The 127,142-nt window shown below is 22.6% G+C and overlaps 14 protein-coding genes across 18 annotated transcripts; 8 read left to right on the forward strand and 6 right to left on the reverse strand.

Moving 5' to 3' along the window:
* Positions 1–1,941: 1,941 nt before the first annotated feature.
* LOC128952138 (glyoxylate/hydroxypyruvate reductase A-like) lies at positions 1,942–3,068 on the reverse strand. Its single transcript, XM_054297480.1, has one exon. The coding sequence runs from the start codon at positions 2,969–2,971 to the stop codon at positions 1,964–1,966; it is 1,008 nt and encodes a 335-aa protein (XP_054153455.1). The 5' UTR covers positions 2,972–3,068; the 3' UTR covers positions 1,942–1,963.
* A 2,121-nt stretch (positions 3,069–5,189) lies between these two features.
* Positions 5,190–13,258, reverse strand: LOC128953059 (liprin-beta-1-like). Of its 4 annotated transcripts, none has more exons than XM_054298560.1 (10): positions 12,912–13,258; positions 12,556–12,839; positions 9,818–9,892; positions 7,741–8,142; positions 7,125–7,668; positions 6,647–6,782; positions 6,467–6,586; positions 5,935–6,376; positions 5,501–5,866; positions 5,190–5,428 (listed from the first exon to the last, which is right to left on the reverse strand). In XM_054298560.1, the coding sequence occupies exons 1-10, from the start codon at positions 13,126–13,128 to the stop codon at positions 5,207–5,209; spliced, it is 2,808 nt and encodes a 935-aa protein (XP_054154535.1). In that variant the 5' UTR covers positions 13,129–13,258; the 3' UTR covers positions 5,190–5,206. The 4 variants fall into 4 exon arrangements, with proteins under 4 accessions (XP_054154535.1, XP_054154536.1, XP_054154534.1 ...); XM_054298561.1 differs by having other exon boundaries at positions 7,179–7,668; positions 7,732–8,142; XM_054298559.1 differs by having other exon boundaries at positions 7,732–8,142.
* Positions 13,259–14,085: 827 nt separating this feature from the next.
* On the reverse strand, positions 14,086–14,963 carry LOC128952263 (uncharacterized). The gene is made up of 2 exons (XM_054297622.1): positions 14,653–14,963; positions 14,086–14,575 (listed from the first exon to the last, which is right to left on the reverse strand). Exons 1-2 carry the CDS (start codon positions 14,910–14,912, stop codon positions 14,143–14,145), a joined length of 693 nt encoding a protein of 230 aa, XP_054153597.1. The 5' UTR covers positions 14,913–14,963; the 3' UTR covers positions 14,086–14,142.
* A 2,059-nt stretch (positions 14,964–17,022) lies between these two features.
* On the forward strand, positions 17,023–17,646 carry LOC128952409 (cystatin-like). Its single transcript, XM_054297804.1, has 2 exons — positions 17,023–17,361; positions 17,464–17,646. Exons 1-2 carry the CDS (start codon positions 17,059–17,061, stop codon positions 17,572–17,574), a joined length of 414 nt encoding a protein of 137 aa, XP_054153779.1. The 5' UTR covers positions 17,023–17,058; the 3' UTR covers positions 17,575–17,646.
* Positions 17,647–23,176: 5,530 nt separating this feature from the next.
* Positions 23,177–25,680, forward strand: LOC128951200 (homeobox protein lin-39-like). Its single transcript, XM_054296449.1, has 3 exons — positions 23,177–24,047; positions 25,244–25,508; positions 25,581–25,680. Exons 1-3 carry the CDS (start codon positions 23,378–23,380, stop codon positions 25,678–25,680), a joined length of 1,035 nt encoding a protein of 344 aa, XP_054152424.1. The 5' UTR covers positions 23,177–23,377.
* A 3,910-nt stretch (positions 25,681–29,590) lies between these two features.
* On the reverse strand, positions 29,591–30,284 carry LOC128952414 (uncharacterized). The gene is made up of 2 exons (XM_054297811.1): positions 30,076–30,284; positions 29,591–30,004 (listed from the first exon to the last, which is right to left on the reverse strand). The coding sequence occupies exons 1-2, from the start codon at positions 30,167–30,169 to the stop codon at positions 29,709–29,711; spliced, it is 390 nt and encodes a 129-aa protein (XP_054153786.1). The 5' UTR covers positions 30,170–30,284; the 3' UTR covers positions 29,591–29,708.
* Positions 30,285–34,587: 4,303 nt separating this feature from the next.
* LOC128952194 (uncharacterized) lies at positions 34,588–35,598 on the forward strand. The gene is made up of 3 exons (XM_054297541.1): positions 34,588–34,861; positions 34,937–35,277; positions 35,360–35,598. The coding sequence occupies exons 1-3, from the start codon at positions 34,734–34,736 to the stop codon at positions 35,542–35,544; spliced, it is 654 nt and encodes a 217-aa protein (XP_054153516.1). The 5' UTR covers positions 34,588–34,733; the 3' UTR covers positions 35,545–35,598.
* A 1,813-nt stretch (positions 35,599–37,411) lies between these two features.
* LOC128951201 (progestin and adipoQ receptor-like protein 1) lies at positions 37,412–38,373 on the forward strand. Its single transcript, XM_054296450.1, has one exon. It carries the CDS (start codon positions 37,450–37,452, stop codon positions 38,371–38,373), a length of 924 nt encoding a protein of 307 aa, XP_054152425.1. The 5' UTR covers positions 37,412–37,449.
* A 2,006-nt stretch (positions 38,374–40,379) lies between these two features.
* On the forward strand, positions 40,380–43,466 carry LOC128952075 (NDP-glycosyltransferase YjiC-like). Its single transcript, XM_054297408.1, has 4 exons — positions 40,380–40,577; positions 40,846–40,920; positions 42,010–42,512; positions 42,573–43,466. The coding sequence occupies exons 3-4, from the start codon at positions 42,023–42,025 to the stop codon at positions 43,406–43,408; spliced, it is 1,326 nt and encodes a 441-aa protein (XP_054153383.1). The 5' UTR covers positions 40,380–40,577; positions 40,846–40,920; positions 42,010–42,022; the 3' UTR covers positions 43,409–43,466.
* A 2,954-nt stretch (positions 43,467–46,420) lies between these two features.
* Positions 46,421–53,129, forward strand: LOC128951202 (hybrid signal transduction histidine kinase E-like). Its single transcript, XM_054296451.1, has 4 exons — positions 46,421–47,408; positions 47,462–48,309; positions 52,952–53,007; positions 53,080–53,129. Exons 1-4 carry the CDS (start codon positions 46,902–46,904, stop codon positions 53,127–53,129), a joined length of 1,461 nt encoding a protein of 486 aa, XP_054152426.1. The 5' UTR covers positions 46,421–46,901.
* Positions 53,130–59,278: 6,149 nt separating this feature from the next.
* On the reverse strand, positions 59,279–96,434 carry LOC128951203 (glutamate receptor ionotropic, kainate 2-like). The gene is made up of 14 exons (XM_054296452.1): positions 96,129–96,434; positions 92,452–92,607; positions 80,953–81,207; positions 79,148–79,323; positions 78,319–78,372; positions 70,684–70,851; positions 69,058–69,210; positions 68,833–68,937; positions 66,899–67,202; positions 64,061–64,439; positions 62,056–62,368; positions 61,840–61,945; positions 60,050–60,315; positions 59,279–59,452 (listed from the first exon to the last, which is right to left on the reverse strand). Exons 1-14 carry the CDS (start codon positions 96,205–96,207, stop codon positions 59,279–59,281), a joined length of 2,688 nt encoding a protein of 895 aa, XP_054152427.1. The 5' UTR covers positions 96,208–96,434.
* Positions 96,435–107,650: 11,216 nt separating this feature from the next.
* LOC128952466 (S-adenosylmethionine synthase-like) lies at positions 107,651–109,352 on the forward strand. Its single transcript, XM_054297867.1, has 4 exons — positions 107,651–107,939; positions 108,017–108,217; positions 108,286–108,944; positions 108,998–109,352. Exons 1-4 carry the CDS (start codon positions 107,795–107,797, stop codon positions 109,235–109,237), a joined length of 1,245 nt encoding a protein of 414 aa, XP_054153842.1. The 5' UTR covers positions 107,651–107,794; the 3' UTR covers positions 109,238–109,352.
* A 370-nt stretch (positions 109,353–109,722) lies between these two features.
* Positions 109,723–116,974, reverse strand: LOC128951819 (cubilin-like). Of its 2 annotated transcripts, XM_054297097.1 has the most exons (10): positions 116,938–116,974; positions 114,880–114,910; positions 113,624–113,776; positions 112,759–112,876; positions 112,341–112,671; positions 111,998–112,275; positions 111,691–111,939; positions 110,951–111,433; positions 110,006–110,890; positions 109,723–109,946 (listed from the first exon to the last, which is right to left on the reverse strand). In XM_054297097.1, exons 3-10 carry the CDS (start codon positions 113,720–113,722, stop codon positions 109,843–109,845), a joined length of 2,547 nt encoding a protein of 848 aa, XP_054153072.1. In that variant the 5' UTR covers positions 113,723–113,776; positions 114,880–114,910; positions 116,938–116,974; the 3' UTR covers positions 109,723–109,842. The 2 variants fall into 2 exon arrangements, with proteins under 2 accessions (XP_054153072.1, XP_054153071.1); XM_054297096.1 differs by lacking the exon at positions 116,938–116,974 and having other exon boundaries at positions 114,880–115,058.
* Positions 116,975–117,305: 331 nt separating this feature from the next.
* LOC128952276 (uncharacterized) lies at positions 117,306–118,305 on the forward strand. Its single transcript, XM_054297637.1, has one exon. It carries the CDS (start codon positions 117,536–117,538, stop codon positions 118,289–118,291), a length of 756 nt encoding a protein of 251 aa, XP_054153612.1. The 5' UTR covers positions 117,306–117,535; the 3' UTR covers positions 118,292–118,305.
* Positions 118,306–127,142: the final 8,837 nt, after the last annotated feature.

The following is a 127,142-nucleotide window of genomic DNA, read 5'->3' on the forward strand; positions in this document are numbered from 1 at the left end:
TAATTTTAATTTACTTTACCGGTGTTATATTTTTCTTAAAATAATTGTAATCATTAAACATTATTATGAAAAAATATCTTTTGTAACAATGTTTGATATAAGTAAATATAACAAATATTTGTCAATATTGTTTTACAAACTATAAAATAATATTTAAAATTATTATAACATTGATTTTTAATGTTTTCTATTTTATTTTATTAATTTTTTTAAATATAAAAAATTTAATTTTCAACAAAAGTTATTTTACAGTGTTTTTGTAAATCATTTTTTCACTTTTTAAAACAATCTAAAGTATTTAAAACTACTTTTTAATTCCAAAAAATTGATATTTTATTTACTGTCAAAATTTTATATGTTTTACGTATTGATTTATATTTTAATTTATACATGTTTAGTACATTTTATATATTTTGAATATTACAGTAATATTTTATAGTTTATCGTTGAAATGTAAAGAAATATTACACATTGTGTGAAAGATAGTGAATAAATCTGATTTATAATATGTATTGAATTGAATGGCAAAATATTATATAAAAATATATAACTTTTTTATAAAAAAAGGGATTGAAAAGAAAAAAACGCTAAAACCTATGGTTTTTAAGTTTCAAGAGTTATTGTGAAAGTAATAGTAAAATGTATAGTAAATATTGAAAATAAACATATTTTTCAATTTTCACTGCCCTTAAGGTTTAGTCAATAAAAATACAGTGCATTGAAACAAATCTAAGATAACATACAAAATATCAAATATATATATAATTTATATAAATGTTTAGTATTAAATGTATATAATAGTATAAAGAAAAACTGTTTAGCGGTAGAAATCATTTTTATATCATAAAATATGAAATTGAACCCAAAAATATGTTTAATATTATTGATAACAAAATACGATATATTTTTTCAAAAAAACCTATTGCTTATAATATAAGACAGTTATAAGAATAAACATAATTATGCCGTCAATTGACAAATAAAAATGTTTTTTTGTCGACTATTTGTGCAGTAAATTGGATTTTGAATACTAGAAATCAATTGTTATTCTTACTGTATTTTATACTCTATTATATTAATACTATTGTTTATCTGTTATTATATTTAAAGCCAAATGAATTATCATTAAAAAACAATTAATAACAAAAAAGTAAGATATTTAGTAAATAAAATCAACATTTTATCGATACTTTCATTTAACGCATTCCTTCTTTTCTCTGATTTTAAAAAATAAAATTAATTAAAAATAAACATATATACAAACATACATACATATATACATTCATACAAAATTTATTGTTATTTAATAAAAAATTTTATATCATTATATTATTGATAACAATGTTTAATGAACATCACACAAATAATTATAAACCAATGTTTAATTATGTATATGTATTGTACATACAGTATATCAATGTTAAATGTATTAGTTTGTAATATTTTCACATTAACATTTAACATCATTTTTAATTAAATTAATAAATTTTGGTAATTTGTATTAAAATCATTTGAATATAGCGTATAAATATAATATGCGATAAATATTATTATATAACAAATATAAATTTATACACTTTATATGAAAGCAATATTTTCAATAAATTGTATTTTTAAATGAAAAAAATATTTCTATATATAATAAATAGATTATATAAAGGATTGTCTGGTTTGTGAATGGATTGCAAATTTGCTCACTTATTATGTATAATAAAAAATACAAATTAATCGTGTTGTTATTATATATTTATTATTACTATTATTATTATATAGATTATTATATTATATCATTATTATTAAAGATGCACTCAAATCAGTTATAAATAATTAAAAATAAAAATGTATTCAAATTAAATATTGTCTATTATTTATATAAAATAGTTATTTATTTTAAATGTAAATTTAGAAATTTAAATTAAAAATTGTTATCAAAGTATTGTATTTAATATAATAATAATATTAATTAATAGCCTCTATTCCAGTCAATAGTATAAAGCATGGGTTGTTTGGACAGAAATTTTTGATAGTTATCGACAAAAACTTTGACACAATCTTTAGGTCGAGTGATAGCAGAGTTGTGTGGAGTAATCGTCACTTTTGGATGAGACCAGAGAGGACTCGAGTCGGGTAACGGTTCGCATTCAAACACATCCAGTACTGCACCGCTAATCCATTGATTATTTAAAGCTTTAATTATTTCACTTTCGGCTATCACTGAACCTCTTCCTATGTTTATAAAAACGGGTTTCTTTGCGGCACAAAGTTTGAGTATATCATTGTTTAAGAGACCAGTTGTTTGCGGTGTCGATGGCAATACACTAATCAGATAATCACAATCGGGTAATACGTCGTCCAATTTTGTCGAGTATTTATCAATCGATAGTCCAGTTCTTTGTGACCGTCCATAAGCCAGTACTCGAGCTCCTAATGTCTGAAATTTGTTGGCCATATAAGTTCCGATAGCACCGGTTCCGCCGAGTATACAAATTGTCATTTCGTTAATACACTTGAAATCCCAAACAATATTTTTTTCCCATTTCTTATTAAGTTTGCTATTTATATAATCTTTGAAAAAATTGCGTTCATTTATAATGATGTGTCCAATAGTATACTCAAACATAGACTGACCAAATGATTCCCCGGAAAATCTAGTAATTAGATGTTGTGGAGGTTTTTGACCACTTTTCGACAACCAGTTCACATACCAGTCAATGCCAGCCCAAGTATTTTGCATCCATTCAACATTTGGCAACTTATGCAATGTCTGGGCCAATAGGTTTGGATCTCCAAACACTATGTTTGCCTCCTGAAGATCACTGATCTCTTGGTCACCAATATTTAAGTTCAAATCAAACTTACCGCTCCATTCGGTTAATCCTATATTAATTATTTGACAATTAGGCAGTGCTTTGACAGTTGTTTCAAATAATTGAGGAATTTGTGATAAAACATGAATTGTTTTATAAACCATTATTTGAATCACACTTTTAATTAATTTTTAAAAAATATATTTTATATTTGTATAAAATAATTACACACTACAGGAATTAGACACATAGACAGTACAGTACAATGATTGTTAAATATTATATGTTCAAACAAAACGACCTTGAGCCTTAAATTGTATAATACAGTTAGGGTTTGTAATGATTCACTCACTCGTCTTATTATCCAAAAGTTCCCTATTTTCCTTCTTCTTGGAAATTCCCAGAGAGTAGGAAACATAGGGAACTTTTGGAATAAAAAACAAAGGTCTAAATTTGCCCGAACCATAACTACAGTATATGTATAACATTTAGGGTTCGGGCAAATTACACCCTCGTATTATTTCCCAAAAATTCATTATTTTCCCTCTCATTTGAAAATACAAGGAATCTATTTCCTTGATCTTCCACTTATTGAACTCTAAACAACAAATTATAAGATTTGAATAACAAATGTTGTATTAAACTGTATTTTGAGTATTATTGTTAAATAGTATCACTAAATTAATTGAATACAAATTTATTTTTAAATATTTCAGTAAAATTTTATGCAAAAAATAAAGTTTTGGTATTATTTATTTTAAAAATATAAAATATATTTTCATTTCTAACGAACTATGGAGGGAAAATAAAATATTTTTCCTATTTTCCTGGAAAATTGGAGATTTTATTAGGGAACTTCTCTCCCTTAGAAGTTGCCCTAACTTTAATAACATTATATCATACCTTACAAGTACAATATACAGGTAAGAAGGCGGTCAATCGATCTTGAGCGGCGTATTTTTTTGAATAACTTTTGGACGGTAAGAGATAATTTAATTTTGTAAAATACATTTAAGAATATCATATCGACCACACTTAATATATACGAAATCACAAAACTAGGATGACCAGATATACAAAATATCAAGACCAACGCAAGACACTATGCTACAGCTCAAACTACTACTTATAAATTTTTTATGACAATGTAAATTTGTAGTCAAGAAATAATAGTTTAATATAAAAAAAGAATCATCAAAATCAGATTGGTAGTTTTGTTTATATGGCTCCTCAAGTTTGGCATAAATCATATATAAAATAGTCTAAAATAAAAATGACGTTATTTATGACTATTATATATTTATAAGATTAAATTTTCAATTATATTATTACTAAATTTAAAAACAAAATTTTAATATGTCGACTAGTTTTCGAAATAATCGACTTTCAATATAAATCACACTATTGTAATTTGATATTATAATTTATATTGAAAGTCGATTATTTGCTATTAACTAGTCGACATATTAAAATTTTGTTTTTAAATTTAGTAATAATATGAAAATCTTCATTTAATAAGTATATAATATTCATAAATAACGTCTATTTTATTTTAGACAATTTTATACAATGTGATTTATGACAAACATAACAAGGTATAAAAATAAAACAACAAATCCGATTTTGATGATTCTTTTTTTATATTAAACTATTATTTCTTGACTACAAATTTTCATTGTCATAAAAAATTTGTCAGTTGTAGTTTGAGCTGTAGCATAGTGTCTTTCATTGGTCCCGATATTTTGTATATCTGGTCATCCTAGTTTTGTGATTTCGTGTATATTAAGTGTGGTCGATATGATATTCTTAAATGTATTTTACAAAATTAAATTATCTCTTACCGTCCAAAAGTTATTCAAAAAATACGCCGCTCAAGATCGGTTGACCGCCTTCTTATATAAATTATAAATATAAATTTATATACCTTATAAACTACAATATCATCAAATTGTTTATTTATTTACTAATTTAAAAGTACTATTAATAGTACAGTAATTTGCCAAATATTTTAATATTGTTTACTTGATTGTAAACACACTTTTGATTGACGCAAATAATTTAAACTTATCTTAGTTTTAAATTATCAAAACTTATAAAATCTATAAAACAAAATATAATAAATTTCATGATTTTATTAATAAATTGTTGAAAAAAGCTGACATTGGAATTATTCTAAAATATTTTGGACTTTTAAAAAATTGTATATTTGTATAACAAGAAAAATCTAAACATATTTGGTGTATAAATTAAATTATAAATATATACGTACTGTATATATAAATTATATAATTTGCAAAATATTTAAGGAAAAATAACATTATGAATAAAGTTTTCATTAAAAATCTTTTTTAAAAGTGATTTTTAATAATAAATTTAGTCATTGAAAATATTGCGAGATTTCAAACATCAGTCACTTTATCAAATGAATTGCCATTAATAGCACCCGTACTCTGTTGTCCAGAATTAGTACTCGATATCGAGTCCTGTCGACGCACTGATGATCTTTGGCTCAATGTCTGTGAAGCCAGACTTGTATTGTCTGATATGGGACACACATAGTCGTCATATTCGACATCTGCTTTGCGTTTCTTTTTCAAAGTGAACTGTCCTTTTTTATATACCTAACCATATATATAATATTAACAAATTACTAAAAAAATTATAATCAATTAGTAATAAAAACTAAATCATACCTTTACTTTGGCGCCAACAATGAGTGGCACATAGTTTGGTTGGTTTTCGTGATCACGTTTGGCGCGACACAAGTCATTGCCAACTAATTGTTTAAACTTAATAGATATGTGTCGTCGTAACAGAGTTTTGGAGTTAGGAATAGACAAGAGTGTAGCAAAAAGGTCGGCATTGAATGCCAACTCGTATACAATAAGCCCGCCGTGAACTCCGGATCCCCGTAGGTTTGGGGCAAACTCTGACAGATCTATTGAACGCAACCATTCCATCACTCGATGCGATGTCCATAAAGTTATTTCTTCGGGTATCCATTCATTAATGTTGGTCTCGTCGGAACCGGCCCTACGTTTAAGACATTGACTGTTGAACTAAATATAGAAAAAAATATTTGTTAAAAAATAAATTTCAATAATAATATATTTTGTGAAAAACTTACCTTTTGTTCTCTCAGCACTTTTATACCGTATCTGATACTCGAGTGATGCAATTGACTCGTTATCTTTAGCGCTAACAAGTCTTCAACTGTCAAATAGTGAAGCACTCGACCATCAATTCGTGCGTCAATAAAGACATCTTTATATTGGGGAAGTCCTATGTCATCGAGCCATCGCGCAACCCATAGATAGTCCAACTGATCCGCACATTTACTCAGTTCATCTAATTCTTGATTCATTGAAGAGACAGCTAAACGCAACTTCTTTCGATGCAAAGCATTACGTATTCCCAGTTCTTTTTCGACCTCCTGAGCTGTGGCACGCATTAGGTGTTCACCATTTTTACACCAACGCTTACAGTCATTGACATACATTCCCAAACCAATTATTGAAAACCAATCGGCCACTAAATTTGTGTCCCAACGAGAAAACGGCAAATTTACGCTAAAAATTCAAATAATTTAATGATAATATTTTAACATAATATACTGTATAATATTTACTGTATTAAGTACAGTACATAAGATATAATACTTAATGCTTTTCTTAACGCTGGGAGAATAGCCAAGTCTTGGACCAGAAGTTGATCGAAATCCTCCTCTTGTGAAGGGATTATCTGACAATCCAGAAGAAGAAGAAGGGCTTCTCTTAGGTCTTAAGAGAATAAATATTAATCATTTGTAAATCACAACAATAGTTCGTAAAATACATTACCGACTGAATATCCTTTTAAGACCTTTAGGTTTTGATTCTTTATTAGGCAATTGAATGCCAAACTGTAATGAATGAACAGAATTTGGTAACTCAGATGTCGATGAACGAGCAGATGATATGATTTGATCTTCTTTTGCTATATATTTCAAATAAATTAAAAATTATTATAAATAAACTAATTGTTAAGAAAATTCAAATAACATCAAATTAATACATTCAATCAATACATTCAATTAATACATCAAATTATTTCATAAGATATAAAGACATTTTAATATTCATACCAATGCTTGCAAACAACAGCCAATAAACAGTAAGATTAAAGAACATAAAAAATTTAGTTAATAGACAAATAAAGTTAACATATTTTAAGTCATTTGCTGTCTATTATGGTTTTGTATATAAAACCGTTAGTTGACTACAAAATCAATACACGATTGGTTAGAAAAAACATTGAAAGAAAATGAAATCCCTTCACCTAACTCAGGAGTACTTGAAGCCCTGCTTCCCTTAAGTCTAAAAATTGGTTTACCAAATGATACGACACCCGAATGTCTACTACTTGAATCCGACATATCGGTCGGCCGTAGATTATCATTAGAGCGATCCAATGATCGGTTATGAAGACTCGACATCGAGTTAGGTGTTGTTGGTGATCTGGCACTATCGTATGAATTGGTCATTTCATGTTGTTGTAACTGTTGCTGAATTTGGTGTAACACCTGAGCCCCGTGCAAGTGAGGTAATGTTGAATAGTTAGGAGTAGTTAATGTTTTTGATTTCATATCCTCGGCTGATGTCGAGCGAGTCATTGATGTTAAGGGTGACGGAGATGCACTGCGTTGTGTTGGCGGCGAATTGACGCGATATATGGCGGTCACTGAAGGAGATTGTCGTCCGCTAATAGTACTGTCGCGACGAGAAGTCGGTTCTGAATGTGATGATGTGTTTGAATATAGTCGAGGACTGATAGGTAGCGGAGGTTTGTCTGTCACACGAGACTCTTTGGGCGACTGAATTCGCTATGTATTTGTAAAAATAATTATTGTTTAAATCAAGAATAATTTGCAATTCAAAAAACATACGTTCCGTACAAAATCGTTTGTATATGACTTTCCTCTTAAAAGTGACAATTCGTGATCAGTTAGAAGATAGCCAGTAGTTCTGGCCATTTTCGCTAATGTCAGTCGAAGTGCAGATATTTCAGTCTCCCTTTCCAATAGTGTACTCCTTATAACAGATAATTCATTGTCTAGTTTGCGGGCTCTGTCTTCAACAGTAACCCTCAAATGTTCGCTTTGGCTTAACTCAAGTCTAAGTTTAGTCACTTCTGATAGAAGATCCAGTTTTGTTCCCTCGAGTGACGACTTGGTGAGCATCGACTGCTGATACATGTCTTCAGTGGCCATTAACTGACTTTTCGAGTTTTCCAATATTTCCTCCATTTCTGCTATTTTGTCGGATTGTGAATCAATTTGTTCGCTCATTATTCCCATCTAAACGCCAATTGAATTTGAATTGAATTAAATTATTTAAATAAAAACAAATAAAACGTGACTTAGTTTAAGGCCATATTCACAGCAAACATATAAATAAAAGCGTTTACTGATTGAATCATAAAGTTGTTTATCACTCAATTAATCCTAACCTTTCAGAAGGCTTTATAATTATAATGAGGTGTAATATAAAATATATATAACAATTACATACAGTGTTTAAGTGAATATTTCTGATAAGACCGGTTGGTATGCATTTATAATATAATTATAGTATATATGTTTCCTTTAGTTTATTACTCATTACAATTATAATTATTTAAATAAATGTTTTACTAATGATTTAATCAACAAAATTTCTATCATTTTTTGTGTTATTAGTATTAGAATTAAGTAAATTTTCATATATAATAATATATTTTAATAAATTTATTTTTCTAATGGCAAATAAATTAATAATATCATAAATTAATTATTATAATATATAGTAAATTAGTTATTATAAACAATAATTAATCATTTAATTAGTTTAATAATACTATTATTATATTAAATATTCATTTTAAAATGTAAATATATAAATAAAATATTGTAAATATTGTAATTAACTTAATTTAAAATTGTATTGATAACAGATTTTTATTTTTGATAAATGATATACAAAACTCATTTAAAAATAGCATTAAAAGGCATAAGATTTTGTTATTTTGAATACAATGTTGAGTTAAATTATGTGGAAATCCTCATTAAAAATGATTACATAAAACTTGAGTTAAAAATAGTAAACATTTGATTGAAGAGACGTTTTTGATATTATTTATTGTAAAACTATTATTTCAATTGGAGTCAAACAATAGTTTTTGAAATATATAGCATTTAATTTTGTTTATTTTTATAACAAATATGTTTGAATATAATTATTGTAAAGTAATTCAAACTTACAAAACAAAGTCATTTATGATTAAATAAAATAATTTTAAAATTTAATTTACATAATGATTAGCTTTATTACTAATGTCAAGAATGTAAGTGCAAATCAATTAAATAAATGAAAATATAATATAAAATTATTTTATAAATGTTATAAAAGATACTATACTTAAAAATTTTTGCTTTGGGTGTAATAAAGTATAATTGAGGAGTTATGACATTTCTCGAGGGTTTCTAATAAATTGTTTTTACATACTTTTCAATTATTTTTTATATAAAACATAATATCAAAACAAATAATCACATTTCAAGCCATAACAATAATTAATTAAAAATGTTTTGCTACTTAGAAATAAGTTCATTATTATAAATTAATTTTTATTAAAAAAGTTGCACTTTAGAAAAATAATTTTATACTTATAATTAAATTTATAAATGTGCCATTTATTTACTAAATTTATATAGTATAGTATTTACTAACTTATACATTATATAATCAATAAATTAAAGTAATATTGATACTATCAACAGTTTAATCATAAAAAATGTTTTTGACATAATTTTAAAAACTTCATCTCAGCAAATGTATTATTAATTTTAAATTAGCATTATTAATAGTAAGTAAGTTAAATATTTAATTAAAAACATTTATAACAAAGTTTTATAAATGTAGAGTTAAATATTGTCAATAAATAATATATATATATATATATATAAATAAATTTATGAAAAAATAAATAAATACCTGAAGAATGAGATGTTGTCTTTCAGTTTCATAATAATCAAGTTTCTCATGAATTTTGTCAGTCTCTTGAAAATTCTGCAAATATAATATATATATATACTGATAATGTTTGATAATTGCAAAAAAACAATTTAATTAATTATTTAAAAATCATTCAAAACTAAATTATAAAATATTGTCTATTTTGATATCGATTGAACTTAAATGAAAGACTCGAACAAATATAACAAAGAGACAGATATTTATTGAAGAAATGGGAACAGAAATTGTCGGAACAGGTATTAAAAGGATTGGAAAACCTTTCTATAATAGAGATTCTCGTGTAGTGTGTGATGATGTGGAACGACATGATCCCAATAGTTGGGAGCAAACGGATCGATATACATGTGAGCAGAGTTAAGGCCACAATGATTGCACCGATAGTTGCGTTTGGCTACGAGTGACGGCGTAAAACTAGTAGCCGTGTCTCTCATTTGCAATACACGAGAAGTGGACAGTTGTTCCTCATAGGGAAGTGATTCACAACAGTGACAACAAGCACAGGAATGCATTGATGGCTGACTCTGTGGTCTCATAGGTCTAGTCACTGGTCTTGACTGTCGTTCGGGTCTCTCATCGATGTCTGAATGAGACGAATGTTTAGATTTAATATTCTTGTGCTGTAAATCTGCTATCGATTCGGTCCAAACAGAGTCGGTCTCATTGATCAGTGGACTCGGTGTCGGTGTTGTCGACTCCGAGTCCGAGTTTTCAGCAGAATTATCATTTGTCGACTTTTTAATTGATAGAGTAGATGAAGATTGCGATGAATTGTTAGACCACATAGTCAACAGTATATACAAGTTATAACATTTATAATATTAATGTCAAAATTATCAAAAGTATAATTTTGATTTGATTTGATTGTCGTTAAGTCAAACAGTGAGTCATTTTGAAAACAAGTAATTTAAATGTCATAAAATGACATTCAATTGAATTGTCAATTATTTTGATGACTTCGGGAATTCACAAATGACTGAACAAATGAATGATTGAAATCCAAAAACATGTATCACATAAACACTGATTTAAATCAAAATCAATTTCAACACATTTTTAATGAAAATTTTCATAATTTTAAATATAATTTACTTTTAAGTTAAACAATTATTATAAATTACAAACTACTTTAATAGATATGACAAATCATCGATTTTTAAGACATCAAATTTATTATAAATTTATAACTTATAAACTGTATGTCTACTACTCCTTAAAATACATCGACTAATACAACAAAAGTAGTCAAAAATCTACTCCAGAGTTCAGTTAGTGTTAAGATTTATTATCAAAAAAAATATTCAACAAATGATGCCAAAAGTAGATGATATGAGATGTATGTGTTTGTGTTTGTTTGAGTGCTTTTATCATAGGTTAGGGTGGATATGAATAGCTTTTAGAAATAACAACACATATTATACCGTACTGTCTATAGTTTTATAAAGTCATAGACTATAAAAACATTACTTTAATATTATGTTTTGAGTAGCAAAACTTTGATAGCAAACCATTGCTTTTAATAAATAGCTTATACAATATATATAAATAATATAATGTTTACATATAATACTAAACATTTAATTTCACAAGAATTGCACTTTTATTTTGAAAAATTGTTGAAAAGTGAGAATTATAAATAAAAATTCTTGATTAATACTAAAAATAATGACAAACTAATAATAATTCATTCAACAAAAAAAATCATTTTACGCTTATTTCTTAACCGATAAATATTTTTGGTTCTAGACTTTTGTTTTAAAATTTATGATATCGTATAAACAAATATTGATAATATATGACTTCTAAACACATTCAATATAATAAATACATATAAATTAGTTACACTATGAAAACACTTTTTCGTTATCATTTAGTAACAAAGTGTTTATATTATATGACAAAAATTATTGCAAATTATTGCTCACAAATTTTACCAAAAAAAAAATCTGCTTTTAGACGAAAAATTTTAACTAATATTGTCTCGAAAAACCCTAAATTTAAGTGCTATTTGGCACAACCTTACATATAAATATACCGTATATACACACAGTATACTGTATTTTGTTTGCATATGCGATGTTTGTCATGACATGGAGGTATAGTTTGGTTATGGTTATGGCTCATAGCCAACGCATATTATTTATACATCAAAAACTTATATAAACACACTCAACAAAATTAGTTTCCTATACTATCGGTGCTCTAAACATAAACTGTTAAATAATTTGCCAAAAGTTCAAATAACTTAAGAGTGACTGAGTGTGTGTGTGTGTGTGTGTGAGTGAGTGAGTGAGTGAGTGAGTGAGTGAGTGAGTGTGAGTGTGTGTGTGTGAGARAGAGAGAGAGAGAGAGAGACGTGTCTGAACACTAAAAACAATAACATATATGAGATTATAAAAAATTTATCAATAGATAAATCTTTGCCATTTAGATCGCAATGACATTAAAATAAAGGTTTTCAATACTAAAAATCAATGACAGATCACTGACATTAATGCCTTAATTTACAGTATATTTGTCGCTAATTTTAAGATAAAACCAATATTTTCTTAAATATTGTAAACAACAGATTCATTCATAACTTTAAATCTAATTTTGAAAATCATTAAAATGTTTAGAGAAAACAAAACAATTTTTATAACAATTTGTTTTTCACATAAATGTGTTATGAATTATAAAACAAATTACAAAACAATTACCGGTTTTGATAAAATGTTAAAATCTTGAGATGTCTTATTGAGTGGCGACCAACTCTTGAGGTATTTGATGAGTACATCAGTCAATAGTCGACGAATGTCTTTATCGGCAACTGTTTTATTTGTCATCTGATTGTCGCTGATATGTAAGTCATTCAATTCAGACAATAAATTCTTCAGTTTTTGTTGTCTATTGTTGAATGAATAGCTATTATAAGAAAAGTGTTGTGTGTTTTCCGACATCGGAGTCACACAACTAATGTCTGGACTCATCATTGAATCACAACCTAATAAAATGGACAATAAGTTAGACAATGTAATCAATAAATAGATTTGTCATTAATTTTGGTGATAATTACTTGCAATGATGCCATCCATCTGTTGAAGAGCTAAATGCAAGACCTTTGATGCCTCTAATATCTCGTAGTCATCGCTATTATTATTATCACAATTACTAGCAATCATCAGCTCGTTGTCCATCATTTGTATCGACGATGTCTTCACTTTATTATCAAAAAATTGGTTACCATTTGTTTGATCCAAACTTGTATTGTTGTACTCATTATTATAACTCATTATTTGATTTTGATTTTCAATGATATGTTTTGTTAAATAATTTGCTTAAAAAAATAAACTTTACGTTCAATTAAATAAAATAATAAACTTTTAAATATTTAAAAGTCATTTGAAATAAACTTTTGTTTTGTTATTCACTTATTTTAATCAAACATTTTGTCATTTATTTTGTAAAAAACTTTATTGTTTTGTTTTCCCTTAAAAATAAAGTAATCGTTTTATACAATATTAATAGTATACAATAAAACAACACTTCAACCTATTTAATGTATAATAGTATAATATTTAACTTTAATTTATTATTATTTTATTTATAATTTATAAAATAGTTTAAAATCATTTTCAAGTAAATTAATATTTTGTAATATTTAATTTCTATTTAATTGATTTAATAATTTGTAATTATAAAATGTTAATTATATATCGTCGAGGATTGACTGTACATTATGAGCTAATTCAACAATAATGGCATGAATTATACTTTTAAGTAAAATAGGCATAAAATATATTATTTTGTATTATTTCGTACAATACTGTACTGTAGTTTCAATGTTACAGTAATATAAATAAAAGTTATTTTATGTTACTGTATGTCTTATTTTGGTATTAATTAAATTTCATATTTAATTAATTCAAATATTATTTTTTAAATAATCAAAAATCTATCCAAAAACTTTTTGGTGTTAAATATAGATACAAAAAAATTATATCATATGTTATACACATTTTTAGGATTTTCAACAAATGACAGCACTTATCAAAAAAATATGTTAATTATGAATAAAATAAAATTTTTAGATGACAAACAAGTTTTACAATAAATTTTTTAGTATTTTTTATATACAGTAAATATACCATAAATATGAAATAATTGAAACAAATGACACAAACATATACAGTATATATTTATTTTATAATTTTATTTGAAAATAATTGAAAAAATCTTAACTACTGAAAAATGCTTAAAATTAAATAACTTTACAAATGATAAATATTTATAAACAACTAAATAAACTAATTATTATAGTAATTATGTTGATGTTTGTTTGCATTTGTAATTTTGCGTTTATAATCAATGATATGCTTTCCTTCAATTTGATTCACTTCAGAGACTGGCAATGATTTGCCGAACAGTCCTGAACTCCACTTGAGGTACTCTCTGAGATAACGGCCATAAAATATGTCATCCCATTTAGCGCCGGCCACTCTCTCGTTGGACACTTTATAACTCTTGTTTATATTCAGTGCTCCGGTAACGGGATTCAGTTTACAACAACCAATGTCCTCTTCAGTGGGAATGCCGTCGGGAAACGACATGGGAATCAATTTGATTAAATGCTTTACTTTCCAAAGCAAACCATTAAAGTGTGGTGTATTGGGAACTACTATACGGATATCATTTTCCCTCTGATGCAAACCCAAGTGCGACAACACATACTTCTCGTGCCTTAATATAAGAAGAAATATCATAACAATTAAATCTATTGATAATTAAAACTACTGTCCAATTCATCGGTCTATTACCAGGGAATGCGGGCCATTGTTTTGTATCTCCAGACCAAATGAAATGGTGACACGTGTTGATCATTGATTTCTCGTTGTCTCAATTGGTTCATCTCATTGATCTGATCTTCAATGGACTCTTTGTTGATCCCAAATGGGTATCTGTAAGCGCGTGTGTGTCTCCTCTTGTAATCAAATGGTCCCTTATATATGGTTTCATATTGAAAGTTGAACTTCAAATTGAATCTCTTCTGGATGTGAAAGAGTGATATAAAACCCATTCTTCTGTTGGTATCAACCGAAAGGTTCAATCGTTTGTTTACTATTAGTATAAATATATTAATATATTATTGCATTTGTTTTATAATTATATATAAATAACGTATCATTCAATAGAAATATAAAACTCTAATATTAATATAAAGTTATGGCTTAAATCGTAAAATATAAATATAAAAAATATTGAATTTTCTGCAGTTATATCATACTTGAAATTAAATGTTAGTTTTATTATTAATTATTATTTAGTTAGGTTAGTCTGGGATGGGTGTGAGGTTAGGAAGTGGTTGGGTGGGTGGGAGTGGGTTTGGGGCAAATAATTTTCTACTGGCTGTCTATAATATAGATTTGTTCCAAATTATTAAAATTATTAATAATATTATATGTTTTAATCTATAAGTTAACATTACTGTACTGTTAATCCCTGTAATTAGGGGAAAATTAATTAAAATTATTTAATAAAGTTATTTTTATTAAAACTAATGTATTGTATTTTCATAAAATTGATATGTTTAATAATAATAATAATAATAATATAATTTAAGAGATTTACTTATTAAACTTGGTCAATTTTGATATTATAGAGTAATAGTGCTTTAATCAATAAAATGTTTTAAATGCTCAATAATACTAAAATAAATAAACAATAATTTTTAATTTATTATATATAATTAATTGATAAATAGACATGAAAATAAAATAGGTTTATTTATTATTTATTAATGACATATAATATTTGTAATTATATTTTATCGTTGTTATCAATAAATTAATTAATAATTTATAGATTTTATTTTTGAATATTTGTAGTGAATTTGTAAGAAAAATGTTATTATTGGAGTGTCAATCAAACTATTTAAATAATTTTGTATATTTTGTATTTAATGAGTTGTATATATATTTAAATATATATTGTAACTAATAAATTAAAAAAATAATATAATATACTATGTCGTATTATATATATATACTGGTATATATTTAATAAAAATATAGTATAAATAAAAATCAGTATATAATATTGAAAAACATTTGTTACTAAGTTTATGTAAACTTAATACTTTAGTTATTTTATTTATTTTATTTATTTCCAATATCATAAAAGAAAATGATTATCATTATATTGAAAACGTTTGTTATAATTAATTAAATAATGATAAAATAACTAGTGATGTAAGACTTATTTTAGTAACATTAAATATTTTTACACTATATTATAAATTTGTTTTAAATTTAATTTTTTTAAAAGTAAATTTTACAAGATTTTCTTTTCCTCCATTACATATAAATTGTTTAATTAGTGAAAATATGTAATTATGAATGATTTATCTTTATTATTAAATTTAAATATTAAATTTGAAATTATTTTTATGTAAAAGCTAACGGTTATAACAAAAAATGAAAATTAATAGTGATCTTTGAAAATTTGAGAACTTTGTTAAAAGTATTTATTTAAATTAGTTAACAGCTATTAGATATTATTTTTTAAATTAACATTTTATAAAATTATTATTATTAGACATTAAAGTTAGAAAATTTGTCTTTAATTTCAGTAAAATTATTATAACTAAAAATAATACAATTCTTAAGTGTTTAAACATTTATAATGATATAGCATTTCTATTATACAATGTATAATATACGTGTATTTATTTTTTATTTATCAGATATTAATAATACTGTATAATGAATAATATTGTTTATTATTTTTTACTAAATGGATTTTTTTATCTATTTTAATACAGAATAACAAAAATAATACAATCATAAGTTCTAATTTTTTATAACATAAAAAATATTATATTTGTGTTAATTAAATTATTATTTTAAAAATTTGGCACAATTTTAAATATTGTTAGTTTATGAAAATAATTTATATAAATTACTAATTAATGTACAGTTGTTTTATCATATTTACAGTATTAAATATAAATTATTTTTTGTTTAATACTTGTGTATGATAAAAATATAAATATTTACCAACGTCATAGTTAACATTTTATGAAAAGTAGTATTAATATTATGAAATAGACGTTGATATGAAAATATAATCTGATGTTTACTTTATAAAAGTATATAAATATCCATATAATTTGTAAAACGTTTAATTTAATATAAAGTATTATTAAAGAAAAATTAAATAAAAAAATGAAACATATTATGCTATTGTTTGGTGTAATAATATGTATTACATTAGAGTGTAATTCACAATCAATGCCCGGAGGTATCTCAGACATGGATGTTAACGATCCGAAACTCATACCAATAGTATCTTTCAGTGAAGAAATGCTCGATAGTTCAGTAAATTCAATATATGTTCACAGAATCGACCACTTATTGAAAGCTCAACAACAAGTCGTGTCCGGAGATATGTATTATTTGACATTTGAATTCAATGAAACCAATTGTCTAAAAGGAAAGCCATCAACAAATGGATGCGATAGTGTCCGGGTATTTATTTACACTTATTTTTACTAACAATTTAATTTTATAATTATGATAATCAAATAGTAATTGAAAAATTATTGATAATAATTACAATCAAATTAATAGAAAAGTGAGATATGTCTGGTCAAAGTATGGTCCCGTCCCTGGTTATCAACAAATCAATTACAATTAACTCATTTTAATTGCTCGTCAACTAATAATACAGACAATTTGTAAAATACTATATATTGTTTGTTAAACTAAGTTTATAAATTTAAAAATAATTTTAATAAACTTACAATTAATAAAACTTATAAATAATTGCGTATTGATATTGTATCATATTATTTACTAATATAATATTAAGCTTATATAAAATACAGCATATATTATGTTATATATACTGTTTATAAACATTTAAGGAACTTGACTTTACATTATTAGAATTATTAATTAAGCCAAATAACTATTTTTTATATAATTATATATTTTGTAAACATTTATATTTTTTAGAATATAAATTTTAAAATGTAACTTATTTTATAATTTTAAACTTTTGTTTTTAAATTACTATCAAAATTAAGGCACCTGGGTGAAACAATGACAATTTTTCTTATTCTAAAAAAATTTAACTAAATTATGTGCATTTTAGAGTAAATCTGTTAATAATAATAAAACATAGTTAGAGTTGTTTTCTTTGATTAATGAATTAGACATTTTGATATAAAGTGTTATTATCAGTCTAAACATATCTAAGCATATTTTAGTAATTATTGAAAATAAAAATTTACCTTAATGAAATTAAATAAACAATAAATATTTATAACACTAATAATAAATAATGTATTTAAAGGTGTTTTACATATTTTTATTCATGTTTTCGTTAACTTAATTAGAAAATAGAGTATTTGTATGTTTATAAAATGTATTAGTAATAACACACTTATTTTGATTAAATTTTTTATGTGTTTATCGTTGACAACAATTAATTTATAATTAACTCTTTTTAATTCAATGCGAAATTTATCTAATATTAATTACAAATACATTTATATAATATTTTTTACTAAATCGTTATTAATTTTGTTTACATGATAATGAGATAGTTATACTATTATAATATTTTAATCAACTTAACAAATAATGTTGGCAAAAAGAAAAATTTATAAAATAATAGAGAAATTTCTAGAAACTTTCTAAAAGAAATTTCTATCTATGGAATCCCAATGTTAATTTTGTTCTCTAGATATTTGTTATCTTGTAACAATACATTGTTTTACAAATAATAATTAAATATTATTTTTATAGTTGTATTTTAATTATTAATTAAAGTAAAAAATTAATTAATCAAATTATATTAAACTATGATATATATAATAAAATGATTAATAACATTTTTACAAAACTAATTATTATTAAATAATTATAATTATTTTATACAGTATATACCGTAGGTATCCCATTTTGTATAGTAATGTACTATACCATAATATATGTAGTAAATTTATAATATTATATGTATAGTACATATGTATTATGTCTCATTAATATAATATTACAATAGCTATAGATACGGGGATCCCATAGTATAACAATAAAGTTAATTTTCTGTAAAAATATATTTCTAAGAAATTTTCTGGAAACTTTCTCAAAATTTATTAGAAACTTTCTATTTGCCCATCTCTATTGATAACCCATGGTAATCAATTTGGTAATAATTGATAATTCTATTCTAAAAACATTTTAGTTTATAATTAATATTTCTTATTTTTAAACTATTTGTATTAAATTTTAAGATTTACATAAATTGTAGAAACACTGTAGATATTGTATTAGCATTTATATTATTTCAAAGTTAATTTGTCTGATATTAATAAAATATTTAGTTTTGGTGAACTATAATATTAATAAACAGATTTTTGATATAAATATATTAAATTTGATTGACTAATGTATTTCCTTTACATTTAGGAATATTGTTTAATATAGTATTAAATTAACAAAAAATATATTGAATAATACTGTACTTGTACTAGTAATTTATTATTTTAGAGGAAATCAATTTGCATAATAAATATAGTAAAACAATTGATTGACTTTTCAATAATAAAACATCAGCAAATAGCTTACAGTAATTTTAATTCATAAAACTTTATTATTAAAGTAAATTACTTAACTTTATTCAACTTTCAATAGTGAAAATAAGTGATCATTGAAAATGTCATAACTCTAACACATATTTATTGTACATTAGTTTAAAAAAATTGCCAAAACTAATGTGAAATATATTTAAAGATACTATTGCTGTTATGACCGGAACCTAATAGCCAGTACTATATAAGCCTAACATAATAGAGGTGAGGCTTTTGGAGAGCGACTGATCAAATGAATCGCTTGACTGATGAGCCGAAACCATGCATTCAATGCATTGCACACTCACTCAAACAATAGCTAAACAAATCTGTGGTGCGATCATCAATGGTAATCCATAAGCTTATAGATAATAATATAGTGAAAATTAGTGATCGCTATAATAGGGACTCAAAAAAAGTGATTCACAGAGAAGAGATAGAGAGTATTAGTATTACAATAATTTTAAAAACTGTTGTTAATATGTTTTTACTCCATGTGAGGGCTTTTTTGAAACATACCTTTCAATATCCAGGTGTGAAACTAACAGAATATATTCAATATATGAAAATTTGCAGCAATTTTGATGTTCAATGACTAAACAAATGACAATGAATTGGATGCTATTTGGGATACTATTTATTGATAAATCTATAATTAACTAAAAATTAAATTATAGTAAAGTTTAGTGACAATAATGGGTTTATTGTCTAACTCTACAATAATAAATATATTGAAACATAATTTTAATTTATTTTGAATTTAGATATATTTATTGTAAATTAATTTTTTTCATTAAATCTTCATTGCATATACTGTACAATATAAAAGTATAACGCAACTATATTTGTAATTTTTTAAAATAAGCTAAAGTAAACTATTATAAAATTTTATAATTTGGATAATTATATAAAAATTGTTGTTATTTATTTAATATATTAATTCCCATAACTAAATTATATTTTAACAAATCAATTTTCTATAGATATCATGAATTTTATTAAAATGCAATGAAAAATATAATATAAAATTAGTAAAATGTCAGATTATAACGTATTTTATATTTTACAAAAAGTTTTTTTTCTAAAAAATCTATACTATAGATTCTATTGTTAATAATAATTAATAATAATTATATATTTAATTATTTAAAAATTTTATGAATTTTATATTCAATTAGCTTGTTAACTATTATTTTAGTAATAATTAAACTTTATAGTAATTTATAAATTAAAATATTTTAATATATATTTTTTAGTAACATTTATATACTGTACACTAATATTTGCTAAAAAATATAATTTACATTTAATTCTTATAAATGTTATTATTATTTTTGTGATTAGATATCCTATAATATAATTGTTTATCAATTTCCAGGTGAGCCTATTCTCACAGCAATCAAAATGTTTAATAAAAAATTATAGTTTAACATCATATGGCATCTCATTTGATATAAAGCATACAATCTATTACATAAAACTTATATTTAAAAAACTACAAAAATATATATTACAGTGTAATTTGTTGATTATAAATTAATAAAAATAAATTTATATATTTTTAATAAATATAAAAATTAATAAATAAATTCATACATTTTTTATTATTGAAAAATAACAAATAATTTTAAAATAAAGTTTATTAAATCTCTAAAAATTTAACTTTATTTATTTAGTAGTGTTTATGATACGTAAATTTTGTAACTCATTTTTAATTAATAATTTTACATGTTTATAAAATTTAATATTTATAAATATTGATAATAAAACGGCTAGAGTTAATCAATTTACTAAAAAAGAGAAATAACATGTTATTTATATATTGTATAATTTTGTGCAATAATAAAGTTCAATATAATAATATTAATCAAATAAAGAAAATAATACTAAAGAACATGTCATTAATTGATATATCAATAAATAAATTTAATATTGTATTATCATATAATAAATTAATTTATATTGAAGATTATTAAGATAATTTGAGTTATTTTTATTTTTAAATTTACAACAACAAATAAAAAAATCTTTAAAAAATTGGATAAAAATTGTATACAAAAAGATGTTATTAAAACACAATGCAATCTAATATTGTATATAATATATGCTATGATATTAAACCAATGTATTTAATTCACATGCATTGGTAATAGAGTGCACGCATAGACATTGATGGGACCATACAATCGCATCAATTTTGATCCAATATATATACAGATTGTATGTATTATAATAACTTCAGGTGCTTTAAATCTCACAAATGTTTGAGAGTCTATTAACTCTAGAGGGGCGGCACCGGTCAATCAAATCCAATATACAATAGTGATGTCCATATTTCAAAGCATCCACTCTCTCCTCGATCACAACTCATCCTTAACTGACATTTTACTAATTTTTTATTTTTTTGTCTACAAATATAAATTGACAGAATTACTCTCATATAGGTTTACTAATCATTGATTTATTTTGTTTTTATTTTGTTTAAATAACAATAATAAAAATAAATGGTCATAAATTTATATTATATCATATATTGTTTTGGCCCTATAATGTTATTTTTATTATTTTTTGGTCAATTTATATAACAATAATTTTATATTGTCCATTAAAATAGTTTATTATTATATTTTTATATAATTAACTCGAAAAATATTAATGAATAATACTAGCAAATAGAATACATAAATAGTATATATATATATTATGCATAAAAAATAATTTTATTAATTTTTTATTAAATAATATATAATTTTAAAGTTGTGCATTTATTTTTTCAATAAACAATATACTGAAAATATTGCATGTTATAACTTGTATTATGCATTATATTAAATATGATACTGAATATAAAATATACATTTTGTTTGAAATATTTAAATGACAAAAATAATGACAGGTTATAGTTTACAATTTTTATGAATCAAATCATATCAAATAATATTCACAATATAATATATTTTGTTTTGAATATAATGATTGCTTTATAAATAAAAATTTTAAACATTAATATTATTATAATATTTACTATTTCAATAATTTTATTTTCATAACTATAACTATATTTTTTATATTAAAATAATTTATTATATTCTTAAAATACAAATAAAATATTAAATACAATGATTCAATTATATTATACATGTATTTGTCTTAATATACCAATCATTACATATAATATTTATTTATATTTATTACTATAATGTTAAATTAAAATATTAATTATTAAAAGTATAAAAGAATAAAGTATTCTAATCTTTAAAAAATAGCTGAACATTTTTATTAAAAAATAAAATATAAATATAATAAAATTTAAAAATAACACAAAAATTAATTAACGATTATAAAATTAATATAATTTGTAAACTATATAGCAATATAATACTGTATAATATACAATAGATTAATTCTATTAAATTATAAAATAGTTTATTTTAATCGAAATTATATTAAGTAATAACAAGATTAATGAACTGAAATATTTTATAATAAATTGATTATAAAAAATATTATTTTTATTATCAAATATAACCAAAGTTGCTGACCAAGTATTAAAAGATAAAATAATATCATAATTTTTTTTGGTAATATAGTAAAAGTGACAATTTTACAGTACAATCATAATTGATTCAGTGATACAATGGATAACTGCCTAACATTGGTATTTGAGTCCAGTTTAGCGCATATTATCTCAATAATTGTTTGACTGGAGGCGGAGTTTAACCGATCCAATGGTGAGTTGAGAGCATTGAAAGATGCGATTAAAAGATACAATTGTTTGATACACTTTGTAATGTTGTGTCTAATAGAGAGTTATTGTTGTTTTTGAAACAATCCGAAAAACATTTGACTAGAGTTTCAAAAATCAATTAAACTCTTATATAAAGTCGTTGTCAATCATAGTTAAGATTATGTTATCGCCTGACTCTCATAAACCTAACAGTGCTTCTGCTTCCGAGTCAGAGACACTCTCGCCTACAAACATGACTACATCCAAGTCCTCCGCTTCCAACTTCTGTATTGATGATCTGTTGGCCCGAGAAGATAGGCCACAATCGTCTACATCATTGAGTTCCAGTTCACGGGCATCACCATCACTGAGTGCCGACGACGCCCGATCCTCAACGAGTCCTAAGTCAGATCCGGTCTTAATGAACGGTACACTACATACCAGTTCTCGAGAAGCACCTGATGATAGTGAACATATTAGAGATATAAACGTGAAAACGCCTCCAATGTCTCCCCCGTGGTCTTTGCGATCATCAAATCTTCAAATGGGCTCTTCATTAGCCACAAGTCTTAACTCTCATCACAACAACGCGGCCGTTGCTGTTATGTCTTCTTTATTTTCATCCACTAATCCTTCAGCACATCCTTTATATTCAGCAAAGTATAACCAGAGTCACGGACATCAAGTCATAAGTAACGGTACTAATGGTTCGCCATCCGCTACAGTAACTGCTTTGATACATAACAGCGCTTTTCGCTCACCATTTCATGATAACAAAGATCACAACGTAAGTGGTGGAGGACTAGCAATAGATTGGTTAGCCCGCGGACTACTTTATCACCGCTCATCTGGTAAGTCATATGTCTGAAAATTTTCTGTTTTTTGAATAGCAATCTATGATAAATCATATATTATATTATATGCATTTCATTGCATATCGATAGGTTGATAACTCTCATTATTTGCCTGAATAATATAGTTTTGACAAAAATTACAGTAAAACTTTGAATTAAAACAAGACTTGAGTATTTTTAAGTCAGATTTTTAATTTTTTATTCAATATTTAGTTTTATTATAAAATTTGTTTAGTTTGTCAAAGTTAATCATTAAATTTAAAACGCATTATTAATTTTCATTACTAATTTCAATATTTTTATTAAATCACTTTTAACCAAAATTAATTAATTACTCATTTAAATTTAATTTATAATTATTATTTGGTTAATACCTTTATAGAGTAAGTGCATTGAACTAACTGTACCATCAGATTATCAATGCAAATTGCATTGTTTAAACCAATATATCACATTATATTAAATTATAATATAAATTTAGAAATCATAAATAATAATAATAAATAAAAATTACTTTTCAACAAAAGCTTAAACGGAAAAAGTTTAAGCTTTTTTGTTGCGCTCTATTGGATGTCAAACAATGATCGGTAATATATCTATAGGACAGTAATAGTAGTCATAATAGTGATGATACCTTTCTTTTACTTTTGCTTCCGCTGAGGAACGTGTAGTTTAAAGGGAAGAGTAGTAACTCTCAATAGGTAGTAATAGCCTGCAGCCAAACGCCTCGCGTATCGCACGCGCCTATACTTAAAGCTTACACATCAAAATCTGTGAGCCATTACGCTTCCGGTGCTCTAATTTGCAAGATTTTGTAGTCTCACTCACTCACAGGTATTTCCGGCTCTGATTTATACTGAAGCCACCAAAAAACCTCAGATTATAATAAGCATCTGTTGAATGGTATAAATATATATATATATATATATCGTCTTTCAATATAATTAATAACTATTCAATTGTTTATGGGTTTGACTCTAATATTTTGTTCACTAATTTATGGCACAAATTTGATATTAATTCTAAAGGAAAACATATTTGTTGTTTTGGTCTTCAAATTATAGTCATTTAGAGTCACTTTAAATAATCGGATATATTATTCATTGCACATATAATATGATTATTATTTAATGAAAGCAAATCGATTGCATAATAAATAAGATATTATTAATTTCTTTACCACTAAATTATAGCTCAAAGCCCGGCCCAACTGAGGCGTTATCTCGTATCACAACAGCGCCAAAATCGGGGGCCACGGCGTCAGCGGACAACTTTTACTCACGAACAGACACTTCGACTTGAGATGGAGTATCACATCAGCGAATATATCACACGAGGAAAGAGATTTCAATTGGCAGAGCTCTTGGATTTGAGTGAAAATCAGATTAAGATTTGGTTTCAAAACAGACGAGCAAAGGATAAGCGCATTGAAAAAGCAATCGTTGAACACCAGTATAGGTGAGGTATCATAACATCACACCTCATACCCATCAATAGGTTTTTGTTGACATATATTCGCTTTGCCACTAGATATCTGTCGGGTCCTCCCTTTACTCAGCACCTGAATGTGTCCAACTGTTCCACTTGTAATTACACTAAACAACAGTTCAACACTGAATCGCAAACTTAATGTTTAATATATTTCATCAAATAAGTTATCATTAATATAAAATCATTGTCATAACCCCTTAAACAAGTTTTTACTTAATAACTTTTAGCACAATTGATCCACGTTTCTCATAAAAATTTTGGTTATCTTGCTCAATTGTGTTAAAAGTTATTGAGTAAAAATCAGTTTAAGGGGTTATGACAATGATTTTATATAACATGATATATATGTATAAAATATTAATTTATATCTAAATAATCAATTGAAATACCTCAACACTTAATTTAATATTTATATTAATATTTAACAAAATACGTTAATTTCAACTTTTATTATAACATTTTTACTGATATGTATTAACTTATAATTTATGAAATTAACATATTTAAAATTAATTTACTAGTAATATACTTGCCAGTATATAAAAATACTATTCATATAGTACCCGGTATTATAAAAACATTATATTAATAAGCTATGACTTAATTTAAAATTATTTTATCAAAATTATCATTTCCATAAAAAAATGTAACAAAACATATTGATATGTAAGTAAATAAAGAAATTATAATAAATATTTAAAATATATAAAATCGTGTGAAACATAAATTTATTTATGTATCTAAATCTACTAATATATTATTAAAATAGTATGATTCAAAAGTACAGTTTTATATAAGTTACATAATATTTGTACAAAACAATAACTCATAACGAAAAAAAATGTTTTGACATTTATTGGCAAATTAGTAGGTAATAACAGTTTAACTATAATAACAATTGTTATATTAAAATGTAAAAGCAGGTGATTTTCTATCAAAAAATAACTATAATATTAAATAATGATATAACGTTATAAAATTAGATTATTTATTTAATCGGTATCCAAATATAAGTGTGAATCACTGTCTAATCCACATCTAATATATGACTTTTATTAGGGGATGGGCTATAGATAGAGAGCAGGTGTTTGACGGGAATAATGTTTAACTCAGATTAAGATAATACAAGTTTTACTTATAAAATGCAACCATTATATGACTATTATAATAATTATCGTAGAAATAGATTTGCCAAATAAATTTATCCAATAACTATACTTTTAATTAAATTATTTATAATAAAGTTACAAAAAAATCAATCAAAAAGATATACTATTCGGCAAAACTTTTCAACATATGGTCACAAATTTTGACACAATTAATACATTGATTTTGCAATATTTTGTTGTCTAATATTTAGCAGTAATACTCATCATAAGGTACCGCAAGATAGGAATAGTAGAGTAGAGAGTGACCACACTTATAGATAATATACCAATAATTGGGACATTTAATCGCGTAATCCTAACTATACTGTATACAAATGAAACGGGAGATATAAATATCTGAGTATTCTCTATATTATATAAGCATTTTTACAGAGAAATAGAGGGCTAGAGAGAGAGAGAGAGAGAGAGAGAGAGAGAGAGAGAGAGAGAGAGAGAGAGAGAGAGAGAGAGAGAGAGAGAGAGAGAGAGAGAGAGAGAGAGAGAGAGAGACTAATCAGCTTTATAGATATCAGCTAATGTAAAGTTGCAATTTTTACAAATTTAAAATAATTTATAATGCTTTATAATATATTATTGTTTTCAGACTGATTTTATTATGGTATCTTTACATATTATTAAATACAAAAAATAAATCTCTATAATTAAAATTATAAATATTACTGTTTTTAATAATAAATAATTATTTACAATTATTTAACAAACAATTATAGTGATTAATACAATATAGTTGATATAGTATATGTAGTATTTAAGACAGGTCAATTATCCTAAATTTTGAATGAATCCCACTGCTGATAATAAGTTGGTAACCGTACCCAATGTAGTAGTAATAAATGTTATTAAAGTTTTACCCGACGGACCAATTATTGGTACCGAACCAATCACTGACTCTAATGTTTTACCGATAGTTTCTTGCAATTCGCTGATCGTTATGTTTTGATTAATTCCCAACAAATTATTTGAGTTTCTTGAGGCACACCGTATGGACAACATATTGATTAATATGATTAAGTATATACCAAATAAATATAAACTAATCCACAATTTGTTTAACATATTTAAATCAAGGGACTAAATAAATATATAATATTATTAGTTATATTTAATGTTTACTACAAAAGACTAACAAAAGCATTAGTCAAGTGGTCAACAATTTAATTAATGTATTTATTATATTAAAAAATATATACTTAAATATAGTGTTAAATATACTCTATAAATGTATATCTTATACCAGGGTTAAGAAAGAAGGGTAGGGGGTGTATAGAAAAAATACCCTTTTCTTAGAGGAAGATTTTGTGATTTTACACAAACTTTTTGACCAAATAGGAAAAATTGTAATTTTAAAATGAGTTTTACCTTTTGTTGAATTTAAATTTGTTTAAATTTTGTTAAAATTAAACACTACACTCTATATTTCCTAAGATTTTTTGTGATTTTTCCATTTCACCCCTCATACCCCCATACCCCCCATAAGATCCAAAACCTTGCTTAGCCCTGATCTTATGCATACTGTCTATGGTAATATAATACTGTACATACAATTTTTAATATAAATAATATATATAATACTTATATGTTGTACAGTATATATAAAAATGACATAAAATCTGTGTCGTTATTTAAAATATTAACCAAAACATATGGTAAAATGCTTATAAAAATTAATTATTAATCAATATGTATGCCATTATATTGATGTCATAAGATGGTTAATAAAATAAAACGTTAAATACAGTTTAATTTATTTAGGCAAAAAATTATTATATTTAAATATTAGATAAAAACTTAATTATTGACATATTGTAAACTAATGACAATAATTTATATTTGAATTATTTTTATTATAACAAAATCATTAATTAATAATTTAATTGTAATATTTGAATACAACTTGAATTAATAGTATTAATACTTAATTTTATTTTAGACTCCGTATCACAATATACAGTACAGCCGATGATTTTTTAACTTTTTTATACACATATTTGTAAAATACCTGTGCCGTATAACATATTACTTAATTTATTATTTATTATTATAAAAAAATATTTTTTTTAATGTTGATATTATTTAATACAAAAAAATACAATTTAAATTTTACACTATCACTCCATATAATGTAATAATAAATATGGATATACATAATATACTGTATATACTGTATAATATCTATTTTACAATAAATATATAAATAATTAGTAGATTTATAAGACTATTTAACTTATTAACCCATTTTAAAGCAATTTTAAGGAACATTTAATTAAACTTTTTATACAACTGATTATTAATATTTAAAATTTAGTATAAAACCAGTGAGAATACTATATAGCATTACCAGAAACAAACTTTGATGATATAAATTACTTCGTATATATAATAAAATACTCCACAGAGTCTTAAACAGCGGCGGCTGCGATGATAGTGGCAATGCTATTAATTTCAATTATCTGGCCAATAATACGTTGAATTTAAAAGTGACCAAGGGCAAAGTTGTAGATAATTTTTAACTAAATAAGATTGTAATTGGTCATTTTTTAAATAATTGTATGATAATTGCAGTTGACTATAATTTTTACTATTTTTAAACAGTCGACTAAATAATATCTGGCCAAACATACAATTAATTAAAAAAATGATCAATTACAATCTTATTTAGTTTAAAATTAGTCACCTCTCATTTTTTATGCTAAACTCTTATATCTTAGATTTCATACTCTGACCGAATCTGAAGTCAGAATTTTAAAATTCGCAAAATGAAATGCTATACACAAACAGACACACAAATAGACACACAAACAGACACACAAACAGACACACATACACTTATATTCCAGAAAACTAATTTTTTCAGAGTTTGTTTGAATATACACATTTAACTCAAAAATTGTTATTATTTATTAGTAAAATAAGTAAGTCATAATTAATATATATTAAATATAATCTTATTTTATCTAACATAAATTATTGATTTATAAATAGCTTAATGACAACAAAATCAACCGAGAAGTCCTGCACCACCTCCATCACCACCACCACCACCACCAGTCAGTCCTCCTAATAAGTTGCCTACACCACCACCTCCTAATAAGCCGCCTAAACCGCCAACACCTCCTAATAAGCCGAGTAAGGTCTTAACGAGTCCACTAATGATACTTCCGACGCCTAAATCACCGACGATTGGAATTGTTTTAACCACACCGTCCAGTGTATTGGTTAAACTATCGATTACACCGCCACCGAGTAAGTCACCCGATGGTGACGATGATGTCTCATTAGATCCTGATTGACCACCTTGATCATTTTTAAATTTATATTATTAGCTAACATGATATAGACTTTTTAAAAATAAATATTTATCACACCTGACAATAAACCACTGATTACTGGAAGACATTCCAAAACATTAGTCAAACTTATTGTAATAACAATTGTAAAAAATAGTTTATATATTTCCATTGTTTGGTATGTTTTACTAATAACACAATTTAATTATTATTAAAAAGCAAACATTTAAGTTATATAAATTAAATGTAATATCAATATATTGTATATATGGAGTACTTATATGATTAATATAGACATAATTGATTATTTAATTTAATTTTTATGATTTCTAATACATGATTTTTACAGATGGATTTCTAAAATATTAATTTATGTCATTTTTAATATTTTTAATATAATAATTTATATACAACTACTGTAAATTAACTAAAGTATTCTAAATACTATTTAAAAATTACTAAAATATTTATAATATTTTTATATAATCAATTTTTATTATTTATTATTATTATTTAATTTTAGTTATATATAATTATTAATAAGTAGTCAGTGTTTGTATTTTACTACTAATTACTAATAACTATAATTATTAATTAAACTAACATTAAAATGTTCAATAAATTATTTGTTTGGTTATTGGTCTAAATATTTATCAAAACAAAAAATATATAAATAGTTAAAATCATTTTTTAAAACAAATAATAAAATAAATACTAAATTTAGTTTCATCTAAATGATAAATATACTGTATATTAAATATTAAGTTATTTATTAAGAAATGTTTGTCAGTATTACAATCCTTAGCTTTTATTTTTTATATTATCTATTAATATATATAACAACTAAAGTTATATAAAAAATTAAACCAATGAATGGTTTCGATCCGACAAATATTGACAACACATGGATGAAGACTACAGTTCACTAAGTATTACCACTGAAATCATAGTAAATGTGAATAAGGTTTGCGTTTTTAAGGATATAAATCCATTAATGAGATTTGGATTTTAAAATCTAACGTAAATCACAAATAATTTGTTGAAAAACAGACAATTAATGACTAATTTTTTAAAATTGTATAATTTATTTGATTGTATCGACAAATTTAATTTAATTTTAAATCTTTATTAATATATCAAACCCTACATCCACTGCAAATAGTTTGAATACATGCAATAATACAGCAATCGATGACACATCTGAAACATACAGTAATACAAAAAGCAGATCCACAGACAATACACAGATCTCCATATTTGGTGCGATCTCTTATGTCTTGTCTTTCTCTTATATCTTCTCGTGACTCACTTTTATCATTGATTTCTGTGATTTCATTATTAAAAGTGTCAAATGTTTTGATCGGTTGTTGTCTTACAATCGATTGGTTTTCTCCATAATCATCACTGTCTTTATTGTCATTAGTTGGACCATCAAAACCATCATTTATGATAATATCTGCATTTGTTTGTAAAACTTGTTTATTATTAATTTGCTCTTCACTGAACATTTTTTGAAAAAAAATAATTATTAGATATTATAAAAAATTTTATATCAAATTTATTTTAATCATTAGATTTAACAAATATTAAGCAGTTTCAATGATACAAATAATTTCAATTTGTATCAAATACTGATATACTGTAATATGTACTGAATTTTTCAATACAACATTTAATTATTATATTTATGTAATCTAAAAATATCACATTTACTACTATAATATAAAAAGCAAACACAATAAGTAATTATTGCAAAAAAATAACAAAAACTTTTTTGATTACAGAATTATGAATCATTGTTTATCGTTGAAAACTATGGTTGCATTAAGTGTTGGTTAGATTATATGAAATCAACTGTAATCTAATAAAACGATAAGTCATTGACAACATTCAGTAAAATGATATAACTTTTCAATGTTTGTAATTATGTCATTAAGATTCAAGAATATAAAAATTTATATTATTCTAATTCAAATTTTTAAACAATTATTAATATAATTGTTAAAGGGTTGGGTGTACTAAATATTTTCAATAAAATCCTTTACAATAAAATATTTAAAAATATTTAATAGTAAACTGTTAAATTATATAACATATTATTTATATTGAGATAACAATTTATATTATATCAATTAATAACTTTTAATTTTAATACATTTTAAAAATATTTAAGTTTTATTTAATTACTAATTATATACAAACTGACTCTTTATACAACACAAAAATATTAACGTTATATTAATGCAATTAAAATCATAATCTTAACTAGTTTTGCCCGCACAACATGTATAGTCGTGCAATTCTTTTGTTAATTTTAAAATACTTATAAGTAATTCGAATGATTGCCTAATTTGTTTTATATAACAAACTACTTAACCTAATGTAACAAAACTTTATAATCAATACACAATAATACGTCTAAACTCTTGAGAATTTTAGATTTTTATGTATATTTAAATAATTTTATAAAAATTTAAAAGTTTAATAATTTTTATGAAAAAAATTTGCATTTGAAAAAAATTACAAAATTTTTCGCTTTTAACTAACCTCCCGGTGCCCTGTGATTCATACAATATAGCAAAATGTAATAACACAGCACCTGCCTACCTGTCCATAAAGCCTAACTGAGCTCAATAATCATTTAAAATTTTCCATAGAAATAACATTGCTTTAAATTCAAATTAAAAATTTTAACACAAATTGAAAATTTTTGCATTTGAGAAAATTTTATAAAAATTTAGCACAGGTAGCTTACCTCCCGGTGCCCTGTAACTCATATAATATAGTAAAGTGTAATTACACGACACCAGCCTACCTGTCCCTAAAACCTACCAGTGCTCAATAAACATTTAAAATTTCTCATAGAAATTACATTGCTTTCAATAAAAATTGAAAATTTTTGCATTTGAAAAAATTTTACAAAAATTTAGCACAGGTAGCTTAGCTCCCGGTGTCCTGAGACTCATACAATATAACAATATGTTATTACACAGCACCTGCCTACCTGTCCCTAAAACCTACCTGAGCTCAATAATCATTTAAAATTTCCCATAAAAATAACATTGCTTTAAATTAAAATTGAAAATATAACAATATATTTTTAGCTTTGAATTAAAAAATGGTTGTTGAGGAAGTGTGCACACATACAAACAAACAAACAAACAAACAAACAAACAAACAAACAAACAAACAAACAAACAAACAGACAAAACTATTATATTAAATTATAGAAGATACAAATTTATTTTATAAGGTTTGTTTAAATTATTAAATATTTATGGATATATAATATATCAATATTTTAAAATTTTCTAAAATAAACAAATTGTAATAATTAAATTTTTATATAAATAAAGACATATTATCTTCTATAATTTAATATAATAGTTTTGTCTGTTTGTTTGTTTGTTTGTTTGTTTGTTTGTTTGTTTGTTTGTTTGTATGTGTGCACACTTCCTCAACAACCATTTTTTAATTCAAAGCTAAAAATATATTGTTATATTTTCAATTTTAATTTAAAGCAATGTTATTTCTATGGGAAATTTTAAATGATTATTGAGCTCAGGTAGGTTTTAGGGACAGGTAGGCAGGTGCTGTGTAATAACATATTGTTATATTGTATGAGTCTCAGGACACCGGGAGCTAAGCTACCTGTGCTAAATTTTTGTAAAATTTTTTCAAATGCAAAAATTTTCAATTTTTATTGAAAGCAATGTAATTTCTATGAGAAATTTTAAATGTTTATTGAGCACTGGTAGGTTTTAGGGACAGGTAGGCTGGTGTCGTGTAATTACACTTTACTATATTATATGAGTTACAGGGCACCGGGAGGTAAGCTACCTGTGCTAAATTTTTATAAAATTTTCTCAAATGCAAAAATTTTCAATTTGTGTTAAAATTTTTAATTTGAATTTAAAGCAATGTTATTTCTATGGAAAATTTTAAATGATTATTGAGCTCAGTTAGGCTTTATGGACAGGTAGGCAGGTGCTGTGTTATTACATTTTGCTATATTGTATGAATCACAGGGCACCGGGAGGTTAGTTAAAAGCGAAAAATTTTGTAATTTTTTTCAAATGCAAATTTTTTTCATAAAAATTATTAAACTTTTAAATTTTTATAAAATTATTTAAATATACATAAATATCTAAAATTCTCAAGTGTTTAGACGTATTATTGTGTATTGATTATAAAGTTTTGTTACATTAGGTTAAGTAGTTTGTTATATAAAACAAATTAGGCAATCATTCGAATTACTTATAAGTATTTTAAAATTAGCAAAAGAATTGCACGACTATACATGCTGTGCGGGCAAAACTAGTTTATTTTTAAAATAACATATGAATTAAATAAATTTAAATAAAATAGTTATTTAATATCTTTATTATTTAGTATTATATATCAAATAAATTTATGATTCATATTATATGAACTTTTAATGTTATATTTTATTTTTCAATTTAATCAATTTATTAAGTTATCGATTAAGTAAACAATTTTGACAGTTGTTTCAATACAATATTACTAATAATTTGAATTGACATTGAAATTAAACTATTTAATGAAATGTATTTCAATAAATTTAATATTTACTCTAGTATTTTGTTAATTTGGTAGTAATCCTACAATTTTAATTAATAGGCGTTTTTATTACAAATTGTTTTAATATTTTATATAAAATATAGACACTAAGCTAAACAAATTAAAATTATTTTAGTAATTTATAATTTTTAAAAATGCTATATTATAACATTGTATTTGTTATCTGTATGGGATCAGCCCTGAGTGTTGACAATCACCATGAAGTTGGTTCGGATCAACAGCACAACCAATTGCATACTTTGGCCTCAAATATTTTGCAAAGGTATTTATATTAAAATTATAATAAAATTGTTCAACTTATCTAGCTAATTATTCAATATAATCATATATACTGTAGTATGCAAAATGAGTATATACCAAGTGATGCTTCTCATACCGGTGCCCATAATGCGCCACTTCATGTCATCAATAATTTGGACAAAAATGGTTTTTTGTCTGAATTTGTAGACAAAACTAAAAAAATAAAAGTTACGGTTGGAGTCAAAGGAGTTAAGTTTGTTTCAGTTGAAAGCAACGGCAAAGTAGTCAACATTAGCGAAGCCTTTGGTGTCGGAGCCGCCGCTCTCTATACTATTGTTTCGGATAATAACTCGGATGACGACTCATATAATAGATATGTTATGCAAGAAGAGACCGACCAAGAGATTGAAACAATAATCAAACAGATGGGCGACAACTGTATTCAAACAATTGATACTCAATATACTTAATACAATCAATAATAGTAATAATATTTTTTGTGATTTTTATTTTTGAATAGATGTCGATATTTTACCAGAAGCCGGACGTAATGAAACAAAAATAGTACTAGGTCAAAAAGCTAAATTTACAATTAAAATTGAACCAAAACATCAAAACAAGGGACCCATTAAAGTAAATGTAGATCACGGCTATGTTGCCGGTGCTATAGTTAATGTAACCAAAGGATATAAAAATACCAATTAAAATATAATAATCTGTATATAATATATCATACTATATATATATATATATTGATTATATAAATAAATCAAATTATTGAATACAAAATTAATTAAAAATATTACTAATACTTATATCATTTATAAATATTATTAATAATGACGCAAACAATATTGTTTTGTAAATTATTGTATGACTTGGATGTAATCAATAGCTTTATTAAACAAAATATAGTACAGTATAATTGCTTAACTATACTGACATGCAATATTATAATTAATTGCAGTAATATTATAAATTATTTTTTGTTTGCTAATTTAAGTAAATGTATAAATACAGTATCAATAAAATAAAACTAGTGTGACGTGAATATTAAAAATTATATATAATTTTTAAATGTTTATTAAATGTTTAAACAATAGATAAGTGTAAGTCATCGCAAACTTGAAGTGCTGTTTCGGTATAACTTATAATCAAAATAAATAAGCAATTAATTAATGAACTCGTGTTTTGCCTAAATATTACTGTCCACTAATAATCTCATGTTTGCAGTAATTTATATTTGTCTGTCTATTGTTTATAATTATAAGACATATCAAAACAAATTACTGAATTACTCCATAGAAAGTTATGTAGAAACATATTTCTACATTAAATTAATTATTTAAATGTTTATCAAAATTCAATATTTTTAATATGAATTTTAAGATATATTTATATTGTTTATAGATATCTAATATTAATTGTTAATGATTTCCTGTAAATGATTTCATATAATATGTATTTTTAGATTAATTACATTTCTAGAAATATCTAATAGTTTTTACACTCATATATAAACTGTAACTTTGATTTAATTATTATGATTGTGTAGTCTGTAATAATGTGATCACTTGTCCCATAGTTATTAAATAAATGTTTTTTAACTTTAATTTTTATATTAATTTTTTATCCCTTCAGTTATATTATTTAGCTTATATTATAGTGATTATAAAGTTATGCAATAAAAACTATTAGACAAATTGTTATCCTTGAAAACTAGTAGTTCCCCTCCAGTGATATCATACAATACACTATTTTTATATGTATTTTAACCATCACTTGACACATAGTAATCATCAACTATTCATTTAAATATCTATGATTTTTCTTTGTGTTTGAATTTTAATTTATTATAAATAATTTTATTTTTATTTTATTTTATTTTATTTTATACATTTTTATATGCTTTATCCAATGCAATAGTTTTAAAATAATTATTTGTTAAATAATAATAATTTTAAAATATAATAATCATTAAAATTTTTACGTATAATTTAAATGAAAATATCATACCTTATATAAATGAATTACAGTATACATTATATTTATTTAATATAAGTTTATTTGGATCGAAAAAAATGTTGTTTTTTTAATTAATTGATTACACAATACTTCACAAACAAATATTTTATAAAACTAAATATTTATATAAACATAATACTTATTATACTTATATTTATCCACTAATATATACCGTATATACAGTATAATCAAAGGGCTTTTTATCCGATTATTATTGGTTGTGTCTAATGGTGTGATAAAATTGAGTGCAAAAGAGCACAAATCTAATGTTCCCAATAAACCTAATTCTTCTAAAATATTTATAATTCCCAACAAAAAGATCTAATAATTTTTTGTTAAGTATTTATTTTACTAAAAAACAGTAACAATTGCTTTATATTGTAATTGAAGAGCAAAGAAATTAAACTGTAATATAATTTTTATTTATATCAACATTTAAATTGAATACCGGTTTAAAAGGATAATATTGTACTTTCAAAAACAACAATCAAACAATTAATACTAAAAATATATAATAAATATTTATAAATAGAAATGGAAGTGAAAAATACGTTAATTATTTCTACCGATGATTATAATCATAAAATGACTGTTAGAAGCAAACGACTAAACAATAGTTGTTCAACATATGAGTCGGGATGTCATACAAGCGGTTCGGATAGTTATGAGAAGTCATTGTTTAATTGGGATCTCATCTCCTATGAAGATCTGCCCGATTGGATGAAAGACAATGAATTTATCCGATTCTACTATAGGCCACAATTAAAATCTTATGAACTATGTTTGTGGTCAATGTTTCGCGTCCACAATCAGACCACTAATATCTGGTCACATCTATTGGCGGCCATAATATTTAATTATATATTTATGAATCAATTTCCCGAATTTTTGATCACTAGAGCGGATCGAATAATATTTTCATCGGTATATTTGGGATCAATTTTATCGTTTTACGGTTCAATAACTTTCCACACTTTTCTGTGTCATTCAAAAAGGATGGCATCATTGGTGGCTAAACTCGATTACATTGGCATTTCTGTACACATTTACGGTAATGCAATCGGTTTGTCATACTTTACCTTTTACTGTGACGACCAATGGTTTAAATGGATCATCAATTTTGTGACCATCTTTTTCATAGTGTGTTTCATCTTAAATAATATGTCAATATTTGACAAAAACACACCGTTTTCTCGTACATTCAGAGCCATTATCTTCTTCTCATTTGGCTTTACATCAGTTATACCGCAAATCTATTGGTTTACATCCGATAAATTGAATTCAATTGATACTTCATTGGCCACAAATAATTTAATATTAATGGATATCTTTTACGTTTTGGGCACTATTTTTTACACAACTCGTATACCTGAGCGCTATTTAATAGGAGGGTGCGATTTATTTCACTCTCATATGTGGTTTCATATTTGCTCTTTTTTAGGAAGTTTTTTCTCTTATAAAGCCATCGAAGAGATTGCTTATCAAAGATCACTATCACATTGTCTGTGATTATTATAAGTGCAATATTTTTAATTACTTTGCATTTTAAAATGCATTATTTTTAATTTTATCTATATATTTAAGTCATTATTTTTTACAATAGTTACATAATATTGTTTATACAGAAGTTTATGATAACTGATATACAGCTGTAATCTATAAATGTTAAATAATTTATCTATATTAATTAATAATTATATGTAATTGCAATTTGTTTTTTATAATATAATATATTAAACAATATTTATAATTATTTTACTATGAATTACTTAATCTCTTTAAGTTTATTTAAATAAAGATTGTTTAATCTATTTATGTTATCAAATAATTTAGTTCAAAAAATATATAATTGATATTATTGTATTGTATATAATATATGGTATATTAGTTATAGATAAATGTAGTTTAGTTATACAATCCTAATTAAAGATGAATTGCTATAATGTGTATAAATATAAATATAAATTATTAAGAATATAAGTGATAAAAAAATATTACAATCAATTAAATAATAAAATTACAGAAAAAATAAATTCTTATTATAATTACAAATTGTAATTTACAATAGTATTAGAAAAATGCAAATAAACTAAATTTTCAACATTGTATTACTTGTACTTTATTTAATTTTTAAACATTATTTTCAATACTGTATTTGTTTAGTAAATTTTAATTTTTTTAAGTTATTAATAGTGTCTTGATTTTCAACTAAAAAAATTATTTTGTCGGTTTTACGCTTATAACTGGGACTTAGTATGTCCACCGAAGTTGACCAGTGGACGCTATTTCCGAAATTTTATTATAACTATAAATAACTATTTGTTAGGTTAGCAACTATAAAAACTTATAAATAACTATTTCAGTTATTTTGAAAAATATAAGCATTAGATTGTAAAATATTGCTCAAATATATGTAAAAACAAAAAGTAATAGTTATATAAATTATATAACATGTGTAAACTGTTATCAACACATATTACTTTTTTAACAATAGAAATATTTAGTTTATTTATATAAATCATTTTTGTAAATATGCTGAAAACAAGTGAATTATATATCAGTTGAAGTATTTATAAGAAAATAAATAACTATTTCAATAACTATTTGGCTTTTTTGGCAATTATATACAACTATTTAATACAGTTTAAATAACTATTTTAACAACTATTTGACGTTTTTTGGCAACTATTATAACAACTATTTAATAGAGTATAAAAAATTATTAATCAATACACTAGTTATTAAATAAATTTCATATATTTATAACTCCATCCTAAAGATGAAAGTTGTAATTTAAATGCAAAATTGTAAACAATTACAGTTTTTATAGCAATATAATTGTTTTTGTAAACCATTGCTTCAAATTCTATACAGAATACGACAAATGCATTGATTATACAGTTTATTATGAAACATGTAATGGATATTTGAAAATTAGAGGTTATTTTTAGTATGAATGAGTCAAATGCTAGTCAAAGAGATTATTCAGTATTCAAATAGCAATCAATATTCATATTTTAGTTAAAAGTAAGAGTTTATAATATATTTTATATGATTTATAAGTTTAATAATTCGATATTTAGTTAATAATTAGTACTCAATATTCAGAGAATCAACTATTCATATAATATAAGTTTAATATCGAGTAATTCAATGAAAAAGTTATGATAATTAGTATTATTTAAAATATTTTATATATTGAATCAGATTTCTAATATTTATTGTAAATTTCCTAATCTAATGATTAATGCAATTATGAATTTATGTCTATATAAGCGATTGATTATTGAAATGTAAAGTCAGTCTAGAATTAGAATCCTAAGAGAGAAGTCATAAAAGATAGTCTAAGAGAGTGAGGACTCAGAGAAGGCGGCCTAAGGAGGTCTGACCTAAGAGAGAGAGAGAGAGAGAGAGAGAGAGAGAGAGGGACTCAGAGCCCAAATAGATAACATCAATATCTTTATATATATTATCATTTTGTATACTATTTAATTTAATTTATTATAAATAAAGTGGTTTATTGTTAACGAAATGTGATGTGATTTAGATATTGATTGTTAATAGAGTTAAGATATAGAACGCCTATCAAGTGATAGTGTGATTACGAGTAGTGCTACAGAAGAGATCGGAATCGTGAGGACGCGTGACATATATTGGAAGTGATTATTCGACTACGATATTGCGAGACCAGACATAATGTCTGAATTAGATCTGTGAGTACCTGAGCTTTGAGCTATAGTTCCTTGTAAACAGTCGGCTTAAAATACCGTCCATTACAAGTGGTGGAGGCGCCGGGTAGATGTTAAAAGGCGCATAAAAAGAAAGACGACTGTCCATTACAAACAGTTGTCAAAATATATGTTATTATATTTTATACATTTTATACTATTCATGAAAATAATAAAATGAGTTTTTTAAATTTACAATTTTATCAAATAATAAAATAAACATAATATAACTTATATATCTTTACTTTTATAGTTTATTGAATAAACAAAGTTTAAAGACTATATTTATAAATTAGTAACTCATTATAAATGTGGAAACATATTATATGTAAGTATTAATTAATTTTTATTTGTATATTTAACTTTTCTTAATTTTTAATAATATAACTTTAATTTATGAACTTTAAAATATAATTATTTTTGTTTGTTATACTATATAATACTGTTCTTGTATTTTTGTGATCAATTGTGATATACTTAAAACATATAATATATTGTATTGATTTGCAAAATAATTTTATTTATTTTAAAAATATCAATAATTTCTTAAATAATTTTTATAAATAATTATAATTATTTTTTCATTAATTTCTAAAAATGGCAAAGATTTATGTAGTAATTATTAATTACAAAGTAAACAAATATTTTAAACAAAAATCAAACATAAATATTCTTTCATTAAAAATCAATAGTATTTGATTTAATACAATAATATGAAGTTATATATTCATTATAAAATTTATTTTAAACATATTTATAAATTACTTAATATTACGTAAATATTTGAAATTATTATTATTGATTGAAAATTATTAAAATCAAGGATAAGTTGTTGATATTTATATTCAAACAAACTTTTAAAAGTTCATCAGAAATGATTTATAGGGATATTCATACTATACTAATATCTAATATCTCTAGTGTTAAAGTCCGAGTTTATTATTTTTTTTGAAATATACAATTAGCACATATCTAAAATAGGTTTATCAATAAATTATTTAATATTTTAAGAGTTTATTATTAAAATTTAGATAAATTCAAGTATAAAATACAATATTTTGTAAAATACTTTATATTAAATTACAAATATATATTAATTGAAAAATCTATCACTAAATATTTTTATGAAACTATTGTGAATTTTACAATTTATTATTAATAAATTTTAATAAAATCACTAAAAATTATAGAATTGAAGGTTAGTTTTTATATTTTATACTAAATTTATTCAATTTTCAAGTAATATAAATGTACAATAAATGTAATAATATTGATTAGAGATGTAATATTACTATAAGTTGTCATAAATTATTATGAATAACTCAGATATTTTATTTCATCAATAGTAATGTGCAGTAATAAAAATTATTTTCTAAATTGTTATTTAAAAAAATTATTTAAATTATTTAATTTATAGAAATTTGAAGGAAATGTCTACAAAATATACCATAGCTTTAGCTCCGTTGGATGCCTTTGGACACGTGAATGCATGTGTGGGCTTAGCTCAGACACTACGCGATTTTGGACATAACTGTGTATTTATAGTCAATCAAAATTGGAAAAATATGATCTCCGGTTTGGGATTTGATTATCAGATTTATATTGAAAAACATAAAACTGACAGTAAAGACAAGTTTTGGATTGAAATGATGAGAGAGTCAGCAAATATACTAATGTTGTCTCCGTTTGAAAAATTGCGAGCATTTGAAGCTCCCGGTTGGCCACCGCTTACCGAAAATGTTCGGCTCTCTAATGATAAAATCAAACTAATCATTGATACCATAAAACCGGATGCAATAATAACCGACACATTCTTAACAATACCAGCAGTGGTCAGTGCAGGTGTTCCGTGGATTGATCTCATCTCATGTAATCCACTTTACTATTGGACTGATCCGAGACTACCTCCGGGAGGATCAGGTGTGACATTTAGATTGCTTTTTAAATTTTAAAATTTTATTGAATATAATTCACTTTCAGGATATGCAACAAATAGTGATAAAAAATTATGGAAAGAGTTTATAAATGAAGCAATTGATGCCTATTCTGACTCTTGGGAGTCGTATAATAAATGGTTACAATCAGTGGGCGCACCAGCCCTTCAAAATAAATTTAGGTTCAGTAATCCGTCACCTTTTCTTAATCTCTATATGTGTCCTCTGGAACTAAATTACGAAGATATTGCACCAAACGATCCCGAGCTTTGTTTTAATATCGATTCAATGATCAGATCAGATGTAATCAATAATACAACCAATACTTTTGAAATACCAAAAGAATTGTCTGAGAAATCGGGAAAATTAGTATATCTTTCAATGGGAACCATATGTTGTTCAGATTTAGCTCTAATGAAACGTTTGGTTTCAATACTATCTAAATCACAGCATCGGTTCATTGTATCGAAAGGACCTTTAGGTGATGATTATGAACTACCGGACAACATGTGGGGTCGCAATTCATTACCACAGTTACAAGTGATACCATTGGTTGACTTAGTGATCACTCACGGCGGCAATAATACAGTAACTGAATCATTATATTTGGGTAAACCGATGATTATTGTTCCCGTATTTTGCGATCAGTTTGATAACGCACAGAGAATTGTTGAAAAACAACTCGGATTAAGACTCGACCCATACCTGTGCTCTCAAAATGAATTGATTGATGCCATCGATCGAGTGGTCAATGATTTCAATTTAAAAGCAAAGTATGAACTGATTTCACAAAGAATGCAAAGAAGCGATTGGAGGACAAAATGTGTCCAAATTATTAATAAAGTAATCAATCGGTCAAAAAATGCTACAAATGATAGCTAATCAATATATGATCTTATATTTAAATGTTAAACATTTTTTGTCAATTTCTTTATAAATACAGTATAAATATGTCAATCAGATTCAAAACAATTTTGTAATTAAAATTTTATTTAAAATAATATAATAAATTGTCTAATAAGATGGCAATTAACAAATTAAATACAAACTCATGTATAACTTATATAAATAAAACACATCTTATAAACAAAATAGATATATTGAAAAATGTTATTTAAGTAAAAATATATAACTATTTATTGTTTAGATTTAATTTTTCCCTCATGTCTTACATATGTACCAAAAAAATGTTTTTATTAAATAGTATTACAATAGTTTTTACGTAAAGTTGTCTCAAATATAAATTATTTCAATACTGAAGTTAAAATTGGTTACAAATAGTAATTTATAATTTACAGCATATTTTTAAATTTATAAAAATCTCAGATCTTTATAATTTGAATCACTTATAACTATTTGAGTACTAATTATAATTTAAGTAATATAAATAATTAATTAATTGTGAAAGTTGTGATGGGTTAAGATCACTAAAGCGCTTCCAATGTCATCAATTAAAATAAAAAGTTACTTTGTAATTATAACTTTAATTTACTGTACATATTTATATTTTCTCTATGTATTACTCTATTATAAGTAAAAATACTGTTTAAGTAAATTAAATAATTTACTTATAATTAACTATATTTGATATAATTTAACAATTTCTATTAACTTACTACATCTTAATATTATTTTTATTTTTTGATATAACTTATAATTTAGTATTAATTCTGTAAATAAGTTAAATTAATAGTTATTATGTTTATAACATTTAATTAAGAAATACATGTAATCTATCGATTATAACATTATAATTATCATTAAATTGGAGTTTGAAAAGTTTTAATATAGAAATTTAATAATCATAAAAATAATAATAAAACAATAATAAAATGCTAATAATACAATAAACTAAATATAATAAAAATTATTACTAAAAAATATTAATAAAAATTATTTTATACAATTATTATTTATACTTTACATAAATATAAAAAATATCTAAAATATGAACTGTTTTTTGTTATGATAAACAAAATCGTATTTTTCTACATAACTCGTCTTATTATTAAAAGTTTATTGTATTTAATTTTATACCAATATTTAGTATAAGAAACTATTAAATTCTTATATATTTTGTGATTCATTACATCGAATTAATATCAATTTGTTCAACGAATCAATCTATGTTTTATTGATATTCTAATATTATTGAAAATTGAAAAATGTCTTAATTTCAGCACTACATGAAAATCAATTAAATTAAATATATAAATAATAACTCATATTTGTAAAGACAATATGATTTTTATAAGTTTAAAAGTATTTAGTCGTAAATTTTCAGTCTTTAATACATTTGCATAAAAACATGCAATTTTTTGATCAGTTGATTGACACCAATATTTGAATATATTGTTGGAAGAAATACAGGAAATTCCCTTAATATGATGTTATGATCAAAACCAAAATAATCATCAATTTTATTACATTCATATTTTCCATTAGTAGACATTTCTGTTAAATCTCGAGGCATTTTATCAAAATATTTTTTAATACTATTAATATATTTATTATTTTATAATTAAATTCTTAATTGTTATATTATTTTTATATAACATTAGTTAATTAATTTTTAATTAAAATTTTTATGTAATAATTAGAAATAATAATTATTATTTATAAGCTGTTGTTTAAATAATTTATACATTTATTTTAACAATTGTATAAATAAAGTGGCGTTACGTATGACGCCATCATTTTCACGAACTCCTGAAAGGAGTACATATATGTATTCTAAAAGTCTGTCTGTCTGTCCCACGAGGAAATAGGATCGAATTCAGGCTCTGCCTCTTTTAACGGGTCGGATGCAATTATCTGGCCAATCATAAGAGTAAATAAAAAATAATTATAAATATATTGAGTCTAAAATTATCTATAACTTTGCCACTTGTGGTCATTTTTATATTAAAAATATAGTTTAATAGATATTCACAAAACATTATGAGTCGGAAGTCTGATTTTAAGATAGAGCCCTAACATAGCGTTCAGTTGCATATAATTGTAATAAACTAATACAATATGATTACAACAAATACATGTTTTATAATTCAATTAAAATATTGAATATTATATTAAATATAGATTTACTATACATTAGTTTTAACTATAGCTGTTTTTTCGGGACTAAAATATGACAAAATCGGGATATAAATCGGGAAAATACAAAATTACAGTTTTTATAACAAAATATGTCTAAAATGTGTTTCCTCTCAATACATATCATTTCATTTATTGCTATTAGGGTTAGATTAGATTCCCTCCTCGTCTTATTTTCCATAAGTTCCTTATATTCCCTGGGAAGACATTTCCTTGTGGTACCACCTATCGTACCCTAACTCATATTACATAATGTTTTATTAAAAACATGTTTGTATAGTAAATGTCTACAAAATGTATTTAATGTTTTTACTAAATGTTTAATATTATTTTAATCATATTTTGATTGTTATTACTAACATACTGGTCCCAATTGAAACACATAGTCATTGAGATTATGTACTTTTTAATGTATGACAAATTATATTTTCCCTTTCTAACGATCAAGGGAAGGAATATAATATATTTTCCATATTTTTCCGGAAAATTGGAGGGATTTTATTTGGGAAATTCCCTCCCTGGGAATCTGAATCTAACCCTAATTGCTATAAATATTGTATCAGATGTACCGCTAGTATTGTAATCAATATATATTTAAGTGTTATGTTAATCAATATTAAGCAAAATTCGTGAAAAACACTTAAATTGTTTTTCGGGATTTTGTCAAAAAACATCAAAAATCGGGAAAACAATAGACATTTATTTCATTCAAAATGTTTCCCTTATTTCTATAAATATTAAATTCCCAACGATTTAATAAATAATAAAGTTTCGGTAATTTCCGAATAAACATAGCTTTAGTTATAATTTAGAAATACTATTCAAATCAAATTGAATTGTTTTCGACACAAATGAGACACAAATTGTCTATAAATAGTATAAATGAGTGATAGATGTCGTTATGAATGTTATATATAATGAATGCGTATATAATTGATGTCATGAGTGGCGACAACTCACGGATCCAATCGATTCAAGTAATACTCAAAAAGCGTGGAAACCATTGCTATAGTCTATAGTTAACTGACTATACGTTAATTGACCTCAAAATTCAATTTACGTTTCAATTAATTTCGTATTTTTTTTGACAATTAATTCATTTGAATGAACACTACATTCATTGGGCAAACATTGAGTGCATCGACTCATTGGACACGTAATACATGTGCGACACTCTGTGTCAACAATAATATATTACCGAAGATAATGACCACCGATTGTCACCAGACTTAGAGTGACCACAAAAAGATTACTTTTAATTGTCACCGAAGTCTTCGATATGGATAGCAGTCATCAACACAGATATGACACAACTGTCAACACATTGACCGCAACGACAACAAAGACACAAATCGGTAATAATAGTCTTCGTGTCTATCGATTATCACCCGATAAGACACAGCATTTGACACTTAAAAAGAGTACACAAAACGATGGCCAGATTACCGACGGATCGACAACCAATGGCCACAAGAAACGGTATTTAGTGTCACACAAGTCGGGTGTCATCTATCAGATCCTCGACAAGACTCCTCTGCCTTTTATGCCATTACTCAGTCGTGAAGTACGTGAACCCGAGTGCGACCTCATCAGTGATGACCAATATTTTAAATATATCGGACTCATTGATAAGCCATCGCTTAACACAAAGCCTAAAACAGAGCTCAATGTGTGGCCACTCAGAGATATCTCGAAGAATAATACAAAGTTGACGTATAATCCGTCCGAACATTTAGTATTGACTGACTTATTGCCGACTACTGTCTACAACAACATCAATGAAACTGTTAGTACAGTTATGTCCAATAATTTTGTAAAACTATTTTGTTTTTATTTTAGGACAATACTAGAGACTGGAATCAACAACAAGTTATGGATAAAAAAAATGATAAAAATAGTCGCAAACGTCAACTGAGAAGTTTCCGAAAGGATGCGACAAATTTGATAACAAATTTTGATTTGGCCTCATATATGGGTCGCCGTATATATCGGTCATTATTTCGGCCAATTAGTAGTGTTGAAAAATATATGATAACAATTAGTTATGAAAACTATTGCATTTGTGATAAATATTTAATCAATGTCTCAATAATGAGTGCCAATAACGTTGTGATGAATAGTGTGGTTCGTTACTCAAGAAGTTTACGCCATTATCATCACAGTTATTGCTTTAATCGAAAACAACGACACGACAAGTGGCAGCTGTTAGAGACCGGAATCAATAAAAGATCACAACTACTGATGAAACGTTGCAAACGTTTGTGTCTTAGACTCAATCGGATTCAAATGTGTCCTCTCTGTAGAAACACTGTTGACTTTGAACCACGACATCAGTGTTGGGAGTTTGAACCTCATTTGCGACCAACAAGACTGATATCATTACTTCAATCACATAATCACTGTCCAAATGATGAGCTTATTGTTGTTGGCGACGATTTTTTAAGTGTTGACACCAATGAACAACATATGAATAGGGTTTCCAATATTTGTATTACCGGTAATAATAATAATAATAATAATAGTGTTAATAGTAATCATCAAAACAATATCAATATTAACGATGAAGTGATAACAGCTGATGACAGCAGTGACGACGATATCATGATTATCGACGAAGTGATTAGATATCCCATCAGTACTGTCAACAACCATAAGATGTCATCAACTGATTCAGTCTTAAAGAAAATGTTAACAACAAATAGTCATCACTTGACTACAAATAATAAATCAATTAATGTATCAACACTTGTATCCAATAATAATAGTTATGTACATCGATAGACATATTTTTAGATTATTTATATTTTATTTTTTAATACTGTAAACAAAAATATGAAATTTATTACATAATTACTTAATTTATATATGAAAATACATTTACAAAATAATTTGAAGTATTGTTTTTTAAACATTTTTTAAAACTTATTGACAAAAATGTTTTGAAATAGATATGATTTTTTTAGGTAAATTAAATTTGATATATAATTTATAGATATCTTACTTTCTTTAATATCTTTTAATTAATTGTAAATTATGTCAATTAGTTGTATAAAAATTTAATTATTTTATATTTTTATCAAATTTATAATTACACGATTTGTTTAATATTTTCATAAAATTTACTAATAAATTCATTGATAAAAATTATTATATTGTTATTTATATAGTCTGTATTAGTGGTGTAAATTGAGCTCAAAATCTCGTCCTGTCCTGTCCTGTCCTGTCCCGTCCCGTCTTTCAAGTCCTGTTAGATTTTGTAAATTTTCATAACAATATACAGGCATTTCTTATATCATTTTTCAATAATCATAATACAGTCTCTATTTCATAATTAAAGTAAAAGTTATAAAAATAAGAGCTGTTGTCAAAATTACGTCATAAATTTTTTAATAAATAATTATAATAAATAAAAATCATAATAATCTAATTAAAAATAAAAATAATATTTAAGATTAATATTATATTATATCATGAAATACTAAAATTATTTATTGACTTTTATTATATCTTAATTATATCTAAATTATTAGAGTTATACTGTAAAAAAGTATTAGAGATATTGTAAGTAAATAAAGTTTAAAATAAAAGGAAAGTTAGGGTTTATGAAACTAAAATTAAATAGTTTAAAACCTACTTTAAAAATAATAATATGTTATTATGTTTACATGTAATTTGCATACAATTTATTAAAAAATTGATTTCTACAAAAATCTGGTTTATATTTTCAAAAAAAAATTACTTTTATTTGTGACTATATTTCAAGGATAGTGTATTTAGATTTATCATTAATAGCATTAGTGAAAAAATTAAACATTCATAATATAAAAATTTTTAGATTTTTCCCGTGTATTTTTGAAACTCCATTCCAACTTAAAGTTAAAGTCAATTTTAGTTTCATAAACCATAACTATTACCTATTATTTTAAGCTTTATTTGCTTTTAATTATTTTTGAATAATAAGACATTTATTTGTTTTCCCTTATTATAAACACCAAGTATTATAATATGAGATAAAATTATATAATCGATATTATAATACATGGTTTTATAGACAATAAATATTTGTATATATTTTGTGTTTGTTTGTAGCAATAAATGATATAACTTATTGTCGTTTGTTTAACAAAATTATCGTTCCGTCCCTTCCTGTTCCTCTCTAACAACTCTAACACCTCTAACACCTCTAACAACTGTCCTGTCCTGTCCTGTCCTGTCCTGTCCTGTCCTGTCCTGTCCTGTCCTGTCCTGTCCTGTCCTGTCCTGTCCTGTCCTGTCCTGTCCTGTCCTGTCCTGTCCTGTCCTGTCCTGTCCTGTCCTGTCCTGTCCTGTCCTGTCCTGTCCTGTCCTGTCCTGTCCTGTCCTGTCCTGTCCTGTCCTGTCCTGTCCTGTCCTGTCCTGTCCTGTCCTGTCCTGTCCTGTCCTGTCCTGTCCTGTCCTGTCCTGTCCTGTCCTGTCCTGTACAACAATAAGATCCTGTTTTACACCTTTAGTATGTACTGTATATTATAAAGTCAACAGTAAAAACCAGTTAAGAATGCTAGAAAGCATTTTCAGAAAAAAAACTTGAATAACATTGAAAACTATTAGTTTGTATAATTATAGCGGCTATATAATAACATATAAAAATTTAAAAACTGGTCAAATATAAATAATATAAATATTGTCATGTATGGTATTAAATGATTCAGTATGACAAAATAAACAACTATAGTCATGTGGGGTATCAAATGACTCGGTTTGACAAAATAATCAACTAATGTGTGGTATCAAATGATTTAGTATAACAAAATAATCATCTATAATTATACTTTTTCAGCTTATACTTATTCTTTTTGTTCCCGTAGATATCAAAATTTTAATGCATATTTTTATCCTTGTTTTTGATGGTTTATTTAAATCTATACTTTAAAAAAATTTCTTAAAATTTTTTTATATTTTTGCCGCAATTTAAAAAAATTTATACTGATTTATTATATCATATTTTTGATACTCTTTACAATTCTAAACGTTAAAATTTTTACCTAATTTTTTTACTTTGGCCGCCATTTTCTTTATGTTCCCGAAGAGATATCAAAATTTTAATTAAACTTTTCAATACATTATTAGTAGTCCTCTAACCGAATCTGAAGTCAGAATTTCAAAATTCGCAAAATAAAATGCTACAGACAGACACACACACACACACAAAAAAGGCTCGTATAGATTTCAGAAAACAAAACTTTTCAAGTTTTTTTTGAAAAGAAAAATTTCAAATTAATAGTATTTATAATACTATATAATGAGTATATTGTAAACATAGGATTGTTGTGTTTTTTGACAACAAAAGTGGACTAACTTTAGTTTAAGTTATATTATTTACAGTATATTATAATCTTAGGACAATATGTATTGATTTGATGTATATTTGATTGTATGAATTAAAACTATATTTTACTGAATCATTATAATCTAGAATTATTCCAAATATGTTTTGTCTAAATGGCAATCGGATAAAAACATGCGTTTATTATAATAAAAAATGTGTAAATTATAATAATTTTTTATTATTTCAAAAATAAAGTTTAATTTTTCATTGATTGTAAATGCGAAGAAAAATATGAAATCTATGAAAATATTGATAATAATTATGACATGGATTAGAATAAATTTGGATTAAAATTTTATTCAAAAAACCAAAGACCACTATTTTATCATTGATTTGATGTAAAGAACAGCGAAACCATTGAAGGATTAATTGGTAACAAAATGTTGTATTAAATTACAAACGATGTCTTGTTATGAAAGCGAATATCATTGGTTCAGATGAAGACTTATTTTCTAAATGAATCGCTTGATTGAGTCCATAGACCGACAGTCAGACTCAAAGAGACACACAATTACATGAAAACAAGTTTAGACCCAAAAACAAGACTTAATTGCTTTTTACTACAAAATTCATTTAACAGTAAATTATTGAAAGAGGATTATCGGTAAGTGGTTATCAAATTCATAGCTTTTAATACATCTTTAGTTTTATAGTTAATTATTTTTAGAAATTTTTTTAATCATAAATTAAATATATAATTATTTCTAATAAATAAAATTAAAATATTATTTACTTTTTTATTATTTTTATTTATTTACTTAAAATATTTATAATTTTATTTACATGGATTAGTCATTAATTAATAAAACAAAATCATTAAAATAAGACAAATCTAATGATATTGGGATTGGGATACAAAAATATAACTACTTTTACTATTAATAAATTGTATTATCAATATTCATAAATATTAAATATAACATTAATATAAGTTATAATTTTGCCAATAATTTTATCAAATTAATTACAATTTAATTATTTTACATATTAATTTTCATTAAGGTTTATATATTTTGTTTTACATTTTATGTTATGATATTTATAAATTGAAAGATAAATTTATATTTATACTAAATATAATATATTTTTTAATTTTAATTTCAAATCTTACATAATTAAAAAAGCTTATTGAATAAATATTTTAGACTAAATTCATACAAACATTAAGCGCCTCCTATTTAATAACAGATATTTGAAAAAACAATAATTGTAAACATAAATTGTTTAATATTTTTAATATAATTTTTTAAATAATAAAATATTAAAAAAAACAAATTATCAAAAAAAATAAAAAATTTAATCATTAGATATTACAATATTTGTAGTTATATTCTCATTAATTCTATAATTATTTTCTACTTTTACTAAATTATTACATAATTTTTGTCAATAATTTGCTTCATTTATATCGTTAAAAGACTTTAATTAAATTACTGAATCAATGGCGAGAATAACCAATATTTTTGGAGAATATCCGTCTCTTCCATTCCGTCCATATCTTATCTATAGAATTGAAATCACAATTATATGGTAGTGTTTGAAGAGGTATATGTCCTTTACTTTCAATCATTTTATTCATATAATGTTTTTTTTGTTTTCGTTTGATTGACAATTTGTAACAAAACTATTTTATTACAATTTATTTGAAAATCTATACGATTTTCACTTAAAAAAGTTTTAATATCATTAGAACTCCAACTTGTGATTGGAAACCTGAAAATAAACAAAAAGTTAAATTTTGTGGAAACCGGTTAATACAATACCTTTTTATAAGCCGTGAATGTGTCTGATTGTTGTCGAGAACTATAATTTGTGTACAAAGACTAGAATTGATTCTAATATCTTTACCGTCTATTTGTTTAATATTTTCTTTATCACACATTATTACAAATCACAAATTAATAACTTAATATAGTTATCAATGATAATTGTGATTAAACTGTTATCAATGAATTTACAACTAGTTTGACACAAATGCAAGAATTAACTTATTTTGAGTTCAATTTAGAGTACTTCGAGAGTGAATTTTTAGAAGACTTTTATTATTAAAAGATATCAATTAAATATTGGTTTAAAATGTGAATATGAATAGGTATAAGAGGTGATAATGAAGAACAGTTGGAGTATTGTAGTAATGGCTGAGACTTGGATCAGGTAAGGGAAATACAGTGGCAGTGACTGTGAAGTAAGAGATATGTACTGTAGTGTATGAATGTACTGACTGACTGACTGACTGACTGACTGACTGACTAATGAATACAGTAGTTGTACTGTATATAGTCAACTAATATACAGGTAATGAATTGAATAATTTGAATATATCTGTTGTATAGTTGATGTGTTGGGACATTGAGTTCCAGTGATTGGTGTCATTGACCAGTATTTACAGGTAAATGAATATTAAACGGTAAAGTATTACAAAATGTAATAAGGATTAGTAAATTACACAGAAATAGGTATTATAATAGAAATTCAATACAAAATAATAATCTAAATAATCTGTAATTGAAGGACAGTTGGATGTCTTTAACAATATAAATGCATTTAGTTTTGATTTATAAACTATACTTTGTTAGTAAACTACAATTGTAAACAAAAAATACATAAAAAGTAGGTTCACTGAAATCTATATATTTATATATATGTGTGCTTTCATGATGCGAATTTTGAAATTTTGATTTCGGTTTCGGTTATAGCATCAAAAATAAGGTATAGGGGATCAACATTAAAATTTTGATATCTCTTCGGGAACATTGAGAAAATGGCGGTCAAATAAAAAAATTTAGGTAAAAATTTGTAACGTTTAGAATTGCATAGAGTATCAAAAATAATATATGATAAATTAAAATTATTATTTTTCATTTTTTTTCAAAAATCGCGGCAAAAGTATATAGCGGTTAAAAAGTGTTGCTATGTTTTGCTTTGCGTGTGGATCTACCAATGATAGCCAGCGATGGTAATGAGTCGTACAGAGTCGTACGGAAATAATGATAATTAATTTATTAATTGATTGGAAGTAAAGTAATGGTTGTTAGAGAAAACGTGAGTGAGTGTCTGTGCGGACTGATTGTTAGGCACTACTGGTGCGGCAGTAGTTTATGTGATATTTATACTCAGCTCAGGTTGACAACAGCAAAACCGTTGTCAACACTGAGCTGTAATTGGCTATTGTATAATTTACGACAATGATGCGATACGATTGGTGCTCAAATGCTGAGACCCCAAAAGTATATAAAATTTTAGAATTTTATAGAGCATCAAAAATAAAATTAATAGATCAGAATTGTTTTTTTATTTTTTAATAAATGGCGGCAAAAGTAAATAAGATTTTAGGAAAATTTTAACGTTTAGAATTGCATAGAGCATCAAAAATAATATATAATATATCATTATTTTTTATTTTTTCAAAAATGGCGGCAAAAGTATATAAAAGTTTTAAAAAGTTTTAACGTTTAGAATTGTGTCATAAAAATTGAGATATAATGAATCAGCATTTTTTCTTTAAAATATATAGCAGCAAGTTTAAAAAATTGAATTTATGATAATGTAGTTATGTATGATAATGTATGTAATTCTAAGATTTATATTAATATAGAAGTAATTCAGTAATTTATTTTATAAATCTGTTTTATTACATACATAACAAAACTTGTTTATTTTTTTCATATTGTATCATTTGATACCTCACATGACTATAGTTGTTTTTAGTTTGTTCAACTGAATCATTTGATACCTCACGTCTATAGTTTATTTTTTCATACTAAACCATTTATACTTCACTAATAAGTTTAAATTATTACTCTATAATAAAGTGCAAACATATTTTATGCCATCAAAGTTTGTTTCTGGCAATGCTTTATAACATTTTCACTGGTTTTACAAATTGTATTACAATACATACAAAACTACAGTTTTTATAGCAAAATATTGTCTAAATTGTTTTCCTCTCAATACATATCCTCTCATTCATTGCTATTGAGTTAATATTGTATTAGAAATACCGCTAATATTGTGTTCAATATGTATTTAAGTGTTATGTTAATTAATATTTAGACAATTAAATAGTGTTTTTCGGGATTTTGTCAAAAAACACCATAAATCGGGAAAAAATAGACATTAATTTCATTCAAAATGTTGCCTATATTTCTATAAATATTAAATTCCCGACGATTTAATAAATAATAAAGTTTCGGGAATTCCCGAATAAACATACCTTTATTTATAAATGAAATTTTAGAAATGCATAACTTTTAAATAAATTGTTTAGTTAATAGAGATTGTGTTTAAATTTAATAATTTATTATTAACAAATTAACTATAAAATAAAAATGGTTAAATTGTTCAGTTTTATAAATATTTAGAAATTAATTTTTTAATCATTATAATTAAATACTAACTATTAGATAACATACAGTATCTACAATATATATATACCGGAATATACATGAATATAACGTATATAATGAATATAATGCTAACAAAATCCCAAATCATTATTATTCTGTGTTTTGAATGTGATTTAAGTATTGCATGAATTTGTAAAAGCGATAGTAATTTAATACTAAAAACGTCCAAAAATAAAGTTTCAATTTTTGTGTCAACAAAACTGTATTGAAATGATTTTCTAATTATATTATAAATACAATTTAAATGATTACAAAATTAATTTTATGAATAAATGACACGTATTTTCTTTGATAATAAATGTGTTTTTTTTAATGTTTTTGTTTGATTTACTTGTAATGATGTCAATAATATTGGACAGCAATCGATACATACATTAGCCCTTTGAATGTATTGACATTTAAAGCAATCAATGTTTGTATTACAACTTTATATCTAAAAAACTCAATATAAATATTTATTTACAAAAAACCGTTTTTTACAATAGACTACAAGTTTTTATAAGATAAAATACAAATAAAAATTAAGTTTTTACAATAAATCTTATATTTAATTTGATTTTTTATTTGGATTTTATTTTCTAAATTAAATTTATTTTTATAACTTTTATTAAAGATTTTTTAATTAAGTATTTTCTGTATATTTTTATAAATTAAATTTTATTAAAAAATAACTATTATATATATTGATATGATATTTCAATATAATTTTATTTTTTAATTTTAAATTTATTAAATAAAGTTAAGATATAAGTTAATAACTTAATTATATTTTTGGCATTTTTGTTTAATATGAAACAAATTGTATACAATTTAAATTGCAGTAATAATTATTTATTGATTCGTAAAATAAAATAAATTATATTTAATTATAATACAATCTTTATTATTGTTAATTAAAATAATTTATCCAATTAGTTAAAAAAATTATTTAAAAAATGAAAAAACAAAACAAAATTTCAAACATTTCTTCAGTACTATAATTTATAATTTTAAAAGCAATGTATAAATAAAGTACTATTTTTTATATATCTACTCAGTTATAATATAATGGTATACTTTATTAAGTTTATCTAATTAATTAAATAAGTTATTAATTTAATTTAGGAAACATTTAGATTTTTCTGTGAAGTAAAAATGTATTATATTATATATCACTTAATAGTTGTATATAATATTTTAGATATCAAACATAAAAGAAAACTTAACTACTATTCAATAATTGTTTGATTGACTGCTGATATAAATTCCAGAAAAAATCAATAAAATTCATATGTTTTCACAAAAAAGTCAAGAATTTAATAAAATTTGTTACAAAAATATAATTAAATATCAAATATTTAGTTTCATATGTATTTCAAATGACTATTTGCTACATTTAACATAATTTCTAAAAACAAATTTATTAGATATTAGAAAAATATAAATGCTATCAAAATAGTTGATAAAATATTTTACTACTTAAATCAAGTTGTTGTGAACTGTAAATCACAAATACATAAAATATTTATCAATTGTATACATTTTATGCTAATTTACATGAATTTGTTATAAAAATGAATTATTAAAATTGTTAAACAATTTTTAATAATTATGTTACTATTGTTACTAATATTAATATATAATTAAATATATAGTATTCTATAACTTTTTAATAATTATTTTAAGTTTAGACCTCATTGTTAATAATTATTTTAAGTTTAGACCTCATTGTTAATAATTATTTTTTTTTAACTTTAAATACATTGTAACATGTAATTACATTGTATAGTAAAAATATTGTATATCCAATGACTTATTATACATTGTACAATTATTGTACAATGTAATCTAGAGTTATATGTAGGGTATACATTTGAAGTTATTTCACTATTTTCACGGATATAGGAGAATAAATTCATATTAAATATATAAGTATATCATATAAAAATAAGCATTTATACAAAATTTTATTTCACCTGATTATTAACTTTAATTAACTTTTGTTTAATTTTGGAATAAAATCCCTTAATTTTACACAATTTTAGTCATAAAATGAAAAATTATTATTTAAAATTATTAAAGCAAATGTGTAAAAAATGAAGAGAAATAAATCATTAAATAATGTAATTACATAATAATGATCACAAAAATATTATACATAACTGATATATAAACATTGCTGACATTAAGTGTAGTTTTTATACTATAAATTGATTTTAAATTAAAACAAATTAAATTTTGTTAAAATCTTCTGTCAAAAAATTAATGTATACATTAAAATGTAAAAAATTGTTTTAAAACATTTTTAGACTAAAAACTGTTTGAATATAAATAAATTTTAAGTAATTATTTGCCAACTTTTTTACTAACTTTTATAATGACTTATTTTTAACACCTTTGAATGACTAATCTAGTAATCTGTAAAAGAAAATATATTTTTAGTGTTTAATTTGAAAATTTTCTTTTTGATTATGATTTCTAAGTATTTTTATTCTTTTATTCAGTACTATCAATAAAATGCAATTTATAAAATAATATATATATATACAGCATATTTATATATTACTTAATATTACTTATATATATTATATAAACTATAATTTGATTTCTAAATATAGAAAAAAATATTTATAAAATTTAATTTAAAATATCTTTTTAAATAATTGTTTTAATTTAAAAAATAAATAAAAATTATACTATACTGTATGGCCAATCAATTAAGTGACTAACAGTATTATTTATAATTTGATAAAATATTTATTTAATTATTTAAATTGTGTAAAAATTATATAAAAACAGTTTGCTATTTAAATAATATATTATTATTATTTAACTAATAACAAAAATATACAATGAAATTATGATATAAAATAATAATACAACAAAATTACTTTGAAACTAAATAATAAAAATATATTAAGAATTTGTTTCAATAAATGAAAAATATTTTTAAAAGTTAACTTAAATCTTGTGGGAGATATTGGTTTTGAAATATAAGGCAAGTGCCTGTCTGTAAATTTATAGTACATCACGTCTAACATATTAAATATACAGTATTTTTAATACATAAATTATTTAAAAATTTTATGCTTAAAATAAAATCTTAAATGATTGCTATCGTTAACAACACACGTATCGTTAAAACAAATATAATTAAATTTATAAGAAAAATACTAAAAACATATTCAAACTGTTTATTTTTCGATAATATAATAATTTTGTTACATCAGGAATATTATCGAAATATATTTTAACATTTTATAATTTACATATAAATATTTAATAATATCCTAATGAAGTTTCTTCATGTAAAATAATATCAACATTTTGTGAGCAATTACTTAGTTTTGTTTAAGTCTAATATTTATAAATATACTGATGAAACCAAAATTTACTATAGTTTGTACATGTTACATTTACTTTTTGTTTGTCAATTATATATTATTATACTATACATTTTTATTATTTACATTTTTATATCAATTGTTTATTATAAAATTTTTATGTCAATAATTATTTCCTAATTAAAAACTAACAATTCTAGTTATCTATAGTTTCACTCTTTGTATATTACATTTTTAATTTGTTTTATGATATATCAATTGAAAACATTACTATACAAATAGCGATAGAAAAATTATCAGTTTATTTTTAATGAAATTTTTCATTTTTTCAAAATTTTTTATCACTTCAATCACTGTCCTTTAAAATCAAATAATTATATCATTTATTATGTTTGATAGTTTAGCTAAAATTTTATTCATATTAATTTTATATACAAATAAATTTATTAAATATTTTTTAAATATATATATATATATATATATACATTATATTACAAATATACATAATAATAATATTAAATATCATATGTGATGAGTTTGTTTGTAAATTTTATTATACATTTTAATAATCAAGTTTATTAGTAAACTGTCCTCTAATGACTTGCGGTTGTGATAACGTATTATAAGAGCTATTGTTGACATTGTCTTCATATGACTTCCGTTTTCCCGGTTTTGACTTTGACTGACAGGCAAATGAAAACTTGAGATCATTTATCATCTCTTCACACATCGTTTCCTATATTATAATATATTTATATATTTATAGAGAGAAGAAAACAATAGTCAATAAATAATTTAATAAAGTTTGCTTATAATATCTAAATTATATCAAATATATTTTTATATTAGTCAATGTATAAACTGAATAATATATCATTTTTTATTATACAATATTTTTATAATATAAAAATAAATAAATAAAATATAATAAAGTAAGCTAACTAAATCTAAAATATTAATATTATGCTGTATTTGAACACATAAATTATGTTAGTTTTTTGTTTATATTTTGATTGTCATTTTATGTGTTATTATATTTAAAAAGTAATTTATTATAAAAATAAATAATTAAATAATATAATGTCTGGCGTAAAATAATTTATGTTGCATTTTAAGTAATAATAAAAAGTTTATTTTAGAGACTAATCTCAAGTAAATTATAAAAAACAATTTACTTTATGAAAGAATAACATGAATAACATGCATAACAATGCAATTTATAATTAAAATTAATTAAAAAAAATGTTTAATTTTCTGTTGAATTAGAGATTACGTAAGGATTTGCAAAATAGAAAAAACAATTTTTATAACATAAAAAATATATATAACTAACGCATCCGGCGGTTGACTTTCTGGATCTCCACATAAACTCACAAATGGCCACAAAGAAGGCCAACGAAAGTCCTCCGAGAAGTACGACGAAAACACCGCCGACATTGTCGATCTTGAGTGCCGTCACTGACGATGACTTTTTGTTATCGTCGGTACACTTTCCGCCGCCTTTCTTCTGTTTCCACCACTTTTCTTTCAACATTAACAGTCGTCCCGTCTCTTGAAGCTTAAGTATCGATTGAGATAACAGACCCCTATATTTGGAGTCTATAGTCATGACAATACACACACACACACACAAAACAGTGCAATTAATCATATTTTTTCAAAAAATTGAAATTTAATTTTAAACTTATATTTAAACATATGAAAGTATAAGAGAGAGAGAGAGAGAGAGAGAGAGAGAGAGAGAGAGAGAGAGAGAGAGAGAGAGAGAGAGAGAGAGAATTGATTAGAATTGTTCACTATTTTCAATTGTTTGTCAGTTATTTGTCACTAAAGTTTGCAATAATCTATTTTTTATCAATACTTATACATACTTTATATATATATATATATATATTATATATATATATATATATATATATAATAGATAGTATGTATGTATTCACGACATTATAATTTATTTCACGTATCGATTATTGCAAAGTGAACTCTAATTTGATTTTGGATCTCATTTTTCAACACATATTAAGTAATCGATTCATAGACTCTCTTAGTCATACAATATGTGCTAAACATTTATTTATTAAATAGATTTAAAGAAAAAACTATTTTAAAAAATAAATAAAAATAAAATACAAAAACTAAAATGTAAATTCATTATAATTTATATAAAATGTTTAATAACTCTCTCATTCAAAAGTCAATATACTGTACATACATTGGATTAATTTATTAAATGTTTTGCCATTTTATATCATTAGATAAAAATTGATTTATTTTTAAGATTTGTTTTCAGATACAATAACTATTATTTTATTCTTTACCATAAGTCATGCTAATTAATAATGTGTAGTCTTTATAATGATTTTATTTATTATTATATCACCTATTTATTCAATAAACACAATCTTTTAGCTATCATTTGTTTAGATGACTAACAAAAAACGACAATAATAATTGTTATAATACACATGAGATATACTATATGTAATACATGTTATGTATAGTACAGTATATACAGTACAATAGAAATTATATAGTTTTAGATACGATACTAACTTATTCCTAATTTATGAGTATTTCAATGATTGATTACTTTTTCTTTGCTAAAATTCAGTGATATAATATCAAAAGATTTTGAGCTAAAAATTTCACTTTTTATATAAAAATATTTTGTATTTTTTTTACTAAATCGTTAAAATAATTAGTATTAATTTAATCACAGAATATTCTATATTCGCTTTCGAAGCAATTTTTAGAAATGTTAGACAAAAAAATGTTATGTATTTTCCTTTAACTCTATTATATATACCGCTGAGAATATTACATACATTAAGACAATAGTCTGTAGAAAATGAAAATATATATATATTATAGTAAAGTATTTTATATATTAAATTGATACCCATATAATAAAGAAAGTAAACGATTCAATAAATAATGGCATTTACAGTATACATATCTCATAAAGCGGTTTCATAAAAACTTTAAATGACTTTCGTGTCGTTTAGTTTAAAATTAAAACTCTAATAATACCGATACATATAAACAGTATATATTGTATAAATATGTGTTTGTGAGGAAAGTTGTGACACAAATAAAACAATTAGAATTCAGTGGTCATACTCTTTCTTGTGGCGATTCCGTAACCTTTAGTGTCGAGTAGACCTCCAACTTGGGTCAGATTACAGTCCCTCTCAACTGAATATTCAATAGACGCCGATTCCATCAACTATTCATATATATAAAGAAACAAAGAGAGAAAGAGAAAGAGAGAGAGAGAGAGAGCATAATTAATGGTCACAAATGACACAATTAAGTGATTAATTAAATGTTCATTACATAAGCATAATTGCCTTTTTCGACTCTTTGTTTGCCGATATCATTACTGTCAACAAATACGTCCCGATTTTTCATAAATTCCCACATCTTTTTAAATGTAGATATATTGGACTCTTGGAAGAAGGCTCGGGTGGAGCCACTGGCCAGACAGCCGTACTCTATAGACGACTGTGAAGCTAAGTCTGCGGCACTTTCGATGGGAGAAATCACTTTTTCAACCGTCAAAAATGCGGCCAAATTTGCTGTATATGACGATATCATTATCAATGTAAAGAAATACCAAATAGCGGCTATGGCTCGGGTAGACATTGCCCTAAAAGAAATATTTAGTTTATTAATATGCATATTAAACAAAATCATTTTATATGAATTATTTTGATTATGTTTGAGTATTTTTAAATAATTACAAGTTATTCAAAGTAATATATTATATATTTTTAAATCATATATAGATCATTATTCAAATGTTTAATCAAAACAGACATCGCATATACTATTTTGTAATTTATGTGACTATTAAACAAAATAAAATAATAAATTTTGTTTTATAATATAATAATAATAATAATAATAATAATAATAAAATACTTGAGTAGATTTTATTGGAACCATTTGAATGTCGCTACCATTGTATGGCAGCTATGAAAACAAATTTATTAATTTTTTTGTTAAATCCAAATATATTTTATTTTTCTGTATTTACATAAACATTCAATTCGTGGACATAAATGTCATATACAGTCCCTCTCGTAAAAATGATGTAATTTTTTTCTCTTATAATATCTATTTTTGTTCACATGTGGTATAAATTAAATTAAATTTTCAAACATTATATAATATGTTGTTATAAGTTATTCTGTTTGATTCATGACTCTTATGAGGCAAAAGTCATGAATACCAGTCCTTTAAACTGTTATAAGTCTAAGCATAAAACGTAAGATTTTTTTCTCAATGCAATGAATTTATTTTTTTTTCTTTTGATTGCTTCAGAAATGAAAAGTTATTTATTTTTTGATACTATTCTTGAATTTTAAAGAGCTCTTCAATTGAATTATGATAATTTTTTAAAATATTTATTATTATTATTAATATTAATAATATATTTCTAAATAATCTATTTTTATTTATCATTTTCATATGTATACATTTGTTTTTTTAAATCAAATAAAATTTAATTTGCATTATCATAATCGCAATTATAAATTGAATTATTTAAAAAATGAAAATTTTTAAAAAGTTTCTCAAAGAAATTTCTGTATTTGTGATTGTAATGTTAATTTTGTTTTCAATGGCAATTTTATTTTATAATCATACAATGTTATATTATAAATAAATATTAATATTAAAAGTTCAAAATAACACAACGTTTTGTTGGTTTTATTTGCCACATATTTTGTATGTTTTTTTGAATTTCTATTTCTGTGTTATTCATTATCTATACGTGTAATATGTAATATAAATTGAATTGTGAAATAAATAGAGACCTAAATAATAATCAGTTAAAAAATATTTTTAAAATTTTTAGAAATATCAATATATTTTTTATAAAAAATAACATTTTTAAAAAACTTTTTATAGAAATATATTACTTTTCTATTGTATTTAAATATCTAAAATTTTCTATCATTTATTAACGAGAAATTTGGAGAATTATAAAAAATTCCTGATTTTACGTTTAAAATTATAATATATTATAATCTTTGTTCAAATTCATAGCTATAAAATTAATTTATTTATAAAATAATAATGACACAAATTTAATATATTTTAAAACAAAAATAATATTTAAAAAATAACAGAAAACTAAATTATAAATAGAGTGTCTTTAAAATAACTATATTTATGTATAAAATATATGAATATATTATACTACCGGTATTAAGTATATAGAAAATGTGTATTAAAAATCATACTAAAAACTATTTTATTTTCAAAAAGTAATTTCAATTATAACAATAAATTCAATATAAAATTAATAATAATAATAATAATAATAATGAAATACTTGGGCGTTAGATCTGATCCCTGTTGCATCAGTGAACCAATAGTGAAGAAAAAACTATTTGTTAGACTGAAATTGTTTTCTAATACAAAATCTTCGTTACGACACGGATGAGGATTATCCCATTCATAGGGTGATAGTCGACCAACTATGAAGAGCACTGAACTGACGCCTACATAAGCGGCCAATACATAGACCCAAACGATGTTTGAAAAAGGAGACAAAAACGAGAACAAAGTGGTCACTTTGGTGGTCGGCTTCTTAAACAATATACTGATCCCCGTATTCATGAACGGCAATGTAAAGTCCACGGCTTCGGCTCTTTTAGATGTTATTGTCAGGTCTACCACTGCTATATCTGCCTTTCCATTCAGTACTTCACCTATAAATAGATATACTGTACTGTATTTATATTTATATAGATTATATGTACAGTAATATACTGTATATTGTAGTGTTGTATTGTACAGAATAAGCAACAAATAATAGCAAATTTTGATTCATTTTATATATTATAGAAAAGCCGTAATTCTCAAGAGATTGTCATTTATTGTATCTGTTCTTTCCTGATATATATATGACTCGTCATAAAATTGGTTTAAAATTATGTATTATTTACGTTAATAATAATATGTGTGTATTAGTGCTCTGAAAAAGTGTTATTACAATTATTTTGTTGTTAGTAAAGATCTACTATTTTGGACAAAATCCCATTTTTATGAGTCATAAGATTTTTATTTTGAAAACATATACAGTATTTGTTGTTTCAAATAAAATAATGGTTTTATTTTAGCTAAAGTTTTTTTTAGTTATTGTATTCGTTATAATTCATTCATAATTACATTTTGTTTATCTATTTTAATTATTTCATATATCTTTTTAAAACAAATTTTATTAACTATAAATGGTTTTCATGGTGATATCTAAAACTAAATTTTTAAATATTTAAAGTAATAAAATTAGTAATTATTAATTTTGTGATTGTAAAATAAATTTTAAAAATTATAAATATACAGCAAATTAGTTTTATGTATGAGAGTAATCTAGCGTATACTACTTGTGTATAAAACTATTGTATATAATATTGTAAATACCAAAAAAAATCTATAAAAATTAAACTCAACATTTCTGGAATAAATGTTAAATCTCATGTTGTTTTTAATCCTATAAAAATATATATTATATACTATATATAAATACAGTATGCTTCAGTAAAAATTTTTATTAATACAAATAATTTTAATAAAATTTAATTTATAAATAAAATTTAGTATTGTATAGAATATATTAGTCTTCACATAAAAGTTTCGTAAAAATAAATAAATGGTAGCATTTTTTGATACTGTATTTATTTATTTATTTATTTAATTTTTTCATGTAATTTCCATATGACTTAATCTTTTCATCATCATTATTATTATACTATATATATTAAATACAGTTTGATATAAAAAACAATTTGTTCAACATTTTAAAATTTGTTTTTACATAAAATTAATTATATGACTTTAAAAGTATTTTTAAAATTTTTATCAGTTAACTAAAAAATAAATTATTATAATTCATATACTATTGTTATCAATAATATTATTAAAGTTTTAAAATTTTACATAGAGTGTAATTTAAAATAAAATTATAAAAATAGTCTAAAAGTAATTATAATTAATTAAAGCAAGTTATGAATTATTACTCAATTTAGGGTTTATTTATATATTGTATAATATAATAATAAGACTATTTTTTATAAATTCATTTTAATAGTCAAAACATAATTAAATTCTATAAAACAATGCATTTTAATAATAATTTATTATTAATTAGTAAAATGCTGTCATAAAAAAAATAATTTTAATAATAATATTTAGGTTTCTGTAAGTAATGATTCCTTTCATTCATTCATTTATTCATTCATTCAATGATTCAACTTATAGACTAAGTTATAGACCAGTGATTAAAATTATAAATACAATTTTTTATTATAATTTATGTAAAGATCCTGGATAAAATTTAAATAATTTATACGTATAAATTTTCAAATGTGCTATAAAGGACGTTTAATTTTTAAATGAAAAGTTATCATGATAACACTTAATTTTTATCACTGTTATAGACATATATTTGTTATAATCAAGTAATTTTTAATATACTGTAGTAACTGTGACTATCATTATTAAAATCTTAAAATCTTAATAATTTTCTATATGTAAAAATAATTAATATATTTTTTTTTTAAAGTTGCACATTCTCATTAGTTTAGTTTGTATTGTTTTAAATAATTAATATGATTAAAAAATAAATATACTAGTTTATTTTTTTAAAAATCCCTGATGTCCTTGAATTAAATTACTCTATTTGTTATGTAATATCTCTAATCTTTGCAAAAAAATAAGAAAACTTATTTTTGTAAAAATACTGTACTTATTATTTTTACTTATAAAACATCTGTTTTATTTCAAATATAAATTAAATACAAATTTTCAGATTATTTTATTTTATAGTTAGGAATATTTATAATTAAATATTATGTAAATGTTCCATGGTTAAATATATCTGTTTGATATTTATATTCTTAGATACTTTATATTTTCATTTAGAAAATATAACATTTATTATAAAAATATGATTGATATCTTATTTTATTGGTAAAATTAAAACATTCATAGAGATTATTGACTATTAAATATTATATACCGTATATACTGTAATATAATACTCTAATATATTATTATGGGTATTATTTTATTAGTAAAAAATATGTGTAAAGAAAATATAATATTTGTAGTTTTGATATATTAATTCATTTTTTTGGTTTCATATAAAAAATAATTAGGAAATACCTACCGATAAGTCCGTTCCAAAATCCCGTTTCATTTTTGGCACCATATTTGTTATCGTCAACTGTTTTAAATTTATACTTAAATCCCAACAGTTTGGACAACTCGTCGATTAAGTCGACAATATAACCCTCAAAGCGATCGTTTCCATACTTGGTTTTGGACGACTCCCGGAGCATACAATAGGGAGGGTTTATAATAGTTGTGACAATCAATGTCTGGTTTGCCAAAGACATGTACGAGAAGTTGTCTCTCCACTCGTCACTGATGTTCAATGGCTGTAAAGTCTGACTTCCGCTCCAATACCCGATCTAATAGTCAAATAAATACAAAATATATCAAACTTTATATATATTTAAAACTATTAAATCCAAAAATATTATACAATGTTTAGATTTTATGCTTAGACTTAATATATCTCATTTTTCATTAGTAAATGTGTTAATATTTCGAGGAAATAATTAATTTAGTGTCACATTTATCAACTTATTTATCGTTTTCTTTCATTTAAGTCGGAGGTTATTTGAAATCATTTATCATTTAATCCCTATTATCTCTATATATCACTCATTGACACACACACAAACACACAATGTTTCACTCACGCAAATGTTTTCATATATTATGAAAGACAATTATGTGTAAAATTAATTTATTATAAAATTAACATAAAATCAATTACAAAGCATTAGCCACTAAATGACATTCATTTAATAGTATGAATACATTATAATATATTAAAGTAATATTTATTTTTAAAGTATACTTTACTTTATCAACACTTAATGTTTGATTGTATTCTTAAAATGAAATTTTATTTAAAAAAATCTCCATAAAAACGATTTTAATTAAATTATGAAAAAACTTATTGATATTCAAACGACACTTACATTTAAGTGTCAGTACAGTAACTCCATTATTGAATTTTTTTATACATTATAATAATTTAAAGTATAGTAAAAATATATAAACAAAAATTATCGTAAAGCCTTTCGAAAAAATAGTCAAAATGTTTGCAAAAAACAAAAATAACTTTTATATATTTTATAAAAGAAAACTATGACTGTCTCTAAAAATAAATATAATATATATTAAATGTAATAATATTTTTTCAGAACAAATAACTTTCTATTTCCTTATCTAAATCATGAATACTATTGCTAATAATTTGTATGTTTGCTATATAAAGGTTTCATAACATACAAGCACTGGTAGGATATTTTATATACAAACTGACTTCAAGGGAAATATACAGTATAATAGTATTTACAAACACATAGAGTGAGAGTGAAAGAGTGTATACTTTTTGGCAAAAAAATCGATAGCCATTCACATGTCTGTAAACTTATCTAACATTACAATAGATAGGCAACAGAAATAAATGTCTTGTATTTATGGACACAATTTATAGCTCGAAGCCCTACTAACTCTATCCATACAAACATAACTGTCCTCTACAAACATCGTGTATATCCCAGTTTGCACTCGACTTATAACGACTATTGAAATGGCATTAACTATCAAATTATATGTGCTTAGAGATTATGATGTAATAAATAAGATCTCACTCTCTCTATCTATAAATATCTATATTTATTCACTGAGTTTAACACAACATTATATACTATAGTATTTAAATATAATAATGCTTTTTACAATTCAAATGTAGATTATAGTAAAAATGTTATTGAATTTATATTTATTTAAGTGTATGAATGTATTAAACATATACTTACTTTGAATAAAACTCTAATTGACATAACATAACACTTAGTGTAACAAATGTAAATAAAATTTAGCTAAAATACATAATTTATTTAAAAAAAGTAATTTAAAATGTATTTTTTTTATTATGTGAAAACTATTAATAAAATACATTATCTTGAATATTCAAGAAATAAAATTTAATAAAATATTTACATAAATTTATTTCATAATAACCTTTTGAAGTCCGTCGTCACTAATAGTCATTACATCCAAAGTAAAGCTACTTCTGTGGCCAAACTGATCAAAGTCTACGAGTCCTGTGAGACCTCTAAATGTGATCTAATTTTATAAAATAGAAATATTTTATAGTTTTAAAAAATAAATAAATAAATTGATTAATTGATTGATTTGCATATATATTAGTGTTATATAAAAATGTCAAAAACTGGTTGTCCTCACGGGTCGCATGTAATTCATGAGAGATGTACCGAATTGCCATTGATTGTCACTCTGGCAACTGATTGATGGCATTGTTATTGATTGGCTTTGATCTAAGTCTTGTAGTGCTGTAGCCAACAGTTTCACTGAATCGTAAAGTAGTGCCGATTCTGTCTATAATATTATGTATATATTAATAGATATAATGTATATGTTGTACAATATTACTGTTTATATACTTTCATATGCAATACTACAACAATAAATCACTCTCTATAAGACAATTATTGTAATGTTAAATATAATAAACATTTGCTGGCATAACATATTCAAAACATGAATATAGATCTCTATCATTACACGAGATCTCAATTTTTATGGATCTTCCATATTATCCAATGCTATACAATGTATACATCCAATACATTAGCTAAAAACGTATGTAATGTTTACAAAAATAAATGTGATTTGCATTCAATCTGAAATATATTATATAAGCAATAATATAGTAATTTTATTTTGGAAAAAATAAAAGTCTTACATATTTATCTAAAGTTATAATGAAAATTTGCAAATTTCATACAGAATATAAAAGTTATAATATTAAATTATACAACGTTTAGAAATTAGATTTCAAATTCAATAATATACTACAAAATTTTATATTCAAAATATTTGCATTTATTAATATATATATATATATATATATAAAGGTATGAAATTGTTTTTCAATTTAATATAAACATTTTCATAAATTGCTATATGATTTATTTTGTTTGTGTAATCAACTATAATATATATAAAACTTAAATTTAATAATATCTTTCATTAATAACATTACATTTATATTTAAGTGATTTACGGGGATAATGATTGCGTAAATCTAATCAAGTAATGGATTGCAAGTCAAGTGTATACTCACAAAGTAAATCACTTTTGCTAACAATTATAGCGGTATTAGAAACTGTTTACACATGTAATCATTATATTCGTGTATTTTAATGAATTTACTTTATAAAGCAATAGAATTGTTATTTAAAACAAAATTAATTTTTACAAATTAAAATTTTAAAAAATTTGATTAAATTGATTAAAATATTCTATAAATTAATTTCTATGACAACTATCTGTATGTGAAAAATGCGTTAACAAAAACATAAAAAACTATTACAAAATTAGAAATTCTTGTAATTTCTTAAACACCATTTTTTTAAATAAAACTAAAGTTTTTTAATTTAAACAATAAATGCTTTTCATCATCTCTTAGGTGTTTAATTTATAGTAAGGCATTAGTTATTGGTATTACTCGCTGTGTTATCTCGAAATATAAATAAAACTTGAAAAATAAATTAACATTTTATACGATATTTTTATAATATCAGACTATTATTGATGATTGCAATGCGAAACTCATTTAATTTTATTGTCTTTTCGGACCAATTGAATAGTTTTTCACCAAAAAACTCATTTAAGTGTTATTTGTATTCAACCAATAACTGAACGACACTTTTGACTCTCGGGTATTGTTTAGGACTATATGTATCGGTGCTATACTAATGAATACTATTTATATCTATCTTTTGTGTTGAATATCTGACAGACAGACAAAAAAATATCTGAAATAAAAAGCAACCGTAAAAAACATACCAATAAATTAGTTGGTTTACTGGCATTGTTGAGCCCTCGTTTTGAGGCCAGTTGTGTCCAATCGGTCATTAGACTGTACAGCTCAGGGTTTGTTGAGTCTACCAAACGAAATGATGTAATCTTTGTTTTGGCAAATTTGAAATCTTCTAAATTTATTGTCTGTAAGTCCTGTAGACAAACAATATGTTAACTAAAGATATTTAAAACAAATATGTTGTCATTAAATTGGGTCACAAACTATTCAGTATTTTATTATTTTATTTGTCATATAAAAACAATATAAAACATTTTATTTTTGGCCCAATGTCTCATAACTTAATCAAATTATATATACGGTATATATATATATATATATATATTATTATTAGAAAACAAGAAATGAAACAAAAAAACAAAGTTTTAGTGACATTTAATGATCCATTAAATTAATATTATATTAACATATGATATGATATGATATACAGTACAATATTATATGTGAAAAGTTGTATTTTTTGAATCAACTATATTTAAGATTGTGTTGTTCTTCTAATTTACAGTTTATGACTCTATCTATCAAACAATACATTTATATAAATTTTAGTTTAGACTTTAAAAACATATTTAAACCATAATCAGTCAATTGTTTTTCTATGTATTAAATTCTAAATGTAGACAAAATATTTGTATTATTATTTAAATCGTGGATCAAATGATAGGGAATTAGATGAATAGGGATTAGTATTCTATCAATAGTTATAACAACAAACTGTATGCAATGTAATGTTATTTATGAAAATAAAGTATTTTTAATATTTCATAGATAGACAGTGTTTATCTAATAGTTTTAAATATATATAAATATATTTGATTATAATGTGTTATACAATAATTAATTGCAACTAAAGCGGTCTCATCAAAAATACCCAAAATTAAAATCTTTAAAATAATAATATTCAAAAACATTTTTAACCAACTATTTCATTCAACTTATATAAAGTAAATAAAATTATCCAAAATATTGTAATTTATATTATTTTACTATGTAATATTATAAACCAGTTGAGAATGCTAGAAAGCATTACCAGAAAAAATGACGTCATAAAATTTTATAATCCACATAACTATAGTTGAGTTTATTTTGTCATTTTGAGTCATTTGATACCCCACATGACTATAGTTGTTTATTTTGTCATACTTAATCATTTAATATCCTACATGACTAAACCTGACTATTATTTGTCATACTCAATCATTTTTAACTCACACTTCATTTAAATCATTTTTAATGATTCAGACAAAACAACTCAACTTTAGTCATGAATGGTATTAAATGACAGAATTACATAACAAACTCAATTTTAGTAATGTATGGTATCAAATTACTCAGTGTGACAAAATAAACAAAATTTTTGTCATGTCGAGTATCTAATGACTCATAAAATGTCATTTTGGTTAAGGAATCAAGTCAAACAGACATGAATATTAATTAACTTTATGATTTTTTTTGACTAAAATTACATTTAGGTCAGGATATAAAATTCACGAGGAACAAAAAGTTTAAAATTTCAAATTAAAAAAATTATAAATAATTACAGTCCAAAAAATCTAATAATAATTTCTAAAAATATCATGTTGTATACTATGTGATCAGCTAATATAAATTTTATAAATCTGTTTTTACTGAGTTATAAACAATTTTATTTTTTTTGGTTTATTAATATCTATAACATTAAAAAAATTATGATACTTTGAAAATTTTCAAGTAATCCGCCATTTTGACCATCATCCTTTTAATTCCTTGTAATACATCATTTTTTATGCAACTTTTCAATACATTATTAGTAGTCCTCTAACCGAATCTGAAGTCAGAATTTCAAAATTCACAGAAAATACTACAGACAGACACAAAAAAGGCTCGTATAGATTTCAGAAAATAAAACTCAGTTATTTTGAAAATTATATTAAAAAATTATAAATATTTATTTAAATTAAATTATTTTGGATATTTTAAAATAGTTTCAAATTTCTAATTAAATTATTTAACTTTTATTCCGTATTAAGTTTTATAAACTAGAAAAATTTGTATTATATATATACAGTCTTGGACAAAACAATCTGTGAAAGGTTTGAGATCTAATATCTTAAAAACTGCTGGATCAATTTTAATACAGTTTATAATAAAGGTAGAGTATATAATCTAGTTTATATAAAATTACTAAAATTGTCCAAAAATAATATAAGTAATTTTTAAAAATTAATTAAAAAATGACAAAATGTATGGAAGCAACCCTTAATGCTGGTAACGATGTTAATGTAAAATACTAAACTTTTCACTTATATTATTATAACTTTTAAATGACTAATTTTTAAAAATTAATATTAATTATATAAAATCATGATTATATACTCTACATTTATCATTAAACTGTATCAAAATTGATCCAGTAGTTTTTAAGATATTAGGTCTCAAACCTTTCACAGATAGTTTTGTCCAATACTGTATATATAAAGGCGATCAAATGATGTTGCGTCGCGTAATTTTTGAATAACTTTTGAACGGTTAGACATAACTTAATTCTGTAAAATACATTTAAGAATATCATATCGACCTGACTTAATATACACGCAATTATAAAACTAGGATGAACAAATGTTATAAATATTGGAACCAAAGAAAGACACTATCCTACAAATCTAACTACAAATGACAAATTTATTATGACAGACAAAGTTTGTAGTCAAGAAATAATAGTTTAATTTAATAATTTTTAGAATTAGTAATAAAAAAGTTTAATAGAAGAAAAGAATCATCAAAATCGGATTGGTAATTTAATTTTATGGCTTGTTATATTTATCATGTCATATTTTATAAAATAGTCTAAAATAAAAATGACGTTACTTATGACTTGTATATATTAATTAGATGAACATTTCAATTATATTACTAATTCTAAAAACAAAATTTTAATATGTCAACTAGTTTTCAAATTAATCAAAATACAATATAAATCACACTATTGAAATTCAATTATTTTGAAAACTAGTCGACATATTAAAATTTTGTTTTTAGAATTAGTAATATAATTAAAAAGTTCATCTAATAAATAAAGGTCATAAACAATGTCATTTTTATTTTAGACTAATTTATATAATGATTTATAACAAACTTAACAAACCATAAAAATAAAACTACCAATCCGATTTTGATGATTCTTTTTTTATATTAAACTATTATTTCTTGACTACAAACTTTGTCTGTCATAATAAATTTGTCATTTGTAGTTAGATTTGTAGGATAGTGTCTTTCTTTGGTTCCAATATTTATAACATTTGTTCATCCTAGTTTTATAATTGCGTGTATATTAAGTCAGGTCGATATGATATTCTTAAATGTATTTTACAGAATTAAGTTATCTCTAAGTTAGAGACTCTAACCGTTCAAAAGTTATTTAAAAATTACGCGACGGAACATCATTTGACCACTTCTTTATATATGTGTATGTGTTTAATATAAAAAATTGTTAGCAATTTAAAAAATATTTTTAAAAGTAAAATTAAGAATTGTTTTAATAATTTGATAACAACTATTAAAATATATAATAGAAGTGAATTTTGAAACACAAATTCAGTAAAAATCTTAAAGAAAAAGTGGATAAAATTTTATTTATTTTTAAGCATTACTTTATAATAAATCACATTTCATTTAATACTATTTATAACTTTTAAAATAAAAAACATTTCAATAAATATTTTATTAAATAATTTTGTCATTTTGTTTTATAAGAATTTAAAAATCCAAATCAAAAATAAACATTTTTATTATTTTGTTCTTTTAAAGTATTTACTATTATTTTATACGCAAAACTAAACATAAAAATTCAAATATATTTTATTGTACAGTATTTGTATTACAGTATATTAAGATTCATGAAATATTGGGGATATCTTTAGAAAAACAATCAAAATTTATGTATACTTTACTTAAAAAATTTAAATAAAAATTATTCTAAATTGGTTCATCAAAATTATGTTATTAAATTAATTATAACGCAATGTTAACTGTTAACTATAAAATGTTAACTATAATGCGTTTTCTAACCTAAATTAATTAATCATTATATTAATACAAAATAATATTATATTTCCAAAATCAATGAAAGACAATATAATATAAAACATGAAATATATTTTAAGATTTATTACAACAATGAGAAACTCTATATCACATATAATATATTTATACAAACAGACACATAGAATGTCTCAAAAAATTATTAGAATAATTAATTTGCAATTAATCCCATACATCAAAAATTGGCTAATTTTTTGTTAAATTAGTTTGTAATTAATTAATGTATATTTATTGTATTTATAAAGTAAAGCTTTGTTACAAAATAGATTTAAATAATAAATAAATAAAAATTACATTAATTTATATATGCTGTCACATTATGTTTATTTATGCTTTATAATACTATTGTATATTATAATGTATTACAAATTAAATAAAAACAACATTTTCTTTATTCATAAGAAAACAAGTCTATCAAAAATTTCAACATTTAATCCATTCAACTATAAAGTAATAGCAATAAATCATTTGACTGGTCTTATAATATTTAATTTGTATACTACAATGTATATACTTTTTTTAAACTTCTAAAAATACAATATATATATTGTTTTATATTAAATATTGATATTTTTGATCATTTCTGACTAAAAATATTCTCAGAGAAAATTCGTTTTTTATAAATATATTGTTTAATGTATTATATAAATGCAAAAAATACTAGTAGGGAACTCACCAAGTATTACAATTAATTAGATATTTAATTTATATTTATTATTAAAATAACTGTGCTTTTATTTATTTAAATTAATATTGCCAATAATATAGATTATAGTCAATTTCACAATACTAGTAATACAACATTATTTTCAAATAAATATACAAAACATAATATATTGTTTAATTGAGTTTTTTAACTAATATTTTCTGAAAATACTATTACTCGTTAGCGAATATTTATCAAAATCATAATCAACTCATATGTTTAACATACTATAGTTAAGCATTTATAATCATTTAATAATCATAATTTTGGTTCAAAATAAAAAATCTGGTAAATTACTTTATCAATCAATAGATAATTAATCATTTTTAATTAAAATCAACCTGTTTCATTTTATGCTATCTATCCAAATAATTAAGATATATACAGAACTAGACATCAAAATATATTTATATCAGTATATGAAAAACCAAACTAATTTCATTACACATAATTTTAAGATGACATCAAACTTTAGTGTCAATCTTGCCGTTAGTCGTATGAGTAAATTATTATAATAAGTAATAATATTAAGAATTGGAGTAAATAATGAAAATTGTATCCTTTATGGGATGAGCCGTACAATTGATTTAATCATACAATATATTCTATACGATTTGATAACACAAACATTTATTTTACTTTATTAATATTCTGTAATATACTGTATAATAAATATATATACTAATTATATAAATTATATATATATATATATATTTATATGACATAAAATATACTGTATGCGGTCTAAAATTACTGTATCATACAGTATAAGAAATAAGTTTATTAATATAGTCAATATAGTATAGTATTATATTGACTATATTGTATAAATATTGTCACTATTTTATTATTTTTTGGTTAAATACAATATTTACATAATAAGATACTGATATAAATTTATAAATAACAAGAGAAAAAATAAAATATAACAATAACCAAAAAATAAATAAATGATAAAATTAAGATCAATATTTAAAAAAAAATAAAAGTTCAGACTATAAATAATTTGCTAATTAATGCTTTTTGAAAAGTTAGTCATTGTTATTAAACTATTATATTATGAAATAAACTACTCATTAAATTCTCTGTATTTGTCATATTTTAAGTCATATAATTAATTTTATCTAAATATTTCAGTTAAACATTGCCAGTGAACATATGCTTTATAATAACTGTGTATTATTATAGAATTTTTCTATAAAAATTTATAAGAAAACTTCAATGATTGTTCAATAATTTTTATGTTAAAAATGTTTGTTAGACACTAATAAATTTTGTTTATAACTTAATTTAGAAAAAATGTTAAAATATTTGTTTAGGTCATCTTATACAATCATGTATATGTAATCATTTAACTGGTCAGGTAAATGGTCACTAACAATATACCCTTAGAAGACAACAGTAACCAACACTAAACCAATAAAGTAATGTTAATTAATGTATAACTCAATTACACAGATTATGAATAGTATATTAAAATATCTAAATATTAATTATAGTACAGTATTATGAACAACGATATCGATTACTTGAAAACTTTTATTAGAAAAAATTACTGTTTGTTTTGATTTTTGAAAACATATTTGCCTAAAAATGCAATATTTATGTATAAAATACAATATAAAATAGTTTAAATATTTGAAATATTTGCACAACAAACAAGCTTGTAAAATGATTTAATAATATTTTCAAAGTGATATTTTAGTTTCAATGAAAATTTCTATTTTTCATATAAAGTACAGTACATTGTTAAGAAAATTTAATATCAGATATTAAATAAAATTTATGGTTTATTAAAAACTAAGTCTTGATTACATATACTGATAAAATAAGATAAGAAATATATAATTTAATAATTTAATTAAATTAAAAAAACATTAGTTATAAATATACATTAAAACTTTTAATTTAAAAGTAGACAGTTATAGCCAGGGTGGCTAATGATTTTCGATTTCAAGGGGGGTATAGGGTGGGGTAAAATGGCAAAAATCTCGAAAAAGCTTGGGGATAAAGAGGATCAACATTTGTTTTTATTGCATTTTTAAACGACAATTTTTTTCAAAATTTGACTGAATTCCCACTAAATTCCTACTAAACTCCACTAAATTCCCACTAAATTTTATAAAGAGCTAAAAAATTAAACGTTTTCATTATTTTCTGGAAAATTGGTGGGAATTTATTAGAGAACTTTTTTCCTTGTGGGGATACCCGAACTCTACATATGTAATTTTTATTTAATATCATATTTAGTATTTTTAAAGCATATTTTGTGTTAATTAGTAAATAAATTTTTATGTTTAAATATTTTTAAAAATTAAGTTTATTTGTTTTATTATATATATTACATTATTATTTAGTTTAAATAATGTTAAATAGATGTAATTGAGTATTAATAAAGCTATTAATTTATATTAAAACTTATTTAGTTTTTATTTATTTTTTTTTTGTAATTTTACATAAATTACTAAATTTTTTGGCTAATTTAGGCTAATTTATTGGCTTCAGGTGAGGGGGTAAAATCAAAAAAAAAATCTCGATCTCAGGGGGTAAGATGTCTTACCCCTACCCCCTACCCCCCATTTTAGCAACTCTGTTATAACAAATAACTTATAGCATATTTGCGTGCATTTGAGTATATTATTATTAGTATTAAATCTGTTAGTTATATTAGTATAAAATTAAAAGCTGTACTTTATTTAATATATACGAACATTTAATTAGTAAATAAGTTATGCTTAAATTAATGGCAGTAAAGTGATAGTAAAATTGAATAGTAAGCAAACAAACAAACAAATTGTCAAATCCTAATACATACCAATGATGTGATGAGATAGCTTTGAAACTCAGTCATCATCCCGACCTGCTGTGCCTTCAATACAATAGTATTCATCAATAAGTCATTACATTAATAACTATAAATATATTTATTTGTGAACTTTATTTTTTTCACAACAAAAATCTGAGACATATTTCTAAAATAGAGATATTTCTTAAATGAATAATGTATTGACATTTTAATCATCGATTGTGAAGTTTGTATGTGTTTTGTGGACACAACTCGAGTGTCATAACAATCCTATATTTTTACGATTGTTTGACTGTTTTATGTATTTAATATTGTATTATAGCTTAAGGTATAAAAAGTATATATATTTTTATATCATATATTGTGTAAATTGTATTTTTATTTTTCTATTTATTATATACTATAAAAATAGAAATTTAAACTATTTATTAAACTCGATATTCTTTCTAACTTTCATTATACAGTATTTCTAATACATATACTGAGTATATATATACAGAATATTATACTATGATATATATAATATGATGTTTTTGTAATAAAAATATGATTTATGTGCTAAAATTAGTATATATTTTTATAAAGTAACTTTAAATATTTTTAGTTTTGCTTAAATATTAAAAATTTTATTATAAAATTTCATATTTTGTAAATAATAGAATTTAAATAAATAATTTTTTTATTTAAAAAAATGCTTTTATAATTAAAATAATTTGCATAACAAATATATTTATCAAATTTGACTATGAATTTCCAGAAATAGTTGTCAAAACAAAAACAATATAATTTCTAATGTTATAACAAAATAGATATAATTTATATCATATAAAATGCTTACATGTTTTAAAACAGTGAATATATTTAGTCGATTGACGTCAATAATTACATGAAATACTTTAGTCATTTTAATTTCCCAGAATATGTCTCTATAGGGTCTGTCGGAAAATTGGTAGAGTTTTATCGTCCAATCGTATTGTTGCGCTTCCTTCAGAAAGTCTTGGATTCGGACAATACCTTTAAAAGTTAATTACAAAACAAATTGAAAAAAAATAAAAATTAAAAGTTTAATAGTAAACAAAGAAACTATAAATTTATTTTAAAAATGCTTAGAATTTATATTATATAAAGTATATTAAATGTATAATTTATAATGTATTGCAATATCTATAACCATAAAGAAATGTCAATAAATCTTGTGAAAATGTTTATAAAAACTGATTGATAGACATAATCCATGTGATGGCTACCAATGATTGTTAGACAACAAATGTTAGACCATAAACTAGTAAAGCATTAGTTGTATAGTTTATATAACAGTATATTTTGGTTTACAATATTAAGTATATTTATAATACAAACTGATGCTGAGTCTGCAATGCAATTGCTATTTATTCAAATCAATAAAAAAACGACATAAATATGTATATTGTTTTTTATAGCCAAACAATTCTATCTTTTATTATTTGTCTTAATGTTTATGCGAGTAATTGTTTGTATATTGAATTATTTTACAGTCAAATGTTTTGGACTATTATTAAGTCAAGTCTTGTAGTGTTTAGTTGTTATATGAGTTGTGTTTAACTACTAATGAAAACAAATTGAAAACAAGTTTGCCATTAGATGTTAGCCAATATGCGAATATACTGTATATACAGAATAATAATAATATATACAGTATATACAATCAAATTAAATTTTTACGGTATTTTTGTTTAAAAGCTAAAGTTATTTATACAAACTGTTACCAAATTAACGCCAATTTTTCGTTTAGTTTTTTCTGTAACATTTGTTTCCTAAACGCCTTTGTTTTTTGACTAAAACTTAACTCAATATATTGTTATTTCCTATAGTGTTTAATTCCAATATATTATATATATATATATATATATATATATATATACAGTCTATTTATATAAATGTTATCCAAAAGAAATATTTGAAGTTTTGACTTAACTATCAAATCAATAGAAGAAAAGCCTTAAAGAAAAGTTTATTTTGGAAATTGCGGTCATTTCTCAAACAAAAGCTTTAATATATATCTGATGTCATCATAAATAATATGATTTCTTTTTATAGATACAACTATAATCTCGGAGCCAAAAAATAGCTTATTTTAATTGTTTGATTCACTATTGTTGCAAATATTTTTTGTTTGGTTTGACATTTTGACTACAAATTAATTGTAAAATTGGTTTTGAGTGACTTTACATTAATATACTTTAAGTAGTATTACAATACAATAAAGAAGTGTTAGGTATTTTGTTAGTAATTTATTATCTGTTTTAATATCACATAAATTTTAAATTTCAAATATACATTATATTAGTTGTAATTTATTTTAATATTAATAGATTCTGTATTTGTATAGTATGTATAAAAACTCTTACAAAAAATAATGTAATCAATCACTTTAGTATATTTCTTAAAACTTAATAATTATTTAATATTAGATTAATAAAATAATATTAAATTTTAAAGTAAAATAAAATAATAAGAATTAAATTCTGAATTAATTATATAATAAAGGACTTTTAAACTTAATAAATAAATAGTTAATTTAAATTATACTAAAATTGCTAATGTAACCCTAATTACAACCCTAATTATAATAGTATAATACAATAACAATGAAATGATGTATACCGTGGTTATCCTCGTAAACGATGGCAAATACTTTCCAACCCCAAGCCTTGACTAAGTCTACATAAGCTCGTGATAGAGATGATGGCTTAGGATAGAGATTAATGGAGATATGATCGGACATCATATCCCTGCTATTGGAGTGGCACTCGATGTGTGGTATTTCCAATGCATCACAGATTGACTGCACGTGAAGTGCTGTTTGACCGCCTAATGGACCGAACAGTGCAATCGCGCCGTTGGCCAACAGTGAACATACTGTAAACAATTAGATTTTTGAAAAAATAAAGGTATTGTTAGTTACATAAGTGTTTATTTTGTTATATAAAGATAAAACATTACATTTTATTCCAGTTATAGTAAATAAAGAGTATTTTGATGTCAAAGAATTTTCTCCTTAAAAGTCAAGAACTTAATGGAAATGTGTTTATATATTGAATGAACAAAACAGTAATGTTTTTATACTAAAACTTCTTATTCACTATAAAAACATATAAATTTTCTTCACATGAATAACTTTACTCTAAATATAAAAACTTTTTTGTGTATGTTTTTCATGTTTAGTACTGTAGTTACATATATATATATAATCTGTACTTATTCTGTATATACAGTACATACTGTATAACGCTTTTTAATAGTCTATACTCTTTATTCACACATTAAAAGTGAGTCTCTATCTAATATACAGTACAGTAATAATTTGACTTTTTATGTTGTAATCCATAAAAGTATTGATTAATTGTTAGTCGGTTTCCGTTATTAGTCTTAAATGTATTGATTCTTTGAGTAAACGTATCTTTAATGAAACAAATAAAGTGCACCAAAATCTATATATTCACTCTATTGTTCACTATTTAGGTTCAAATGTGCCACTAATACCAAATGCAAAACCAAATTCATACACTTTTTAAACTTAACTCTCTCTCTCTCTCTCTCTCTCTCTCTCTCTCTCTCTCTCTCTCTCTCTCTCACTTAACTATCTTTTGATAAGATCATTGGTAAGTACTAAATGAGTGTTAAAGAGAGTGTTTGGTAGACTAAAAATTAATGTAACGCTATGTTATGTGATGCGAGTATAATACAAAACATTGTTTTAATAAAAATTTTATTATACTCTATAATGTATGTACAGTATATATATTATATAATATAAACTACATTATCATTAATATTTTATTATTTATAAACATTGCCACAACAGTTGATAAAATTTATTTACATTTTTTATGTTTATCTAACATAACTCAAAGTATTTGAAATGTTTTAACTACAGTTTACTTATAAATACATTAAAAATTTATAGTTTTAGTCATTAAGCATACAATTTTTAAAAATAATATTAATATTTTATTTCAGAGTTAAGCAGTTTTTAGTGTCTAAAGGGGTATTGAGTTACGGATAAAATGATAAAAATCTCGAAAAATCTTGAGTGAAGTACTGAATGTGTATAAATTTTTATTGCATTTTTAAATAAAAATTTCTTCAAAATTTGAGAATTAAGAAAGTGGTCAAAAAATTAGTTATAAATTCCCAGAAAATATAAAATATTCCCAAATTCCCTTATTATCCGCAAAATCATTTGATATTAACTTAAATTTTGATAATAAAAATAGTTTTACAATAAAAATAATAAGTTTATAAATAATAAGACATTGGGTGGGGTGGGGTAAAATTAGTCTGGGTGTAAGATGACTTTACCCCCTACCCCTCAAATCTAAACCATGATTTTATTTACTTTTTGGACTATTTTATTTATTTTGTGCAAATAATATACCATAAATTTATAATACAATTGACAATCTTATAAATACACAGTATATTAATATATAATTCAATATAGTTTCATGTGATTTGCGATTAAATAATAAAATAATAGTAAATTATATATTATATCTCATATTTTCACAAAATTATATAATTTATTTTGTATAAAAAGCAATCAAACTAATAATATTTTATATTTTAAATTGTAAAGTATAAACACTTTATGTTTAAAAATAACTTAAATATCAATATTGTACTAAAATTTATAATAATTTAATTAACAAATATATTTAAAGTCGAATATCTCGAATTGCGTCGGACAGGTATGTAAGTGGTATTAAGCAACTCAGGGATGTCTGAGCTATCATCACTATTCGGGATTTTTTAAGGACATTATTGGTCTCTTCAAACCGATTTGATGTATGAGAAACACCTAAATGTATTACTTAACTCTTTAAATAAATTGAATTGAATTAAAATGATTTAATAAAAATACAATTAGTTTTTAATCTATTGGTGCGTCAAATGAGTAAATGTCGTAAAACTTAACTAATGTTTTACATAAACTACTAATTAGATATTAAACACAAAAATAAATTTGTTGTACTTAGGGTTAGGTCAGATTCCCTCATTTTATTTACTAAAAGTTCCTTATCTTCCCTGCTCTCTGGGAATTCATGGGAAATCTATTTCCTACCTACCTTTCCTATTCTAAATCCTACCTATCAAACTCTAAACAACACATTTTATTATACTGATTGAGAAGCAAATATTATATTATATAATATTCTCACTAAATTTATTGAATTGAAATTTAGTTTTAAATATTTCAATTTTTTGGAAAATATTTAAGTTTTGGTAGTATTTATCGTAATAATTATATTTTTCTTTTCTAACGATCAAGAGAGGGAAAATAAAACATTGTCCATATTTTTCGGAAAATTGGAGGAATTATTTTAGGGAATTTCCATCCCTGGGAATGTTGATCGAACTCTAGTTGTACTATACCTCTATATATTGGTTACTTTAAGCGATACTTTGTGTAACGTTTCATATATAGTATATAAACTACTTTTTCATATAAACAATAATATAATAATTTTTTATAGCAAACGTCAATATTGACAAAACTCAAGAATTATATTATGATTGCATAAGTATTGATGAGTCGGTTACTGGAGTGAGAGTCTGTTGGCAATAATTCAGTCAATTTGTTTGCCAACCGATGCCTGTCTTATATGTGATTGATAGCCATATCGTATATAATGGTATTCACTATTGTTTTATCATTTTTATATCAATCGCTTAGCAATTATTGTCGACTAACATTTCGCGTCAAATAATTTAATAAAAGTATTTTCATAAACATTAAATTGTTTTACTAAAGTTTCATTGAATTCATGTTTGAAATTAATTATATTGATATCAACAATAGACAGGTATAGTACTACTATTTACGATAGTATAGTACTATTAAGTTTACTGTTACATTATTAATATAATTTGTATTAAAATATATTTTTTAAACTTTTCACATTTTTAATCAAAATATTTGTTATAGATATCTTAATTTTTAAAAATATTCTATCGTTTTTATTTTCATTATTTATATTTTTAAAAACTTAGATCTTATTAAAAGAATCATATTTTATAAAAGATATAAAAAATATAATATTTTTGAAAAATGAATGATAAATGTCTATTATTATTAATTTTAATTTATTTCATTTTTTGTTAATGTTTTTAAGTAGATAATTGTATAGAAATAGTATTAAACTAATGTAAAGTATAAACATTTTATGTTTAAAATAACTTTAAAATATCAAAATTTTACTAAAATTTAGCAATAATTTAATTATCACATAGACTTAAATTTAGCATTTTTGCCATTTATAGAAAGTATTCACTTTCTATATGTTTATTACTTTTCAAATAACTGCCGACTATTTTAGGTGTCAAGTATTGCTTAAAATCCCTATATAATGGTCAGCACTGACCATACATATTATGCTTTGATATGCCAGTGCTTGCGACTACAACATAATAAATCCAAATTTATAACAAATTAATAATTAAATAAAATAATAATTTTAAAATACAATGAGTTTTTTAATGTATTGGTGCGCCTAATAAACAATTGCCGTAAAACTCGACTAATGTTTTACACTAATTAATAAACAACAATAAAAATTAACAATTTATTGCAGCCATTATATGATATCATTGTAAATACTGTATGAAATAAAAACTTTCTTTTTGTTGTAAAATTGTTGTCAATAAGTTTTGTCAAATGAATTATTCGCGTCATTAATAATAGGACTACTATTTCTGTGCCACAATTGGGACCACAGTTTTTCATCCAAACCAACAACAAAAACAACAAAGTTTTTATACTAAAATTATATTAAACGAAATTAAGACAAGTATTGGGAAACTCAACAAAAAAACTAAAACAATAATAATAATAATAATAATAATATAACGAACAAACGTTTACTATATATTAATATTATTATATTTACGGGAATTATAGAGTAAAATAAAAACATAAAAACAAACTAAAAGTAAATTCTTCGGTCGACAGATGTGTATGAGTTGTCATCAAATTTGTTGTTGTAATGGAAACTCAGTTATAGTTTAAGTCAGAAGTGGTATATAAACACATATTATGAAGAATGCATTTACGAATAACAATTGGGATTAACTTTATGTCAATTTATATCTCTGCCAATATTATTATTATTATTATTATTATTATTATTATTATTTGTATTATTATTAATATTTTGTTGTACTTTTATTACAGTAAAAATACATTAAATTATTTTAGAAAAAATATAACAATAAAAATGAAAAATTCTGTAAAAATATTTTACTTTTACTCTAAGATTTTTCTGTTAAATGATATATAAAAGAAATACTGAACGACTTTATTGTACTTTTCATATATAATTAGCATATTTTTGAAATCATAGCCTATATATGAAAATCATATAAACAAAATCGATATTTTATTTATTCTATGACAATATACAGATTGTATTGTATACACTAGACTTATTATATAATGAAATATGATCAAGCATAAAAAAAGATAAATCATCAATTTTTTTAAAAATAAAATAATATATTACAATAATACTATATCTCCAATAAAATCTTAACAATAAAAAATAATTGTGAATTTATCATAATATATAATTAAATATTATTATTTTAATAAAATTGCAAATTTTTATTTAGTAAGTATTCTAGGCTCAATTAAAATAAAAATAAAAAATATAAATATATGTTATTCAGATTTTAGTCGAAATTTATTAATTGACATAATTAATATACCGTATATTATAAATGATTTTACTATAGTTATTTTAAATTATGTATCAATCAAATAAAAATCTCATTAAATATATTTGTTAGATATAATAATTTTAATAATTTAATATTTGTTTTAATTTTGTAATATTTATATTAAAATCAAACATTAATGTATAATTATTTTATATATATAATAAAAGTTCTTAATTTCCATATTTACATTCTAAAGAAAAAAATATAAATAAAATTGAATTTTTTTCTACAAAACATAAGTTATATTAGTATATTAATATATTTAGAAAATAACTGAAGATATTTTTGTATTGAATATTAGGACAATATATGCAATCAATATTTATATAACAAACATATTTTCATTGTAATGTGTGTGTCATATAAGTGCAAATGAAAGCTCTATTTTTATTTAAAATGACTTATATATTGAATTAAGTAAAAGAAAAGTCAAACCAAAAGAAAAATCCCATTCAAAACCCCAAACATCTCTATTTTGAAACACTTATATAGATATACGGTATAGACTATTGTATTGTCAGTACTGTAACTATCGATAGATAAATAAATATTATATAAAGTTATACACTGTATATACAGTATATATACTATACTTACTCTTTTGGGATCAAAATGATAGACATTAGCCGACAAAAAAAAGTTTTCTCTGATTATCTTTTACTATTGACGTACATTAGATCTCTTTTAAAAATATTACTTGAATTGATAATCAAATGTCAATCTATTTAGTTATTTATTTATTTATATATATATATATATTATTTATTTATTCACATATTTAAGTTATTTGATGATATTTTTACTTTTAAGTTATTTTTTCATCATTTCATTAAAAATCTTTACCAGCTTAATTTTTAAAACCATTAACTGATTTCTAAATGTAAAATTAGGAATTTATTAATATAAATTGATTTGATTTGTATGTTATAAATAAAATATAAACATAATTATTATATATTAGATTATAAAATTTATAGTAATTAAATTATTATATATAAATGAAGCATTAATATAATTTTAAAAACTAAATTTTTAAATCTAAGTTAAAAGTCTATATTTTATGTTAAAACTGTGACTTTTGATGAATTTTGGTGATAACTATCATAATATATTATAAAATGTAGTCTATATATTACATTTGGTAAAAACTCAAAAAAATGATTATTATATTAGATTATTGAATATATCTTGAAATGCTATAAAGTATAAAATAAATTTTATTATAAATTAAAATCTCAAATAGTATATTATATAGTGATATCATATAGTATAGCAATTCTCTCAAAAAGCAAATATTTTTTTAGAATTTAATTAATTATATAAAATGATATTTTATACAATGTATATCACATTTTTTAAATAATATATAAAAATATATTAACAATTGTATTTAGTGTTTACAATATTATTTGGCCACTTAAGAAAATCATCTAATTATTATACTGTAGTATATCAACTCATATATCATTATATTTATTTATTTTGCTTTACATTGCAATATCAGACGAAAAAATAAAATATTTATACATTAAATATGTACAAATAATTAAATAAAAATTAATAAATCATAAGTTTAAAAATAACAAATAAATTATATTTATTCATAACTATTAATAAACTTTAATATATACTGTATTATTATGTATATATATCAAAACAATATTACACTTTACTAACATTTTACTGCTTTCAATATAATTCAAAATATGAATACAGTATATAATAATAAATACAGTATAAAAAATATAAAAAAAGACAAAAATATTTACATTTACTTAGTTATGCGAAACTCGAGTGCAATAGATATATGTAAATGCAAACTATAATTTAGTGATAAAAATCAACAAAAAAACATAATATGATATTTGTTACAATCAGTGAGAAAATTGCAACAAAAATAGTCCAATGAAAACACTCAAAATCCATAACCATTGGTTAACTTTTGTCAAGATATCTACAGTAATATTAGGAATAAATATTTGACATAAACGTCAAAACTGTTATGTTTTCATAAGAAATAGTGTCAAAAAAATGATAGCAATAATATATTTGTTGTGTATATGTTTTTATGTTTTATTACATTTAGAATTTATCATTCAATCTGAAACTATTTGGAAATAAACTATTTATTATTATTAATAAATCAAATATTAGTTAAATATTTTTATTATTTTTATATTATTAAAAATTTATGCAATTTGTAATAATTAAATTAATAATCAGTTTGACTTTTATAATGAATCTAACATTAATTAAATTGTTGTTGACATTACATGTTTTTTTTAATTAACGTTAAATAAAATGTAAATATTAGCATAAACTTAAAATAAAAACATTTTTAAAATTTTTATTTTTATCAATCAGTTAATTATATTTAAATTTTGTTTGATATTTTAATTATATAAAATGGCAGTAAATATTTACTACAGTATTATCATTAAATACTTAAATAGGTAGTAAATATATTAATTACAAATCTTAATTAAGTTATATAATACATATAAAAATAAATAAATAAACAACTATTTTAAATACACTAAACACTAATCTAAGTAAGTTTGTGCATTATTTTATAGTTAAAAAAGAGATCTGTATATTAAAGTTTAATTTATTATTAAATTGTTAAATAATAGATTAAATTTGTTTATTATGCAAATTATGTTTAATATTTTTAACCAATGTCATTTATTTTCATTATAATAATAATTATAGCAATTTATATGTGTAATAACAATTTGTGCTTAAATGATTATTTACTGTATATTACATAATTTATATTATATAACATTATGTAAAGGTTTGTTTTTATAATAAAATCTAAAACACTAGACATCAAAAACCATAAAAATAAGTGATATTTAAAAATTGTATAATGTTTAATTTTAAGAAAATTGTGAAAATAAATAAAGTTTAGAAAATTTATTTATTATAAAATTCACAACATAATATTTGAAACTTTGATTATTATAAATTATTTTATGAAAATAATGTTTAAAAAACGTTATATATTATTATTAGTTTAAATAAAACATTGAGATTTTCAATAGAATTAACTTTATTTCTATAAAATATTAAAATTATTGTATTATTAATTATTTCTGATTGTTTTTTTTAATAATAATTAATATATAATGCATATTCAAATAAATTATTAACTAACTTATTATATAAGACTAAATCTACTATCTGTTAAATCTACTATATATAGTTAAATTAAAAAATTATAGTAAAACTGATGACTTTTTTAACCTTCAAAATGCATTTATGAATATACATTAAACTTATAAATAATAAACTAATCTAATGCTAACCTAAAACTAATCAATAGATAAATTAGGGCATAAAGTATTTATATTTTATAAAAATAATTTATATAATATTATAGATATAAAAATATAGATTTAATGGATTTCTGTTGAATATACAAATGTAATATACAGTACAGTATATGTGTTGACGAAACACTAATTCCCGACACAAAAACAATTCCCTAAAGAATTAGATTCCGAAAGAAGAAGTTTGAAGAATGTGTCGGTAATAATGTTCAGTCAAATGACTGTCAATGCAATCATTTGTAATGTAATGGAAATCGCAGTCAGAAAAAAATTATTGTATTTCTCAATGAATGCAAAATAATAATAATAATAATTTTTTCTATTATATGTGTTGCATCTGAAAATGATTTGGTCTCAACATTTGACATATCATTGGACATCAATAGCAACGACAAAGAAAAATATTCTCAACAACAGCAACAACACCGACACAAACATAAAAAATAATTATAGAGACATTCAGATAGTAATTGCAATCAATGACATTCAACGTATCTCTAATTATTGCAATATCTAATATATATATATATATATTGTGTTTATTTCTCTTTTAAATTCACAATTAACTATAATACAGTAGTAAACAAATTTGCCAATTCTTACACTAATTTCCTTAAAATTAATATATATATTATACATCATTCATGTGTTGAAAATTCAATCAAATTTGTGGCACAATATTATGATTATTACATTAAATACAATTGTGAGGATTCACTTGAATGAATCCATTTGGACGAAACCATAAAGTGATAAAATTCACTTTAATTTATTACATAAATAATATAACCAAAAAAAAGTTCATAAAAATTCCTAAATAATATTTATATATTTTTACAAATATGTCTAAATAACTGACGAAATGATTTTTTTTTCAATATATTTCAATATATAAAAAGTTCAACAGTTTTTATTAGAATATACTACAGTATAATATATATATAGTATGTTCTGTATGAATGTGTAAACTAATAATACTGTACATAATGTATTGCGTTTAACATTATTACTGTAAACTGAAAATGTTAAAAGTAATGCAAGTTTACTGTAAATTAAATTCAATAGACATGTATTTAATAGACAATGATGTTCACATATGTATGCAATGGATAATTGATGTTTTCATCTAATATGCAATGATTGGCATTTCCTTTGTTTAGTTTAAGATATTTATTTGTTTGTTTTGTGCTACAAATAGTCACTTTATTTTAGTTTCAAAATTCTGATCTTTGTTTGTCAATAAAAATATGTTTTGTTAAACATTTCTAAGTGATTGAATTTATTCATAAAACTCTACTAAATAGACAATACAGTAATTGTACAGTAAATTAATTTATTTATTATTTCTTTGTAAATTTGAAATAATTTCAAATAAATTTAATGAATTTTAATAAAAAATTTGAAGACAACAAAAAATTAAATATAATAGTTTATATAAATATATATTGTAAATATACAATAGTATAATAGTCGATAAATATATGTCTCATGAGATATGGTGTCCAATATATTTATCTATATTTTCTAATGTTATCTTTTATACGGAATGTTAGGAATTGGTTGGAGAGTTAATAATAGTTATTACTATTTGGTCGTTGAAGACAATTACCATTTGTGACCATTAGTTTGGATTTTTGTTATTCCACACGATTTATATGTCTATTATATTACTATTTCTTTATATTATGTATACATTTCATACATTATTATCCATTAAATAAACTATTATTTAATTCATAGTTTATAGCTTTTATTGACATTAATTTTTATTTTATAATTCTCATTATATGTAACTTTCATGTCATATGGTATATCTATTTAATTTTTTCTTAATTTGCTTAATATTATATTTCACTAACTATTATTTATTTAATAAAATATAGGTAAAAACAATTCAACTAAAAGGTATATCAATAATTAAATATCACAAAATTTTGTTAAGATAGTAAATAACAATTCAGTCAATTTAACATTAATTTACATTTTAATTTTTAATAATTTATTGTATTTTTAAAAAATTTTTAAAAATATTTATCTAAAATTTAATTATATTTTAATATTTTTATTAATATCATAATTTACAGTATAATTAATTTGTTTGAAAACTTATTTTTGAAATTTCACTAGTTAATTTAAAATGCTAATTTTAAAAGTTTATTACAAAAATAATAAAGTCAATTACTTAAATATTATACACTACTTATTTGTTTCATTTTTTATAAATACATGTGTTTATACTAATTTATTATATTATAAATAAAGTTTTAAAAAATAGTAAAAAAATAATCTAATCATTAAATACATTTATAGATTTATAATATTTTATTAAACCATTATATATAATACTATCAATTGATATCAATTATTTAAAATATATCGTATGTCGTCAATTGAGAAAAAACGTTAATTTGATATAAACATTAGGATTTGTTGTCAATAACATATTAGATTTGTCTTAATTAATTATTATTTAATTTCTTATTATGTTATTGCAAATGTACTAATTAAGGATCAATATATATACACACACACACACACACACACATTGCATCTTATAAGTATAAATAAATAGATTTATATGTTAAGATTTTATATTAATAAATTTTATCATAAATAAAACAAATTATCTATTTATTCTAATTTGTTAACCTATTTAAAATTTTATATATATTTACAATTATAATTTTCTCACTAAATTAACTTATTAACAGTTCTTGTTATTAAAATAATTAAATATTAACTATATTATTTAGAAAAATATATAATTAGAAATATGTTTTTGAATGTCAAATTTAAATAAACTATAATAATAAAATTGACTTTAGTTATCAAAATTTTTTATTTTTTAAATCTTTTTCCATTTATTTTGCKATAAATTTTATTTATGTGTTATTTATTTAATATATTGCAATTAAATAAAATAAAATTATTCATAAAAAGTTTAATAAGAAATAATATTATAAATGATTATTTAAATAACTTTTTAGTTTGAAAATCTTAAAGTGATTATTAGATTCATATAAAATTGTAATTATTGGGTAAAATATACCTTTTTTATTGGTGTGAAAGCTGTCTCCATCAGTGATTCGCTGTATTTCGGGCACTAGTGTTGAACTCTGGAGTATATTTCGATCAGAGTTTATGCGATCGATGGCTAAATGAAAGGCCAACTCCTGTTCCGTATCATTGGCACCAAACAGTCCTCCTAATAGTCAAAAATACAAATCACATTACATTTGTATTATTCTCCAATGTCTTAATGTTTTTGCAATATTTCATATATTTTTCTGCTTCAATCTCTCTTTCTCTAAACTATATCAACTACTACTACAATCATTATTATTATTATTATTATTATTATTATTATTATTATTACTTGATATATCATTAAATTGCACGCTTTGAGACAATTAATATAAATTAAGATTGTTTGTTTTTTAAAGGTTTATTTAATTTATAAATAATTTATAGTTTTTTCTTAATTAATATTTATTAGCAATTTAAATTAAGTGTATGAATATCATCTTTTTAATGAAGTATCGCTTTATTATTTATACAGTATATACTGTATATATTTATTATAATCTTCAATCAATAAAATGAATAGTTTTTTGAAGAAATTTTTAGTTGTATTTCTTTTATCTATAAAAATCTCTCCCTTCAGGGATGTCATGAGTTTTATAAAAAATAGTTTTTAACATTCAATTCATTTATTTTAAGACTAATAAAATATAATAAATTATTATTATGTTATAAAATAAAAATTAAAATATTTATTCTTAATATTCCGCTATAATCCATAAATTATAATTTACTAAAAAATGAATAATATTTTGCTAATATATGTGATAAACAGTTTATAATCAATGTTTTGCAGTCTAATAATTTTATAAAAATTTATTTGAAAAAAGTAAACTTGCTAACAATTTTAAATTTAATATGATTATCTCAAACTTTTCAATTAGGATTTATATGGCAACACATTTATAAAAATTTAAATATAATTAATGAGATTAACTTTATATGATTACAGTATATATTGTATATATATATAAATTATAGTTCAAATATGTTTTGAACTTTTTAATACAAATAGTCTCCAAAATAGAATAAGATATAAAATTAATTAGATTTGTGATATTCTATGTACTGTATAGTCTATAACTGATATTATTGCTAAAATATATACAGTATTGTATTAAATATAAAATAATGTCTAATATAATGTTAATTTTTTATAAAAAATATTTTATCATAATATGCATATTATTTTGCATGTGTGTGTGTGTTAGTTAAAATTGCTTAAAATTACTTTTATTGATATCTATTGAAAAACTAACTACTATTGCTGTCATACAACAAGCATATGTTATCCCTTTATAAAAAAAACATTAAGATTTTCATAAATTACATGAATTAGAGTCTAACTATTAGACTCTACCTTCCACTAAATTGATCATGATGATTTTTTATTTTGTTTGACCATTTTTTAGACAAATTGCAAAGATAAACATATAAATTATATTATAGCTATTTATATATGAGAGTAATTTAATTACAATATATTATAATTAAAAAAAATAACTAATTATTACATAAAAATAATTTTGCAATCTTTTTTCTTTTTTATTATTTTGGTTATAATACTGAATACAGATATAATACAGTATTGTACAGTATTTGTTTAATTTATGTTATAAATAAATTATATACATTTATAAATATGTATAGAAAAATAAAGTGTATAGACTTTATTCCTTTAAACGATTACATAAATATATTAATCATGAATACAAGCAATAAATAATAGCCTTTTATAAGCAATTGATTGAACTGATTCTCTACCGTTTAGTTTTTTTTAATAATATTTTCATATACTGTCTATAATAATATTACAGTATTTATGTGTTTTAATGTGTAAATAACATGGTTTACATAATAAATATAAATACAATTTTTATTTTACTTATTATATCGATGTGATACCATGTGATAAATAAATAACTATAAATTATAAGTAAGTAGCCATAAAAAAACTATCATATGATTACTTATTAATGTATTGCACTCAGCAAATAATTATATAAAAATGTTTGTATCATTGGTTTCTAGATTTATAACATATTTTTACAGTATATTGTTATAACTTATAACTTGAATAACAGAGTATAAAACAAATGTCAACTTTATTATAAAATTAGTGCTAAAAGTAATGTTAGAAATAATTTGATTTTTGTAACAAACGAGTCGTGTTTTGGTCAGCGATCAGAAAATAAGTCACTTTTTATACAGAAAATGATTTATGAAACCTTTCACTTTATAGACAATGTTTGACTTATTTATCTAAATATATTCAATTTTAAGTGTTTTGTTTATTATTTTTTTAATTAACGTATTATTGTAAATAATAATAAATTATTATTATTTTATAATTAATCAGTTTTATAATTATAATAATTATAATGTATAATTTATTATAAGTCAATATAAACAATTTGATGTTCAAGTATTTGCAATATTAACGGTAATAATAATAATATTTTACAAAAATGTTTCACCCATCAGTTACTTATATAAAAAATTGTGACTACTTTTTTGGGAATATCTTTATTTAAAAAGCGGGTTATTTATAAAATTAAAAATATATATCATAATAACATGTATTACTAAATTACTTTATAATTTTAATTGATTACTATTAAATTATTGATGATTAGATATTTTAATGTTTTTTTAGATAACAATCATTTTTATATTCAAACTTTAAACAATTCATACTTAAAATATAATTAAAAAATTTATAGAATTATATTATATTATCTAAAGATATTGAATTAAATTTTAATAATTTAAACAAACAAAAATTTATTTTAATGTATACAGTTTAAAAACGACTTAAATTTATTGTTAATTTATAATGTTTAATCCATTTATATCGTGTAAACTATTAATAACTTTACTAAAAACCATAAGGCGTGGTTCACATATTACGTTCGCACCTGAGGGGAGGGGGGTTAGCCAAAGCGAACTTTTGCGAGGGGTAGGGGAGGGGTAGAGACTTTAAGAACGTTCGCATTTAGATATTTTATTTCTTGTGGTGGAGGGGGGAGTAGCGGTTAGGGACATGCAAACGTGATTTTTTTAAATGATTACATGCGAACATAGGGGAGGGGGTCTAGATTTCTTAAAAAGTGCGAACGTAATATGTGAACCACGCCTAATATATTTTGTTATTATTATCGATAATTAATTTAATGCAAATTTTTATTTTGACGAGTGATTCAAAAAGTAATTTATAGATTAAAAGGGAAATGAGTGTTATTTTATTTCAACAAAAATTTCATTTATTTCTATAAATATTAATAAAATTTCTTACATTAATTGTATGCTTATATAATAAAATACTTATATATTATTAGTATAAGATATATCTATATAATATTATATATACTATATGTATAGTATATAAATTATACAGTAATCTATTAATGATAGATTTAGATCAGATCTAATTCATGTAATACAATATACAATATGTCTCAACAATGTTATAATGAAAGACTAATAATAGTGACTATAATTACAAATCAATGTAAATCTTATTATTAAGATATTAAATAAACCATAATTAAAATTAATGAGATTTAATATAATACTTTACAAATTGCAAAACATAGACGAGTATATTGTTTTTGAATAATTTATGGCAAATAAAATCTTAATTACCTATTCTTATGATTGGAGGCAATGGTGTTACACAAGTGATAAATTGATGAACAATGAGTTGTATGATAAAGATAAGCATTTTATTAAATACTGTTGAGAGAGGTTTCAATCGGTAATACTGTACTATAATATCACTTTTGTTTTTTCTTTTATTAAAAGAAAATAGTTTTTTCAATAATTGAATAGTATTTACATCGAGACGACAAACTGATGGTTAGATTGAGTGGTGAAAAGAAGCACTGATGTCATGTCACCACAAGTGCTGATAAATTGTTGCCACAAATCAATATTTAGATGTTTACCAGATATATATATATATATATATATGTCTTGTCGTTGTCACATAATATACCAAACAGACAGACAGACAGATAACTTATGGCCTAAAGTTTCAAAACAAGTGATAAAACAAATAGAAAATATAGTTTTGATTATTGTGTATCTCGTGTTTGAAGTGACAATATGTTTGAAGACATAAACATAAATTATTAGTCAATTTATTAGTCAAACACAACTAATAGCAATAAAATTTCATTTTTTCATAAATTTTATAACGAGTTGATGAATAATAAATAAAAGAAAATATTATAAATTATAATATATATTAACTTAAATTAAGAAAGATTTTACAGTACAGTATAAGTTGTTTTGTATATGAGTTTATAGTCTATTGAATAAGTGGTCTTTAAAAAACTTAGACTCAGTTTTCAAATGATGACTTCACAGAGTGTATAGTCATGTAATTGGATGCGAGGCATGACATGCAATGAACAGTCAATGTATGGCTCAAAGCACACAAAAGTCTACACTACTATAATCTTGACGGTAACCATAGAAACATCATCTTTGCCTACAAACCAGCTCTCTATTGCTCCCTTTCCTTCATCAACCAGTGCTGTCATCCCTACCCTTACAGACATAAAGTTTGACCTCAAATGAATCAAAACCCAAATAAACTCTAATTTAATGGTATATTATTAGACATTATAAAAGTGTATTATTAGACAATAGAAAATTTGAAAAAACAAATTTTTATTGAAATTTATATTATCTTAAAAAATAATAAATTTTATACTTTTTATTTAGTAAACAAAATCTTTTATGGTATTTACAGTAAATAAAACAAATTTCAAACAAGTTTCAAATTTTAACAAAAAGTTAAATTATCAATTTTTATTTAGATAAAAATATTAAATTATATTTTAATTTTTATGTAATCAAAAACAAAAATAACACATAAAAGAGCAATAATAATTTAAATATACATAAAATTATCTATTAAAATGTAGATATATATATACATATTATGAACATGTTTTGAAATATTATGAAAAACAATGAAAAACTTTAAACATTTTTTTAAATTTTACCCCACCCTATACCTCCTCAAAATTCAAAACCTTGCATAAGCCTAATATTTATACAGTATATATATATGTGTGTGTTTGTTATTAAGGTTTTAATATTGTATAAAATTACTATACTCTACTGTATTAAATTATATGATTGCTTCATTTTATTTAATTAAATGATTAGTAAAATAAAATATGAGAAATAAATGATAAAAAATAACAATAAAAAATTATCCATTAGTCGATTCATTGAATTGTAAAATAATGGTAAACCCTTTCTCTCTTTCTAAACACGTTTAATATCATTGAAACTGTTGGTCACAAATATTTTGAAAAAATGAAGATGTCTTAAGTGAAGTGTTGGGAAAAAACTGTCAAAAACAGAAGTGAATTGAAATAATATAAAACATTAGATTTTGAGCCAAAAACTTAATAAAATTGAGTCCAAACCTCTCGTAAGAAATCAACAAAAAAGTTGTATAGAAAATAGTGATTGGAATTTGAGATTTAGATTATATTGTTGTTTGAGATATAAAAATAAAGATCAGTTCTTTAACACTACTTTCCATTCAAACGAAGAGCCGATAAATTGTTTTTTATATTTATTTTATATTTTTAAGAGAAAAATATAGATTGAGAAATACAATCTAACACTTTATACCTCATATTATATATTATATGAATTTTATTACAAGTTTTTATTTTCTTTTTCTAAACACTAAATATATCTATAACTATAATCCTAATACTTTCTTTACTATGATATATGTTTTTATACAATACACTGTATTTTATAATATTATATATACTGTATATATATTTTTTCAAAATCTGATTTCGACACATAAACTGTTTATAGATATTGTTGTTGTATAAAATTTTTAGCAGTAAATTATTGTGTTTTGACACTTAGTAAAAAAATATTGTTTTACTTTATTTTTATATTCTTATAAAATATAAGTTATATTTTATCTTTTATTATTCACATCAAATAAAGCCATAATCTGGCAAATGGTATATATCTTCTCATTTTTTTATATTCTTATAATATAATATATATTTTTTGAATTTCAATATGTTATTTGATATTTGAACTTTTATATTATATACACATATATTAAAATGATACTGAAAATTAACTGAAAATTAAATGTAATGGTTATGTATATAATTAAATTTTATTATATTGTAACTATAAATTTCTGATAATTATTACTGTAATAGTATAACATTTTCTATTTTTATAAAAATAAAAATTATTATTTATAGTTTCATTTTTTTGTTAAAGTATTGTCTTTTTAAAATTAAAATTTATTTATATTATAAAACAGTATTATAATAGATATTATGAATAATATAGAATCTATAATATAGATTCTATATTATAGATATTATAATTTGGTGTAATGTTATTTTAAGTGTTCAAATATTTTTTATTTGTTAAATTCATACAAAATGATTGAAGCATCAAAGCTTAACATGAAATATACATTAATTTGATTTCAAATATAATTTTATAATATAAACTAATTAAATGTTAAAGCATTGCCAATGAACTTCTGAACGGCATTTTAAATTTATGTATATTTTTTAAATATTTCATATTATAAATGTATAACATTAGAAGTATGTAATGAATAGAGAATATTAAATATTATAGATATTACATAACGATTGACTTTTAATAATCTTTAAATGAATTTGAATTAAGGGGTAATTCACATAGTACGTTCGCACTTTTTAAGAAATCTAGACCCCACTATGTTCACAATTATTCGCATTTTTAGTCATTTTTAAACATTACGTTCGCATATCCCTAACCACAGATCCGGAGCATTTTAATGTTAGTAATAACAATAGTGTTAGTCAACTATCTTATCGCTTTAGATAATGAGACCATTAAAAAAAATAATAGATAATAAAAAATAATATCATAAATAGGTTTTTTATTTATAATTGATAATAAAAATTACATGAGTATTTAAATATTTTTTATGCAATTTTTATTTAACAATATAATTTAATATAAAGTTTGTGGGCTTATTTCGGCTTAACAGCTATTATTCAATATATTGTTTTATTTGATTTCAACTTTAACTCATTTATTCATAATTATTAAATAGTAACTGATCTGTGATTGTCCCTAACTATATAAACACAACAAATGCATAATCCTTTAAATATAGGATTTTGGTTTTATATCAAATATAGCTTTAGTTTTATATATTTATTAGTTTAGTATTAATAAAATATTAGGAACATTGAAATTATTATTACTTTATATAAAATTCTGATTTATTTATATTCTAATTTATATGTTTTTTATAAATAATTTTTATGTTTTAAATGTTAACTTATTATCTATTTTTAAAAGTTTAGTAAAAATAAAATAAAATAATTATTAATTTAAGAAATATTTGTGTTTAAACATTAACAGAAATAATTAGTATTTAACTAATATATATCTAAACATAACATTATTTTAATAAAAATATATAACAGAAAAACTTATAAATGATTTATTTATTAAAAAAGTAATTATGTTATAATTCGATAAATATTTTAAGATAATTAATATATTATATACAATTAATAATAATAATAAATTATATTGTAAAATTTAATTATTTCTACTTGCATTTCAGTCAGAAATATTTTTACTTTTTATAATTTTAATTAAAACTAAATTTTTTATGAAGTTAATAAAATATTTCTAAATTTTAATGAATTTATTAGGAATATATTTCTACTTTCCTCGGAATTTCTTGCCATTTACATGAAAATTTTCGGGAATTTTGAGAATTTTTTCGGAATTTTCTCTTGACCCCTTAAATTTGGAAATTTTAAAAAAATGTAGTTTAAAAATGCAATAAATTATAAAGGCACACCCACCCTATACTCTCTGAAGATTTTAAGTATTAATAGTATAAATTTAATATATATATGTTTATAATTATCGTTTATAGTTATTACTATTTTTAATTATAATTTATGAGATGAACATTTATAAAATAAATAAATACTTATAAACTATTAATAATACTAATTATCTAATGTTCTAATCTTAAATAAATAAAGTTTAACTTTTAATAAAAAAAGTTATCATGCTAACTTTTATTGGCAATAACTAATACAATATCAAAGTATCTTTACTTATACTGTAATCTATTTATTGTGTTAAACATTATATTAAAACAAAAACATTTATATAGTAGTAGTAGTACTGTAGTACTAAATATTGTTTTTGTAATATTAATAACTAATTACTTCTTACTGTAAGTAATTACTAACTTTATATAATATATTACAGTATTTTTTACATTATTTGAATAATTATGAGACAAGATATTGAATATACTCTATATTTACGAACTCCTGAAAGGAGTACTTATATGAATTCTATATGTCCTTCTGTCCGCATTTGATTGAATTTTGAAATTCTGACTTCAGATTCGGATTACGCATCAAAAATAAAGTATAAAAGGATAAGCATTAAAATTTTGATATCTCTTCAGAAACATAGAGAAAATGGCGGTCAAAGAAAAAAATTTTGAGAAAAAAATTTAAAGTATAAATTTGAATAATGCATCAAAAATAAATTATAGATCAGTAGTATAAAAATTTATATATCTTTAGCACATATATAAAATGGCGGCAAAAGTACAAAATTTCAAATTTATTGTTTAATTCTTAGATTTGAATAAAGCAGCAAAAATAAGTTATATATAATTAGAATACAAATTTTTATATCAAAAATTGAATTAATAGTTAAATTTAGAGTAAATATAATAAGTTATTTAAGTTATTTTAAACCCTATATGACTATAGTTTAGTTTATTTTGTCGTACTGAGTCATTTGATATCCTACATGACAAGTTGAATTTATTTTTTCATATTGAATCATTTGATACCCCACATGACTATAGTTGAGTTTATTATGTCTTACTGAGTCATTTGATTTTAATTTTACTTTCGATAAGGAGTTCTTATGGAAATGCTTTCTAGCATTCTCAACTGGTTTGTAATGAAAAGTAATTTATTATTAAAATTTTATGTAATCACATGACAACAAACAAAACGCTGTATAAATTATTTACATATTATATAATCAATTAAAACAATTTATACTATAATATAATAAGATATACAATGTTATATAGAATTTGTTTTTTAATAGAAAATTATAATACTTTTTGTGTTATTTTAGTTAATAAAGATATAGAACTATAATATAATATATTATATATTTGTTCACATTATTCATATTGACTGTAATTAGTTTTTGGCTTATTTTACTTATACTTAATGAAATAAATAGTAAATTGCATTTTTGCCAACAAAAATAAGTGCTTATAAAAATGATATATTCATTCATAGCTTAACTACAAATTTATTGTTTTTGGCTATTATTACAATAAAAAAAATAAAAGAAAGATAGACTGACTGATAGATAAATAGATAGAAATGAAGGGAAAACGAGATATGAGATGGAATTGAAAAGAAATACCGCTTAATATAACCATTAGTTTGTATATTAGTTTCGAAAGTTGTGAACAATGGCTGTAAAAGTGTGATATAAAGGGTCTGTAAAATCACTTTAGATTTTTATTTAACAGCTTTTGTAATGATAATAATGATAGTCAGTAGTCATTACTTACTATTTCTTTAATAATACCATTAAAATTGGTTGCTTAAGCCATTTGCTTCTAATTTTTTATTATTATTAGAAAATTATTTATTTATTTCACATATGATATATAAAACTATTCGCATCTTAATTACAATAGAAAAGAAAATAAAACATTTAAAAGATAATATAAATAATGCTTAAAACTGTAATGTTATTTGTCTTAAACAAACAAACAAATATCAAGAGATTATAAATATACTATTTTACAAAATAATAGTTTAATCTACAGTAACACAAAAATTATACAAAATTAAATCAAGATTTTATAAATGTTTTTTTCATTAAAGCGTGGTTCACATATTACGTTCGCACTTGAGGGGAGGGGGGTTAGCCAAAGCGAACTTTTGCGAACAAGGGGGAGGGAGGGGTAGAGACATTAAGAACGTTCGCATTTAGATAATATCTTGTGATTGGGGGGGGTAGCGGTTAGGGACAAGCGAATGTAATTTTTTTAAATGACTACATGCGAACATTTGCTAACATAGGGGAGGGAGGGGGTCTAGATTTCTTAAAAAGTGCGAACGTAATATGTGAACAACGCCTAATACAATTTTTTATTCAATGATTTGTCGTTGTCTGAGCACATAATTACTGTATAAAATTGTTGATTACTTACACAATAGACAACATAAGTCCCCTCGAACTGAGGTATTTAGCGGACAGTACTGTTTCGGGACTAAACTTTAGTCTCGAAACAGTACTGTCCGCTAAATACCTCAGTTCGAGGGGACTTATGTTGTCTATTGTGTAAGTAATCAACTTTTTATAACAATTTTTCATATTTTTCATATATCTTTATATTTTCAGTTAAAAATCTAATCAACAATTATTCAAATTTATTGGTTTGTGAGAAAAAATGTATAAATTTGTTATTTTCATTAAACTATATAAAAGTGTTTGTCTTTTTATATATTTATTTATATTTTAATAAATTTAAAATTCAAATAAACTCATTGTTCACTTTGCTTAATATTATCTACATTTCAATCTAATTGAATGCTTCATAAAAAAATAAAAAATTGTTTATTTTTATATATTTCTATAAAGAAAACATATAAAAAATGAGACCATTATTATAAATATATATTCAAATCTTCTAATAACAAACAAATAATACTTAAATATGTATACTTATAATAGAGTTTATAAAAATAGAGTTTTATTAATTTAAAATTGTAAATTTGGCAATAAATTTCAAATAATTTGAATAACATTACAGTTATTATAGTAAATCTGAATATAAATATTACAGAAAATTTTAAAAACAAATATTTTATGAAATATATTATAAGTTATATTGAATTACAGTATTAATAAATATATTAAATGTCATATTCACGAACTCCTAAAAGGAGTACGAATCTGAATTCTTTATGTCTTTCTGTCCAAATATTTTAGCATTGAAAGCATCAAAAATAGGGTATAGAGGATCAGCATTAATATTTTGATATCTCATAACAACATAGAGAAAATGGCGGATAAAGTACAAAAAATGTTGATTTTAACAATTTTAAAATTGAATAAAACATGAAAAATATGATTTAGAATAATAAAATTATCTCTTCATTAACATAGAGAAAATGGATTTTTTAAATTTATTAAAATTTGTGTTAAGAATCATAATTTCTTTAAGTGAATTAATACCTTTATGACTAATGTTGAGTTTATTTTGTCGAATTGAGTCCATTTGATACCTAAATGATTAAAATTGAGTTTTTTGTAATTCTGAGTCATATAGTATTTTTCATAACTTAATTTAATGTTTAATTTGTATAAGGAGTTCGTCTGGAAATGCTTTCTAGCATTCTCAACTGGTTTTATTTGGTATCTATTATATAGTATTGAATAAATATTTATATTAAGTAAAACTAAAATAAATAGTATAACTTTATATGATATACAGAAATTATATATATACTACTGTAAAATAATTTACATTATAAATAATCATAATTTCCTACAGTATAATTGGTTTTTATAAATAATATATATATAATATACTGTGTATACAAAAATATTTTAATATTTAATTATTTTGGCATTAATTAAAAACAATTAAAATTTATTTAATGTATTAATTTGTTTTGCCTTTTTATATAAGGGATAATAATATCTCAAAAACCGACAATTGATTTCTGCTTTTATTTCCTTTTTTATGATACAAATAATGGGAAACTATAAAAATAGCAAAAAATATAATTTATAATCAAATTTATTAATAATAATTTATTATATTTTACAAAAATAATTATATAGTAATATATTACTGTCATATTTGGTATAATAGAAATGTCTTGTTTTTATTTGTAAATTATAATTGTTTTATAAACCAATTTATGTCTTTGAACTCAATTAACAAAGAATTGTCAACAATTTTATTATTTAAATTTACAAATTTAATACATCTTTATTATATATTTTTATTTTATTTTATTTTAAACATTGAATTATTTATTTATTTATTTTTAAATCGATTATATAATATATTTTAGTTAATAAATTGTTTATTAGATTTGTTACACAATAATCATTGCATTTGAAATGAATAGAGATATGAATTCAAGTGTATATTATGTGACAATATCTTCAATACTTGTTGTTATAGTTATGATACTAATGACAGTATATTGTGTTCATAGAAGAAGAAGAAGAAGAAGAGATAAGAAAGAAATAAAAATTTGTGAATCCATTAGAAATTCATTGAAAACCAACAATAATGACAATACGATTGTAACCATCAATGAAAACTGGACTCAACTCAATAAAAGTGACAATCAGTTAGCAAATGAACCAAATATTGAATCAATGAAGAGCTCGTCTCAAAGTCTCAATTCTTCATCATTTAGTGGTCAACAACAACCACAACAAGCAATCAATGAAACAAATCAAATGACTCATCAAAGGATGACATCATTGCGACTCAAAGTCAATGATAGTCTGATTAAAAGTCAATATAATTGTAGACAATGTCCACCACAAGACACTAATACCATTGATAATGACATATATGATGTCCCGCCCTCAAGGATGTCACCAAACATTGCCATTGATATGACTAATACATTGGTTAACAGTACTGTCAATGACTGTACCACTGATGAGACGATCGATGAAAGCAATACTTGAATCAAATTCACAAACAGACAGACAAACGATTGCTATAATTATATCTTTGATTCAAACTATTAATTTGTAGATATATTCAAATAATTAGCAAATTTGACATAAATTGCATTTAATTTATGGTAACTTTACAAACAAATTAATTACTAATTCAAGTAAATGACAATTTGTTTTTATTATTTACTATTTAATAAATACTTTTTGAACAATATTTTATATACATTGGTGTATAACATATAATAAACTATTAATATATATTACTTTTTGTAATTAAGTAATATAAATAAATAGCTTAAATAATTGTAATTTATTTTAATATTAATTTTATCAATTGTTCATTTTTTATTAAAATAATTAAATGTATTTTATTAATAAAATTCATGTGATTTTTGTTAATTAATTAAAACTTAATTAAAAGATGAATTTTGTTGATATTCTATAAAAATAATAATTTTCTCATTAAATTTAGTTATTGTAAATCTAAAACACAAAAAATTATTTAATTACATAAATAAATAAACATTGAAAGCATATTAAAGGTCTGAAACAAAACGGTTTCGGTTAAGGGAACCGTTTTTTGTAAATTTATGTCTATTTATAAATTATAATAAGTACATAAAATGCATTTAAATATAATTTTATATTATATAAATTAAAATTATTATTATTATCATATTCACAATCTAAACCTATTTAAGAAAATTATTAATTGAAATTTATGTTAAATTTATATTCAGTATATATATATATAACATATAATATTGTATGAAATGGATATTATTGATTACTATAAACATTATACTGTATTATAAAATATTTAAAACAGATCTTTCAATCATATTGTTTGACACAATAATCTGCATTTAGTTTACTTATCATAACTCATAATATATTGAATAATTGAATACAACTTATATATTAATATTCTTTAGTTAAAAGAAAAAGACAAATTAGTTATCAATTTTTATAATACAAAGTTTATATTACAAACAATCGATAAATACAATATATATATATTATTTTAACCATGGTCAATTGTCTGGTAAAATAAAACATTATGAAAAATTGTTTAGTTTAATACTATTTGTGTAAAATTATATAAAATATGGTATCATATAATATAATGAAATATCATATGACAAGTATATATTGATTATGATATTTCTATTATTTTTTTATTAGATTCACTATTTTATATTACTGTATAATACTATATCATATAATGTTTGTATTTATAGAAGTTTTAATTAAATAAATATCTAATTTAAAAGTTGCGCTCAAATTACAACAGTTTTATTGCAAACATGGATACAGTTATATCTAATTATAATATCTATTTCTTTTAAAACAACATTTTAAATTAATTTATTCAATCCATTAATAATTAAATAACATATAATCAAATGACAACAATTTATTTCTACAAAAATGATAATAAAAACAAACTAATGATTAAATGTAAAGCATATGCAAAGTGTGTGGACTTTGAGTATAAAACTGATGAAATGTTTAGTAAATGCAATTGAAAATAATGTATTACTATATTAATGACTATAAGGATTAGGGTTGAAAAATACAAGGTTTTGGATTTTGGTTTTTTATAATACTGTAAATGTATTATACATTTTTAAAAACTAATGAAAGTTTCTATACTTTAACGCCTATAAGTGTTTGTTCTGATACAACGTTAGAAAAATAAAAATAAATAAATCATATGATAATTATTCATTTGTTATTTAGTTAATTAAATCTTAATTTTATAATTAAGATTATGTCTATCAAACAATTAGATGTTTATATTGATGACTATTTGTCACAAACATTATAATACTGTATTAGCCGTGATATTAGTATAATGTACTAAAAAGCCGTCAAATATTGTCCGCCTCTCAACTTAAACCCAATTAAATTGAAATACAAACAAATATAAACATAATTTTAATTATAAAACTAAACTTATATTAATTAAATAACAAAAATAGCTAAAATATGATTTATTTTTTATTTTCAGTAACGTTGTATCAAAATAGACATTTACAGTGACCTAAAGTAAACAACAGCTAAACTAATATATAAATTGATGTTTAAAAAAGTTAATAAAAATTATTTAATGACAATATAATTGTTAGAATATTCATTATTTTTATAATAGTTTTCTGAGATTATAAATAAAATTAATAAAGATATCAAATTAAAATAAAATATCAAATTTATATTTAGTGGATATATTTATTTTTTTGCTTATATCAATGTTTTTGATACTAAGTGGCGCTAAATTTTGTTTTGTATTATACTGTATACAGTATTATATATAATACGCTTTTGTATTATTTATAATATTATAAATTAACAAACATTATGTCTCTGCCAACTCTGATCAACACATAATCAATGCATTCAAACCTAACATCACTTAAGGATTATTTGAAACACATTTGCAGTCATTGTTTGATTTTTTGTCATTCATTGTATTGCTTGTGACCAACAAATCGTCGGTAAAAATGTCGGTCAACGAAGAGACCAGTGTTTATATGAATGGCCACAACAACGGAACGGTGACCAATGACATCGTCGGCACTCTCAATGGTGACTACAATATGGATCTGTTTCTGTTTTCGTCGGAATCGGTCGGCGAAGGACATCCCGGTATGATATTACTGGTCGCCGATGTTGGTCACCACTGATTATCTTATAATTTAAACTTTATATATATATTTTAACAGATAAAATGTGTGACCAAATAAGTGATGCAATACTTGACGCCCATTTGGCAGTCGATCCCGACTCGAAGGTTGCGTGCGAGACGGCCACCAAAGGCGACCTTATTATTGTGTTCGGGGAAATCACATCAAAGGCCAAAGTGGACATCGAGGAAGTGGTCAGGAATACCGTCAAAAAGATTGGTTACGACGATCTTTCAAAAGGTTTGGCGCAAATCAATCAATCAATCGATAAATTAATTTATTCACAAAACTAAGTGTTTTTATTTAAGGTTTTGATTATAAGACCTGTAAAGTGATGATTCATATTGACCAACAAAGTCCTGAAATTGCATCCGGAGTTCATGTAAACAAAAGAGATGAAGATATTGGTGCCGGAGATCAGGGATTGATGTTTGGTTACGCCACCGATGAAACTGAAGAGTGTATGCCATTGACAGTGGTATTGGCCCACAAACTAAATGCCCGATTGGCAGACTTGCGACGCGATGGCACTTTCCCGTGGGCCAGACCTGACTCGAAAAGTCAAGTTACGGCTGAATACTACTTTCGTCGGGGAGCAGCCATTCCCACACGTATTCATACAGTTGTCATTTCGATTCAACATTCAGATGACATCTCTTTGGATGAGCTAAGAAAGCAAGTGAACGAAAAAGTTATACAAAAAGTGATTCCCAGTCAATATATGGATTCACGAACTGTTATACACATTAATCCGTGCGGGAAGTTTGTTTTGGGCGGACCTATTTCGGATGCTGGACTTACTGGTCGTAAGATTATTGTTGATACTTATGGTGGTTGGGGCGGACACGGAGGCGGCGCCTTTTCTGGTAAAGATCCGACAAAAGTAGACAGATCTGCTGCTTATGCCGCGCGTTATGTTGCAAAAGCATTGGTTACTTCAGGTCTCTGCAAGAGATGTCTCGTTCAGGTAAGCAATGTGTTTGATTCCGAAGACATGACTAAATATTTGTTGTTTTTTAGGTTTCATACGCTATTGGAATCGCAAAACCACTTTCAATAACAGTCTTCTCGTTCGGAACATCGAAGTTAAGCCAAAAAGAATTGGTGACAATTGTGAACAACAACTTTGATCTCAGACCAGGCATTATCATTAGAGACTTGAATCTCAAAAAACCTATTTATGAGGCGACCAGTGTTTACGGCCATTTTGGACGACAAGCCTTTCCGTGGGAAGCGTTAAAAAATCTCAAACTTCATTGAGAAGTGTATTTGGTTTGTGTTTAACTTAATTCAAGAATATTCCAATCTATCAGTATTTTTTGACTTAATTTTGGCACAAATATTAATATTATAATCAAATGCTTATTATATTTACAGCTAAATTAATTAGTTCCGTAAATGGACTTCAATGAAGTGTTTTATTGATAATATTAGAAAAAATTAATTTGTTTCTCTTAACGATTCAAAAATTATTGATACAGTATTTCAAGTTTATTAATTTAGGTTCTCTATACATATTAATGTTTTTTTTAATTTTAAATCTCATTTTACTTTATTATATTATTATATGATTTTTTATAACCATAATTGTGGTATTTATTAATATTTATTATTATTAAATGACATAACATAATACTCTATATGTTAAACATCATCTAATGTTAGGGTACTTATACGCCATTATGCTGTGTATATAAATTATACCATAAGCTATTGTAATAATTATAACAGTTATTGTGTGCAAATTATAAAATGTTTTTAATAAAATTGAAATCATTTTACATTATAATTAAAAGTTTAATTTAATAAATATTTGATTCAATTTTGAAATTAGTGTTTTATTTCATAAATAGTTTCTTAAATGACTAACACTGAACCTGTTTGACCATAATTACAAAGCCAGCATCGCTTACATTGGAATCGGTATGAAATTTGATAGGAATTTCCTCGTCTTTGAATTCATAAGTTTCTAAAATCATAAAATTATTATAAAATAACTTTTACAGTATATATCTTATAGTGACTAACTGGTTGCCGCATACGGCAATTTGCCGCATAATTTGGTGGAACCAATTTGAAGATAATCTTTATAGCAATTAGCGGATTCTTCCAAAGAAAAAGCATCAAATTTGACTTCAAGTGCACATATGTTTGATGTTGATTTGCGGACCAAGTATTGACAGTCTAGGAATGGCTGATAACTGCCGGTCTCGTAGTGTGGACTCAATATTTGTAGTGACCTTTCGCTGAATTGCATTTTACCGCACGACTCGGTAGAGCCGGGCATAAACTCTTGTTGCATGTGATTGTGCGGACAGTTGTCATCTATTTGTCTCACTTGTATTCGAAAGCCTCCGTAACGTACAGATGATTCCGTATGAAATCTGATATTATATTCTTGTTTATCGGAACCAAATTCAACAATCACTTGTCCTCCTTTACGACGACCACAATATTTAACATTATCGATCTCTACATAACCATTGCCACAACTCTTGTGATTAACATCTTCAATACCAACGTCGAAGTCATCAAATATGATCTCCAAACGACACACACGACGACTGGAACGGAATATCTTATAAACACAATTAGTAAATGGATTGTAAGCGTTTGGATAATTGTCACTTTGAAATGTGGACACATAGGCCGCTGAAGAGGAACAGATTTGCGGTGACGGTGTAATCATATTTATTGATGTATCCGGTAAGGGTCTACTGATCCGTCTCTGGAAGACCATTGGATCGATAGGCACTTCATTAATGGTGGATACACCGGGAGTCTTGTCAACTACTGGTTGTGTACATGAGTTGGGGATTTGTTCGGCTCTTAATTGAAATCCTGGACCAGTTAGCTGTCGATCCGAGTTGAATATAAGTCTCAATTCACTTGAATACTTGGGATAATTTATAACTAGATTGTAATAGATTTATAAATTAGTTGAAAGATATTTTAAAATTAATTGAAAATTACTTTTATCTTCTGGTTTAAAGAATTGTCCACAAAATCTTTCTCCCGATGACTCAATGAGGAGATAATCGTGATGACAGTCTTTACTGTTTTCTATATCCATATCTAATATTTTTATTTTCATCTGACAAACATATGATGATTTGACGAATGTATAGATACATCGGGTAACTGTCGGATAATTTTGCGGATAATTGGGACTCGATATTACCTCTATCTCAGAATTTATCATTTTATTGCAATTATAAAATGTATTGTTGTCCGCATATGTGTTTGGATAAGCGTAAGGTGATTGTGTGGTCAGGTATGGTGCGGAAGTAGATGACATATATGGAGGTTTTATTGTAAAGCCATAGTCATAATTATGGGAACAGGAATTAATTATTTGATTGACTCTAATCTCGTAACCCCTTTCCTCATGATTGTCATCGCTGTTGAAATAAAACATACCAATTCTGTCCCGGAATTTAGGAAAACGAAAAGTTCCTAAAGAATATTCAATATTTTTGGCAATAAATAAATTAATTATGAAAACAGTTGATCGATAAATCTATTATTAGGAGTACTAAAGTCTATACTAATCTCTCTCTCTTTTAAGGAATGTATGTGTCATTAGTTTATATCTGAAAATCAATATATAATACATAAGCCTTTAGATCCCACACTAAGATATATTCAGAGTGTTTTAATATATAAGAAAAACTCGTTCATAACTGTCATATATTTTATTAAGAATTTATTACTTTTAGTTGAAGAGAAGCCACAAATTCTGGTGCCGTCAGGGAATTGAAGGAAATCCTTGCGACAGTTCCCCAAATAATCTCTCGACGACTCGATATTAAAATTAAGTAATTCTATCTCATAGTCACAGGTATTTTGATCCATTGGTTCAACCAAATAGACGCACTGTTGTGACGGACCATAGAATTGCGGGTAATTTAACGAATGAATAGTCGTTATTTGGCCACTGATTGTTTGGTCACATTTGATAACTAAAAATGATTATTAAAAAAAATATTACAATTTAAAATACAATAGATATATGAATACCATTTTGCGAAGTTTTCTGATCGCATGAGTTTCTCAATTGTTTGACTTCTATCCAGAAACCGGTTACGTATTTATCGGGCTGATTGTCCGATACAAACTTCAATATTTGGAAATTACTTGACGATGAAAACGGATAGACCCTATGCTGAACCGGCACTTTACCACAGAGTCGGTTCCTATCTGGCAATTCAAAGTAATCTGAATCACAGCGACTATCACCAGCATTGATGTCAAACTGATTGAAGATTAGCTCAACTTTACATATATCAGAGGCGGCCCTAACATTGATAATATCATTCATTTTTAGTGTATTTTCATTTAATTTTTTAATTATAAATAATACCTTCTTATAGAGTAAGTACAGCTTTGATTGCTGTGATATCCATAAGGAAATCCCGGAGACCGAAGATCACCGATGACTTCCCCGATGTAGATATCACAATAAGAGCCCAAATAAACAGGTTGTCTATGAATTACTTGTGGTACTGACTCTGACACATGCATTACGTTTGGTACGTATGGCACAATCGGTTGTGTAGTTTTATTCATTAGATAATGTGGACAACTGTTCCTCATTTGTCTAATTTTGCCAATAAATCCTTTTCGAGTAATATCTCGGTTTGTGACAAATGTGAACTTAATTTCGTTATTATTTGAACCAAAAGTTAAAATTTCTTTCAATAGAAATATATTTACAATTAATTATGAGATAACATATTGAAGAAATTGTATAAAAAATATTGATATTTTATATGACTAACTTTTAGTGCCTGTCATGTATGTGCCACACATACGTGTGCTACCATTTCCCATATCCAAGTAGTCAGCCGAGCAGTCAGGTGTGTCCTCGACATCGAACTCACTTAATGTCAGATCAATCTAATGATAACATGGATTCAATTAATTCATAGAATGATTGCATTAAGTGATACATCAAATGCTTATATTAATATTTATAAGTTTACTCTATTAATACATAAAATGTATTTCAATAACAATTCATCTTTTAATAAATAGGTTTTTTTGTTGAATATCTATTTGAATATTTCCTATAAGTTATTTATTAAATGTTAAATTATACAATTGAAAAAAATTGAATGTCCATATATATTAAAAGATCGTTTGTTTTTAGCAAATCAATGTCAATGTTTAACTAAATGTATTTTAAGTACTTTTGACTAAAAACCAAATTTTGACCGAAAAAAATCAAATAACTATTTCAGTATATAAATGATATAAATGAGAGGGAATTAAAAAAATGATTATACTATTAAAAAAAGGATTACCAAAGTTTCAGAGGCAGGCAATACACAAATGGTGACATTGTTTCGCTAAAAAGTTATCACCTTTTGCTATATAACGACTTGCAATTGATTTTTACTTTACCGGTAAGTTAATTAAATTATACAAACAATAAAAATTTAAATAAAAGTCTATTTCTATTGATTTTATCACATTTTATGACCTCATTACTATATAATAATGACCTTAAAGTTACAAAAAACATATTATTAGTTGTAGTACTGTACTAACAATAAAATTATAGGTTAATCTTATAAATATACTGTACTACTAATTATTTATTATTATTAATTAATTTATAAAAAAACTTAATGCATGACATACACTGCAGACATCGTCACTGTATTTTATAATTTTATAAATACATTGAAGATAATTATCATAATTAGAGGGAAAGTTAGGTGAATATATCCAGCCCTCCATTTTGGTTACCGTTGTATCGCATCCCGAAACTCTTTGGCCATAATTGTATGGATTCTGTATAATGTTTACAATTAAAAGTTAACAATATTTTATTGTTATTCAAGTTATTTTATTTATAACTTTAAACATATTAATGCAAAATATTAAAATATTCTAATAATTTTATTTATATTAATATTTTTATAAGTTATTTATTTTATAATTATTTGAGAAATTAGTAAATTTTGTTTAGTTAAAAACAAATTGGTTTTTTATTCAACGATTATAATTATTTAACTAACTTAAGCATATTGAATATTAAATATTCAGTGTATATGAGATATATAAACATATAAATTACAATAGCCATAGCTCTTTTATAATATTTTGTTAGCATTTAATTTTCAGTAAAAATTGCTATAAAACATTATACTGTAATTTATTTAATATATATATATATATATTTGTATATACTGTATATATATATAACATAAAAGATTAGTTATATTTAATTATTAAATTAAAATTTGTTTAATGGAATATTTTATGTAAATGTTTATAATATATTAGAAACATCTAATTTGTAAATTTAATAATTTACGACTAAAAGGTAAATGTCTAAAAATTAAAGATTCAAATTATTATAAGTGATTTTACCCATCAATTTGCTTTCTAAAAATACTTATATATTTATACTTTCATAAATAAATGGTTATGAAATTGCATAATAATATTTTTCCTTTTTGAAATATTACTTAATTTATTAAAAACTTTAATTATTCATATTTTAAAATATACTGTATTTTAGATCATATAATAAATGACATTATTTAACATAAAAATTATTAAATAAGACTGAAATAGAGTAAAACGAGAATAAATAATATATAATAATAATGAAATTTTCATTTATTTATAATCAATTTACAAGGTTTTTTCAAAATACATCTAATTTTCAAATTTATAGATATTAATCGATTAGAAAATTTTATTTTGAATTATTTATAAATAATATTTCAGATTTTCTCAATTAAATCTTTATGTTTAATTTATTTAATATTATAACTAAAATATTGATATAAAATAACACTGATTGTATATTTTATATGAAAATTATACTTTTTAAAAACTTTAAAAACTTTTTAGTTAATTTTAATGATTAATCAAAAACAACTTACGCCATAAAAGACATGTCTCTGATTTTGACTTCTTAGTGATGTTGTTGTGATGTTTTGACATTTGCATAGATTGACAAATATTATTAAATTTAATACAAACAATTTAGTCGACAATAATCTATAAATTAAATTTAAACTCATTTTAAGCTAAACAAATGAGTGCACATTAATATAAAATTATCGTCAAAGTGGTTAATATTTATATATTCAAACATTTAATTTAATATTATTTGCCTAAAAGATGCAATATATTATTTTTTTTGTATTTTTCAAAATATACATAAATCTATATTTGCATATAATTTATGACAACAACAGAAAAACTTTATTTTTAATCTCATTAATAATAAATGAGTGAAAAATATATTATTTAAATTACTAGCAAAAAAATCATAGCATAACATAAACTCAGATAGTATTAAATATACAGTATATACTGTACTCTATAATGTATTGTATAAAGTATTAAATTTATATATGAATTGTTTGTTTGGTTGACTTCAAGGTAAGGTAGGTTTGCGATGCATAACACTAACCGAATGAACAATAATCTGATGAGAATTAAATGTCTCTTAATTTTCCTGGAAGTCAATCAATTGAATTGATTTTTTCAAAATTATAACATTAATTCATTAAAAACATTATCAATGCTTTTCAATAACATTTTCTTATATATATTTTTATATTCAAATTAAATTAATTTATTGTAATAGCAATACAAACCAAATCAGCAAACTTGACATTACAGTCGTACAATATAATTACATAAAAATCATTATTACCAAAATTATTGCATGCTATTATTTTTTATTATTTATGCTTTTAATTTAATATTGTTATTGTCTTTATTGGTTTATTACTTTCCCTATTAGTGTTTTAACTAGACTGGCGTATAATCCAGTTGTCACCTGTATTAAGGTATATATATATATATGAATGGGAAAATTAGGAAAATGTTATATAATTAGTAATTTAATTATTGTAATGCTGACAAAATTAATATTATTTACCAAATTTAATAATTAATTCAATATATTTCTGTGTTAATATTACTTTACACTACTTCATAAATTGTATTATTTATATTAATACTAAAGAAATTAACAAAAAAATATTGGGTAAGTCTATTATAATTATTATTGAAACATCGATAGCATTGAAGCGTTACTAATTTTTTGTGATGAAAAAAGTGTCAAATGAGTCAAAAAAATTAATTGAAAATTTTTAAAAGTATTTATTTATTTTGTAAAATTATCTCATATTGATTTTAATTTAATATATTTAGTATTTAGTAGTTTAGTAATCTCAACATAACTTAGAAATATATAATAAAATTAATAAATAAAAGTTATCACATTAATTGAATTAAATCAAGGTTTTTTCAAAAATATATAATATTAAATATATTTTTTATAATCTTTCTATTCATTTATTATAACGAATTGTTTTATTTTTTTTTCTTAAAATAATGACTGATTACTTGTCCTCACTTTTGTCTCTGAAAATTAATATTATTTTGTAAATGATTTTTTTTTATTTTTTATCTAATTTTTAAAAATAAATAATAAATTTTCATTTTTATGAAAAAATTCAAACTTCAAAACCGTTGATAACCTTCTTAGCAATGATTAAAATATAAATTTTGTTAAAAAATAATTTTTGTAATATATCTTGTTTTTTTAATTTACAATTATTTAGTAAAAATAAAATGCTATCACAGTTTGCTATTTCCATATATAGTGTATGACAAAGTGGTAAACACATAAAAAGTGAATCAAAAATTAAGTTTAATCACAATATTGTCTGTATTATAGTTTGTATCGAATGATAAATCAGAATATATTTATTTTTATTAAAATTATTTTTTTAATTCTTAAATTAATATATATTTATTTCAATTTAACTGAAATAAAATTTGTTGTCATTTTTTAAATGTGATAATTAGATGTTTAATGTAAACAATTTATGTCTATTTATAGAAGTGTATAAAATATTCAATAGTAAAATACAGTGCTCTCAAGTGCTGGTAATACACATTTATCAGATCCATGAGCTTACTTTGTTTTATTGATAGTTATCCAACCATATTGTGGATGATTGACCATAAAAATAGTCAAAGTATCTCCTCTTCTTATAAAATTGCAGTTCAGTAGTGAATGGCATAGTTGTTGTCGAGGGGTCACAACTAATCATGCATTAAATGTATGTCAGTCTAGTAGTGGTGTTGACTAATATTAGTTTAGTTTAGTTAAACACTTAGTCTTTCTATTGGCAAAACTAAATGATATCTTTTAAATAGTTATCTTCAAAAATGTTATTTATTGTCTGCCAATAGATATGGTATATGAACTGCACTTCAATCCTAAGACAGACTTTATAAGTTATATACAATATTTTCTTATTAACTATTTTATGAGTAAATGATATGAATAGGGGAATGAAATATTGAAATAAAATTATATTATATTATGCGCACACAATATAGCAGTAAAGCACTGGTAGATGAAGACTACAAGTTCTGGACCGGCGAACTTTGGACGACTGAAACTAGCAATTGAAATGATGGCAATAATTGTATCAAAATTTATTTATTAGATGAGAACAATACCTCACATTTTCAATTAATGCTAACCGTGTGAATGACATCTAACCACTTATGTCATCAAAAATGGATATTAATATTAGATTATTCAAAAAGTTATATAACATCAAAATAATCAATCGGACAATTTGTATTATCGATTTTATACCGTTTATCGGTCCCATTAAAAATGCCAGCGAATCACTGTTGGCCAACTCAAGTGATAACTCCAAACTGGCCAGAGATAAAGGTATCACCGCATTGGTCACCGCAGCTATTGACCTGTTGGGTCTCTGTCTGGCCATCGCTTCAATTGCTTATACATGTGAAAAGTTCAATCAAATCAATACATTTGCTGTATTAAAACATTTGGTAAATGTGGCCATTTTGTTGACTGTCGTCGCTCTGGTCAGTGGTTCCAAAGTGGTATTCAATCAATTGATCAAATTGTCTATCAATAACTTGGTTGGTGTGAACAACGCGAGTGCAGCTATGGTTAACTCAGTGACCATAACGGCGACTGGCATTGAGACCATTGTCGAGAGTGTTAGTAATACCACTTATGGTATGGTGTTTAGTGTCATAAGTAGTTACAGATCCGCACAATATATTGTGTGGACACCCGTCAGAGTAATCAAAATATTGACAAAAATTGCGGTCAAAGTTTGCCAATACATTGACCACACGTTTGACGGTTTAGTTGTCCGCAATTTCTTTTTTATTTATGGATATTTGACAACTTTATTGGAAATCATTATCACTATTACTTTGGTCTCAATCACATTATGTGTCAATGGATTTGCAAAAATTATTAGTTATTGTAGCAAATAATATCAATATAAGATACTAACATTTTATTTTTATACTTTATTTTATATAAATATTATATTTTAATTAAGGTAAATTAAAAGTACAAGAAATCAATGCATTTATTATTAGAATTTATAACATTTATATTATTTTCTTATTATAATCAGAATTTAAGAGTATTTTTAATAAATTATAATTTCTAAACAATTTCTATTTATGTTATTATGAATGAGAAGACTAATAAATAAAAACTTAAAATATATCAGTGATTATCAAATAATCAAATTACTGACACTTTTGGAAGTCCAGTCAGTTAATAGGATATTTGGTCAGTCATTAAATATTTTGAATTGTATAAAAATTTATGTAAAAAGTACTGTATTTTTATAATTATTACAATTACCAAAAGTTAGGTATAATTCAAATAATTAAAGTTCTATAAACATAAGTTATATAAATAGTTTACATTATTTATAACTTTATTTGCTTTCAAACTAAGTTAATTAAAAAAATATATTTCTAAAAATTAAATTAACTCATAAGTTATGTGAGAAAATATTTGACTAACATATCAAATAACAAACAGATATTGTATATTGATATAAATATTTTATGTAAGTTTTTTATTCAGTACATATTTTTTATTTATCCTAAACTATAATATATAATATTAAAAGTTTTGAAAAATGTTAAAGCTTTTAAAAAATTAAATTTTATAAATTGTTTAACTTATTATAATTATAAAATTCATTCAACTTCTAAATATAATGAAAGAACATTTAACATTTAATTAATTTGAGTCAATTAAATTAATTATTTATTTATATTGTAATCTTTATTAATATTTTTATTTAATATATTTTAATAAATAAATTTAAAATAATAAATTATATAAATACAATATTCATATGTTTAATAATTAAATTACAGTCATGAAGTTGCATAACAAAAATGAAGTAACATTGTTTAAAGTTAAATTTGTGCAAAAATTTATAAATAATTTATTTATATTATAATACAATAATAAATATTATTTTAAAATTATTAAATATTGTATTTTGTCAATAATATTGAATAAATTTAATAATATTTTTCAACCGTATAATATTATATATATAAATATATATATAGTTATAATTAGTTAATTATATAACTTTTATATTCATAAATATATCATTATATTTAATATATAATTAATAAAATAAGAAAATATTATTATTATTATTATTATTATTATTATTATTTGAAGTTTTTTATTACATTTATTGATGTTTTCAAAAATTCACATAACATACAAAAACTCAATGGCTTTTAATAAATCTTTTCAAAATTCATTTTATTCACAAAATATCGCTGATTTAAGTCATCCTTTATTCGAACTCCTTTTTCTATTAAAAAAATCATTAAAAATTAATAAATGTTTTAAATATATTATACATTGTTGTTAATTCAATACAATTCTATGTAAATATTTTATGTTATGTTAAAAATGTTAATGTATAAATCTATTCAATAGTATTTTAAAAATTTATATAGTTTTTGTGTTAAATTAAAGCATATATTTAATACTATAGTATATAGTCTTTTATCGATATTAGGCACTCATTTGATTTTATTGATAAGCCGTGTTTACTAAGTCCTGTCCACTCTATATCTGCAACTAAGCGGTACATGAATTGCATAACCATACTCTCAAAAGGCATATGTAAGCAAAAATTGAACAAAAATGTCGATTTGAATTAGTTTTCAAGTTTATTCATTTCAATAACGAAAATAGTTTGACTAAAAAAATTTAAATCCTTTTAAAAATAACAAAATCTGTGTACAATAAGTTTGACTGAATATATTTCAAGAGCTTAATGTCTGTATCTTTTTTCAGCTAAATTTTATATGATTTGAATGCTTGATAACATAAATATCAAAATCAATATAATAAAATGCAAAATATTATTAAAGGGATTTTAATAAATACATGAAATGCAAAACCCATGCAAACTAGTATTCCGTATTAAGCTATAATTTTATAAATATATATTTTTATTAAATGATACTATATTTATGATATGAGCTAACATTTTTCCAAAAATAACATCTATTACATAAATATTAATATAAATTCAACTATGTTTTTATTAGACTTGCATATAAATTAAAATTTGACAAATTCATGAGTAACATAATGATAACATTACATATCTAATTATTTAAATATTTGTCAAAAGTCATAATTTGTAACTACTGTATGAAAATTACGTTTTATGTTAAATCGTTTTTCATGTAAAGTATGTGAACCTATACATTGTATGAATGTATACTGTAGTATACAATGTATTTTATATTATGCAGTAATTTAATATTTTAGTAAAATAAGATTTATATATTTTAATAAACATGAAATTGTGAATTGCTATTAATGTAGTGAATTATACAAGTAAATTTTTAAATTATTTTTATAAGTTTAGATAATTTTATTATTGATAAAACAAATTATCTAATATAGAGTATCATTTAATACATAATTTATTAAAAATAAATAACTGGTTATAAATGGATTAACTCTATCTATACAACTAATAAAGTGAAAACAGTTAGTAATCATTGATTCGATAATCTATAATATTATATATATATTATTAATCCAACAATTTTCTAATTATAGCTAACAATCACATAGTATTTAAGCTGTTTTCTAATTAAATATTATATTCTATGCGAGTATTGGACAATACATCCATACAGTATGTATTCATATGTATTTAATATTATCTTTTTTATTAATTTATATAATAAGTAATTTATATTTTGTATTTTAATTATATACTTAAGCAAATATTTTATTATATTTATTATTTTGCAAAAATAAGCTAATAATGTTAAATCAAGTTATTATATTATTAGTGATAAAACAAAAATATTATACAGTATATGTCATCGCTACTCAATAATCATTGGTCTTTAATCAATAGATTAATACTTTAAGACAAATAAATAGTTTATAAGAAAACAATTGCAACTTTTGTTTATAACATTATATGTTTTCAATTAAGTCTCCTTTTGAAACAATTCATGTGTAATACAATAATTCACTCTAATTTGTGTTATTTGCTATACTTTAATACAATGTGAGATCACTTTGAGACACTAGTGATTAAGTCAAACAAATTAATTGTTATTGTCTATAAAATCCAACTATTTTTATAAAATAAAGCTATAAATGAATAAATTTAATATCAAAATTTCTTTAGTATTTATATTTAACAAATAATTTTATGTTATTTCTATTATATATATAAATCATATAAATTATTAAATATATGAAATAATAAGGCTCCAAATAAAGTTTAAATACAGTAATCTATATCAATATGAAAAATATGATATAATTTTTTTTAATAATTGGCTATAATAAAGCTTAAATTTATTTAATATGTATAATATAGAGTATAAAATTTTATAACTATTATTGTAAATATTAAGTATTAAATGTGATATTAATCTCAAAACGTAAGTCTCATTAACTGTTAGTATAGTATTATTAACATTCGTTGAATTGTCGGACACAAGATTTGTGTTATCATTAAATTATATTATAATATAAAAGTATAGTTTAAAAAATAATCTTTTATTATATAAAATTTTAATTTTCCATATTTTTATTGTGTTATTATACAAATATAATAAATTGATAAATTTAAAATGAAATTTGGATAATTATTTTATTGCATGTAAAATACTAGTTATCATAAGTTAATAAATGATTTATTTTATAAGACAATTATAATGAGAAACTTCTATAAAATAAAATGATTTGTGCAAAAATATTTAATAAAATTATATACAGTATATATATATGCTAGACTTTTGAATGTACGATATTAAAAAAGTAAGCTGGCAACACTATTTGAAATATATTATACAAACAGTAGGATAAACAGCAACAAAAATGGTAATTTGATTTTAACAGTATTACCAAAAAAAAAGTTTTAAAAGAAAATATATCTGAAAGATAGCTAAAACCAAAATAACATTTTCTACAAAAATGTATTTTACTTAACATATTTAGTACAATACTATTAATACTATATTGTAATATTGTAGTAAGTTTTTATTACAGTAATAGTGGAATCGCTATGTGAGCTCAGGGATGTGCAATATCTCAAAAACTAAAATAGCTATTTAAATTCTATTGATGCCAAACTATACTAGATGAAAATTGATTACATTTATAGTTTTCTAGATTTTTTCATGAATTAACTAGATGAGATGACAGGTAAATTTTATTTAATTATCAAAATTTCTAAATCTAAATGTATCCTAAAATAATAATCTCTAAATACCATATTTTTTAAATAATTAATTTCACTACATTTTATACTTAATATAGAATAAATCATTTGATTAAAACCATTTTTATAACCAAAATATAGAAATTGAGATATTTTATAAAATATATTTCAAAATATATAATTTTATAATATAATATACAGTAAAATGTCTGATATCTTAACACTTTATATATTTATAATGAATAAATATATTTTTATCAAATATATCAAATTCTATATATATAATATAGTTGTCATTTTATCTACAAATATATATTAAATTACTCTAATTTATATTTCCTGTATTTCTATAATATAGTCGTAGTTTGTATGATATTATACAGTATATTACAGTATTAATGTTGATGCCATTATACTACAGTATATGAATAGCCAAAAATTGACAATATTTAATATAAATAATACTATTCTACAATTGTTTTAAAATTTATTTGCATTTAGAAGTTAAAGTTTGACTCTTTAGTAAACAAACTATTTAGTATTATTTTAATCATTATTACAAATCACAAATCAATACAATTAAACTATAAACGATTTCTTTGAGGTAAATATTACTTAATTTTTATTTATATTCTATATATATATATATATATATTGACACTCATTCTTAGATTTACATTCAAGTCTAAAAATATATTAAACCCTATATTATATTATAATTTAAATGTAAATAAATCATAGTCACAATATATTCTATTAAAAAATATTTTGTATTCATAATATCAATTTGTAAAATTTTATTCATAATATTATAGCAATTTTTTGTTAAATATTTTATGTCATTTCTCAAATTTAATGTTAATTTTTTTAATATATTTGTCATATATACTCATATAACAAATTTAATATATTTAAATATTGTTTTATTTTATTTTTATATTGTTTAGTCTTATTTTTAATATTAAATAAAAAATATTTAGACTACACATTAACTTATTCAGTATTTATTTTAAATAATATTTTAACTTTTGATAATATTTTAAATGTTTAGTAATAATATATTATATAAATTATTATACTTAAAATACAAATGTTTTATATTTTAAGATTAAAGATAAAATTCATGTTAATTAAATTAATTAATTAATGTCAATTTAGTGTTTATCGAAAATAAAATTGTAGTATTTTACATATAGTGGTGACCTTTTTAAAATAAAATACTGTATAATCAATTATGTTAGTTTTATGAGATATGAGTCCTAAAATATGCATAAATAGTAAATAAATATTTAAATAAATTAGATAAAATAAATAAAAATCTATTAAATAGATAAACATATTCAATATTTTTTTTAAAAAGTCGACTTCTATAGAAATTTCATAGATTTTAAAAATAAAAATCAATTAACATTATATAACAAATTAACTTTATCTTAAATATATCGTTCGAATATAAATATATTAACTTATTTTTGTTTAAATTATAATTGTTTTATTATAAAATATTGATTTCTATAAACAGTATTAAATTTACAACTGTTTTAATTGTATTTAGTAATATAAATAAATTATTAAAATGCAAATAAAACTTTAATCTCACAATTATTAAATAAAATGTCAGTAGTTTATAATTATCTAAAATTTAATTATACAGTATATGTTTATAAATTCATGTCATATTAAAATTCTTAATTTAAATTGAATTTACTAAACATTTCTAAACATCATGTCATACACTTTATAAATTATTAATTTTTTAATTATATTTCAAGATAGAAATTGATTTATAAGTTTAATAATTATATTTCGATTCACACTTTATATAAAAAAATTCGTTGCATTTTCAAAAATAAATATAAATCTATTCATTTTAATGTCTGCAACAGTGTTATATATATACTATATTATAGTTATATAAATTATGAAAGTGAAAGAAAGAGAAAACTATATAATATAATTCATACACTACTTTATATAATATTATAAAATAAAGACTAACTTATTATGCTTTTCTATTATTTGTTGGACTGATTTATATTTCATTGAAAGCTATGTCCTACAGACCATAAAATAAATATGAAATTCAAGTCATAAATTCATATTTAGTGAAAGTGAATATAAAGACTGATATAAAGTACAGTACAGTTACTGTACTACAGTATGTGTAATACTGTAGTCATATCGTATCACTATATTGTGTGCAATTTAACGACAAATTTTTCTCGTTTTCACCAATAAATTCAATTTCAATTGTTTTTGTGCCGCTTTATGATATCATTTATATATATATATATATATATATATGAATAACGTATATATATATATTGTAAGAAAATATATTTATATAAAATTATTGCAAGTTTACAAACGCACGAAAGTTTGCAAAATTTTGTAATAATAACTATATAAAAGAATTGAGTTTAGATACATAAAAAATTATCTGTAAATATGAATTTACAGAAAATATTGATTAATATAAAGAGTTTTAAAAATTCATAATAATTTGTTGGAATATTTGTAAAATACTTTTTTAAATATTTTTTTCCAAATATAATTTATAATATTTTTAATGTTTTATAGAATAATGATATGCTATTAATTATTTATAATAGGATTGATTAATTTATAAAATATTATATTATAAGTAAGAAAATTATTTTTTAAGTGATTTGTTTTGTAATCAAATATAGAATTAATGCAATTAACTGTTTTGTAATAAAACAAAGCATTTATTAGTTAACATTTTATGATCAAAACATTGAAATATAATTTCACAATTTCGTGGCATTTGTGAATAAAATTACAATTTATCAGTTGCTTTATATTTATTGCTTCAAATTTTTTAATAGTGATAATTATGCAAACATAAAATAAATAATAGTCTTAAATTTTTAAATCTGAATATATTTAATACAATTTAATGCTTTTGTAGTTAAACACTTTTGTACGTGAAAAGTATTTTATAAGATTTTAAATATTATATTATAATATATATAAGATATAATTCAATGTAAAAAACACACGTTGACAAAAAAAATTCTAAAATAATAGAAAAATTTTTGGAAAGTTTCTAAAAGAAATTTCTGTCTATGGGATTATATGTCTATATTAATTTTGTTTTCTCTATATTTGTTATTTTGAAACAATTTATTATAACTAATTATTAACTATATTTTATTCAAAATAAAAAATAATCCATTTAATTATCACACATTAAACTAAAAATATAATTGAATTATAAATGAAATTTTACAAAAACTAAAATTATATTTATATGATTTTTATAAATAAGAATTCCATTAATATAGTAGTGTAGTGTATATTATGTATCATTAGTACAGTATTACAATAGCTATAATGATAAAGTAAAAGTTCTATAGAAATATATTCCTAAGAAACTTTCTAGAAATAATCTTATGGAAATTTATTAGAAAATTTCTATTTGCCAATCTCTAGATATTGATGATAATTATATTCATATTTTATTAAATTATTAAATATGAATTTTACAAAAATTTATTTAATTGAATAAATATCAAACAATTAATTAAACAATAAATTATTTTTACATATGAAATTTATAGCTAAATTTAAATTATGGCTTTAAAATGGATTGAAGTAATATTTTCATATTTTTGTGTGTAATTTGATTAAACATTATTAAATAAATAATTTAGTATAAATTTAATGTGTAAATTGTTTCAAATACAAAATGATAGTATATATATTTAATATGTATATATATATATTTATTTATATATATATTATACTGTATATGCATGACTCGTAAATCAGTAACAAATTATTAATTGTTTATAATTTTACTAAAATTAATTTATCATATAAATTAAATGTTTATTTCTTTAGTAAAAACAGACTTTTATATGTATCTAACAGTAAAAATAACAATTTTAGAAATCAATAATAATGAACTTTTAGCTTTTAATTATAGCGATTGCAATAATTTTCTTAAATAAATATTTATTGTTTGTATAGACCGATATACAGTATATTTGTGTATATAAATTATATATAAATCTAAAGTTGCAATATAACTGTATACACATTGTTATAATACACAGTACTGTATGTAATGTTTGAAAAATGGGTCAAAATTTTTATTTTTAATGCAACTTTCACTACAAATATAATCCACTAACTTTTCACACATTGGATTTATTATACTTTGAATCGTTTTTTCTCATTAAGTTGTATATAGAAATAAAATACAACAAAAATTATTTAAATTCTTTATAAGTCTGCAAAATTAAATAGGATTTGTGTAATATAGGTATTCAAAAAATTGCATTAATACTCTATATTTTTATAATAATATAAAATTAGTTTCTATATTGTTTAAAACCATATAATTTTCAGAGAAAACGTTTTATAGAATATTTTTTAATAATAATTATTTACACAGAAGTGTAAAATATTTGTAACTAAATATTTTTACAACTGTTAGTACTATATTTTAATAATAAAAAATCTAAAAGAATTAAAGAAATTCTTGAATTATATCCAAAATAAAAACAATTATATATTTAAATAATTTTTAGACAAATCTTTTGTAGTGTTATTTTTGT

This window comes from Oppia nitens, unplaced genomic scaffold (assembly GCF_028296485.1).
Source record: "Oppia nitens isolate AA-2021 unplaced genomic scaffold, nextdenovo-longstitch-racon4-pilon3 scaffold1_pilon_pilon_pilon, whole genome shotgun sequence".
NCBI classification, from domain to species: Eukaryota; Metazoa; Arthropoda; class Arachnida; order Sarcoptiformes; family Oppiidae; genus Oppia; species Oppia nitens.

What these genes read in the sequence shown, in the direction of transcription:
- LOC128952138 (XM_054297480.1), bottom strand. Translation starts at nt 2,971, where the DNA reads ATGGTTTATAAAACAATTCATGTTTTATCACAAATTCCTCAATTATTT.
- LOC128953059 (XM_054298559.1), bottom strand. Translation starts at nt 13,128, where the DNA reads ATGAGTTATAATAATGAGTACAACAATACAAGTTTGGATCAAACAAAT. An exon ending in TTCAAGTACTCCTGAGTTAG is followed by an intron (nt 6,783 to 7,124) that starts GTGAAGGGATTT and finishes TGAAATATATAG; the next exon opens with CAAAAGAAGATCAAATCATA. An exon ending in TTGTTGGCGCCAAAGTAAAG is followed by an intron (nt 5,429 to 5,500) that starts GTATGATTTAGT and finishes ATATATGGTTAG; the next exon opens with GTATATAAAAAAGGACAGTT.
- LOC128952263 (XM_054297622.1), bottom strand. Translation starts at nt 14,912, where the DNA reads ATGGGTTTTATATCACTCTTTCACATCCAGAAGAGATTCAATTTGAAG. An exon ending in ACAATGGCCCGCATTCCCTG is followed by an intron (nt 14,576 to 14,652) that starts GTAATAGACCGA and finishes TCTTATATTAAG; the next exon opens with GCACGAGAAGTATGTGTTGT.
- LOC128952409 (XM_054297804.1), top strand. Translation starts at nt 17,059, where the DNA reads ATGAAACATATTATGCTATTGTTTGGTGTAATAATATGTATTACATTA. An exon ending in ATGGATGCGATAGTGTCCGG is followed by an intron (nt 17,362 to 17,463) that starts GTATTTATTTAC and finishes TCAAATTAATAG; the next exon opens with AAAAGTGAGATATGTCTGGT.
- LOC128951200 (XM_054296449.1), top strand. Translation starts at nt 23,378, where the DNA reads ATGTTATCGCCTGACTCTCATAAACCTAACAGTGCTTCTGCTTCCGAG. An exon ending in ACTTTATCACCGCTCATCTG is followed by an intron (nt 24,048 to 25,243) that starts GTAAGTCATATG and finishes ACTAAATTATAG; the next exon opens with CTCAAAGCCCGGCCCAACTG. An exon ending in ATCGTTGAACACCAGTATAG is followed by an intron (nt 25,509 to 25,580) that starts GTGAGGTATCAT and finishes CTTTGCCACTAG; the next exon opens with ATATCTGTCGGGTCCTCCCT.
- LOC128952414 (XM_054297811.1), bottom strand. Translation starts at nt 30,169, where the DNA reads ATGGAAATATATAAACTATTTTTTACAATTGTTATTACAATAAGTTTG. An exon ending in AATCAGTGGTTTATTGTCAG is followed by an intron (nt 30,005 to 30,075) that starts GTGTGATAAATA and finishes AAAATGATCAAG; the next exon opens with GTGGTCAATCAGGATCTAAT.
- LOC128952194 (XM_054297541.1), top strand. Translation starts at nt 34,734, where the DNA reads ATGCTATATTATAACATTGTATTTGTTATCTGTATGGGATCAGCCCTG. An exon ending in GCCTCAAATATTTTGCAAAG is followed by an intron (nt 34,862 to 34,936) that starts GTATTTATATTA and finishes TATATACTGTAG; the next exon opens with TATGCAAAATGAGTATATAC. An exon ending in CAAACAGATGGGCGACAACT is followed by an intron (nt 35,278 to 35,359) that starts GTATTCAAACAA and finishes ATTTTTGAATAG; the next exon opens with ATGTCGATATTTTACCAGAA.
- LOC128951201 (XM_054296450.1), top strand. Translation starts at nt 37,450, where the DNA reads ATGACTGTTAGAAGCAAACGACTAAACAATAGTTGTTCAACATATGAG.
- LOC128952075 (XM_054297408.1), top strand. Translation starts at nt 42,023, where the DNA reads ATGTCTACAAAATATACCATAGCTTTAGCTCCGTTGGATGCCTTTGGA. An exon ending in ACTACCTCCGGGAGGATCAG is followed by an intron (nt 42,513 to 42,572) that starts GTGTGACATTTA and finishes ATTCACTTTCAG; the next exon opens with GATATGCAACAAATAGTGAT.
- LOC128951202 (XM_054296451.1), top strand. Translation starts at nt 46,902, where the DNA reads ATGGATAGCAGTCATCAACACAGATATGACACAACTGTCAACACATTG. An exon ending in GATTCAGTCTTAAAGAAAAT is followed by an intron (nt 48,310 to 52,951) that starts GTTAACAACAAA and finishes ATTTACAACTAG; the next exon opens with TTTGACACAAATGCAAGAAT. An exon ending in CAATTTAGAGTACTTCGAGA is followed by an intron (nt 53,008 to 53,079) that starts GTGAATTTTTAG and finishes GAATATGAATAG; the next exon opens with GTATAAGAGGTGATAATGAA.
- LOC128951203 (XM_054296452.1), bottom strand. Translation starts at nt 96,207, where the DNA reads ATGCTTATCTTTATCATACAACTCATTGTTCATCAATTTATCACTTGT. An exon ending in CGTTTACGAGGATAACCACG is followed by an intron (nt 79,324 to 80,952) that starts GTATACATCATT and finishes TAACTTTTAAAG; the next exon opens with GTATTGTCCGAATCCAAGAC. An exon ending in ATTTTGGAACGGACTTATCG is followed by an intron (nt 64,440 to 66,898) that starts GTAGGTATTTCC and finishes ATCTATTTATAG; the next exon opens with GTGAAGTACTGAATGGAAAG.
- LOC128952466 (XM_054297867.1), top strand. Translation starts at nt 107,795, where the DNA reads ATGTCGGTCAACGAAGAGACCAGTGTTTATATGAATGGCCACAACAAC. An exon ending in TTACGACGATCTTTCAAAAG is followed by an intron (nt 108,218 to 108,285) that starts GTTTGGCGCAAA and finishes TTTTTATTTAAG; the next exon opens with GTTTTGATTATAAGACCTGT. An exon ending in GCAAGAGATGTCTCGTTCAG is followed by an intron (nt 108,945 to 108,997) that starts GTAAGCAATGTG and finishes GTTGTTTTTTAG; the next exon opens with GTTTCATACGCTATTGGAAT.
- LOC128951819 (XM_054297096.1), bottom strand. Translation starts at nt 115,020, where the DNA reads ATGAGTTTAAATTTAATTTATAGATTATTGTCGACTAAATTGTTTGTA. An exon ending in TGGCTTCTCTTCAACTAAAA is followed by an intron (nt 111,434 to 111,690) that starts GTAATAAATTCT and finishes AATATTCTTTAG; the next exon opens with GAACTTTTCGTTTTCCTAAA. An exon ending in CTTTAAACCAGAAGATAAAA is followed by an intron (nt 110,891 to 110,950) that starts GTAATTTTCAAT and finishes ATTACAATCTAG; the next exon opens with TTATAAATTATCCCAAGTAT.
- LOC128952276 (XM_054297637.1), top strand. Translation starts at nt 117,536, where the DNA reads ATGTCATCAAAAATGGATATTAATATTAGATTATTCAAAAAGTTATAT.